Source organism: Carcharodon carcharias, assembly GCF_017639515.1.
Source record: "Carcharodon carcharias isolate sCarCar2 chromosome 35 unlocalized genomic scaffold, sCarCar2.pri SUPER_35_unloc_5, whole genome shotgun sequence".
In the NCBI taxonomy this organism is placed as follows: domain Eukaryota; kingdom Metazoa; phylum Chordata; class Chondrichthyes; order Lamniformes; family Lamnidae; genus Carcharodon; species Carcharodon carcharias.
In genome coordinates, this window is record NW_024470721.1 from 100,552 (window position 1) to 234,707 (window position 134,156).

The window sequence follows — 134,156 nt, forward strand, 5'->3', positions numbered from 1 at the left end:
CACTCCCCCAGCACCCACTCCCCCGGCACCCACCCACTCCCCCAGCACCCACTCCCCCAGCACCCACCCACTCCCCCAGCACCCACCCACTCCCCCAGCACCCGCTCCCCCAGCACCCACTCCCCCAGCACCCGCTCCCCCAGCACCCACCCACTCCCCCAGCACCCACTCCCCCAGCACCCACCCACTCCCCCAGCACCCACTCCCCCGGCACCCACTCCCCCAGCACCCACCCACTCCCCCAGCACCCACCCACTCCCCCAGCACCCACTCCCCCGGCACCCACTCCCCCAGCACCCACTCCCCCAGCACCCACTCCCCCAGCACCCACCCACTCCCCCAGCACCCACTCCCCCAGCACCCACCCACTCCCCCAGCACCCACCCACTCCCCCAGCACCCACCCACTCCCCCAGCACCCACCCACTCCCCCAGCACCCACTCCCCCAGCACCCACCCACTCCCCCAGCACCCACCCACTCCCCCAGCACCCACTCCCCCGGCACCCACCCACTCCCCCAGCACCCACCCACTCCCCCGGCACCCACTCCCCCAGCACCCACCCACTCCCCCAGCACCCACCCACTCCCCCAGCACCCACCCACTCCCCCAGCACCCACCCACTCCCCCAGCACCCACTCGCTCCCCCAGCACCCACTCCCCCAGCACCCACTCCCCCAGCACCCACTCCCCCAGCACCCACTCCCCCGGCACCCACTCCCCCGGCACCCACTCCCCCGGCACCCACTCCCCCAGCACCCACTCCCCCAGCACCCACTCCCCCAGCACCCACCCACTCCCCCAGCACCCACTCCCCCAGCACCCACCCACTCCCCCAGCACCCACCCACTCCCCCGGCACCCACTCCCCCAGCACCCATCCACTCCCCCAGCACCCACCCACTCCCCCAGCACCCACCCACTCCCCCAGCACCCACTCCCCCAGCACCCACTCCCCCAGCACCCACTCCCCCAGCACCCACTCCCCCGGCACCCGCTCCCCAGCACCCACTCCCCCAGCACCCACCCACTCCCCCATCACCCGCTCCCCCAGCACCCACCCACTCCCCAGCACCCACCCACTCCCCCAGCACCCGCTCCCCCCAGCACCCACTCCCCCAGCACCCGCTCCCCAGCACCCACTCCCCCAGCACCCACTCCCCCAGCACCCACCCACTCCCCCAGCACCCACCCACTCCCCCAGCACCCACCCACTCCCCCAGCACCCACCCACTCCCCCATCACCCGCTCCCCCAGCACCCACCCACTCCCCCAGCACCCACCCGCTCCCCCAGCACCCGCTCCCCCAGCACCCACTCCCCCAGCACCCACTCCCCCAGCACCCACTCCCCCGGCACCCACTCCCCCGGCACCCACTCCCCCGGCACCCACTCCCCCAGCACCCACTCCCCCAGCACCCACTCCCCCAGCACCCACTCCCCCAGCACCCACCCACTCCCCCAGCACCCACCCACTCCCCCAGCACCCACTCCCCCGGCACCCACTCCCCCAGCACCCACTCCCCCGGCACCCACTCCCCCAGCACCCACCCACTCCCCCAGCACCCACCCACTCCCCCAGCACCCACTCCCCCAGCACCCACTCCCCCAGCACCCACCCACTCCCCCAGCACCCACTCCCCCAGCACCCACCCACTCCCCCAGCACCCACCCACTCCCCCAGCACCCACCCACTCCCCCAGCACCCACCCACTCCCCCAGCACCCACCCACTCCCCCAGCACCCACCCACTCCCCCAGCACCCACTCCCCCGGCACCCACCCACTCCCCCGGCACCCACTCCCCCAGCACCCACCCACTCCCCCAGCACCCACTCCCCCAGCACCCACTCCCCCAGCACCCACCCACTCTCTCTATCTTGGGTTTCCTTCTATCCCTCTATCCCGGTCTCTCTATCTCTCTCTATCCCGGTCTCTCTCTCTCTCTCTATCCCGGTCTCTCTCTCTCTCTCTATCCCGGTCTCTCTCTCTCTCTCTATCCCGGTCTCTCTCTCTCTCTCTCTCTCTATCCCGGTCTCTCTCTCTCTCTATCCCGGTCTCTCTCTCTCTCTCTCTATCCCGGTCTCTCTCTCTCTCTCTCTCTCTATCCCGGTCTCTCTCTCTCTCTCTCTATCCCGGTCTCTCTCTCTCTCTCTCTCTCTCTATCCCGGTCTCTCTCTCTCTCTCTCTCTATCCCGGTCTCTCTCTCTCTCTCTCTCTATCCCGGTCTCTCTCTCCCTCTCCCTCTATCCCGGTCTCTCTCTCTCTCTATCCCGGTCTCTCTCTCTCTCTATCCCGGTCTCTCTCTCTCTCTCTATCCCGGTCTCTCTCTCTCTCTCTCTCTCTATCCCGGTCTCTCTCTCTCTCTCTCTCTATCCCGGTCTCTCTCTCTCTCTCTCTATCCCGGTCTCTCTCTCTCTCTATCCCGGTCTCTCTCTCTCTCTCTCTCTATCCCGGTCTCTCTCTCTCTCTCTATCCCGGTCTCTCTCTCTCTCTCTATCCCGGTCTCTCTCTCTCTCTCTCTATCCCGGTCTCTCTCTCTCTCTCTCTCTCTCTCTCTATCCCGGTCTCTCTCTCTCTCTCTCTATCCCGGTCTCTCTCTCTCTCTATCCCGGTATCTCTCTCTCTCTCTATCCCGGTCTCTCTCTCTCTCTCTATCCCGGTCTCTCTCTCTCTCTCTCTCTCTCTCTATCCCGGTCTCTCTCTCTCTCTCTCTCTATCCCGGTCTCTCTCTCTCTCTCTCTCTCTCTATCCCGGTCTCTCTCTCTCTCTCTCTATCCCGGTCTCTCTCTCTCTTTCTCTATCCCGGTCTCTCCCTCTCTCTCTCTATCCCGGTCTCTCTCTCTCTCTCTCTCTCTCTCTATCCCGGTCTCTCTCTCTCTCTCTCTCTATCCCGGTCTCTCTCTCTCTCTCTCTATCCCGGTCTCTCCCTCTCTCTCTCTATCCCGGTCTCTCCCTCTCTCTCTCTATCCCGGTCTCTCTCTCTCTCTCTCTATCCCGGTCTCTCTCTCTCTATCCCGGTCTCTCTCTCTCTCTCTCTCTATCCCGGTCTCTCTCTCTCTCTCTCTATCCCGGTCTCTCCCTCTCTCTCTCTATCCCGGTCTCTCCCTCTCTCTCTCTATCCCGGTCTCTCTCTCTCTCTATCCCGCTCTCTCTCTCTCTCTATCCCGGTCTCTCTCTCTCTCTATCCCGGTCTCTCTCTCTCTCTCTATCCCGGTCTCTCTCTCTCTCTCTATCCCGGTCTCTCTCTCTCTCTCTATCCCGGTCTCTCTCTCTCTCTCTCTCTATCCCGGTCTCTCTCTCTCTCTCTCTATCCCGGTCTCTCTCTCTCTCTCTATCCCGGTCTCTCTCTCTCTCTCTCTCTATCCCGGTCTCTCTCTCTCTCTCTCTATCCCGGTCTCTCTCTCTCTCTCTCTATCCCGGTCTCTCTCTCTCTCTCTCTCTCTATCCCGGTCTCTCTCTCTCTCTCTCTCTATCCCGGTCTCTCTCTCTCTCTCTCTCTCTCTCTCTATCCCGGTCTCTCTCTCTCTCTCTCTATCCCAGTCTCTCTCTCTCTCTCTCTATCCCGGTCTCTCCCTCTCTCTCTCTATCCCGGTCTCTCCCTCTCTCTCTCTATCCCGGTCTCTCTCTCTCTCTCTCTATCCCGGTCTCTCTCTCTCTATCCCGGTCTCTCTCTCTCTCTCTCTATCCCGGTCTCTCCCTCTCTCTCTCTATCCCGGTCTCTCCCTCTCTCTCTCTATCCCGGTCTCTCTCTCTCTCTATCCCGCTCTCTCTCTCTCTCTATCCCGGTATCTCTCTCTCTCTATCCCGGTCTCTCTCTCTCTCTCTCTCTATCCCGGTCTCTCTCTCTCTCTCTATCCCGGTCTCTCTCTCTCTCTATCCCGGTCTCTCTCTCTCTCTCTCTCTATCCCGGTCTCTCTCTCTCTCTCTCTCTATCCCGGTCTCTCTCTCTCTATCCCGCTCTCTCTCTGTCTATCCCGGTCTCTCTCTCTCTCTATCCCGGTCTCTCTCTCTCTCTCTCTCTATCCCGGTCTCTCTCTCTCTCTCTCTCTCTCTCTATCCCGGTCTCTCTCTCTCTCTCTCTCTCTCTATCCCGGTCTCTCTCTCTCTCTCTCTATCCCGGTCTCTCTCTCTCTCTCTCTATCCCGGTCTCTCTCTCTCTCTCTCTATCCCGGTCTCTCTCTCTCTCTCTCTATCCCGGTCTCTCTCTCTCTCTCTCTATCCCGGTCTCTCTCTCTCTCTCTCTCTCTCTCTCTCTATCCCGGTCTCTCTCTCTCTCTCTCTCTATCCCGGTCTCTCTCTCTCTCTCTCTCTGTATCCCGGTCTCTCTCTCTCTCTCTCTATCCCGGTCTCTCTCTCTCTCTCTATCCCGGTCTCTCTCTCTCTCTCTCTATCCCGGTCTCTCTCTCTCTCTCTCTCTCTCTATCCCGGTCTCTCTCTCTCTCTCTCTATCCCGGTCTCTCTCTCTCTCTTTCTCTCTATCCCGGTCTCTCTCTCTCTCTCTCTCTATCCCGGTCTCTCTCTCTCTCTCTATCCCGGTCTCTCTCTCTCTCTCTATCCCGGTCTCTCTCTCTCTCTCTATCCCGGTCTCTCTCTCTCTCTCTATCCCGGTCTCTCTCTCTCTCTCTATCCCGGTCTCTCTCTCTCTCTCTCTATCCCGGTCTCTCTCTCTCTCTCTCTCTCTATCCCGGTCTCTCTCTCTCTCTCTCTATCCCGGTCTCTCTCTCTCTCTCTATCCCGGTCTCTCTCTCTCTCTCTCTCTCTCTCTCTCTATCCCGGTCTCTCTCTCTCTCTCTCTATCCCGGTCTCTCTCTCTCTCTCTATCCCGGTCTCTCTCTCTCTCTCTCTCTCTCTCTCTATCCCGGTCTCTCTCTCTCTCTCTCTATCCCGGTCTCTCTCTCTCTCTATCCCGGTCTCTCTCTCTCTCTCTCTATCCCGGTCTCTCTCTCTCTCTCTATCCCGGTCTCTCTCTCTCTCTCTCTCTATCCCGGTCTCTCTCTCTCTCTCTCTCTCTCTATCCCGGTCTCTCTCTCTCTATCCCGGTCTCTCTCTCTCTCTCTCTATCCCGGTCTCTCTCTCTCTCTCTCTCTATCCCGGTCTCTCTCTCTCTCTCTCTATCCCGGTCTCTCTCTCTGTATCCCGGTCTCTCTCTCTCTCTCTCTCTCTCTATCCCGGTCTCTCTCTCTCTCTCTCTCTCTATCCCGGTCTCTCTCTCTCTCTCTGTATCCCGGTCTCTCTCTCTCTCTCTCTCTCTATCCCGGTCTCTCTCTCTCTCTCTCTCTATCCCGGTCTCTCTCTCTCTCTCTCTCTATCCCGGTCTCTCTCTCTCTCTCTCTCTCTCTATCCCGGTCTCTCTCTCTCTCTCTCTCTCTCTATCCCGGTCTCTCTCTCTCTCTCACTATCCCGGTCTCTCTCTCTCTCTCTCTATCCCGGTCTCTCTCTCTCTCTCTCTATCCCGGTCTCTCTCTCTCTCTCTCTATCCCGGTCTCTCTCTCTCTCTCTCTCTCTCTCTATCCCGGTCTCTCTCTCTCTCTCTCTATCCCGATCTCTCTCTCTCTCTCTCTATCCCGATCTCTCTCTCTCTCTCTCTATCCCGGTCTCTCTCTCTCTCTCTCTATCCCGGTCTCTCTCTCTCTCTCTCTATCCCGGTCTCTCTCTCTCTCTCTCTCTCTCTATCCCGGTCTCTCTCTCTCTCTCTCTATCCCGATCTCTCTCTCTCTCTCTCTCTATCCCGGTCTCTCTCTCTCTCTCTCTATCCCGGTCTCTCTCTCTCTCTCTCTATCCCGGTCTCTCTCTCTCTATCCCGGTCTCTCTCTCTCTCTCACTATCCCGATCTCGCTCTCTCTCTCTCTATCCCGGTCTCTCTCTCTCTCTCTCTATCCCGGTCTCTCTCTCTCTCTCTCTATCCCGATCTCTCTCTCTCTCTCTCTATCCCGGTCTCTCTCTCTCTCTCTCTATCCCGGTCTCTCTCTCTCTCTCTCTATCCCGGTCTCTCTCTCTCTCTCTCTATCCCGGTCTCTCTCTCTCTCTCTCTCTCTCTCTATCCCGGTCTCTCTCTCTCTCTCTCTATCCCGATCTCTCTCTCTCTCTCTCTATCCCGGTCTCTCTCTCTCTCTCTCTATCCCGGTCTCTCTCTCTCTCTCTCTATCCCGGTCTCTCTCTCTCTCTCTCTATCCCGGTCTCTCTCTCTCTATCCCGATCTCTCTCTCTCTCTCTCTATCCCGGCCTCTCTCTCTCTCTCTCTCTCTCTATCCCGGTCTCTCTCTCTCTCTCTCTATCCCGATCTCTCTCTCTCTCTCTCTATCCCGGTCTCTCTCTCTCTATCCCGATCTCTCTCTCTCTCTCTCTATCCCGGTCTCTCTCTCTCTCTCTCTCTCTCTATCCCGGTCTCTCTCTCTCTCTCTCTATCCCGATCTCTCTCTCTCTCTCTCTATCCCGGTCTCTCTCTCTCTCTCTCTATCCCGATCTCTCTCTCTCTCTCTCTATCCCGGTCTCTCTCTCTCTCTCTCTATCCCGGTCTCTCTCTCTCTCTCTCTATCCCGGTCTCTCTCTCTCTCTCTCTATCCCGGTCTCTCTCTCTCTCTCTCTCTCTCTATCCCGGTCTCTCTCTCTCTCTCTCTCTATCCCGGTCTCTCTCTCTCTCTCTCTCTCTATCCCGGTCTCTCTCTCTCTCTCTCTATCCCGGTCTCTCTCTCTCTCTCTCTCTATCCCGGTCTCTCTCTCTCTCTCTCTCTCTATCCCGGTCTCTCTCTCTCTCTCTCTATCCCGGTCTCTCTCTCTCTCTCTCTCTATCCCGGTCTCTCTCTCTCTCTCTCTCTCTATCCCGGTCTCTCTCTCTCTCTCTCTCTATCCCGGTCTCTCTCTCTCTCTCTCTCTCTCTATCCCGGTCTCTCTCTCTCTCTCTCTCTCTATCCCGGTCTCTCTCTCTCTCTCTCTCTCTCTATCCCGGTCTCTCTCTCTCTCTCTCTCTCTATCCCGGTCTCTCTCTCTAACCCGGGTGTTTTTCTTTCTCTCTATCCCTGGTTTTTCTCTCTCCCTTCCTCTGTCTTTACTCACCAGAAAGTTTTGCGCGGATTCCGGAGCTGGGAGTGTCCGGAAATATCCAGAAACTGAGTGAGAGAGAGAGAGAGGGGCGGGGGTAGGGGGTCACCCAGAGAGAGAGAGAGAATGGAATAGAGAGAGAGAGAGAGAGAGAGAATGGAATAGAGAGAGAGAATGGAATAGAGAGAGAGAGAGAATGGAATATAGAGAGAGAGAGAGAGAGAGAGAATGGAATAGAGAGAGAGAGAATGGAATAGAGAGAGAGAGAGAATGGAATAGAGAGAGAGAGAGAGAGAATGGAATAGAGAGAGAGAGAGAGAGAATGGAATAGAGAGAGAGAGAGAGAGAGAATGGAATAGAGAGAGAGAGAGAGAGAATGGAATAGAGAGAGAGAGAGAGAGAATGGAATAGAGAGAGAGAGAGAGAGAATGGAATAGAGAGAGAGAGAGAGAGAATGGAATAGAGAGAGAGAGAGAGAGAATGGAATAGACAGAGAGAGAGAGAATGGAATAGAGAGAGAGAGAGAGAGAATGGAATAGAGAGAGAGAGAGAGAATGGAATAGAGAGAGAGAGAGAGAATGGAATAGAGAGAGAGAGAGAGAGAATGGAATAGAGAGAGAGAGAGAGAATGGAATAGACAGAGAGAGAGAGAGAATGGAATAGACAGAGAGAGAGAGAGAATGGAATAGACAGAGAGAGAGAGAGAATGGAATAGACAGAGAGAGAGAGAGAATGGAATAGACAGAGAGAGAGAGAGAATGGAATAGACAGAGAGAGAGAGAGAGAGAGAATGGAATAGAGAGAGAGAGAGAGAGAGAGAATGGAATAGAGAGAGAGAATGGAATAGAGAGAGAGAGAGAATGGAATATAGAGAGAGAGAGAGAGAGAGAGAGAATGGAATAGAGAGAGAGAGAATGGAATAGAGAGAGAGAGAGAATGGAATAGAGAGAGAGAGAGAGAGATTGGGATAGAGAAGAAGAGAGAGAGAGAGACTGGAATAGAGAGAGAGAGAGAGAGAGAATGGAATAGAGAGAGAGAGAGAGAGAATGGAATAGAGAGAGAGAGAGAGAGAATGGAATAGAGAGAGAGAGAGAGAGAATGGAATAGAGAGAGAGAGAGAGAGAATGGAATAGACAGAGAGAGAGAGAATGGAATAGAGAGAGAGAGAGAGAGAGAGAATGGAATAGAGAGAGAGAGAGAGAATGGAATAGAGAGAGAGAGAGAGAATGGAATAGAGAGAGAGAGAGAGAGAATGGAATAGAGAGAGAGAGAGAGAATGGAATAGACAGAGAGAGAGAGAGAATGGAATAGACAGAGAGAGAGAGAGAATGGAATAGACAGAGAGAGAGAGAGAATGGAATAGACAGAGAGAGAGAGAGAATGGAATAGAGAGAGAGAGAGAGAGAATGGAATAGAGAGAGAGAGAGAGAATGGAATAGACAGAGAGAGAGAGAGAATGGAATAGACAGAGAGAGAGAGAGAATGGAATAGACAGAGAGAGAGAGAGAATGGAATAGACAGAGAGAGAGAGAGAATGGAATAGACAGAGAGAGAGAGAGAATGGAATAGACAGAGAGAGAGAGAGAATGGAATAGACAGAGAGAGAGAGAGAATGGAATAGACAGAGAGAGAGAGAGAATGGAATAGACAGACAGAGAGAGAGAGAATGGAATAGACAGAGAGAGAGAGAATGGAATAGACAGAGAGAGAGAGAGAATGGAATAGACAGAGAGAGAGAGAGAATGGAATAGACAGAGAGAGAGAGAGAATGGAATAGACAGAGAGATAGAGAGAATGGAATAGACAGAGAGAGAGAGAGAATGGAATAGACAGAGAGAGAGAGAGAATGGAATAGACAGAGAGAGAGAGAGAATGGAATAGACAGAGAGAGAGAGAGAATGGAATAGAGAGAGAATGGAATAGAGAGAGAGAGAGAATGGAATAGAGAGAGAGAGAGAGAGAATGGAATAGAGAGAGAGAGAGAGAGAGAATGGAATAGAGAGAGAGAGAGAGAGAATGGAATAGAGAGAGAGAGAGAGAGAGAATGGAATAGAGAGAGAGAGAGAGAATGGAATAGAGAGAGACAGAGAATGGAATAGAGAGAGAGAGAGACAGAGAATGGAATAGAGAGAGAGAGAGACAGAGAATGGAATAGAGAGAGAGAGACAGAGAATGGAATAGAGAGAGAGAGACAGAGAATGGAATAGACAGAGAGAGAGACAGAGAATGGAATAGACAGAGAGAGAGACAGAGAATGGAATAGACAGAGACAGAGACAGAGAATGGAATAGACAGAGACAGAGACAGAGACAGAGAATGGAATAGACAGAGACAGAGACAGAGAATGGAACAGACAGAGACAGAGACAGAGAATGGAACAGACAGAGACAGAGACAGAGAATGGAACAGACAGAGACAGAGAATGGAACAGACAGAGACAGAGAATGGAACAGACAGAGACAGAGACAGAGAATGGAACAGACAGAGACAGAGACAGAGAATGGAACAGACAGAGACAGAGACAGAGAATGGAACAGACAGAGACAGAGACAGAGAATGGAACAGACAGAGACAGAGACAGAGAATGGAACAGACAGAGACAGAGACAGGGAATGGAACAGACACAGACAGAGACAGGGAATGGAACAGACAGAGACAGAGACAGGGAATGGAACAGAGACAGAGACAGGGAATGGAACAGACAGAGACAGAGACAGGGAATGGAACAGACAGAGACAGAGACAGGGAATGGAACAGACAGAGACAGAGACAGGGAATGGAACAGACAGAGACAGAGACAGGGAATGGAGCAGACAGAGACAGAGACAGGGAATGGAACAGAGAGAGACAGAGACAGGGAATGGAACAGACAGAGACGGAGACAGGGAATGGAACAGACAGAGACAGAGACAGGGAATGGAACAGACAGAGACAGAGACAGGGAATGGAACAGACAGAGACAGAGACAGACGGAATGGAACAGACAGAGACAGAGACAGACGGAATGGAACAGACAGAGACAGAGACAGACGGAATGGAACAGAGAGAGAGAGACAGACGGAATGGAACAGAGAGAGAGAGACAGACGGAATGGAACAGAGAGAGAGAGACAGACGGAATGGAACAGAGAGAGAGAGACAGACGGAATGGAACAGAGAGAGAGAGACAGACGGAATGGAACAGAGAGAGAGAGACAGACGGAATGGAACAGAGAGAGAGAGACAGACGGAATGGAACAGAGAGAGAGAGACAGACGGAATGGAACAGAGAGAGAGAGACAGACGGAATGGAACAGAGAGAGAGAGACAGACGGAATGGAACAGAGAGAGAGACAGAATGGAATAGAGAGATAGAGGGAGAGAGAGAGAGTGGAATAGAGAGATAGAGGGAGAGAGACAGAATGGAATAGAGAGAGAGAGAGAGAGACAGAGACAGAATGGAATAGAGAGGTAGAGGGAGAGAGAGAGAGAATGGAATACAGAGAGAGAGAGAATGGAATACAGAGAGAGAGAGAATGGAATACAGAGAGAGAGAGAATGGAATACAGAGAGAGAGAGAATGGAATACAGAGAGAGAGAGAGAGAATGGAATACAGAGAGAGAGAGAGAGAGAGTGGAATACAGAGAGAGAGAGAGAGAGTGGAATACAGAGAGAGAGAGAGAGAATGGAATACAGAGAGAGAGAGAGAGAATGGAATACAGAGAGAGAGAGAGAATGGAATACAGAGAGAGAGAGAGAGAGAATGGAATACAGAGAGAGAGAGAGAATGGAATACAGAGAGAGAGAGAGAGAATGGAATACAGAGAGAGAGAGAGAGAATGGAATACAGAGAGAGAGAGAATGGAATACAGAGAGAGAGAGAATGGAATACAGAGAGAGAGAGAATGGAATACAGAGAGAGAGAGAGAGAATGGAATACAGAGAGAGAGAGAGAGAATGGAATACAGAGAGAGAGAGAATGGAATACAGAGAGAGAGAGAATGGAATACAGAGAGAGAGAGAGAGAATGGAATACAGAGAGGGAGAGAGAGAATGGAATACAGAGAGGGAGAGAGAGAATGGAATACAGAGAGAGAGAGAGAGAATGGAATACAGAGAGAGAGAGAATGGAATACAGAGAGAAAGAGAATGGAATACAGAGAGAGAGAGAATGGAATACAGAGAGAGAGAGAATGGAATACAGAGAGAGAGAGAATGGAATACAGAGAGGGAGAGAATGGAATACAGAGAGAGAGAGAATGGGATACAGAGAGAGAGAGAGAATGGAATACAGAGAGGGAGAGAGAGAATGGAATACAGAGAGAGAGAGAGAGAATGGAATACAGAGAGAGAGAGAGAGAATGGAATACAGAGAGAGAGAGAATGGAATACAGAGAGAGAGAGAGAGAATGGAATACAGAGAGGGAGAGAGAGAATGGAATACAGAGAGGGAGAGAGAGAATGGAATACAGAGAGAGAGAGAGAGAATGGAATACAGAGAGAGAGAGAGAATGGAATACAGAGAGAGAGAGAATGGAATACAGAGAGAGAGAGAGAATGGAATACAGAGAGAGAGAGAGAATGGAATACAGAGAGGGAGAGAGAGAATGGAATACAGAGAGAGAGAGAGAGAATGGAATACAGAGAGAGAGAGAGAGAATGGAATACAGAGAGAGAGAGAATGGAATACAGAGAGAGAGAGAGAGAATGGAATACAGAGAGAGAGAGAGAGAATGGAATACAGAGAGAGAGAGAGAATGGAATACAGAGAGAGAGAGAGAATGGAATACAGAGAGGGAGAGAGAGAATGGAATACAGAGAGAGAGAGAGAGAATGGAATACAGAGAGAGAGAGAATGGAATACAGAGAGAGAGAGAGAGAATGGAATACAGAGAGAGAGAGAATGGAATACAGAGAGAGAGAGAGAGAATGGAATACAGAGAGGGAGAGAGAGAATGGAATACAGAGAGAGAGAGAGAGAATGGAATACAGAGAGAGAGAGAGAGAATGGAATACAGAGAGAGAGAGAATGGAATACAGAGAGAGAGAGAGAATGGAATACAGAGAGAGAGAGAGAGAATGGAATACAGAGAGGGAGAGAGAGAATGGAATACAGAGAGAGAGAGAGAGAATGGAATACAGAGAGAGAGAGAATGGAATACAGAGAGAGAGAGAATGGAATACAGAGAGAGAGAGAATGGAATACAGAGAGGGAGAGAGAGAATGGAATACAGAGAGAGAGAGAGAGAATGGAATACAGAGAGAGAGAGAGAGAATGGAATACAGAGAGAGAGAGAGAGAATGGAATACAGAGAGAGAGAGAGAGAATGGAATACAGAGAGAGAGAGAGAGAATGGAATACAGAGAGAGAGAGAATGGAATACAGAGAGAGAGAGAGAGAATGGAATACAGAGAGGGAGAGAGAGAATGGAATACAGAGAGGGAGAGAGAGAATGGAATACAGAGAGAGAGAGAGAGAATGGAATACAGAGAGAGAGAGAGAATGGAATACAGAGAGAGAGAGAATGGAATACAGAGAGAGAGAGAGAGAATGGAATACAGAGAGGGAGAGAGAGAATGGAATACAGAGAGAGAGAGAGAGAATGGAATACAGAGAGAGAGAGAGAATGGAATACAGAGAGAGAGAGAATGGAATACAGAGAGAGAGAGAGAGAATGGAATACAGAGAGGGAGAGAGAGAATGGAATACAGAGAGAGAGAGAGAGAATGGAATACAGAGAGGGAGAGAGAGAATGGAATACAGAGAGAGAGAGAGAGAATGGAATACAGAGAGAGAGAGAATGGAATACAGAGAGAGAGAGAGAGAATGGATTACAGAGAGGGAGAGAGAGAATGGAATACAGAGAGAGAGAGAGAGAATGGAATACAGAGAGAGAGAGAGAATGGAATACAGAGAGAGAGAGAGAGAATGGAATACAGAGAGGGAGAGAGAGAATGGAATACAGAGAGAGAGAGAGAGAATGGAATACAGAGAGGGAGAGAGAGAATGGAATACAGAGAGAGAGAGAGAGAATGGAATACAGAGAGAGAGAGAGAGAATGGAATACAGAGAGAGAGAGAGAGAATGGAATACAGAGAGGGAGAGAGAGAATGGAATACAGAGAGAGAGAGAGAGAATGGAATACAGAGAGGGAGAGAGAGAATGGAATACAGAGAGAGAGAGAGAGAATGGAATACAGAGAGAGAGAGAATGGAATACAGAGAGAGAGAGAGAGAATGGATTACAGAGAGGGAGAGAGAGAATGGAATACAGAGAGAGAGAGAGAGAATGGAATACAGAGAGAGAGAGAGAATGGAATACAGAGAGAGAGAGAGAGAATGGAATACAGAGAGAGAGAGAATGGAATACAGAGAGAGAGAGAGAGAATGGAATACAGAGAGAGAGAGAGAATGGAATACAGAGAGAGAGAGAATGGAATACAGAGAGAGAGAGAGAGAGAATGGAATACAGAGAGGGAGAGAGAGAATGGAATACAGAGAGAGAGAGAGAGAATGGAATACAGAGAGAGAGAGAGAGAATGGAATACAGAGAGAGAGAGAGAATGGAATACAGAGAGAGAGAGAGAGAATGGAATACAGAGAGAGAGAGAATGGAATACAGAGAGAGAGAGAGAGAATGGAATACAGAGAGAGAGAGAGAGAATGGAATACAGAGAGAGAGAGAATGGAATACAGAGAGAGAGAGAGAGAATGGAATACAGAGAGGGAGAGAGAGAATGGAATACAGAGAGAGAGAGAGAGAATGGAATACAGAGAGAGAGAGAGAGAATGGAATACAGAGAGAGAGAGAGAGAGAATGGAATACAGAGAGGGAGAGAGAGAATGGAATACAGAGAGAGAGAGAGAGAATGGAATACAGAGAGAGAGAGAGAGAATGGAATACAGAGAGAGAGAGAGAGAATGGAATACAGAGAGAGAGAGAGAGAATGGAATACAGAGAGAGAGAGAGAATGGAATACAGAGAGAGAGAGAGAGAATGGAATACAGAGAGAGAGAGAATGGAATACAGAGAGAGAGAGAGAGAATGGAATACAGAGAGAGAGAGAGAGAATGGAATACAGAGAGAGAGAGAATGGAATACAGAGAGAGAGAGAGAGAATGGAATACAGAGAGGGAGAGAGAGAATGGAATACAGAGAGAGAGAGAGAGAATGGAATACAGAGAGAGAGAGAGAGAATGGAATACAGAGAGAGAGAGAGAGAATGGAATACAGAGAGAGAGAGAGAGAATGGAATACAGAGAGGGAGAGAGAGAATGGAATACAGAGAGAGAGAGAGAGAATGGAATACAGAGAGAGAGAGAATGGAATACAGAGAGAGAGAGAGAGAATGGATTACAGAGAGGGAGAGAGAGAATGGAATACAGAGAGAGAGAGAGAGAATGGAATACAGAGAGAGAGAGAGAGAATGGAATACAGAGAGAGAGAGAATGGAATACAGAGAGAGAGAGAGAATGGAATACAGAGAGAGAGAGAGAGAATGGAATACAGAGAGAGAGAGAATGGAATACAGAGAGAGAGAGAGAGAGAATGGAATACAGAGAGAGAGAGAGAGAGAATGGAATACAGAGAGGGAGAGAGAGAATGGAATACAGAGAGGGAGAGAGAGAATGGAATACAGAGAGAGAGAGAGAGAATGGAATACAGAGAGAGAGAGAGAGAATGGAATACAGAGAGAGATAGAATGGAATACAGAGAGAGAGAGATAGAATGGAATACAGAGAGAGAGAGAGAGAATGGAATACAGAGAGGGAGAGAGAGAATGGAATACAGAGAGGGAGAGAGAGAATGGAATACAGAGAGAGAGAGAGAGAATGGAATACAGAGAGAGAGAGAGAGAATGGAATACAGAGAGAGAGAGAGAGAATGGAATACAGAGAGAGAGAGAGAGAATGGAATACAGAGAGAGAGAGAGAGAATGGAATACAGAGAGAGAGAGAATGGAATACAGAGAGAGAGAGAGAGAATGGAATACAGAGAGGGAGAGAGAGAATGGAATACAGAGAGAGAGAGAGAGAGAATGGAATACAGAGAGAGAGAGAGAGAATGGAATACAGAGAGAGAGAGAGAGAATGGAATACAGAGAGAGAGAGAGAGAATGGAATAGAGAGAGAGAGAGAGAGAATGGAATAGAGAGAGGGAGAGAGAGAATGGAATACAGAGAGAGAGAGAGAGAATGGAATACAGAGAGAGAGAGAGAGAATGGAATACAGAGAGAGAGAGAATGGAATACAGAGAGAGAGAGAGAGAATGGAATACAGAGAGAGAGAGAGAGAGAATGGAATACAGAGAGAGAGAGAGAGAATGGAATAGAGAGAGGGAGAGAGAGAATGGAATACAGAGAGAGAGAGAGAGAATGGAATACAGAGAGAGAGAGAGAGAATGGAATAGAGAGAGGGAGAGAGAGAATGGAATACAGAGAGAGAGAGAGAGAATGGAATACAGAGAGAGAGAGAGAGAATGGAATACAGAGAGAGAGAGAATGGAATACAGAGAGAGAGAGAATGGAATACAGAGAGAGAGAGAGAGAATGGAATACAGAGAGGGAGAGAGAGAATGGAATACAGAGAGAGAGAGAGAGAATGGAATACAGAGAGAGAGAGAGAGAATGGAATACAGAGAGAGAGAGAGAGAGAATGGAATACAGAGAGAGAGAGAGAGAATGGAATACAGAGAGAGAGAGAGAGAATGGAATACAGAGAGAGAGAGAATGGAATACAGAGAGAGAGAGAGAGAATGGAATACAGAGAGGGAGAGAGAGAATGGAATACAGAGAGAGAGAGAGAGAATGGAATACAGAGAGAGAGAGAGAGAATGGAATACAGAGAGAGAGAGAGAGAATGGAATACAGAGAGAGAGAGAGAGAATGGAATAGAGAGAGGGAGAGAGAGAATGGAATACAGAGAGAGAGAGAATGGAATACAGAGAGAGAGAGAATGGAATACAGAGAGAGAGAGAATGGAATACAGAGAGAGAGAGAATGGAATACAGAGAGGGAGAGAATGGAATACAGAGAGAGAGAGAATGGGATACAGAGAGAGAGAGAGAGAATGGAATACAGAGAGGGAGAGAGAGAATGGAATACAGAGAGAGAGAGAGAGAATGGAATACAGAGAGAGAGAGAGAGAATGGAATACAGAGAGAGAGAGAATGGAATACAGAGAGAGAGAGAGAGAATGGAATACAGAGAGGGAGAGAGAGAATGGAATACAGAGAGGGAGAGAGAGAATGGAATACAGAGAGAGAGAGAGAGAATGGAATACAGAGAGAGAGAGAGAGAATGGAATACAGAGAGAGAGAGAATGGAATACAGAGAGAGAGAGAGAATGGAATACAGAGAGAGAGAGAGAATGGAATACAGAGAGGGAGAGAGAGAATGGAATACAGAGAGGGAGAGAGAGAATGGAATACAGAGAGAGAGAGAGAGAATGGAATACAGAGAGAGAGAGAGAGAATGGAATACAGAGAGAGAGAGAATGGAATACAGAGAGAGAGAGAGAGAATGGAATACAGAGAGAGAGAGAGAGAATGGAATACAGAGAGAGAGAGAGAGAATGGAATACAGAGAGAGAGAGAGAGAATGGAATACAGAGAGAGAGAGAGAATGGAATACAGAGAGAGAGAGAGAATGGTATACAGAGAGAGAGAGAGAATGGAATACAGAGAGAGAGAATGGAATACAGAGAGAGAGAATGGAATACAGAGAGAGAGAATGGACTACAGAGAGAGAGAATGGACTACAGAGAGAGAGAATGGAATACAGAGAGAGAGAGAGAGAGAATGGAATACAGAGAGAGAGAGAATGGAATACAGAGAGAGAGAGAATGGAATACAGAGAGAGAGAATGGAATACAGAGAGAGAGAATGGAATACAGAGAGAGAGAGAGAGAATGGAATACAGAGAGAGAGAATGGAATACAGAGAGAGAGAGAGAGAATAGAATACAGAGAGAGAGAATGGAATACAGAGAGAGAGAATGGAATACAGAGAGAGAGAGAGAGAATGGAATACAGAGAGAGAGAGAGAGAGAATGGAATACAGAGAGAGAGTGAGAGAATGGAATACAGAGAGAGAGAGAGAATGGAATACAGAGAGAGAGAGAGAATGGTATACAGAGAGAGAGAGAGAGAGAGAATGGAATACAGAGAGAGAGAATGGAATACAGAGAGAGAGAATGGACTACAGAGAGAGAGAATGGACTACAGAGAGAGAGAATGGAATACAGAGAGAGAGAATGGAATACAGAGAGAGAGAATGGAATACAGAGAGAGAGAATGGAATACAGAGAGAGAGAATGGAATACAGAGAGAGAGAATGGAATACAGAGAGAGAGAATGGAATACAGAGAGAGAGAATGGAATACAGAGAGAGAGAATGGAATACAGAGAGAGAGAATGGAATACAGAGAGAGAGAGAGAGAATGGAATACAGAGAGAGAGAGAGAATGGAATACAGAGAGAGAGAGAGAATGGAATACAGAGAGAGAGAATGGAATACAGAGAGAGAGAATGGAATACAGAGAGAGAGAATGGAATACAGAGAGAGAGAGAGAGAATGGAATACAGAGAGAGAGAGAATGGAATACAGAGAGAGAGAGATTGGAATACAGAGAGAGAGAGAGAGAGAATGGAATACAGAGAGAGAGAGAGAGAATGGAATACAGAGAGAGAGAGAGAGAATGGAATACAGAGAGAGAGAGAGAGAATGGAATACAGCGAGAGAGAGAATGGAATACAGAGAGAGAGAGAGAGGAATACAGAGAGAGAGAGAGAGAATGGAATACAGAGAGAGAGAGAATGGAATACAGAGAGAGAGAGAATGGAATACAGAGAGAGAGAGAATGGAATACAGAGAGAGAGAGAGGAATACAGAGAGAGAGAGAGGAATACAGAGAGAGAGAGAGAGAATGGAATACAGAGAGAGAGAGAATGGAATACAGAGAGAGAGAGAGAGAGGAATACAGAGAGAGAGAGAGAATGGAATACAGAGAGAGAGAGAATGGAATACAGAGAGAGAGAGAATGGAATACAGAGAGAGAGAGAGAGAATGGAATACAGAGAGAGAGAGAGAGAATGGAATACAGAGAGAGAGAGAATGGAATACAGAGAGAGAGAGAATGGAATACAGAGAGAGAGAGAGAGAATGGAATACAGAGAGAGAGAGAGAGAATGGAATACAGAGAGAGAGAGAGAGAATGGAATACAGAGAGAGAGAGAATGGAATACAGAGAGAGAGAGAGAGAATGGAATACAGAGAGAGAGAGAGAGAATGGAATACAGAGAGAGAGAGAGAATGGAATACAGAGAGAGAGAGAGAATGGAATACAGAGAGGGAGAGAGAGAATGGAATACAGAGAGAGAGAGAGAGAATGGAATACAGAGAGAGAGAGAATGGAATACAGAGAGAGAGAGAGAGAATGGAATACAGAGAGAGAGAGAATGGAATACAGAGAGAGAGAGAGAGAATGGAATACAGAGAGGGAGAGAGAGAATGGAATACAGAGAGAGAGAGAGAGAATGGAATACAGAGAGAGAGAGAGAGAATGGAATACAGAGAGAGAGAGAATGGAATACAGAGAGAGAGAGAGAATGGAATACAGAGAGAGAGAGAGAGAATGGAATACAGAGAGGGAGAGAGAGAATGGAATACAGAGAGAGAGAGAGAGAATGGAATACAGAGAGAGAGAGAATGGAATACAGAGAGAGAGAGAATGGAATACAGAGAGAGAGAGAGAATGGAATACAGAGAGAGAGAGAGAGAATGGAATACAGAGAGGGAGAGAGAGAATGGAATACAGAGAGAGAGAGAGAGAATGGAATACAGAGAGAGAGAGAATGGAATACAGAGAGGGAGAGAGAGAATGGAATACAGAGAGAGAGAGAGAGAATGGAATACAGAGAGAGAGAGAGAGAATGGAATACAGAGAGAGAGAGAGAGAATGGAATACAGAGAGAGAGAGAGAGAATGGAATACAGAGAGAGAGAGAATGGAATACAGAGAGAGAGAGAGAGAATGGAATACAGAGAGGGAGAGAGAGAATGGAATACAGAGAGGGAGGGAGAGAATGGAATACAGAGAGAGAGAGAGAGAATGGAATACAGAGAGAGAGAGAGAGAATGGAATACAGAGAGAGAGAGAATGGAATACAGAGAGAGAGAGAATGGAATACAGAGAGAGAGAGAGAGAATGGAATACAGAGAGGGAGAGAGAGAATGGAATACAGAGAGAGAGAGAGAGAATGGAATACAGAGAGAGAGAGAGAGAATGGAATACAGAGAGAGAGAGAGAGAATGGAATACAGAGAGAGAGAGAGAGAATGGAATACAGAGAGAGAGAGAATGGAATACAGAGAGAGAGAGAGAGAATGGAATACAGAGAGAGAGAGAGAGAATGGAATACAGAGAGAGAGAGAGAGAATGGAATACAGAGAGAGAGAGAGAGAATGGAATACAGAGAGGGAGAGAGAGAATGGAATACAGAGAGAGAGAGAATGGAATACAGAGAGGGAGAGAGAGAATGGAATACAGAGAGAGAGAGAGAGAATGGAATACAGAGAGAGAGAGAATGGAATACAGAGAGAGAGAGAGAGAATGGAATACAGAGAGGGAGAGAGAGAATGGAATACAGAGAGAGAGAGAGAGAATGGAATACAGAGAGAGAGAGAGAGAATGGAATACAGAGAGAGAGAGAATGGAATACAGAGAGAGAGAGAGAATGGAATACAGAGAGAGAGAGAGAGAATGGAATACAGAGAGAGAGAGAGAGAATGGAATACAGAGAGAGAGAGAATGGAATACAGAGAGAGAGAGAGAGAGAATGGAATACAGAGAGGGAGAGAGAGAATGGAATACAGAGAGAGAGAGAGAGAATGGAATACAGAGAGAGAGAGAGAGAATGGAATACAGAGAGAGATAGAATGGAATACAGAGAGAGAGAGAGAGAATGGAATACAGAGAGAGAGAGAGAGAATGGAATACAGAGAGGGAGAGAGAGAATGGAATACAGAGAGAGAGAGAGAGAATGGAATACAGAGAGAGAGAGAGAGAGAATGGAATACAGAGAGAGAGAGAGAGAATGGAATACAGAGAGAGAGAGAATGGAATACAGAGAGAGAGAGAGAGAATGGAATACAGAGAGAGAGAGAATGGAATACAGAGAGAGAGAGAGAGAATGGAATACAGAGAGAGAGAGAGAGAATGGAATACAGAGAGAGAGAGAGAGAATGGAATACAGAGAGAGAGAGAGAGAATGGAATAGAGAGAGGGAGAGAGAGAATGGAATACAGAGAGAGAGAGAGAGAATGGAATACAGAGAGAGAGAGAGAGAATGGAATACAGAGAGAGAGAGAATGGAATACAGAGAGAGAGAGAGAGAATGGAATACAGAGAGGGAGAGAGAGAATGGAATACAGAGAGAGAGAGAGAGAATGGAATACAGAGAGAGAGAGAGAGAATGGAATACAGAGAGAGAGAGAGAGAATGGAATACAGAGAGAGAGAGAGGGAATGGAATAGAGAGAGGGAGAGAGAGAATGGAATACAGAGAGAGAGAGAGAGAATGGAATACAGAGAGAGAGAGAGAGAATGGAATACAGAGAGAGAGAGAATGGAATACAGAGAGAGAGAGAGAGAATGGAATACAGAGAGGGAGAGAGAGAATGGAATACAGAGAGAGAGAGAGAGAATGGAATACAGAGAGAGAGAGAGATAATGGAATACAGAGAGAGAGAGAGAGAATGGAATACAGAGAGAGAGAGAGAGAATGGAATACAGAGAGAGAGAGAGAGAATGGAATACAGAGAGAGAGAGAATGGAATACAGAGAGAGAGAGAGAGAATGGAATACAGAGAGGGAGAGAGAGAATGGAATACAGAGAGGGAGAGAGAGAATGGAATACAGAGAGAGAGAGAGAGAATGGAATACAGAGAGAGAGAGAGAGAATGGAATACAGAGAGAGAGAGAGAATGGAATACAGAGAGAGAGAGAGAGAATGGAATAGAGAGAGGGAGAGAGAGAATGGAATACAGAGAGAGAGAGAGAGAATGGAATACAGAGAGAGAGAGAGAGAATGTATTACAGAGAGAGAGAGAGAGAATGGAATACAGAGAGAGAGAGAGAGAATGGAATACAGAGAGAGAGAGAGAGAGAATGGAATACAGAGAGGGAGAGAGAGAATGGAATACAGAGAGAGAGAGAGAGAATGGAATACAGAGAGAGAGAGAGAGAATGGAATACAGAGAGAGAGAGAATTGAATACAGAGAGAGAGAGAATGGAATACAGAGAGAGAGAGAGAGAATGGAATACAGAGAGGGAGAGAGAGAATGGAATACAGAGAGAGAGAGAGAGAATGGAATACAGAGAGAGAGAGAGGGAATGGAATACAGAGAGAGAGAGAGAGAATGGAATACAGAGAGAGAGAGAGAATGGAATACAGAGAGAGAGAGAGAGAATGGAATACAGAGAGAGAGAGAATGGAATACAGAGAGAGAGAGAATGGAATACAGAGAGAGAGAGAATGGAATACAGAGAGAGAGAGAATGGAATACAGAGAGAGAGAGAGAATGGAATACAGAGAGAGAGAGAGAGAATGGAATACAGAGAGAGAGAGAGGGAATGGAATACAGAGAGAGAGAGAGAGAATGGAATACAGAGAGAGAGAGAGGGAATGGAATACAGAGAGAGAGAGAGGGAATGGAATACAGAGAGAGAGAGAGGGAATGGAATACAGAGAGAGAGAGAGAATGGAATACAGAGAGAGAGAGAGAGAATGGAATACAGAGAGAGAGAGAGAGAATGGAATACAGAGAGAGAGAGAGAGAATGGAATACAGAGAGAGAGAGAGAGAATGGAATACAGAGAGAGAGAGAGAGAATGGAATACAGAGAGAGAGAGAGAGAATGGAATACAGAGAGAGAGAGAGAGAATGGAATACAGAGAGAGAGAGAGAGAATGGAATACAGAGAGAGAGAGAGAGAATGGAATACAGAGAGAGAGAGAGAGAATGGAATACAGAGAGAGAGAGAGAGAATGGAATACAGAGAGAGAGAATGGAATACAGAGAGGGAGAGAGAGAATGGAATACAGAGAGAGAGAGAATGGAATACAGAGAGAGAGAGAGAGAATGGAATACAGAGAGAGAGAGAGAGAATGGAATACAGAGAGGGAGAGAGAGAATGGAATACAGAGAGAGAGAGAGAGAATGGAATACAGAGAGAGAGAGAGAGAATGGAATACAGAGAGAGAGAGAGGGAATGGAATACAGAGAGAGAGAGAGGGAATGGAATACAGAGAGAGAGAGAGGGAATGGAATACAGAGAGAGAGAGAGAATGGAATACAGAGAGAGAGAGAGAGAATGGAATACAGAGAGAGAGAGAGAGAATGGAATACAGAGAGAGAGAGAGAGAATGGAATACAGAGAGAGAGAGAGAGAATGGAATACAGAGAGAGAGAGAGAATGGAATACAGAGAGGGAGAGAGAGAATGGAATACAGAGAGAGAGAGAGAGAATGGAATACAGAGAGAGAGAGAGAGAATGGAATACAGAGAGAGAGAGAGAGAATGGAATACAGAGAGAGAGAGAATGGAATACAGAGAGAGAGAGAGAGAATGGAATACAGAGAGAGAGAGAGAGAATGGAATACAGAGAGAGAGAGAATGGAATACAGAGAGAGAGAGAGAGAATGGAATACAGAGAGGGAGAGAGAGAATGGAATACAGAGAGAGAGAGAGAGAATGGAATACAGAGAGAGAGAGAGAGAATGGAATACAGAGAGAGAGAGAGGGAATGGAATACAGAGAGAGAGAGAGAGAATGGAATACAGAGAGGGAGAGAGAGAATGGAATACAGAGAGAGAGAGAGAGAATGGAATACAGCCAGAGAGAGAATGGAATACAGAGAGAGAGAGAATGGAATACAGAGAGAGAGAGAGAGAATGGAATACAGAGAGAGAGAGAGAGAATGGAATACAGAGAGGGAGAGAGAGAATGGAATACAGAGAGAGAGAGAGAGAATGGAATACAGAGAGGGAGAGAGAGAATGGAATACAGAGAGAGAGAGAGAGAATGGAATACAGAGAGAGAGAGAGAGAATGGAATACAGAGAGAGAGAGAATGGAATACAGAGAGAGAGAGAGAGAATGGAATACAGAGAGGGAGAGAGAGAATGGAATACAGAGAGAGAGAGAGAGAATGGAATACAGAGAGAGAGAGAGAGAATGGAATACAGAGAGAGAGAGAGAGAATGGAATACAGAGAGAGAGAGAGAGAATGGAATACAGAGAGAGAGAGAGGGAATGGAATAGAGAGAGGGAGAGAGAGAATGGAATACAGAGAGAGAGAGAGAGAATGGAATACAGAGAGAGAGAGAGAGAATGGAATACAGAGAGAGAGAGAGAGAATGGAATACAGAGAGAGAGAGAGAGAATGGAATACAGAGAGAGAGAGAATGGAATACAGAGAGAGAGAGAATGGAATACAGAGAGAGAGAGAGAGAATGGAATACAGAGAGGGAGAGAGAGAATGGAATACAGAGAGAGAGAGAGAGAATGGAATACAGAGAGAGAGAGAGAGAATGGAATACAGAGAGAGAGAGAATGGAATACAGAGAGAGAGAGAGAGAATGGAATACAGAGAGGGAGAGAGAGAATGGAATACAGAGAGAGAGAGAGAGAATGGAATACAGAGAGAGAGAGAGAGAATGGAATACAGAGAGAGAGAGAGAGAATGGAATACAGAGAGAGAGAGAGAGAATGGAATACAGAGAGGGAGAGAGAGAATGGAATACAGAGAGAGAGAGAGAGAGAGAGAATGGAATACAGAGAGAGAGAGAATGGAATCCAGAGAGAGAGAGAATGGACTACAGAGAGAGAGAGAGAGAATGGAATACAGAGAGGGAGAGAGAGAATGGAATACAGAGAGAGAGAGAGAGAATGGAATACAGAGAGAGAGAGAGAGAATGGAATACAGAGAGAGAGAGAGAGAATGGAATACAGAGAGAGAGAGAGGGAATGGAATACAGAGAGAGAGAGAGAGAATGGAATACAGAGAGAGAGAGAGAGAATGGAATACAGAGAGAGAGAGAGAGAATGGAATACAGAGAGAGAGAGAATGGAATACAGAGAGAGAGAGAATGGAATACAGAGAGAGAGAGAATGGAATACAGAGAGAGAGAGAGAATGGAATACAGAGAGAGAGAGAGAGAATGGAATACAGAGAGAGAGAGAGGGAATGGAATACAGAGAGAGAGAGAGAGAATGGAATACAGAGAGAGAGAGAGGGAATGGAATACAGAGAGAGAGAGAGGGAATGGAATACAGAGAGAGAGAGGGAATGGAATACAGAGAGAGAGAGAGAATGGAATACAGAGAGAGAGAGAATGGAATACAGAGAGAGAGAGAATGGAATACAGAGAGAGAGAGAATGGAATACAGAGAGAGAGAGAGAATGGAATACAGAGAGGGAGAGAGAGAATGGAATACAGAGAGAGAGAGAGAGAATGGAATACAGAGAGAGAGAGAGAGAATGGAATACAGAGAGAGAGAGAGAGAATGGAATACAGAGAGAGAGAGAGGGAATGGAATACAGAGAGAGAGAGAGGGAATGGAATACAGAGAGAGAGAGAGGGAATGGAATACAGAGAGAGAGAGAGAGAATGGAATACAGAGAGAGAGAGAGAGAATGGAATACAGAGAGAGAGAGAATGGAATACAGAGAGAGAGAGAATGGAATACAGAGAGAGAGAGAATGGAATACAGAGAGAGAGAGAATGGAATACAGAGAGAGAGAGAATGGAATACAGAGAGAGAGAGAGAGAGAGAGAATGGAATACAGAGAGAGAGAGAGAGAATGGAATACAGAGAGAGAGAGAGAGAATGGAATACAGAGAGAGAGAGAGGGAATGGAATACAGAGAGAGAGAGAGAGAATGGAATACAGAGAGAGAGAGAGAGAATGGAATACAGAGAGAGAGGGAATGGAATACAGAGAGAGAGAGAGAATGGAATACAGAGAGAGAGAGAATGGAATACAGAGAGAGAGAGAATGGAATACAGAGAGAGAGAGAATGGAATACAGAGAGAGAGAGAATGGAATACAGAGAGAGAGAGAATGGAATACAGAGAGAGAGAGAATGGAATACAGAGAGAGAGAGAATGGAATACAGAGAGAGAGAGAATGGAATACAGAGAGAGAGAGAGAGAATGGAATACAGAGAGAGAGAGAATGGAATACAGAGAGAGAGAGAGAGAATGGAATACAGAGAGAGAGAGAGAGAATGGAATACAGAGAGAGAATGGAATACAGAGAGAGAGAGAATGGAATACAGAGAGAGAGAGAATGGAATACAGAGAGAGAGAATGGAATACAGAGAGAGAGAGAGAGAATGGAATACAGAGTGAGAGAGAATGGAATACAGAGAGAGAGAGAATGGAATACAGAGAGAGAGAGAATGGAATACAGAGAGAGAGAATGGAATACAGAGAGAGAGGGAATGGAATACAGAGAGAGAGAGAGGGAATGGAATACAGAGAGAGAGAGAGGGAATGGAATACAGAGAGAGAGAGAGAGAATGGAATACAGAGAGAGAGAGAGAGAATGGAATACAGAGAGAGAGAGAGAGTGGAATACAGAGAGAGAGAGAGAGAGTGGAATACAGAGAGAGAGAGAGTATGGAATACAGAGAGAGAGAGAGAGAGAGAATGGAATACAGAGAGAGAGAGAGAGAGAATGGAATACAGAGAGAGAGAGAGAGAGAGAGAATGGAATACAGAGAGAGAGAGAGAATGGAATACAGAGAGAGAGAGAGAATTGAATACAGAGAGAGAGAGAGGGAATGGAATACAGAGAGAGAGAATGGAATACAGAGAGAGAGAATGGAATAGAGAGAGAGAGAGAGAATGGAATACAGAGAGAGAGAGAATGGAATACAGAAAGAGAGAGAATGGAATACAGAGAGAGAGAGAGAATGGAATACAGAGAGAGAGAGAGAATGGAATACAGAGAGAGAGAGAGAATGGAATACAGAGAGAGAGAGAGAATGGAATACAGAGAGAGAGAGAGAATGGAATACAGAGAGAGAGAGAGAGAGAATGGAATACAGAGAGAGAGAGAATGGAATACAGAGCGAGAGAGAATGGGATACAGAGCGAGAGAGAATGGAATACAGAGCGAGAGAGAATGGAATACAGAGCGAGAGAGAATGGAATACAGAGAGAGAGAGAGAGAATGGAATACAGAGAGAGAGAGAGAGAATGGAATACAGAGAGAGAGAGAGAGAGGAAAACAGAGAGAGAGAGAATGGAATACAGAGAGAGAGAGAGAATGGAATACAGAGAGAGAGAGAGAGAATGGAATACAGAGAGGGAGAGAGAGAATGGAATACAGAGAGAGAGAGAGAGAATGGAATACAGAGAGAGAGAGAGAGAATGGAATACAGAGAGAGAGAGAATGGAATACAGAGAGAGAGAGAGAGAATGGAATACAGAGAGAGAGAGAGGGAATGGAATACAGAGAGAGAGAGAGAGAATGGAATACAGAGAGAGAGAGAGAGAATGGAATACAGAGAGAGAGAGAGAGAATGGAATACAGAGAGAGAGGGAATGGAATACAGAGAGAGAGAGAGAATGGAATACAGAGAGAGAGAGAATGGAATACAGAGAGAGAGAGAGAATGGAATACAGAGAGAGAGAGAGAATGGAATACAGAGAGAGAGAATGGAATACAGAGAGAGAGAATGGAATACAGAGAGAGAGAATGGAATACAGAGAGAGAGAGAGAGAATGGAATACAGAGAGAGAGAGAATGGAATACAGAGAGAGAGAGAATGGAATACAGAGAGAGAGAGAGAGAGAATGGAATACAGAGAGAGAGAGAGAGAATGGAATACAGAGAGAGAGAGAGAGAATGGAATACAGAGAGAGAGAGAGAGAATGGAATACAGCGAGAGAGAGAATGGAATACAGAGAGAGAGAGAGAGGAATACAGAGAGAGAGAGAGAGAATGGAATACAGAGAGAGAGAGAATGGAATACAGAGAGAGAGAGAATGGAATACAGAGAGAGAGAGAATGGAATACAGAGAGAGAGAGAGTAATACAGAGAGAGAGAGAGGAATACAGAGAGAGAGAGAGAGAATGGAATACAGAGAGAGAGAGAATGGAATACAGAGAGAGAGAGAGAGAGGAATACAGAGAGAGAGAGAGAATGGAATACAGAGAGAGAGAGAATGGAATACAGAGAGAGAGAGAATGGAATACAGAGAGAGAGAGAGAGAATGGAATACAGAGAGAGAGAGAGAGAATGGAATACAGAGAGAGAGAGAATGGAATACAGAGAGAGAGAGAATGGAATACAGAGAGAGAGAGAGAGAATGGAATACAGAGAGAGAGAGAGAGAATGGAATACAGAGAGAGAGAGAGAGAATGGAATACAGAGAGAGAGAGAATGGAATACAGAGAGAGAGAGAGAGAATGGAATACAGAGAGAGAGAGAGAGAATGGAATACAGAGAGAGAGAGAGAATGGAATACAGAGAGAGAGAGAGAATGGAATACAGAGAGGGAGAGAGAGAATGGAATACAGAGAGAGAGAGAGAGAATGGAATACAGAGAGAGAGAGAATGGAATACAGAGAGAGAGAGAGAGAATGGAATACAGAGAGAGAGAGAATGGAATACAGAGAGAGAGAGAGAGAATGGAATACAGAGAGGGAGAGAGAGAATGGAATACAGAGAGAGAGAGAGAGAATGGAATACAGAGAGAGAGAGAGAGAATGGAATACAGAGAGAGAGAGAATGGAATACAGAGAGAGAGAGAGAATGGAATACAGAGAGAGAGAGAGAGAATGGAATACAGAGAGGGAGAGAGAGAATGGAATACAGAGAGAGAGAGAGAGAATGGAATACAGAGAGAGAGAGAATGGAATACAGAGAGAGAGAGAATGGAATACAGAGAGAGAGAGAGAATGGAATACAGAGAGAGAGAGAGAGAATGGAATACAGAGAGGGAGAGAGAGAATGGAATACAGAGAGAGAGAGAGAGAATGGAATACAGAGAGAGAGAGAATGGAATACAGAGAGGGAGAGAGAGAATGGAATACAGAGAGAGAGAGAGAGAATGGAATACAGAGAGAGAGAGAGAGAATGGAATACAGAGAGAGAGAGAGAGAATGGAATACAGAGAGAGAGAGAGAGAATGGAATACAGAGAGAGAGAGAATGGAATACAGAGAGAGAGAGAGAGAATGGAATACAGAGAGGGAGAGAGAGAATGGAATACAGAGAGGGAGGGAGAGAATGGAATACAGAGAGAGAGAGAGAGAATGGAATACAGAGAGAGAGAGAGAGAATGGAATACAGAGAGAGAGAGAATGGAATACAGAGAGAGAGAGAATGGAATACAGAGAGAGAGAGAGAGAATGGAATACAGAGAGGGAGAGAGAGAATGGAATACAGAGAGAGAGAGAGAGAATGGAATACAGAGAGAGAGAGAGAGAATGGAATACAGAGAGAGAGAGAGAGAATGGAATACAGAGAGAGAGAGAGAGAATGGAATACAGAGAGAGAGAGAATGGAATACAGAGAGAGAGAGAGAGAATGGAATACAGAGAGAGAGAGAGAGAATGGATTACAGAGAGAGAGAGAGAGAATGGAATACAGAGAGAGAGAGAGAGAATGGAATACAGAGAGAGAGAGAGAGAATGGAATACAGAGAGGGAGAGAGAGAATGGAATACAGAGAGAGAGAGAATGGAATACAGAGAGGGAGAGAGAGAATGGAATACAGAGAGAGAGAGAGAGAATGGAATACAGAGAGAGAGAGAATGGAATACAGAGAGAGAGAGAGAATGGAATACAGAGAGGGAGAGAGAGAATGGAATACAGAGAGAGAGAGAGAGAATGGAATACAGAGAGAGAGAGAGAGAATGGAATACAGAGAGAGAGAGAATGGAATACAGAGAGAGAGAGAGAATGGAATACAGAGAGAGAGAGAGAGAATGGAATACAGAGAGAGAGAGAGAGAATGGAATACAGAGAGAGAGAGAATGGAATACAGAGAGAGAGAGAGAGAGAATGGAATACAGAGAGGGAGAGAGAGAATGGAATACAGAGAGAGAGAGAGAGAATGGAATACAGAGAGAGAGAGAGAGAATGGAATACAGAGAGAGATAGAATGGAATACAGAGAGAGAGAGAGAGATGGAATACAGAGAGAGAGAGAGAGAATGGAATACAGAGAGGGAGAGAGAGAATGGAATACAGAGAGAGAGAGAGAGAATGGAATACAGAGAGAGAGAGAGAGAGAATGGAATACAGAGAGAGAGAGAGAGAATGGAATACAGAGAGAGAGAGAATGGAATACAGAGAGAGAGAGAGAGAATGGAATACAGAGAGAGAGAGAATGGAATACAGAGAGAGAGAGAGAGAATGGAATACAGAGAGAGAGAGAGAGAATGGAATACAGAGAGAGAGAGAGAGAATGGAATACAGAGAGAGAGAGAGAGAATGGAATAGAGAGAGGGAGAGAGAGAATGGAATACAGAGAGAGAGAGAGAGAATGGAATACAGAGAGAGAGAGAGAGAATGGAATACAGAGAGAGAGAGAATGGAATACAGAGAGAGAGAGAGAGAATGGAATACAGAGAGGGAGAGAGAGAATGGAATACAGAGAGAGAGAGAGAGAATGGAATACAGAGAGAGAGAGAGAGAATGGAATACAGAGAGAGAGAGAGAGAATGGAATACAGAGAGAGAGAGAGGGAATGGAATAGAGAGAGGGAGAGAGAGAATGGAATACAGAGAGAGAGAGAGAGAATGGAATACAGAGAGAGAGAGAGAGAATGGAATACAGAGAGAGAGAGAATGGAATACAGAGAGAGAGAGAGAGAATGGAATACAGAGAGGGAGAGAGAGAATGGAATACAGAGAGAGAGAGAGAGAATGGAATACAGAGAGAGAGAGAGAGAATGGAATACAGAGAGAGAGAGAGAGAATGGAATACAGAGAGAGAGAGAGAGAATGGAATACAGAGAGAGAGAGAGAGAATGGAATACAGAGAGAGAGAGAATGGAATACAGAGAGAGAGAGAGAGAATGGAATACAGAGAGGGAGAGAGAGAATGGAATACAGAGAGAGAGAGAGAGAATGGAATACAGAGAGAGAGAGAGAGAATGGAATACAGAGAGAGAGAGAGAGAATGGAATACAGAGAGAGAGAGAGAGAATGGAATACAGAGAGAGAGAGAGAGAATGGAATAGAGAGAGGGAGAGAGAGAATGGAATACAGAGAGAGAGAGAGAGAATGGAATACAGAGAGAGAGAGAGAGAATGGAATACAGAGAGAGAGAGAGAGAATGGAATACAGAGAGAGAGAGAGAGAATGGAATACAGAGAGAGAGAGAGAGAGAATGGAATACAGAGAGGGAGAGAGAGAATGGAATACAGAGAGAGAGAGAGAGAATGGAATACAGAGAGAGAGAGAGAGAATGGAATACAGAGAGAGAGAGAATTGAATACAGAGAGAGAGAGAATGGAATACAGAGAGAGAGAGAGAGAATGGAATACAGAGAGGGAGAGAGAGAATGGAATACAGAGAGAGAGAGAGAGAATGGAATACAGAGAGAGAGAGAGGGAATGGAATACAGAGAGAGAGAGAGAGAATGGAATACAGAGAGAGAGAGAGAATGGAATACAGAGAGAGAGAGAGAGAATGGAATACAGAGAGAGAGAGAATGGAATACAGAGAGAGAGAGAATGGAATACAGAGAGAGAGAGAATGGAATACAGAGAGAGAGAGAATGGAATACAGAGAGAGAGAGAGAATGGAATACAGAGAGAGAGAGAGAGAATGGAATACAGAGAGAGAGAGAGGGAATGGAATACAGAGAGAGAGAGAGAGAATGGAATACAGAGAGAGAGAGAGGGAATGGAATACAGAGAGAGAGAGAGGGAATGGAATACAGAGAGAGAGAGAGGGAATGGAATACAGAGAGAGAGAGAGAATGGAATACAGAGAGAGAGAGAGAGAATGGAATACAGAGAGAGAGAGAGAGAATGGAATACAGAGAGAGAGAGAGAGAATGGAATACAGAGAGAGAGAGAGAGAATGGAATACAGAGAGAGAGAGAGAGAATGGAATACAGAGAGAGAGAGAGAGAATGGAATACAGAGAGAGAGAGAGAGAATGGAATACAGAGAGAGAGAGAGAGAATGGAATACAGAGAGAGAGAGAGAGAATGGAATACAGAGAGAGAGAGAGAGAATGGAATACAGAGAGAGAGAGAGAGAATGGAATACAGAGAGAGAGAATGGAATACAGAGAGGGAGAGAGAGAATGGAATACAGAGAGAGAGAGAATGGAATACAGAGAGAGAGAGAGAGAATGGAATACAGAGAGAGAGAGAGAGAATGGAATACAGAGAGGGAGAGAGAGAATGGAATACAGAGAGAGAGAGAGAGAATGGAATACAGAGAGAGAGAGAGAGAATGGAATACAGAGAGAGAGAGAGGGAATGGAATACAGAGAGAGAGAGAGGGAATGGAATACAGAGAGAGAGAGAGGGAATGGAATACAGAGAGAGAGAGAGAATGGAATACAGAGAGAGAGAGAGAGAATGGAATACAGAGAGAGAGAGAGAGAATGGAATACAGAGAGAGAGAGAGAGAATGGAATACAGAGAGAGAGAGAGAGAATGGAATACAGAGAGAGAGAGAGAATGGAATACAGAGAGGGAGAGAGAGAATGGAATACAGAGAGAGAGAGAGAGAATGGAATACAGAGAGAGAGAGAGAGAATGGAATACAGAGAGAGAGAGAGAGAATGGAATACAGAGAGAGAGAGAATGGAATACAGAGAGAGAGAGAGAGAATGGAATACAGAGAGAGAGAGAGAGAATGGAATACAGAGAGAGAGAGAATGGAATACAGAGAGAGAGAGAGAGAATGGAATACAGAGAGGGAGAGAGAGAATGGAATACAGAGAGAGAGAGAGAGAATGGAATACAGAGAGAGAGAGAGAGAATGGAATACAGAGAGAGAGAGAGGGAATGGAATACAGAGAGAGAGAGAGAGAATGGAATACAGAGAGGGAGAGAGAGAATGGAATACAGAGAGAGAGAGAGAGAATGGAATACAGCCAGAGAGAGAATGGAATACAGAGAGAGAGAGAATGGAATACAGAGAGAGAGAGAGAGAATGGAATACAGAGAGAGAGAGAGAGAATGGAATACAGAGAGGGAGAGAGAGAATGGAATACAGAGAGAGAGAGAGAGAATGGAATACAGAGAGGAGAGAGAGAATGGAATACAGAGAGAGAGAGAGAGAATGGAATACAGAGAGAGAGAGAGAGAATGGAATACAGAGAGAGAGAGAATGGAATACAGAGAGAGAGAGAGAGAATGGAATACAGAGAGGGAGAGAGAGAATGGAATACAGAGAGAGAGAGAGAGAATGGAATACAGAGAGAGAGAGAGAGAATGGAATACAGAGAGAGAGAGAGAGAATGGAATACAGAGAGAGAGAGAGAGAATGGAATACAGAGAGAGAGAGAGGGAATGGAATAGAGAGAGGGAGAGAGAGAATGGAATACAGAGAGAGAGAGAGAGAATGGAATACAGAGAGAGAGAGAGAGAATGGAATACAGAGAGAGAGAGAGAGAATGGAATACAGAGAGAGAGAGAGAGAATGGAATACAGAGAGAGAGAGAATGGAATACAGAGAGAGAGAGAATGGAATACAGAGAGAGAGAGAGAGAATGGAATACAGAGAGGGAGAGAGAGAATGGAATACAGAGAGAGAGAGAGAGAATGGAATACAGAGAGAGAGAGAGAGAATGGAATACAGAGAGAGAGAGAATGGAATACAGAGAGAGAGAGAGAGAATGGAATACAGAGAGAGAGAGAATGGAATACAGAGAGAGAGAGAGAGAATGGAATACAGAGAGAGAGAGAGAGAATGGAATACAGAGAGAGAGAGAGAGAATGGAATACAGAGAGGGAGAGAATGGAATACAGAGAGAGAGAGAGAGAATGGAATACAGAGAGAGAGAGAGAGAATGGAATACAGAGAGGGAGAGAGAGAATGGAATACAGAGAGAGAGAGAATGGAATACAGAGAGAGAGAGAGAATGGAATACAGAGAGAGAGAGAGAGAATGGAATACAGAGAGGGAGAGAGAGAATGGAATACAGAGAGAGAGAGAGAGAATGGAATACAGAGAGAGAGAGAGAGAATGGAATACAGAGAGAGAGAGAGAGAATGGAATACAGAGAGAGAGAGAGAGAATGGAATACAGAGAGGGAGAGAGAGAATGGAATACAGAGAGAGAGAGAGAGAGAGAGAATGGAATACAGAGAGAGAGAGAATGGAATACAGAGAGAGAGAGAATGGACTACAGAGAGAGAGAGAGAGAATGGAATACAGAGAGGGAGAGAGAGAATGGAATACAGAGAGAGAGAGAGAGAATGGAATACAGAGAGAGAGAGAGAGAATGGAATACAGAGAGAGAGAGAGAGAATGGAATACAGAGAGAGAGAGAGGGAATGGAATACAGAGAGAGAGAGAGAGAATGGAATACAGAGAGAGAGAGAGAGAATGGAATACAGAGAGAGAGAGAGAGAATGGAATACAGAGAGAGAGAGAATGGAATACAGAGAGAGAGAGAATGGAATACAGAGAGAGAGAGAATGGAATACAGAGAGAGAGAGAGAATGGAATACAGAGAGAGAGAGAGAGAATGGAATACAGAGAGAGAGAGAGGGAATGGAATACAGAGAGAGAGAGAGAGAATGGAATACAGAGAGAGAGAGAGGGAATGGAATACAGAGAGAGAGAGAGGAATGGAATACAGAGAGAGAGAGGGAATGGAATACAGAGAGAGAGAGAGAATGGAATACAGAGAGAGAGAGAATGGAATACAGAGAGAGAGAGAATGGAATACAGAGAGAGAGAGAATGGAATACAGAGAGAGAGAGAGAGAATGGAATACAGAGAGGAGAGAGAGAATGGAATACAGAGAGAGAGAGAGAGAATGGAATACAGAGAGAGAGAGAGAGAATGGAATACAGAGAGAGAGAGAGAGAATGGAATACAGAGAGAGAGAGAGGGAATGGAATACAGAGAGAGAGAGAGGGAATGGAATACAGAGAGAGAGAGAGGGAATGGAATACAGAGAGAGAGAGAGAGAATGGAATACAGAGAGAGAGAGAGAGAATGGAATACAGAGAGAGAGAGAATGGAATACAGAGAGAGAGAGAATGGAATACAGAGAGAGAGAGAATGGAATACAGAGAGAGAGAGAATGGAATACAGAGAGAGAGAGAATGGAATACAGAGAGAGAGAGAGAGAGAGAGAATGGAATACAGAGAGAGAGAGAGAGAATGGAATACAGAGAGAGAGAGAGAGAATGGAATACAGAGAGAGAGAGAGGGAATGGAATACAGAGAGAGAGAGAGAGAATGGAATACAGAGAGAGAGAGAGAGAATGGAATACAGAGAGAGAGGGAATGGAATACAGAGAGAGAGAGAGAATGGAATACAGAGAGAGAGAGAATGGAATACAGAGAGAGAGAGAATGGAATACAGAGAGAGAGAGAATGGAATACAGAGAGAGAGAGAATGGAATACAGAGAGAGAGAGAATGGAATACAGAGAGAGAGAGAATGGAATACAGAGAGAGAGAGAATGGAATACAGAGAGAGAGAGAATGGAATACAGAGAGAGAGAGAGAGAATGGAATACAGAGAGAGAGAGAATGGAATACAGAGAGAGAGAGAGAGAATGGAATACAGAGAGAGAGAGAGAGAATGGAATACAGAGAGAGAATGGAATACAGAGAGAGAGAGAATGGAATACAGAGAGAGAGAGAATGGAATACAGAGAGAGAGAATGGAATACAGAGAGAGAGAGAGAGAATGGAATACAGAGTGAGAGAGAATGGAATACAGAGAGAGAGAGAATGGAATACAGAGAGAGAGAGAATGGAATACAGAGAGAGAGAGAATGGAATACAGAGAGAGAGGGAATGGAATACAGAGAGAGAGAGAGGGAATGGAATACAGAGAGAGAGAGAGGGAATGGAATACAGAGAGAGAGAGAGAGAATGGAATACAGAGAGAGAGAGAGAGAATGGAATACAGAGAGAGAGAGAGAGTGGAATACAGAGAGAGAGAGAGAGAGTGGAATACAGAGAGAGAGAGAGTATGGAATACAGAGAGAGAGAGAGAGAGAGAATGGAATACAGAGAGAGAGAGAGAGAGAATGGAATACAGAGAGAGAGAGAGAGAGAGAGAATGGAATACAGAGAGAGAGAGAGAATGGAATACAGAGAGAGAGAGAGAATTGAATACAGAGAGAGAGAGAGGGAATGGAATACAGAGAGAGAGAATGGAATACAGAGAGAGAGAATGGAATAGAGAGAGAGAGAGAGAATGGAATACAGAGAGAGAGAGAATGGAATACAGAAAGAGAGAGAATGGAATACAGAGAGAGAGAGAGAATGGAATACAGAGAGAGAGAGAGAATGGAATACAGAGAGAGAGAGAGAATGGAATACAGAGAGAGAGAGAGAATGGAATACAGAGAGAGAGAGAGAATGGAATACAGAGAGAGAGAGAGAGAGAATGGAATACAGAGAGAGAGAGAATGGAATACAGAGCGAGAGAGAATGGGATACAGAGCGAGAGAGAATGGAATACAGAGCGAGAGAGAATGGAATACAGAGCGAGAGAGAATGGAATACAGAGAGAGAGAGAGAGAATGGAATACAGAGAGAGAGAGAGAGAATGGAATACAGAGAGAGAGAGAGAGAGGAAAACAGAGAGAGAGAGAATGGAATACAGAGAGAGAGAGAGAATGAATACAGGGAGGGAGAGAGAGAATGGAATACAGAGAGGGAGAGAGAGAATGGAATACAGAGAGAGAGAGAGAGAATGGAATACAGAGAGAGAGAGAGAGAATGGAATACAGAGAGAGAGAGAATGGAATACAGAGAGAGAGAGAGAGAATGGAATACAGAGAGAGAGAGAGGGAATGGAATACAGAGAGAGAGAGAGAGAATGGAATACAGAGAGAGAGAGAGAGAATGGAATACAGAGAGAGAGAGAGAGAATGGAATACAGAGAGAGAGGGAATGGAATACAGAGAGAGAGAGAGAATGGAATACAGAGAGAGAGAGAATGGAATACAGAGAGAGAGAGAGAATGGAATACAGAGAGAGAGAGAATGGAATACAGAGAGAGAGAGAATGGAATACAGAGAGAGAGAGAGAGAATGGAATACAGAGAGGGAGAGAGAGAATGGAATACAGAGAGAGAGAGAGAGAATGGAATACAGAGAGAGAGAGAGAGAGAATGGAATACAGAGAGAGAGAGAGAGAATGGAATACAGAGAGAGAGAGAGGGAATGGAATACAGAGAGAGAGAGAGAGAATGGAATACAGAGAGAGAGAGAGAATGGAATACAGAGAGAGAGAGAGAATGGAATACAGAGAGAGAGAGAATGGAATACAGAGAGAGAGAGAATGGAATACAGAGAGAGAGGGAGAGAATGGAATACAGAGAGAGAGAGAGAGAATGGAATACAGAGAGAGAGAGAGGGAATGGAATACAGAGAGAGAGAGAGAGAATGGAATACAGAGAGAGAGAGAGGGAATGGAATACAGAGAGAGAGAGAGGGAATGGAATACAGAGAGAGAGAGGGAATGGAATACAGAGAGAGAGAGAGAGAATGGAATACAGAGAGAGAGAGAATGGAATACAGAGAGAGAGAGAATGGAATACAGAGAGAGAGAGAATGGAATACAGAGAGAGAGAGAGAGAATGGAATACAGAGAGGGAGAGAGAGAATGGAATACAGAGAGAGAGAGAGAGAATGGAATACAGAGAGAGAGAGAGAGAATGGAATACAGAGAGAGAGAGAGAGAATGGAATACAGAGAGAGAGAGAGGGAATGGAATACAGAGAGAGAGAGAGGGAATGGAATACAGAGAGAGAGAGAGAGAATGGAATACAGAGAGAGAGAGAATGGAATACAGAGAGAGAGAGAATGGAATACAGAGAGAGAGAGAGAGAATGGAATACAGAGAGGGAGAGAGAGAATGGAATACAGAGAGAGAGAGAGAGAATGGAATACAGAGAGAGAGAGAGAGAATGGAATACAGAGAGAGAGAGAGAGAATGGAATACAGAGAGAGAGAGAGGGAATGGAATACAGAGAGAGAGAGAGAATGGAATACAGAGAGAGAGAGAGAATGGAATACAGAGAGAGAGAGAGAGAATGGAATACAGAGAGAGAGAGAATGGAATACAGAGAGAGAGAGAATGGAATACAGAGAGAGAGAGAATGGAATACAGAGAGAGAGAGAGAGAATGGAATACAGAGAGAGAGAGAGAGAATGGAATACAGAGAGAGAGAGAGGGAATGGAATACAGAGAGAGAGAGAGGGAATGGAATACAGAGAGAGAGAGAGAGAATGGAATACAGAGAGAGAGAGAGAGGGAATGGAATACAGAGAGAGAGAGAGGGAATGGAATACAGAGAGAGAGAGGGAATGGAATACAGAGAGAGAGAGAGAATGGAATACAGAGAGAGAGAGAATGGAATACAGAGAGAGAGAGAATGGAATACAGAGAGAGAGAGAATGGAATACAGAGAGAGAGAGAGAGAATGGAATACAGAGAGGGAGAGAGAGAATGGAATACAGAGAGAGAGAGAGAGAATGGAATACAGAGAGAGAGAGAGAGAATGGAATACAGAGAGAGAGAGAGGGAATGGAATACAGAGAGAGAGAGAGGGAATGGAATACAGAGAGAGAGAGAGGGAATGGAATACAGAGAGAGAGAGGGAATGGAATACAGAGAGAGAGAGAGAATGGAATACAGAGAGAGAGAGAATGGAATACAGAGAGAGAGAGAATGGAATACAGAGAGAGAGAGAATGGAATACAGAGAGAGAGAGAGAGAATGGAATACAGAGAGGGAGAGAGAGAATGGAATACAGAGAGAGAGAGAGAGAATGGAATACAGAGAGAGAGAGAGAGAATGGAATACAGAGAGAGAGAGAGGGAATGGAATACAGAGAGAGAGAGAGGGAATGGAATACAGAGAGAGAGAGAGGGAATGGAATACAGAGAGAGAGAGAGAGAATGGAATACAGAGAGAGAGAGAGAGAATGGAATACAGAGAGAGAGAGAATGGAATACAGAGAGAGAGAGAGAGAGAGAATGGAATACAGAGAGAGAGAGAGAGAATGGAATACAGAGAGAGAGAGAGAGAATGGAATACAGAGAGAGAGAGAGGGAATGGAATACAGAGAGAGAGAGAGAGAATGGAATACAGAGAGAGAGAGAGAGAATGGAATACAGAGAGAGAGGGAATGGAATACAGAGAGAGAGAGAGAATGGAATACAGAGAGAGAGAGAATGGAATACAGAGAGAGAGAGAATGGAATACAGAGAGAGAGAGAATGGAATACAGAGAGAGAGAGAATGGAATACAGAGAGAGAGAGAGAGAATGGAATACAGAGAGAGAGAGAATGGAATACAGAGAGAGAGAGAGAGAATGGAATACAGAGAGAGAGAGAGAGAATGGAATACAGAGAGAGAATGGAATACAGAGAGAGAGAGAATGGAATACAGAGAGAGAGAGAATGGAATACAGAGAGAGAGAGAGAGAATGGAATACAGAGTGAGAGAGAATGGAATACAGAGAGAGAGAGAATGGAATACAGAGAGAGAGAGAATGGAATACAGAGAGAGAGGGAATGGAATACAGAGAGAGAGAGAGGGAATGGAATACAGAGAGAGAGAGAGGGAATGGAATACAGAGAGAGAGAGAGAGAATGTAATACAGAGAGAGAGAGAGAGAATGGAATAGAGAGAGAGAGGGAATGTGGAATAGAGAGAGAGAGAGAGAGGGAATGTGGAATAGAGAGAGAGAGGGAATGTGGAATAGAGAGAGAGAGAGAGAGAGAATGGAATACAGAGAGAGAGAGAGAGAGAATGGAATACAGAGAGAGAGAGAGAGAGAGAATGGAATACAGAGAGAGAGAGAGAATGGAATACAGAGAGAGAGAGAGAATTGAATACAGAGAGAGAGAGAGGGAATGGAATACAGAGAGAGAGAATGGAATACAGAGAGAGAGAATGGAATAGAGAGAGAGAGAATGGAATACAGAGAGAGAGAGAATGGAATACAGAGAGAGAGAGAATGGAATACAGAGAGAGAGAGAGAATGGAATACAGAGAGAGAGAGAGAATGGAATACAGAGAGAGAGAGAGAATGGAATACAGAGAGAGAGAGAGAATGGAATACAGAGAGAGAGAGAGAATGGAATACAGAGAGAGAGAGAGAATGTAATACAGAGAGAGAGAGAGAATGGAATACAGAGAGAGAGAGAGAGAGAATGGAATACAGAGAGAGAGAGAATGGAATACAGAGCGAGAGAGAATGGGATACAGAGCGAGAGAGAATGGAATACAGAGCGAGAGAGAATGGAATACAGAGCGAGAGAGAATGGAATACAGAGAGAGAGAGAGAGAATGGAATACAGAGAGAGAGAGAGAGAATGGAATACAGAGAGAGAGAGAGAGAGGAATACAGAGAGAGAGAGAATGGAATACAGAGAGAGAGAGAGAATGGAATACAGAGAGAGAGAGAGAGAATGGAATACAGAGAGGGAGAGAGAGAATGGAATACAGAGAGAGAGAGAGAGAATGGAATACAGAGAGAGAGAGAGAGAATGGAATACAGAGAGAGAGAGAGAGATTGTAATACAGAGAGAGAGAGAGAGAATGGAATACAGAGAGAGAGAGAGGGAATGGAATACAGAGAGAGAGAGAGAGAATGGAATACAGAGAGAGAGAGAGAGAATGGAATACAGAGAGAGAGGGAATGGAATACAGAGAGAGAGAGAGAATGGAATACAGAGAGAGAGAGAATGGAATACAGAGAGAGAGAGAATGGAATACAGAGAGAGAGAGAATGGAATACAGAGAGAGAGAGAATGGAATACAGAGAGAGAGAGAATGGAATACAGAGAGAGAGAGAATGGAATACAGAGAGAGAGAGAATGGAATACAGAGAGAGAGAGAGAGAATGGAATACAGAGAGAGAGAGAATGGAATACAGAGAGAGAGAGAGAGAATGGAATACAGAGAGAGAGAGAATGGAATACAGAGAGAGAGAGAATGGAATACAGAGAGAGAGAGAATGGAATACAGAGAGAGAGAATGGAATACAGAGAGAGAGAGAGAGAGAATGGAATACAGAGTGAGAGAGAATGGAATACAGAGAGAGAGAGAATGGAATACAGAGAGAGAGAGAATGGAATACAGAGAGAGAGGGAATGGAATACAGAGAGAGAGAGAGGGAATGGAATACAGAGAGAGAGAGAGGGAATGGAATACAGAGAGAGAGAGAGAGAATGGAATACAGAGAGAGAGAGAGAGAATGGAATACAGAGAGAGAGAGAGAGTGGAATACAGAGAGAGAGAGAGAGAGTGGAATACAGAGAGAGAGAGAGAGAGTGGAATACAGAGAGAGAGAGAGTATGGAATACAGAGAGAGAGAGAGAGAGAGAATGGAATACAGAGAGAGAGAGAGAGAGAATGGAATACAGAGAGAGAGAGAGAGAGAGAGAATGGAATACAGAGAGAGAGAGAGAATGGAATACAGAGAGAGAGAGAGAATGGAATACAGAGAGAGAGAGAATGGAATACAGAGAGAGAGAGAGGGAATGGAATACAGAGAGAGAGAGAGAGAATGGAATACAGAGAGAGAGAGAGAATGGAATACAGAGAGAGAGAGAGAATGGAATACAGAGAGAGAGAGAGAATGGAATACAGAGAGAGAGAGAGGGAATGGAATACAGAGAGAGAGAGAGAATGGAATACAGAGAGAGAGAGAGAGAGAATGGAATACAGAGAGAGAGAGAATGGAATACAGAGCGAGAGAGAATGGGATACAGAGCGAGAGAGAATGGAATACAGAGCGAGAGAGAATGGAATACAGAGCGAGAGAGAATGGAATACAGAGCGAGAGAGAATGGAATACAGAGCGAGAGAGAATGGAATACAGAGCGAGAGAGAATGGAATACAGAGAGAGAGAGAGAGAATGGAATACAGAGAGAGAGAGAGAGAATGGAATACAGAGAGAGAGAGAGAGAATGGAATACAGAGAGAGAGAGAGAGAGGAATACAGAGAGAGAGAGAGAGAGAGAGAGAGAGGAATACAGAGAGAGAGCGAATGGAATACAGAGAGAGAGCGAATGGAATACAGAGAGAGAGAATGGAATACAGAGAGAGAGAATGGAATACAGAGAGAGAGAGAGAGAATGGAATACAGAGAGAGAGAGAGAATGGAATACAGAGAGAGAGAATGGAATACAGAGAGAGAGAATGGAATACAGAGAGAGAGAATGGAATACAGAGAGAGAGAGCGAGAGGAATACAGAGAGAGAGAGAGAGAGAGGAATACAGAGAGAGAGAGAGAGAGAGGAATACAGAGAGAGAGCGAATGGAATACAGAGAGAGAGCGAATGGAATACAGAGAGAGAGAATGGAATACAGAGAGAGAGAATGGAATACAGAGAGAGAGAATGGAATACAGAGAGAGAGAGAGAGAGGAATACAGAGAGAGAGAGAGAGAGAGGAATACAGAGAGAGAGAGAGAATGGAATACAGAGAGAGAGCGAATGGAATACAGAGAGAGAGAATGGAATACAGAGAGAGAGAATGGAATACAGAGAGAGAGAGAGAGAATGGAATACAGAGAGAGAGAATGGAATACAGAGAGAGAGAATGGAATACAGAGAGAGAGAATGGAATACAGAGAGAGAGAGAGAGAATGGAATACAGAGAGAGAGAATGGAATACAGAGAGAGAGAATGGAATACAGAGAGAGAGAATGGAATACAGAGAGAGAGAGAGAGAATGGAATACAGAGAGAGAGAATGGAATACAGAGAGAGAGAATGGAATACAGAGAGAGAGAATGGAATACAGAGAGAGAGAATGGAATACAGAGAGAGAGAGAGAGAATGGAATACAGAGAGAGAGAATGGAATACAGAGAGAGAGAATGGAATACAGAGAGAGAGAATGGAATACAGAGAGAGAGAATGGAATACAGAGAGAGAGAATGGAATACAGAGAGAGAGAGAGAGAATGGAATACAGAGAGAGAGAGAGAATGGAATACAGAGAGAGAGAGAGAATGGAATACAGAGAGAGAGAGAGAATGGAATACAGAGAGAGAGAGAGAATGGAATACAGAGAGAGAGAGAGAATGGAATACAGAGAGAGAGAGAGAATGGAATACAGAGAGAGAGAATGGAATACAGAGAGAGAGAATGGAATACAGAGAGAGAGAGAGAGAATGGAATACAGAGAGAGAGAGAGAGAATGGAATACAGAGAGAGAGAGAGAATGGAATACAGAGAGAGAGAGAGAATGGAATACAGAGAGAGAGAGAGAGAATGGAATACAGAGAGAGAGAGAGAGAATGGAATACAGAGAGAGAGAGAGAGAATGGAATACAGAGAGAGAGAGAGAGAATGGAATACAGAGAGAGAGAGAGAGAATGGAATACAGAGAGAGAGAGAGAATGGTATACAGAGAGAGAGAGAGAGAGAGAATGGTATACAGAGAGAGAGAGAGGGAATGGAATACAGAGAGAGAGAGAGAATGGAATACAGAGAGAGAGAGAATGGAATACAGAGAGAGAGAGAATGGAATACAGAGAGAGAGAGAATGGAATACAGAGAGAGAGGGAGAGAATGGAATACAGAGAGAGAGAGAGAGAATGGAATACAGAGAGAGAGAGAGGGAATGGAATACAGAGAGAGAGAGAGAGAATGGAATACAGAGAGAGAGAGAGGGAATGGAATACAGAGAGAGAGAGAGGGAATGGAATACAGAGAGAGAGAGGGAATGGAATACAGAGAGAGAGAGAGAATGGAATACAGAGAGAGAGAGAATGGAATACAGAGAGAGAGAGAATGGAATACAGAGAGAGAGAGAATGGAATACAGAGAGAGAGAGAGAGAATGGAATACAGAGAGGGAGAGAGAGAATGGAATACAGAGAGAGAGAGAGAGAATGGAATACAGAGAGAGAGAGAGAGAATGGAATACAGAGAGAGAGAGAGAGAATGGAATACAGAGAGAGAGAGAGGGAATGGAATACAGAGAGAGAGAGAGAGGGAATGGAATACAGAGAGAGAGAGAGAGAATGGAATACAGAGAGAGAGAGAATGGAATACAGAGAGAGAGAGAATGGAATACAGAGAGAGAGAGAGAGAATGGAATACAGAGAGGGAGAGAGAGAATGGAATACAGAGAGAGAGAGAGAGAATGGAATACAGAGAGAGAGAGAGAGAATGGAATACAGAGAGAGAGAGAGAGAATGGAATACAGAGAGAGAGAGAGGGAATGGAATACAGAGAGAGAGAGAGAATGGAATACAGAGAGAGAGAGAGAATGGAATACAGAGAGAGAGAGAGAGAATGGAATACAGAGAGAGAGAGAATGGAATACAGAGAGAGAGAGAATGGAATACAGAGAGAGAGAGAATGGAATACAGAGAGAGAGAGAGAGAATGGAATACAGAGAGAGAGAGAGAGAATGGAATACAGAGAGAGAGAGAGGGAATGGAATACAGAGAGAGAGAGAGGGAATGGAATACAGAGAGAGAGAGAGAGAATGGAATACAGAGAGAGAGAGAGGGAATGGAATACAGAGAGAGAGAGAGGGAATGGAATACAGAGAGAGAGAGGGAATGGAATACAGAGAGAGAGAGAGAATGGAATACAGAGAGAGAGAGAATGGAATACAGAGAGAGAGAGAATGGAATACAGAGAGAGAGAGAATGGAATACAGAGAGAGAGAGAGAGAATGGAATACAGAGAGGGAGAGAGAGAATGGAATACAGAGAGAGAGAGAGAGAATGGAATACAGAGAGAGAGAGAGAGAATGGAATACAGAGAGAGAGAGAGGGAATGGAATACAGAGAGAGAGAGAGGGAATGGAATACAGAGAGAGAGAGAGGGAATGGAATACAGAGAGAGAGAGGGAATGGAATACAGAGAGAGAGAGAGAATGGAATACAGAGAGAGAGAGAATGGAATACAGAGAGAGAGAGAATGGAATACAGAGAGAGAGAGAATGGAATACAGAGAGAGAGAGAGAGAATGGAATACAGAGAGGGAGAGAGAGAATGGAATACAGAGAGAGAGAGAGAGAATGGAATACAGAGAGAGAGAGAGAGAATGGAATACAGAGAGAGAGAGAGGGAATGGAATACAGAGAGAGAGAGAGGGAATGGAATACAGAGAGAGAGAGAGGGAATGGAATACAGAGAGAGAGAGAGAGAATGGAATACAGAGAGAGAGAGAGAGAATGGAATACAGAGAGAGAGAGAATGGAATACAGAGAGAGAGAGAATGGAATACAGAGAGAGAGAGAGAGAGAGAATGGAATACAGAGAGAGAGAGAGAGAATGGAATACAGAGAGAGAGAGAGAGAATGGAATACAGAGAGAGAGAGAGGGAATGGAATACAGAGAGAGAGAGAGAGAATGGAATACAGAGAGAGAGAGAGAGAATGGAATACAGAGAGAGAGGGAATGGAATACAGAGAGAGAGAGAATGGAATACAGAGAGAGAGAGAATGGAATACAGAGAGAGAGAGAATGGAATACAGAGAGAGAGAGAATGGAATACAGAGAGAGAGAGAGAGAATGGAATACAGAGAGAGAGAGAGAGAATGGAATACAGAGAGAGAGAGAATGGAATACAGAGAGAGAGAGAATGGAATACAGAGAGAGAGAGAGAGAATGGAATACAGAGAGAGAGAGAGAGAATGGAATACAGAGAGAGAATGGAATACAGAGAGAGAGAGAATGGAATACAGAGAGAGAGAGAATGGAATACAGAGAGAGAGAGAGAGAATGGAATACAGAGTGAGAGAGAATGGAATACAGAGAGAGAGAGAATGGAATACAGAGAGAGAGAGAATGGAATACAGAGAGAGAGGGAATGGAATACAGAGAGAGAGAGAGGGAATGGAATACAGAGAGAGAGAGAGGGAATGGAATACAGAGAGAGAGAGAGAGAATGGAATACAGAGAGAGAGAGAGAGAATGGAATACAGAGAGAGAGAGAGAGTGGAATACAGAGAGAGAGAGAGAGAGTGGAATAGAGAGAGAGAGAGAGTATGGAATACAGAGAGAGAGAGAGAGAGAGAATGGAATACAGAGAGAGAGAGAGAGAGAATGGAATACAGAGAGAGAGAGAGAGAGAGAGAATGGAATACAGAGAGAGAGAGAGAATGGAATACAGAGAGAGAGAGAGAATTGAATACAGAGAGAGAGAGAGGGAATGGAATACAGAGAGAGAGAATGGAATACAGAGAGAGAGAATGGAATAGAGAGAGAGAGACTGGAATACAGAGAGAGAGAGAATGGAATACAGAGAGAGAGAGAATGGAATACAGAGAGAGAGAGAGAATGGAATACAGAGAGAGAGAGAGAATGGAATACAGAGAGAGAGAGAGAATGGAATACAGAGAGAGAGAGAGAATGGAATACAGAGAGAGAGAGAGAATGGAATACAGAGAGAGAGAGAGAATGGAATACAGAGAGAGAGAGAGAGAGAATGGAATACAGAGAGAGAGAGAATGGAATACAGAGTGAGAGAGAATGGGATACAGAGCGAGAGAGAATGGAATACAGTGCGAGAGAGAATGGAATACAGAGCGAGAGAGAATGGAATACAGAGAGAGAGAGAGAGAATGGAATACAGAGAGAGAGAGAGAGAATGGAATACAGAGAGAGAGAGAGAGAGGAATACAGAGAGAGAGAGAATGGAATACAGAGAGAGAGAGAGAATGGAATACAGAGAGAGAGAGAGAGAATGGAATACAGAGAGGGAGAGAGAGAATGGAATACAGAGAGAGAGAGAGAGAATGGAATACAGAGAGAGAGAGAGAGAATGGAATACAGAGAGAGAGAGAGAGAATGGAATACAGAGAGAGAGAGAGAGAATGGAATACAGAGAGAGAGAGAGGGAATGGAATACAGAGAGAGAGAGAGAGAATGGAATACAGAGAGAGAGAGAGAGAATGGAATACAGAGAGAGAGGGAATGGAATACAGAGAGAGAGAGAGAATGGAATACAGAGAGAGAGAGAATGGAATACAGAGAGAGAGAGAATGGAATACAGAGAGAGAGAGAATGGAATACAGAGAGAGAGAGAATGGAATACAGAGAGAGAGAGAATGGAATACAGAGAGAGAGAGAATGGAATACAGAGAGAGAGAGAGAGAATGGAATACAGAGAGAGAGAGAGAGAATGGAATACAGAGAGAGAGAGAATGGAATACAGAGAGAGAGAGAGAGAATGGAATACAGAGAGAGAGAGAATGGAATACAGAGAGAGAGAGAATGGAATACAGAGAGAGAGAGAATGGAATACAGAGAGAGAGAGAATGGAATACAGAGAGAGAGAATGGAATACAGAGAGAGAGAGAGAGAGAATGGAATACAGAGTGAGAGAGAATGGAATACAGAGAGAGAGAGAATGGAATACAGAGAGAGAGAGAATGGAATACAGAGAGAGAGGGAATGGAATACAGAGAGAGAGAGAGGGAATGGAATACAGAGAGAGAGAGAGGGAATGGAATACAGAGAGAGAGAGAGAGAATGGAATACAGAGAGAGAGAGAGAGAATGGAATACAGAGAGAGAGAGAGAGTGGAATACAGAGAGAGAGAGAGAGAGTGGAATACAGAGAGAGAGAGAGAGAGTGGAATACAGAGAGAGAGAGTATGGAATACAGAGAGAGAGAGAGAGAGAGAATGGAATACAGAGAGAGAGAGAGAGAGAATGGAATACAGAGAGAGAGAGAGAGAGAGAGAATGGAATACAGAGAGAGAGAGAGAATGGAATACAGAGAGAGAGAGAGAATGGAATACAGAGAGAGAGAGAGAATGGAATACAGAGAGAGAGAGAGGGAATGGAATACAGAGAGAGAGAATGGAATACAGAGAGAGAGAATGGAATAGAGAGAGAGAGAGAGAATGGAATACAGAGAGAGAGAGAATGGAATACAGAGAGAGAGAGAATGGAATACAGAGAGAGTGAGAGAGAATGGAATACAGAGAGAGAGAGAGAATGGAATACAGAGAGAGAGAGAGAATGGAATACAGAGAGAGAGAGAGAATGGAATACAGAGAGAGAGAGAGGGAATGGAATACAGAGAGAGAGAGAGAATGGAATACAGAGAGAGAGAGAGAGAGAATGGAATACAGAGAGAGAGAGAATGGAATACAGAGCGAGAGAGAATGGGATACAGAGCGAGAGAGAATGGAATACAGAGCGAGAGAGAATGGAATACAGAGCGAGAGAGAATGGAATACAGAGAGAGAGAGAGAGAATGGAATACAGAGAGAGAGAGAGAGAATGGAATACAGAGAGAGAGAGAGAGAGGAATACAGAGAGAGAGAGAGAGAGAGAGAGAGAGGAATACAGAGAGAGAGCGAATGGAATACAGAGAGAGAGCGAATGGAATACAGAGAGAGAGAATGGAATACAGAGAGAGAGAATGGAATACAGAGAGAGAGAATGGAATACAGAGAGAGAGAGAGAGAATGGAATACAGAGAGAGAGAGAGAATGGAATACAGAGAGAGAGAATGGAATACAGAGAGAGAGAATGGAATACAGAGAGAGAGAATGGAATACAGAGAGAGAGAATGGAATACAGAGAGAGAGAGCGAGAGGAATACAGAGAGAGAGAGAGAGAGAGGAATACAGAGAGAGAGAGAGAGAGAGGAATACAGAGAGAGAGCGAATGGAATACAGAGAGAGAGCGAATGGAATACAGAGAGAGAGAATGGAATACAGAGAGAGAGAATGGAATACAGAGAGAGAGAGAGAGAGGAATACAGAGAGAGAGAGAGAGAGAGGAATACAGAGAGAGAGCGAATGGAATACAGAGAGAGAGCGAATGGAATACAGAGAGAGAGAATGGAATACAGAGAGAGAGAATGGAATACAGAGAGAGAGAGAGAGAATGGAATACAGAGAGAGAGAATGGAATACAGAGAGAGAGAATGGAATACAGAGAGAGAGAATGGAATACAGAGAGAGAGAATGGAATACAGAGAGAGAGAGAGAGAATGGAATACAGAGAGAGAGAATGGAATACAGAGAGAGAGAATGGAATACAGAGAGAGAGAATGGAATACAGAGAGAGAGAGAGAATGGAATACAGAGAGAGAGAATGGAATACAGAGAGAGAGAATGGAATACAGAGAGAGAGAATGGAATACAGAGAGAGAGAATGGAATACAGAGAGAGAGAGAGAGAATGGAATACAGAGAGAGAGAATGGAATACAGAGAGAGAGAATGGAATACAGAGAGAGAGAATGGAATACAGAGAGAGAGAATGGAATACAGAGAGAGAGAATGGAATACAGAGAGAGAGAGAGAGAATGGAATACAGAGAGAGAGAGAGAATGGAATACAGAGAGAGAGAGAGAATGGAATACAGAGAGAGAGAGAGAATGGAATACAGAGAGAGAGAGAGAATGGAATACAGAGAGAGAGAGAGAATGGAATACAGAGAGAGAGAGAGAGAATGGAATACAGAGAGAGAGAATGGAATACAGAGAGAGAGAATGGAATACAGAGAGAGAGAGAGAGAATGGAATACAGAGAGAGAGAGAGAGAATGGAATACAGAGAGAGAGAGAGAATGGAATACAGAGAGAGAGAGAGAATGGAATACAGAGAGAGAGAGAGAATGGAATACAGAGAGAGAGAGAGAGAATGGAATACAGAGAGAGAGAGAGAGAATGGAATACAGAGAGAGAGAGAGAGAATGGAATACAGAGAGAGAGAGAGAGAATGGAATACAGAGAGAGAGAGAGAGAATGGAATACAGAGAGAGAGAGAGAATGGAATACAGAGAGAGAGAGAGAATGGTATACAGAGAGAGAGAGAGAGAGAGAATGGTATACAGAGAGAGAGAGAGAGAGAGAATGGAATACAGAGAGAGAGAATGGAATACAGAGAGAGAGAATGGACTACAGAGAGAGAGAATGGACTACAGAGAGAGAGAATGGAATACAGAGAGAGAGAATGGAATACAGAGAGAGAGAGAGAGAATAGAATACAGAGAGAGAGAATGGAATACAGAGAGAGAGAATGGAATACAGAGAGAGAGAATGGAATACAGAGAGAGAGAGAGAGAATGGAATACAGAGAGAGAGAATGGAATACAGAGAGAGAGAGAGAATGGAATACAGAGAGAGAGAGAGAGAATGGAATACAGAGAGAGAGTGAGAGAATGGAATACAGAGAGAGAGTGAGAGAATGGAATACAGAGAGAGAGAGAATGGAATACAGAGAGAGAGAGAGAATGGTATACAGAGAGAGAGAGAGAGAGAGAATGGAATACAGAGAGAGAGAATGGAATACAGAGAGAGAGAATGGAATACAGAGAGAGAGAATGGAATACAGAGAGAGAGAATGGAATACAGAGAGAGAGAATGGAATACAGAGAGAGAGAATGGAATACAGAGAGAGAGAATGGAATACAGCGAGAGAGAGAGAGAATGGAATACAGAGAGAGAGAGAGAATGGAATACAGAGAGAGAGAGAGAGAATGGAATACAGAGAGAGAGAATGGAATACAGAGAGAGAGAGAGAGAATGGAATACAGAGAGAGAGAGAGAGAATGGAATACAGAGAGAGAGAGAATGGAATACAGAGAGAGAGAGAGAGAATGGAATACAGAGAGAGAGAGAATGGAATACAGAGAGAGAGAGAGAGAGAATGGAATACAGAGAGAGAGAGAGAGAATGGAATACAGAGAGAGAGAGAGAGAATGGAATACAGAGAGAGAGAGAGAGAATGGAATACAGAGAGAGAGAGAGAGAATGGAATACAGAGAGAGAGAGAGAGAATGGAATACAGAGAGAGAGAGAATGGAATACAGAGAGAGAGAGAATGGAATACAGAGAGAGAGAGAGAGGAATACAGTGAGAGAGAGAGAGAATGGAATACAGAGAGAGAGAGAATGGAATACAGAGAGAGAGAGAATGGAATACAGAGAGAGAGAGAGAGGAATACAGAGAGAGAGAGAGAGAATGGAATACAGAGAGAGAGAGAATGGAATACAGAGAGAGAGAGAATGGAATACAGAGAGAGAGAGAATGGAATACAGAGAGAGAGAGAGGAATACAGAGAGAGAGAGAGAGAGGAATACAGAGAGAGAGAGAGAGAATGGAATACAGAGAGAGAGAGAATGGAATACAGAGAGAGAGAGAATGGAATACAGAGAGAGAGAGAATGGAATACAGAGAGAGAGAGAATGGAATACAGAGAGAGAGAGAGGAATACAGAGAGAGAGAGAGAATGGAATACAGAGAGAGAGAGAATGGAATACAGAGAGAGAGAGAGAGAGGAATACAGAGAGAGAGAGAGAATGGAATACAGAGAGAGAGAGAATGGAATACAGAGAGAGAGAGAATGGAATACAGAGAGAGAGAGAATGGAATACAGAGAGAGAGAGAATGGAATACAGAGAGAGAGAGAGAGAATGGAATACAGAGAGAGAGAGAGAGAATGGAATACAGAGAGAGAGAGAATGGAATACAGAGAGAGAGAGAATGGAATACAGAGAGAGAGAGAGAGGAATACAGAGAGAGAGAGAGAGAATGGAATACAGAGAGAGAGAGAATGGAATACAGAGAGAGAGAGAATGGAATACAGAGAGAGAGAGAGAGGAATACAGAGAGAGAGAGAGAGAGGAATACAGAGAGTGAGAGAGAGAATGGAATACAGAGAGAGAGAGAATGGAATACAGAGAGAGAGAGAGAGAATGGAATACAGAGAGAGAGAGAGAGAATGGAATACAGAGAGAGAGAGAATGGAATACAGAGAGAGAGAGAATGGAATACAGAGAGAGAGAGAATGGAATACAGAGAGAGTGAATGGAATACAGAGAGAGAGAGAGAGGAATACAGAGAGAGAGAGAGAGAGGAATACAGAGAGAGAGAGAGAGAATGGAATACAGAGAGAGAGAGAATGGAATACAGAGAGAGAGAGAATGGAATACAGAGAGAGAGAGGAATACAGAGAGAGAGAGAGAGAATGGAATACAGAGAGAGAGAGAGAGAATGGAATACAGAGAGAGAGAGAATGGAATACAGAGAGAGAGAGAATGGAATACAGTGAGAGAGAGAGAGAATGGAATACAGAGAGAGAGAGAATGGAATACAGAGAGAGAGAGAATGGAATACAGAGAGAGAGAGAATGGAATACAGAGAGAGAGAGAATGGAATACAGAGAGAGAGAGAGAGAATGGAATACAGAGAGAGAGAGAGGAATACAGAGAGAGAGAGAGAGAATGGAATACAGAGAGAGAGAGAATGGAATACAGAGAGAGAGAGAATGGAATACAGAGAGAGAGAGAATGGAATACAGAGAGAGAGAGAATGGAATACAGAGAGAGAGAGAGAGGAATACAGAGAGAGAGAGAGAATGGAATACAGAGAGAGAGAGAATGGAATACAGAGAGAGAGAGAATGGAATACAGAGAGAGAGAGAATGGAATACAGAGAGAGAGAGAGGAATACAGAGAGAGAGAGAGAGAATGGAATACAGAGAGAGAGAGAGAGAATGGAATACAGAGAGAGAGAGAATGGAATACAGAGAGACAGAGAATGGAATACAGAGAGAGAGAGAGAGGAATACAGAGAGAGAGAGAGAGAATGGAATACAGAGAGAGAGAGAATGGAATACAGAGAGAGAGAGAATGGAATACAGAGAGAGAGAGAGGAATACAGAGAGAGAGAGAGAGAATGGAATACAGAGAGAGAGAGAATGGAATACAGAGAGAGAGAGAGAGAGGAATACAGAGAGAGAGAGAGAATGGAATACAGAGAGAGAGAGAATGGAATACAGAGAGAGAGAGAATGGAATACAGAGAGAGAGAGAATGGAATACAGAGAGAGAGAGAGAGAATGGAATACAGAGAGAGAGAGAGAGAATGGAATACAGAGAGAGAGAGAATGGAATACAGAGAGAGAGAGAATGGAATACAGAGAGAGAGAGAATGGAATACAGAGAGGGAGAGAGAGAATGGAATACAGAGAGAGAGAGAGAGAATGGAATACAGAGAGAGAGAGAATGGAATACAGAGAGAGAGAGAATGGAATACAGAGAGAGAGAGAGAGGAATACAGAGAGAGAGAGAGAGAATGGAATACAGAGAGAGAGAGAGAGAATGGAATACAGAGAGAGAGAGAATGGAATACAGAGAGAGAGAGAGAGAATGGAATACAGAGAGAGAGAGAGAGAATGGAATACAGAGAGAGAGAATGGAATACAGAGAGAGTGAGAATGGAATACAGAGAGAGAGAGAGAGGAATACAGAGAGAGAGAGAGGAATACAGAGAGAGAGAGAATGGAATACAGAGAGAGAGAGAATGGAATACAGAGAGAGAGAGAGGGAATGGAATACACAGAGAGAGAGAGGGAATGGAATACAGAGAGAGAGAGAGGGAATGGAATACAGAGAGAGAGAGAGGGAATGGAATACAGAGAGAGAGAGAGAATGGAATACAGAGAGAGAGAGAATGGAATACAGAGAGAGAGAGAATGGAATACAGAGAGAGAGAGAGAGAATGGAATACAGAGAGAGAGAGAGAGAATGGAATACAGAGAGAGAGAGAGAGAATGGAATACAGAGAGAGAGAGAGAGAATGGAATACAGAGAGAGAGAGAGAGAATGGAATACAGAGAGAGAGAGAGAGAATGGAATACAGAGAGAGAGAGAGAGAATGGAATACAGAGAGAGAGAGAGAGAATGGAATACAGAGAGAGAGAATGGAATACAGAGAGAGAGAGAGAGAATGGAATACAGAGAGGGAGAGAGAGAATGGAATACAGAGAGAGAGAGAATGGAATACAGAGAGAGAGAGAGAGAATGGAATACAGAGAGAGAGAGAGAGAATGGAATACAGAGAGGGAGAGAGAGAATGGAATACAGAGAGAGAGAGAGAGAATGGAATACAGAGAGAGAGAGAGAGAATGGAATACAGAGAGAGAGAGAATGGAATACAGAGAGAGAGAGAGAATGGAATACAGAGAGGGAGAGAGAGAATGGAATACAGAGAGAGAGAGAGAGAATGGAATACAGAGAGAGAGAGAGAGAATGGAATACAGAGAGAGCGAGAATGGAATACAGAGAGAGAGAGAGAGAATGGAATACAGAGAGAGAGAGAGAGAATGGAATACAGAGAGAGAGAGAGAGAATGGAATACAGAGAGAGAGAGAGAGAATGGAATACAGAGAGGGAGAGAGAGAATGGAATACAGAGAGAGAGAGAGAGAATGGAATACAGAGAGAGATAGAATGGAATACAGAGAGAGAGAGAGAGAATGGAATACAGAGAGAGAGAGAGAGAATGGAATACAGAGAGGGAGAGAGAGAATGGAATACAGAGAGAGAGAGAGAGAATGGAATACAGAGAGAGAGAGAATGGAATACAGAGAGAGAGAGAGAGAATGGAATACAGAGAGGGAGAGAGAGAATGGAATACAGAGAGAGAGAGAGATAATGGAATACAGAGAGAGAGAGAGAGAATGGAATACAGAGAGAGAGAGAATGGAATACAGAGAGAGAGAGAGAGAGAATGGAATACAGAGAGGGAGAGAGAGAATGGAATACAGAGAGAGAGAGAGAGAATGGAATACAGAGAGAGAGAGAGAGAATGGAATACAGAGAGAGAGAGAGAGAATGGAATACAGAGAGAGAGAGAGAGAATGGAATACAGAGAGGGAGAGAGAGAATGGAATACAGAGAGAGAGAGAGAGAGAGAGAATGGAATACAGAGAGAGAGAGAATGGAATACAGAGAGAGAGAGAATGGAATACAGAGAGAGAGAGAGAGAATGGAATACAGAGAGGGAGAGAGAGAATGGAATACAGAGAGAGAGAGAGAGAATGGAATACAGAGAGAGAGAGAGAGAATGGAATACAGAGAGAGAGAGAGAGAATGGAATACAGAGAGAGAGAGAGAGAGAGAATGGAATACAGAGAGAGAGAGAGGGAATGGAATACAGAGAGAGAGAGAGAGAATGGAATACAGAGAGAGAGAGAGAATGGAATACAGAGAGAGAGAGAGAGAATGGAATACAGAGAGAGAGAGAGAGAGAGAATGGAATACAGAGAGAGAGAGAGGGAATGGAATACAGAGAGAGAGAGAGGGAATGGAATACAGAGAGAGAGAGAGAGAATGGAATACAGAGAGAGAGAGAGAATGGAATACAGAGAGAGAGAGAGAGAATGGAATACAGAGAGAGAGAGAATGGAATACAGAGAGAGAGAGAATGGAATACAGAGAGAGAGAGAATGGAATACAGAGAGAGAGAGAGAGAATGGAATACAGAGAGAGAGAGAGAGAATGGAATACAGAGAGAGAGAGAGGGAATGGAATACAGAGAGAGAGAGAGAGAGAATGGAATACAGAGAGAGAGAGAGGGAATGGAATACAGAGAGAGAGAGAGGGAATGGAATACAGAGAGAGAGAGGGAATGGAATACAGAGAGAGAGAGAGAATGGAATACAGAGAGAGAGAGAATGGAATACAGAGAGAGAGAGAATGGAATACAGAGAGAGAGAGAATGGAATACAGAGAGAGAGAGAGAGAATGGAATACAGAGAGGGAGAGAGAGAATGGAATACAGAGAGAGAGAGAGAGAATGGAATACAGAGAGAGAGAGAGGGAATGGAATACAGAGAGAGAGAGAATGGAATACAGAGAGAGAGAGAGAGAATGGAATACAGAGAGAGAGAGAGAGAATGGAATACAGAGAGAGAGAGAATGGAATACAGAGAGAGAGAGAATGGAATACAGAGAGAGAGAGAGAGAATGGAATACAGAGAGAGAGAGAGAGAGAATGGAATACAGAGAGAGAGAGAGGGAATGGAATACAGAGAGAGAGAGAGAGAATGGAATACAGAGAGAGAGAGAGAGAATGGAATACAGAGAGAGAGAGAGGGAATGGAATACAGAGAGAGAGAGAGAGAATGGAATACAGAGAGAGAGAGAGAGAATGGAATACAGAGAGAGAGAGAATGGAATACAGAGAGAGAGAGAGAGAGAATGGAATACAGAGAGAGAGAGAGAGAATGGAATACAGAGAGAGAGAGAGAGAATGGAATACAGAGAGAGAGAGAGAGAATGGAATACAGAGAGAGAGAGAGAGAATGGAATACAGAGAGAGAGGGAATGGAATACAGAGAGAGAGAGAGAGGAATACAGAGAGAGAGAGAGAGGAATACAGAGAGAGAGAGAATGGAATACAGAGAGAGAGAGAATGGAATACAGAGAGAGAGAGAATGGAATACAGAGAGAGAGAGAATGGAATACAGAGAGAGAGAGAATGGAATACAGAGAGAGAGAGAATGGAATACAGAGAGAGAGAGAGAGAATGGAATACAGAGAGAGAGAGAGAATGGAATACAGAGAGAGAGAGAGAGAATGGAATACAGAGAGAGAGAGAATGGAATACAGAGAGAGAGAGAGAGAATGGAATACAGAGAGAGAATGGAATACAGAGAGAGAGAGAATGGAATACAGAGAGAGAGAGAATGGAATACAGAGAGAGAGAGAGAGAATGGAATACAGAGAGAGAATGGAATACAGAGAGAGAGAGAATGGAATACAGAGAGAGAGAGAATGGAATACAGAGAGAGAGAGAATGGAATACAGAGAGAGAGAGAGAGAATGGAATACAGAGAGAGAGAGAGAGAATGGAATACAGAGAGAGAGAGAATGGAATACAGAGAGAGAGAGAATGGAATACAGAGAGAGAGAGAATGGAATACAGAGAGAGAGAATGGAATACAGAGAGAGAGAGAATGGAATACAGAGAGAGAGAGAATGGAATACAGAGAGAGAGAGAGAGAATGGAATACAGAGAGAGAGAGAATGGAATACAGAGAGAGAGAGAGAGAATGGAATACAGAGAGAGAATGGAATACAGAGAGAGAGAGAATGGAATACAGAGAGAGAGAGAATGGAATACAGAGTGAGAGAGAATGGAATACAGAGAGAGAGAGAATGGAATACAGAGAGAGAGAGAATGGAATACAGAGAGAGAGGGAATGGAATACAGAGAGAGAGAGAGGGAATGGAATACAGAGATAGAGATAGGGAATGGAATACAGAGAGAGAGAGAGAGAATGGAATACAGAGAGAGAGAGAGAGAATGGAATACAGAGAGAGAGAGAGAGTGGAATACAGAGAGAGAGAGAGAGAGTGGAATACAGAGAGAGAGAGAGTATGGAATACAGAGAGAGAGAGAGAGAGAGAATGGAATACAGAGAGAGAGAGAGAGAGAATGGAATACAGAGAGAGAGAGAGAGAGAGAGAGAATGGAATACAGAGAGAGAGAGAGAATGGAATACAGAGAGAGAGAGAGAATTGAATACAGAGAGAGAGAGAGGGAATGGAATACAGAGAGAGAGAATGGAATACAGAGAGAGAGAATGGAATAGAGAGAGAGAGAGAGAATGGAATACAGAGAGAGAGAGAATGGAATACAGAGAGAGAGAGAGAATGGAATACAGAGAGAGAGAGAGAATGGAATACAGAGAGAGAGAGAGAGAATGGAATACAGAGAGAGAGAGAGAATGGAATACAGAGAGAGAGAGAGAATGGAATACAGAGAGAGAGAGAGAATGGAATACAGAGAGAGAGAGAGAGAGAATGGAATACAGAGAGAGAGAGAATGGAATACAGAGCGAGAGAGAATGGGATACAGAGCGAGAGAGAATGGAATACAGAGCGAGAGAGAATGGAATACAGAGCGAGAGAGAATGGAATACAGAGAGAGAGAGAGAGAATGGAATACAGAGAGAGAGAGAGAGAATGGAATACAGAGAGAGAGAGAGAGAGGAATACAGAGAGAGAGAGAATGGAATACAGAGAGAGAGAGAGAATGGAATAGAGAGAGAGAGAGAGAGAATGGAATACAGAGAGGGAGAGAGAGAATGGAATACAGAGAGAGAGAGAGAGAATGGAATACAGAGAGAGAGAGAGAGAATGGAATACAGAGAGAGAGAGAGAGAATGGAATACAGAGAGAGAGAGAGAGAATGGAATACAGAGAGAGAGAGAGGGAATGGAATACAGAGAGAGAGAGAGAGAGAATGGAATACAGAGAGAGAGAGAGAGAATGGAATACAGAGAGAGAGGGAATGGAATACAGAGAGAGAGAGAGAGGAATACAGAGAGAGAGAGAATGGAATACAGAGAGAGAGGGAATGGAATACAGAGAGAGAGAGAGAATGGAATACAGAGAGAGAGAGAATGGAATACAGAGAGAGAGAGAATGGAATACAGAGAGAGAGAGAATGGAATACAGAGAGAGAGAGAATGGAATACAGAGAGAGAGAGAATGGAATACAGAGAGAGAGAGAGAGAATGGAATACAGAGAGAGAGAGATGGAATACAGAGAGAGAGAGAATGGAATACAGAGAGAGAGAGAATGGAATACAGAGAGAGAGAGAATGGAATACAGAGAGAGAGAGAATGGAATACAGAGAGAGAGAGAATGGAATACAGAGAGAGAGAGAGAATGGAATACAGAGAGAGAGAGAATGGAATACAGAGAGAGGGAGAGAGAATGGAATACAGAGAGAGAGAGAATGGAATACAGAGAGAGAGAGAATGGAATACAGAGAGAGAGAGAATGGAATACAGAGAGAGAGAGAATGGAATACAGAGAGAGAGAGAATGGAATACAGAGAGAGAGAATGGAATACAGAGAGAGAGAGAGAGAATGGAATACAGAGAGAGAGAGAATGGAATACAGAGAGAGAGAGAGAGAATGGAATACAGAGAGAGAGAGAATGGAATACAGAGAGAGAGAGAATGGAATACAGAGAGAGAGAGAATGGAATACAGAGAGAGAGAATGGAATACAGAGAGAGAGAATGGAATACAGAGAGAGAGAGAGAGAATGGAATACAGAGTGAGAGAGAATGGAATACAGAGAGAGAGGGAATGGAATACAGAGAGAGAGAGAGGGAATGGAATACAGAGAGAGAGAGAGGGAATGGAATACAGAGAGAGAGAGAGAGAATGGAATACAGAGAGAGAGAGAATGGAATACAGAGAGAGAGAGAATGGAATACAGAGAGAGAGGGAATGGAATACAGAGAGAGAGAGAGGGAATGGAATACAGAGAGAGAGAGAGGGAATGGAATACAGAGAGAGAGAGAGAGAATGGAATACAGAGAGAGAGAGAGAGAATGGAATACAGAGAGAGAGAGAGAGTGGAATACAGAGAGAGAGAGAGAGAGTGGAATACAGAGAGAGAGAGAGTATGGAATACAGAGAGAGAGAGAGAGAGAATGGAATACAGAGAGAGAGAGAGAGAGAATGGAATACAGAGAGAGAGAGAGAGAGAGAGAATGGAATACAGAGAGAGAGAGAGAATGGAATACAGAGAGAGAGAGAGAATGGAATACAGAGAGAGAGAGAGGGAATGGAATACAGAGAGAGAGAATGGAATACAGAGAGAGAGAATGGAATAGAGAGAGAGAGAGAGAATGGAATAGAGAGAGAGAGAGAATGGAATACAGAGAGAGAGAGAATGGAATACAGAGAGAGAGAGAGAATGGAATACAGAGAGAGAGAGAGAATGGAATACAGAGAGAGAGAGAGAATGGAATACAGAGAGAGAGAGAGAATGGAATACAGAGAGAGAGAGAGAATGGAATACAGAGAGAGAGAGAGAATGGAATACAGAGAGAGAGAGAGAGAGAATGGAATACAGAGAGAGAGAGAATGGAATACAGAGCGAGAGAGAATGGGATACAGAGCGAGAGAGAATGGAATACAGAGCGAGAGAGAATGGAATACAGAGCGAGAGAGAATGGAATACAGAGCGAGAGAGAATGGAATACAGAGCGAGAGAGAATGGAATACAGAGCGAGAGAGAATGGAATACAGAGAGAGAGAGAGAGAATGGAATACAGAGAGAGAGAGAGAGAATGGAATACAGAGAGAGAGAGAGAATGGAATACAGAGAGAGAGAGAGAGAGAGGAATACAGAGAGAGAGAGAGAGAGAGGAATACAGAGAGAGAGCGAATGGAATACAGAGAGAGAGCGAATGGAATACAGAGAGAGCGAATGGAATACAGAGAGAGAGAATGGAATACAGAGAGAGAGAGAGAGAATGGAATACAGAGAGAGAGAGAGAATGGAATACAGAGAGAGAGAGAGAATGGAATACAGAGAGAGAGAATGGAATACAGAGAGAGAGAGAGAGAGGAATACAGAGAGAGAGAGAGAGAGAGGAATACAGAGAGAGAGAGAGAGAGAGGAATACAGAGAGAGAGCGAATGGAATACAGAGAGAGAGCGAATGGAATACAGAGAGAGAGAATGGAATACAGAGAGAGAGAATGGAATACAGAGAGAGAGAGAGAGAGGAATACAGAGAGAGAGAGAGAGAGAGGAATACAGAGAGAGAGCGAATGGAATACAGAGAGAGAGCGAATGGAATACAGAGAGAGAGAATGGAATACAGAGAGAGAGAATGGAATACAGAGAGAGAGAATGGAATACAGAGAGAGAGAGAGAGAGGAATACAGAGAGAGAGAGAGAGAGAGGAATACAGAGAGAGAGCGAATGGAATACAGAGAGAGAGAATGGAATACAGAGAGAGAGAATGGAATACAGAGAGAGAGAATGGAATACAGAGAGAGAGAGAGAGAGGAATACAGAGAGAGAGAGAGAGAGAGAGAGGAATACAGAGAGAGAGCGAATGGAATACAGAGAGAGAGCGAATGGAATACAGAGAGAGAGCGAATGGAATACAGAGAGAGAGAATGGAATACAGAGAGAGAGAATGGAATACAGAGAGAGAGAGAGAGAATGGAATACAGAGAGAGAGAGAGAATGGAATACAGAGAGAGAGAGAGAATGGAATACAGAGAGAGAGAATGGAATACAGAGAGAGAGAATGGAATACAGAGAGAGAGAATGGAATACAGAGAGAGAGAGAATGGAATACAGAGAGAGAGAATGGAATACAGAGAGAGAGAATGGAATACAGAGAGAGAGAATGGAATACAGAGAGAGAGAATGGAATACAGAGAGAGAGAGAGAGAATGGAATACAGAGAGAGAGAGAGAATGGAATACAGAGAGAGAGAGAGAATGGAATACAGAGAGAGAGAGAGAATGGAATACAGAGAGAGAGAGAGAATGGAATACAGAGAGAGAGAGAGAATGGAATACAGAGAGAGAGAGAGAATGGAATACAGAGAGAGAGAGAGAATGGAATACAGAGAGAGAGAGAGAATGGAATACAGAGAGAGAGAGAGAATGGAATACAGAGAGAGAGAATGGAATACAGAGAGAGAGAGAGAGAATGGAATACAGAGAGAGAGAGAGAGAATGGAATACAGAGAGAGAGAGAGAGAATGGAATACAGAGAGAGAGAGAGAGAATGGAATACAGAGAGAGAGAGAGAGAATGGAATACAGAGAGAGAGAGAGAATGGAATACAGAGAGAGAGAGAGAATGGTATACAGAGAGAGAGAGAGAATGGTATACAGAGAGAGAGAGAGAGAATGGAATACAGAGAGAGAGAATGGAATACAGAGAGAGAGAATGGACTACAGAGAGAGAGAATGGACTACAGAGAGAGAGAATGGACTACAGAGAGAGAGAATGGAATACAGAGAGAGAGAGAGAGAGAATGGAATACAGAGAGAGAGAGAATGGAATACAGAGAGAGAGAGAATGGAATACAGAGAGAGAGAATGGAATACAGAGAGAGAGAATGGAATACAGAGAGAGAGAGAGAGAATGGAATACAGAGAGAGAGAATGGAATACAGAGAGAGAGAGAGAGAATGGAATACAGAGAGAGAGAATGGAATACAGAGAGAGAGAGAGAATGGAATACAGAGAGAGAGAGAGAGAATGGAATACAGAGAGAGAGAGAGAGAGAATGGAATACAGAGAGAGAGTGAGAGAATGGAATACAGAGAGAGAGAGAGAATGGAATACAGAGAGAGAGAGAGAATGGTATACAGAGAGAGAGAGAGAGAGAGAATGGAATACAGAGAGAGAGAATGGAATACAGAGAGAGAGAATGGACTACAGAGAGAGAGAATGGACTACAGAGAGAGAGAATGGAATACAGAGAGAGAGAATGGAATACAGAGAGAGAGAATGGAATACAGAGAGAGAGAATGGAATACAGAGAGAGAGAATGGAATACAGAGAGAGAGAATGGAATACAGAGAGAGAGAATGGAATACAGAGAGAGAGAATGGAATACAGAGAGAGAGAATGGAATACAGAGAGAGAGAGAGAGAATGGAATACAGAGAGAGAGAGAGAATGGAATACAGAGAGAGAGAGAGAATGGAATACAGAGAGAGAGAATGGAATACAGAGAGAGAGAATGGAATACAGAGAGAGAGAATGGAATACAGAGAGAGAGAGAGAGAATGGAATACAGAGAGAGAGAGAATGGAATACAGAGAGAGAGAGAATGGAATACAGAGAGAGAGAGAGAGAGACTGGAATACAGAGAGAGAGAGAGAGAATGGAATACAGAGAGAGAGAGAGAGAATGGAATACAGAGAGAGAGAGAGAGAATGGAATACAGAGAGAGAGAGAATGGAATACAGAGAGAGAGAGAGAGGAATACAGAGAGAGAGAGAGAGAATGGAATACAGAGAGAGAGAGAATGGAATACAGAGAGAGAGAGAATGGAATACAGAGAGAGAGAGAGGAATACAGAGAGAGAGAGAGGAATACAGAGAGAGAGAGAGAGAATGGAATACAGAGAGAGAGAGAATGGAATACAGAGAGAGAGAGAGAGAGGAATACAGAGAGAGAGAGAGAATGGAATACAGAGAGAGAGAGAATGGAATACAGAGAGAGAGAGAATGGAATACAGAGAGAGAGAGAGAGAATGGAATACAGAGAGAGAGAGAGAGAATGGAATACAGAGAGAGAGAGAATGGAATACAGAGAGAGAGAGAATGGAATACAGAGAGAGAGAGAGAGGAATACAGAGAGAGAGAGAGAGAATGGAATACAGAGAGAGAGAGAATGGAATACAGAGAGAGAGAGAATGGAATACAGAGAGAGAGAGAATGGAATACAGAGAGAGAGAGAGAGAATGGAATACAGAGAGAGAGAGAGAGAATGGAATACAGAGAGAGAGAGAGAGAATGGAATACAGAGAGAGAGAATGGAATACAGAGAGAGAGAGAATGGAATACAGAGAGAGTGAGAATGGAATACAGAGAGAGAGAGAGAGGAATACAGAGAGAGAGAGAGAGAGAGAATGGAATACAGAGAGAGAGAGAATGGAATACAGAGAGAGAGAGAGAGGAATACAGAGAGAGAAAGAGAGAATGGAATACAGAGAGAGAGAGAATGGAATACAGAGAGAGAGAGAGAATGGAATACAGAGAGAGAGAGAATGGAATACAGAGAGAGAGAGAATGGAATACAGAGAGAGAGAGAATGGAATACAGAGAGAGAGGGAATGGAATACAGAGAGAGAGGGAATGGAATACAGAGAGAGAGAGAGAGAATGGAATACAGAGAGAGAGAGAGAATGGAATACAGAGAGAGAGAGAGAATGGAATACAGAGAGAGAGAGAGAGAGAATGGAATACAGAGAGAGAGAGAGAGAGAGAGAGAATGGAATACAGAGAGAGAGAATGGAATACAGAGAGAGAGAATGGAATACAGAGAGAGAGAATGGAATACAGAGAGAGAGAGAATGGAATAGAGAGAGAGAGAGAGAATGGAATACAGAGAGAGAGAGAGAGAGAGAATGGAATACAGAGAGAGAGAGAGAGAGAGAATGGAATACAGAGAGAGAGAGAGAGAGAGAGAATGGAATACAGAGAGAGAGAGAGAGAGTGACTGGGATGGAGAGAGAGAGAGAGAAATGGGGCAGAGGAGGGATAGAGAGAGAGAGAGATAAAGAGGTGAAGATAAATAAAGGGAAAGAGAAAAAAAATCCAGGATAAAGACAAAGAGAGTCAAATAAACGGAGGGAGGGATGGGAATAGGGAGGGAGATGTGGAAGGAGGGATAAGGTGGAGAGTGGGGTGGAGGCAGACAGGGGGAGAAGGATGGAGGGTGGTAGAAAAAGTTTGGTGGAGAGTCAAGATATGAGTTGAATTGGGTTACAATTGACCACCATGCAGAATGGGCAGTGAATTCTGAAACCCTTGGAAATCCATTCTCTAAACATGCTGACCAAGGAAGTTCCAGTGAAAGGGATTGGAGTGAATAAAATTCAAATGTCGGTAAAGCTACAATACCACCACCCCGCCCCCTCCCCCTCCCCCCCCCCCCCCCAAGGTGTGGGTGGGATAAGCCGATGATGGTGAGCAAGTTAGGCTGGAAATCCTGGAAGATCTGGTCCTAATCTTCCCACCCCCTCCTCAGACACAGGGGCGATCGTCACATGTCACACCCTGGTTGGAAATGAGGGAGAGAGATCGGCCTCAGGAAGCACAGGCCACTCAGCCCATAGTCACTGCTGGGGAAGCTGATAAGAGACAATAAACCGGAAAAGAAGGTCCCTTGGAAAATTCTGGATTTTTTTTTAAGGCAGAGGTAGATAGACTCTTGTTAGGCAAGGGAATCAAAGGTTATCGGGGTTAGATGGGAATGTGGAAATCGGAACACAAGAAGATCAGCCATGGTCTTATTGAGTGGCAGAGCAGGCTCGAGGGGCTGAATGGTCTACTCCTGTTCCTAATTCGTATGTTCGTATAAAGGCAGTGTGGATTAGTTAAAGGTGACTCATGTTTGATGAACACAAGCAAAATCTTTGATGAAGTAACAGGATTGATGAAGGTAGTGCGGTGGATGTTGTGTATATGGACTTGCAAAATAACTTTGATAAATTGCCACATAACAGACCTGTTATAGCAAAATTGAAACCCAGGGGACGAAAGGGGACAATGTTCATGAAGATACAGGATTATCTAAGGGTCAGAGGAACTTTGGAAATAGAAGCAGGAGTTTGCCATTCAGCCCCTCGAGCCCGCCCAGCCATTCAGCTAGACCATTGCTGGCCTTCTACCTCAATGCCAGTTTCCTGCACCACCCCTGTATCTCTTGATGTTTTTAAGGCGTAGAAATGTGTTGATTTCTGTCTTGAACTTTCTCAGTGACTGATACTCCACAGCCTCTGGGGTAGAGAATTCCAAAGATTCACCACCCTCCGAGCAAAGAAATTCCTCCTCACCTCAGTCCTAACTGGCCGGCCCCTTATTCAGAGACTGTGTCCCCTGGTTCTACATCCACCACCCACCCCCACTCCCCCCTCCCCACTCCCCAACCCCTCCACCCCCAGTGCTTTCTCTGATTATCGATTAATGATCTGGATCTAGGGATAAAGGTCATAATTTCAAAGTTTACACGTGACGGGGAGCTAGGACAATGGGGTAAAGAGTGAGGGGGATACTTAACAGGCTGCAGGGGGAACGGAGAATGAGGGGTGAAATGGGCAGACACGTGGCAGGGACAGTTTCACGCAGAGAGGTGCGAAATGACACATCCCGCTCGGAAGAACGTGGAGAGACATTGTAAAATAATTGGTACAATTTTATAAAGGGGGTGCAGGAGCAGGGAGACCGGGGGGTGGGGGTTCTGTAGACAAATCTCTGACCTCGGAGATGGAGGGGAGGGGATTTACCGGAACCGGTTCCAGGGATGAGGGGATGTCAGTTGATTTGGGGAAGTTGAGATTGTTCACCTTGGAGCAGAGAAGGTTAAAGACGACATTGAACAGAGGTTTTCCAACCAGGGAGACACACAAATTGTAGATAATTGTTGATTAAACCAGAGAATATTAGACCTGAAAGTGGCAGAATTATCTAAAAATTGACTTTAGGGGTGAAATTAATTATAAAAATTCAATTTGGAAATGAAATTAACCATAAAAATTCAATTTGGAAATGAAATTAATTATAAAAATTCAATTTGGAAATGAAATTAATTATAAAAATTCAGTTTGGAAATTAAATTAACCATAAAAATTCAATTTGGGAATGAAATTAACCATAAAAATTCAATTTGGAAATGAAATTAATTATAAAAATTCAATTTGGGAATGAAATTAACCATAAAAATTCAATTTGGGAATGAAATTAACCATAAAAATTCAATTTGGAAATGAAATTAATTATAAAAATTCAGTTTGGAAATGAAATTAACCATAAAAATTAAATTTGGAAATGAAATTAATTATAAAAATTCAATTTGGGAATGAAATTAACCATAAAAATTCAATTTGGAAATGAAATTAATTATAAAAATTCAATTTGGGAATGAAATTAACCATAAAAATTCAATTTGGAAATGAAATTAATTATAAAAATTCAATTTGGGAATGAAATTAACCATAAAAATTCAATTTGGAAATGAAATTAATTATAAAAATTCAATTTGGAAATGAAATTAATTATAAAAATTCACTTTGGGAATGAAATTAATTATTAAGAATTTGATGTTTAGATTAAATTGATGAGAAAAGTACAATTTGGAGATGAATTGTTTGCCCAACTTAATAGCTGAATAAATTAGAGATCTTTGAATAAATTAACCTCGCCCCGCATACATTAGCATGCCTAATGATTGAGACGGTGACCATGTCCGGTGGGGCGGGAGGGGCGGTGACGTCAGATCCGGTGACCTGAAGCTGCCATTTTTCTGGCTGGAGACTCAGGTCAGAGACAAACAAACCTCCCGGGGGCCTCGGGGCTTCGGCTTCTCCCGCGGTAGGGGGGGCGGTGGCGGGAGGAACGGGGGGCGTGTTTGTCCGGTCTCCCCTCCGCTGTCCCCACCCCCCCCCCCCCCCCCACGCTGTACGACCGGGGAGTCACTGCGCATGCGCAGGCAGGAACCCCCAAACTAGGGAACCCCAGGCCCCCCCCCCACCCCCAAACTAGGGAACCCCAGACCCCCCCCCCCACCCCCAAACTAGGGAACCCCAGACCCCCCCCCCCCCCCACCAAACTAGGGAACCCCAGACCCCCCCCCCCCCCACCCCCAAACTAGGGAACCCCAGGGCCCCCCCCCCCCCCACCCCCAAACTAGGGAACCCCAGATCCCCCCCCACCCCCAAACTAGGGAACCCCAGATCCCCCCCCCACCCCCAAACTAGGGAACCCCAGGCCCCCCCCCCACCCCCAAACTAGGGAACCCCAGACCCTCCCCCACCCCCAAACTAGGGAACCCCAGACCCCCCCCCCACCCCCAAACTAGGGAACCCCAGACCCCCCCCCCCCCCCAAACTAGGGAACCCCAGACCCCCCCCCCCACCCCCAAACTAGGGAACCCCAGGCCCCCCCCCCACCCCCAAATTAGGGAACCCCAGATCCCCCCCCCCACCCCCAAACTAGGGAACCCCAGCTCTCCCCCCCCCCACCCCCAAACTAGGGAACCCCAGGGCCCCCACCCAAACTAGGGTCTATTTCTCCCCCCCCCCCCCCACCCCCCAATCTGAAAGTCAGCAGTGCTAGGGGTCTCTTTCCAGGTCCCTGGCCCTGTATGTGGGTGAGGGGGATATAGGGACCTCCCCCACACACACACACACACACGCTGAGCTTTGCCTTCCACCCTTCCCTCCCCCACCTACCAGGATTCACCCCCTCCTTTGCTGCCTCCCCCTTCTGAACATGATGCACGGAGATTTTGACGGGGGGGGGGGGGGGGGGGGGGCGGCGGCGGTGGTGGTGGTGGTTTGGAAGTGTATCTCCTGCCCTCTGGGTGGGTGGTCAGTGTGGAAGGAGCGAGCGCTGCCTTTGGTAGGGGTGGGGGAGTGGGGGGGGAGGGTAGTGGGGGAGGGTGGGGGTGGTGAGGGGAAGGGGTGGGGGGGGGGGGTGACACGTAGCCCCGAAGTTGGCGGTGGGGGGGAGAGTCAGAGGGTCCCCACACCATGCGGCCCCCTGCTCAGTCCTGTTGTGCTGTGGCTGAGAGCTGAGCTGTTGGGATGGAGCAGGGTCCTCCTAACCCTCACTCTGAACTTTTCCCGTTTAATTTTCCAGCCTCTGATATGGCTTCCCGGAAAAAAGTTCTGCTCAAAGTCATCATTCTGGGCGATTCTGGGTAAGGAATGTTCCGATTGTGGATTGAGGGGAGGGAATGACTGTCAACTGTAAAAGTAACAGGATTAAACAGGCCACCTGTACTCAGCCTGCATTCTCTTGAGTGTTAGACCAATAAATATCATGTAAAACACAACAGCAGCTCTAACCCTAACCCTAACACTAATGCTGCAGAGAGTAGCTCACCTCCTGACTCCCCAAAGCCTGTCCACCATCTACAAGGCACAAGTCAGGAGTGTGATGGGACACTCTCCACTTGCCTGGATGAGTGCAGCTCCCACAACACTCAAGAAGCTCGACACCATCCAGGACAAAGCAGCCCCCGCTTGATGGGCTCCCCATCCACAAACATTCACTCCCTCCACCACCGACGCACAGGGGCAGCAGTGTGTGTACCATCTACAAGATGCACTGCAGCATCTCGCCAAGGCTCCTTCGACAGCGCCGCCCAAACCCACCACCTCTACCATCTAGAAGGACAAGGGCAGCAGACACATGGGGAACACCCACCACCTGCAAGTTCCCCTCCGAGCCCCTCACCATCCTGACTTGGAAATATATCGGCCGTTCCTTCACTGTCGCTGGGTCAAAATCCTGGAACTCCCTCCCTAACAGCACGGTGGGTGTACCTACACCACACGGACTGCAGCGGCTCAAGAAGGCAGCTCACCCCCACCTTCTTAAGGGGGCAATTAGGGATGGGCAACAAATACTGGCCAAATTCCATGAAAGAATAGAAAAGAAGAGTAAGGGGTGATTTAATCGGGGGATTTAAGATGATTAAAGAGTTCAATGGGGAGAAACTATTTCCTCTGCTGGGGAGGGGGTGTTGGGGAGTCCAGAACAAGGGGACAGAACCTTAAATAGAGGGCCAGGCCATTGGTGGGGGGGGGGGTTGCGGATGTCAGGAAGCTCATCTTCACACAAAGGGGAGCAGGAATCTGGAACTCTCTCCTCCAGCCTCGACAGCTCTTGGGATGAATTAAAAATGTCAAAACTGAGCTTGGTAGATTTCTCAGTTAAGGGTTTCGTATCTAATATGGGTCAGTGGAGTTAAGACACAGATCAGCCATGATCTGATAGCAAGGCAGAACAAATTTGAGGGGCCGAACGGCCTCTTATTTCCATGTAACAGGCTCAAGGGGCTGAATGGTCTCCTCCTATTCCTGTGTAACAGGCTCGAGAGGGGCTGAATGGCCTACTCCTGTTCCTGTGTGACAGGCTTGAGAGGGGCTGAATGGCCTCCTCCTGTTCCTGTGTGACAGGCTCGAGAGGGGCTGAATGGCCTCCTCCTGTTCCTGTATAACAGGCTCGAGAGGGGCTGAATGGCCTCCTCCTGTTCCTGTGTGACAGGCTCGAGAGGGGCTGAATGGCCTCCTGTTCCTGTGTGACAGGCTCGAGAGAGGGGCTGAATGGCCTCCTCCTGTTCCTGTGTGACAGGCTCAAGAGAGGGGCTGAATGGCCTCCTCCTGTTCCTGTGTAACAGGCTCGAGAGAGGGGCTGAATGGCCTCCTCCTGTTCCTGTGTGACAGGCTCGAGAGAGGGGCTGAATGGCCTCCTCCTGTGCCCCCTTACACTAGGACAATGAGGGGTGGGTTGTGCGAGTGCTTTTACGGCACTGTTATTGAGCTTCTCTCTCCAGGGACTGGGGGCACAGGGCTGGCCAGTCCTGGGTGGAGTGGGTATCTGGGGGTACTTGGAGATACATAACCCATGAACTGTCTTTCACCCACAGGGTAGGGAAGACGTCGCTAATGAACCAATATGTCAACAGGAAGTTCAGCAACCAGTACAAGGCAACGATTGGATCAGACTTCCTCACCAAGGAGGTGATGGTGGACGATCGACTGGTCACCATGCAGGTAAGAGCAGCAGTCAGGGGTCCCCCTCACGCCCTGCCACTGGCTCACTGTCTCCGCTGCTGCTGCTCCTGACAGCACAGGTCTGTGCATCACGCCCTGAACCAACCGCAGGGTCTGTGTCTAGACAGCTCTGGCTCACCGACCCAGCACCATCGCTCAGAGGCACCCACTCTCGTCTCAGAGTTTCGAAGCTTCTGCGTTCTCCAAAGCACAACTCCAGAGGTTGGAACTCTATAATCCAGAGAGACTCCCCCCAGTGCAGGATGGAGGGAGCATCACACTGTCAGAGGGTGCGTTTCTGTATCTAACCCCGTGCTGTTCCTGTCCTGGGAGTGTTTGATGGGGACGGTGTAGAGGGAGCTTTACTCTGTATCTAATCCCGTGCTGTACCTGTCCTGGGAGTGTTTGATGGGGACGGTGTAGAGGGAGATTTACTCTGTATCTAATCCCGTGCTGTACCTGTCCTGGGAGTGTTTGATGGGGACGGTGTAGAGGGAGCTTTACTCTGTATCTAACCCCGTGCTGTACCTGTCCTGGGAATGTTTGATGGGGACGGTGTAGAAGTAGCTTTACTCTGTATCTAACCCCGTGCTGTACCTGTCCTGGGAGTGTTTGATGGGGACGGTGTAGAGGGAGCTTTACTCGGTATCTAACCCCGTGCTGTACCTGTCCTGGGAGTGTTTGATGGGGACGGTGTAGAGGGAGCTTTACTCTGTATGTAACTCCGTGCTGTACCTGTCCTGGGAGTGTTTGATGGGGACAGTGTAGAGGGAGATTTACTCTGTATCTAACTCCGTGCTGTACCTGTCCTGGGAGTGTTTGATGGGGACGGTGTAGAGGGAGCTTTACTCTGTATCTAACTCCGTGCTGTACCTGTCCTGGGAGTGTTTGATGGGGACGGTGTACTGGAACAGCTTGGCTAGGGGTGCGGCAAGTTCTGGAACACAAGTCTTCAGTACTATTGCCGGAATATTGTCAGGGCCCACAGCCTTTGCAGTATCCAGTGCCTTCAGCTGTTCCTTGATATCACGTGGAGTGAATCGAATTGGCTGATGACTGGCATCTGTGCAGCTGGGGACCTCCGGCGGAGGCTGAGATGGATCATCCACTCGGCACTTCTGGCTGAAGATTGTGGCAAATGCTTCAGCCTTATCTTTTGCACTGATGTGCTGGGCTCCCCCATCATTGAGGATGGGGATAGTTGTGGAGCCTCCTCCTCCAGTGAGTTGTTTAATTGTCCACCACCATTCCCGACTGGATGTGGCAGGACTGCAGAGCTTAGATCTGATCTGTTGGTTGTGGGATCGCTTAGCTCTGTCTATCACTTGCTGCTTATGCTGTTTGACACACGAGTAGTCCTGTGTTATAGCTTCACCAGGCTGACACCTCATGTTTAGGTATACCTGGTGCTGCTCCTGACATGCCCTCCTGCACTCTTCATTGAACCAGGGTTGATCCCCTGACTTGTTGGTAATGGTAGAGTGGGGGATATGCTGGGCCATGAGGTTACAGATTGTGTTCGAGTACAATTCTGCTGCTGCTGATGGCCCACAGAGCCTCATGGATGCCCAGTCCTGAGTTGCTGGATCTGTTTGAAATCTATCCCATTTAACACGGTTGTGGTGTCACACAACATGATGGAGGGTATCCTCAATGTGAAGGTGGGACTTTGTCTCCACAATGACTGTGTGGTGGTCACTCCTACCGATACTGTCATGGACAGATGTATCTGTGACAGGCAGGTTGGTGAGGATGGGGTCAAGTATGTTTCTCCCTCTTGTTGGTTCCCTCACCACCTGCAGCAGACCCAGTCTAGCAGCTATGTCCTTTAGGACCAGGCCAGCTTGGTCAGTAGTGGTGCTACCGAGCCACTCTTGGTGATGGACATTGAAGTCCCCACCCAGAGTACATTCTGTACCCTCGCCACCCTCAGTGCTTCCTCCAAGTGATGTTTAATATAGAGGAGGCACTGATCCATCAGCTGAGGGAGGGCGGTACAGGGTGATCAGCAGGTTTCCTTACCCATGTTTGACCTGATGCTGAGAGACTTCATGGGGTCCGGTGTCGATGTTGAGGATTCCCAGGGTAACTCCCTCCTGACTGTATCCCACTGTGTTCCCACCTCTGCTGGGTCTGTCCTGCTGGTGGGACAGGACATACCCAGGGATGGTGATGCTGGTGTCTGGGACATTATCTGTAAGGTATGGTTCTGTGAGGATGACTGTGTCAGGCTGTTGCTTGACCAGTCTGGGAGACGGCTCTCCCAGTTCAGCCCCCAGATGTCAGGAGGACTTGGCAGGGTTGACAGGGCTGAGTTTGCCGTCGTGGTTCCTGGTCTCTCGGTCGATGCCGGGTGGTCTGTCCAGTTTCGTTCCTGTTTTGTGACTGTAGCGGTTTGTTACAACTGATGTCTGGCTCGGGCCATGGCTGTGGGTTTGGAGTCACGTGTAGGCCAGACCGGGGTAAGGAGGGCAGATTTCCCTCCCTAAAGGGGCATTAGTGACCCAGAGGGGTTTTTACAACAATCGAGGATGGTTTCATGGTCACCGTTAGACTTTTAATTCCAGATTTTTTTGAATTCAATATTTGAATATGTCTTGTGCTCCTAGATTTGGGACACAGCAGGTCAGGAGAGGTTCCAGTCCCTGGGAGTGGCCTTCTATCGGGGCGCAGACTGCTGCGTACTGGTCTTCGATGTCTGCACTCCCAACACCTTTAAGACACTGGACAGCTGGAGGGATGAGTTCCTGATCCAGGCCAGTCCGCGGGATCCTGAGAACTTCCCCTTCGTGGTGCTGGGCAACAAGATTGACCTGGACAATCGGCAGGTACCCACCAAGCGGGCACTGGCCTGGTGTCAGAGCAAGAACAGTATCCCGTACTTTGAGACCAGTGCCAAGGAGGCCATCAATGTTGATCAAGCCTTCCAGACCATTGCACGCAACGCACTCAAACAGGTGAGACCAGCGTGGGCACCGTGCCCAAATAGAGTGGGCATCAGCGGTCAGTGCTGAGGGAGCGCCGCACTGTCGGAGGGTCAGTGCTGAGGGAGCGCCGCACTGTCGGAGGGTCAGTGCTGAGGGAGCGCCGCACTGTGGGAGGGTCAGTGCTGAGGGAGCGCCGCACTGTCGGAGGGTCAGTGCTGAGGGAGCGCCGCACTGTGGGAGGGTCAGTGCTGAGGGAGCGCCGCACTGTCGGAGGGTCAGTGCTGAGAGAGTGCCGCACTGTGGGAGGGTCAGTGCTGAGGGAGTGACGCACTGTGGGAGTGTCAGTACTGAGGGAGCGCCGCACTGTCGGAGGGTCAGTGCTGAGGGAGCGCCGCACTGTCGGAGGGTCAGCGCTGAGGGAGCGCCGCACTGTCGGAGGGTCAGTGCTGAGGGAGCACCGCACTGTCGGAGGGTCAGTGCTGAGGGAGCACCGCACTGTCGGAGGGTCAGTGCTGAGGGAGCACCGCACTGTCGGAGGGTCAGTGCTGAGGGAGCACCGCACTGTCGGAGGGTCAGTGCTGAGGGAGCACCGCACTGTCGGAGGGTCAGTGCTGAGGGAGGGCCGCGCTGTTGGAAGAGATGTTAAGCCAAGTGTCCGTCTGCCCTCTTAAGTGGAAGTCCAAGATCCCACAGGCACTATGAGCAGAACAGGACTCTCCTCCCCATTTATCCCTCAACTGTGATCATTCTCACGTTGCAGTCTGTTGGATCTTGCTGTGCATAAGTTGACTGACATACATCATTGACCACACTTCAAAACCTGTCCTTCACTGGCTGTGATGGGGACTGAGCTGTCCTCAGGTGCTGAAAGGGGATATAAGAATGCAAAGTCTTCAATGGTTCTAACCACCTGTATTTCTGGGGCAGTAACAGGGCCTGTTCAGTCCATCACCCAAGGCCCATGTTTCTCTTCACTTGCGTATCCTGGGTACAAAACCCCCGAGGGATTTGGTTTGCCTTCGTGTGGCCCTCTGTAGCTGCCCACCTGGGTCGTGCTGCTCCCTGTCAGCACTTCACCATTTTAAGTTGCTCTGTAGCTGCCATTCACCTGCGCTCTCCTGTATAATTTGTTGAAACCTCCCCTTTGACTCTTGAATTTTCCTGTCTGACCATTCCTCTCCCAGTGCCCACGTTCACTTTAACTGCAGGGGCTGCCATAAGGTTTGCCATAAGGTTGCTTGTCTGGCCCCTTATCAAACACTGCTTGGTAAGTCCATATAAACCACATCCACTGCATTTCCCTTCGTCTCTGTGTCCTTCCTTTGAGTGTTCCAGAAAGTTGGTCCAGCACAGTTTATTTTTTTTTTAAGAGAAGCAAGAGAATCGATTCTGGAAACCGCTTCTAATTTCATCCACTGTGGTCCAGAGCCTCACCATCCCAGTCCCAGCCCCTGCTGTGTGTGTGTTTGCTGATCATCCGGGAGGGGGTGAGAGTGGCTGAGGGAGGGAGGAGTGCCAGGCTTTGAGACTCCCGGGCTGTTGAGGAGCTGGCTGCCGATGTTTGGAGCCCCTCTTGAGTGTCGGCCTCTTTGTGTGTTTGCAGGAGACGGAGGTTGAGCTATACAGCGAGTTCCCCGATCAGATTAAACTGGACCAAAATGACAAGCCTGTAGCGGCAGCTGACGGCTGTAAATGTTGAACTGTTGGTGGGGGTGTGAGGGGACTGGTGGCGGAGGGAAGGAAGAATCGGTGACACGCTCTGCGGTCCTGCACCAAGTCCTTCCCCGTCCACCATCAATCCCCCACACCCCCACCAATCTGACCGGTGACCTGAAGAAGCCCCCCCTTCGCTCTCTCTCGTACAAGAGGGGATTTCGATTCCGGCGTACCCCTCCCTTTGGCTCGGGAGACGGAGCGTGGAAGTCAGGGACCAGAAACCTCGGTCAGCCTGAGCTACTCTGCAGCTGACCCACACAGTGGAATCCTGCTCTTTTCCTGCTATCCTGTACCCTGGCCTCAGGTCTCAGGGTCAAAGCTTTACCAGTGCTGGAGGACCCATCATCACCTTACTTCGAGACACCAACCCTGCCGACATGAACATCGCATCTCACCAGATAAACTGATTTGCATTCCTCTCTCCCCCATCCTGGCTTTCACTTCAGCCAAGGGGCTGATGTGTGTGTGGGGTGGGTGTGGGGAGAAGTGGATTGGTGTGTGTGTGGGTGGTAGGGGGTTGTGTGTGTGTGTGTGGGTGGTAGTGGGGTGTGTGGGTGGTAGTGGGGTGTGTGGGTGGTAGGGGGGTGTGTGGGTGGTAGGGGGGTGTGTGGGTGGTAGGGGGGTGTGTGGGTGGTAGGGGGGTGTGTGGGTGGTAGGGGGGTGTGTGGGTGGTAGGGGGGTGTGTGGGTGGTAGGGGGGTGTGTGGGTGGTAGGGGGTTGTGTGGGTGGTAGGGGGTTGTGTGGGTGGTAGGGGGTTGTGTGTGTGTGGGTGGTAGGGGGTTGTGTCTGTGTGGGTGGTAGGAGGTTGTGTGTGTGTGGGTGGTAGGGGGTTGTGTGTGTGTGGGTGGTAGGGGGTTGTGTGTGTGTGTTTGGGTGGTAGGGGGTTGTGTGTGTGTGTGGGTGGTGGGGGGGGTTGTGTGTGTGTGTGTGGGTGGTGGGGGGGGTTGTGTGTGTGTGTGTGGGTGGTAGGGGGGGGTTGTGTGTGTGTGTGTGGGTCGTGTGTGTGTGTGGGTGGTTGGGGGTCGTGTGTGTGTGTGGGTGGTTGGGGGTCGTGTGTGTGTGTGGGTGGTTGGGGGTCGTGTGTGTGTGTGGGTGGTTGGGGGTCGTGTGTGTGTGTGGGTGGTTGGGGGTCGTGTGGGTGGTTGGGGGTCGTGTGGGTGGTTGGGGGTCGTGTGGGTGGTTGGGGGTCGTGTGGGTGGTTGGGGGTCGTGTGGGTGTGTGGGGGTTGTGTGGGTGTGTGGGTGGTTGGGGGTTGTGTGTGTGTGTGGGTGGTTGGGGGGTGTGTGTGTGTGTGGGTGGTTTGGGGGGTGTGTGTGTGTGGGTTGTTGGGGGTGTGTGTGTGTGTGGGTGGTTGGGGTGTGTGTGTGTGTGGGTGGTTGGGGGGTGTGTGTGTGTGTTTGGGTGGTTGGGGTGTGTGTGTGTGTGGGTGGTTGGGGGGTGTGTGTGTGTGGGTGGTTGGGGGGCGTGTGTGTGTGGGTTGTTGGGGGTGTGTGTGTGTGTGGGTGGTAGGGGGTCGTGTGTGTGGGTGGTAGGGGGTTGTGTGGGTGGTAGGGGGTTGTGTGTGTGTGTGTGGGTGGTAGGGGGTTGTGTGTGTGTGTGTGTGGGTGGTAGGGGGTTGTGTGGGTGGTAGGGGGTTGTGTGGGTGGTAGGGGGTTGTGTGGGTGGTAGGGGGTTGTGTGTGTGTGTGTGGTAGGGGGTTGTGTGGGTGGTAGGGGGTTGTGTGTGTGTGTGTGGTAGGGGGTTGTGTGTGTGTGTGTGTGGGTGGTAGGGGGTTGTGTGTGTGTGGGTGGTAGGGGGTTGTGTGTGTGTGGGTGGTAGGGGGTTGTGTGTGTGTGGGTGGTAGGGGGTTGTGTGTGTGTGTGTGGGTGGTAGGGGGTTGTGTGTGTGTGTGTGGGTTGTAGGGGGTTGTGTGTGTGGGTGGTAGGGGGTTGTGTGTGTGTGTGTGGGTGGTAGGGGGTTGTGTGGGTGGTAGGGGGTTGTGTGTGTGTGTGTGTGGGTTGTAGGGGGTTGTGTGTGTGTGTGTGGGTGGTAGGGGGTTGTGTGTGTGTGGGTGGTAGGGGGTTGTGTGTGTGTGTGTGGGTGATAGGTGGTTGTGTGTGTGTGGGTGGTAGGGGGTCACGTGGGTGTGTGGGTGGTAGGGGGTTGTGTGTGTGTGGGTGGTAGGGGGTTGTGTGTGTGTGGGTGGTAGGGGGTTGTGTGTGTGTGGGTGGTAGGGGGTTGTGTGTGTGTGGGTGGTAGGGGGTTGTGTGTGTGTGGGTGGGTTGTAGGGGGTTGTGTGTGTGTGTGGGTGGTAGGGGGTCATGTGTGTGGGTTGTAGGGGTTTGTGTGTGTGTGTGTGTGTGGGTGGTAAGGGGTCGTGTGTGTGGGTGGTAGGGGTTTGTGTGTGTGTGTGGGTGGGTGGTAAGGGGTCGTGTGTGTGGGTGGTAGGGGGTCGTGTGGGTGGTAGGGGGTCGTGTGTGTGGGTGGTAGGGGGTGTGTGTGTGTGTGTGGGTGGTAGGGGGTGTGTGTGTGTGTGTGGGTGGTAGGGGGTTGTGTGTGGGTGTGGGTGGTAGGGGGTTGTGTGTGGGTGTGTGTGTGGTAGGGGGTTGTGTGTGTGTGGTAGGGGGTTGTGTGTGTGTGGTAGGGGGTTGTGTGTGTGTGGTAGGGGGTCGTGTGTGTGGGTGGTAGGGGGTCGTGTGGGTGGTAGGGGGTCGCATGGGTGTGTGGGTGGTAGGGGGTCGCGTGGGTGTGTGGGTGGTAGGGGGTCGGGTGTGTGGGTGGTAGGGGGTTGTGTGTGTGTGTGTGTGTGTGTGGGTGGTAGGGGGTTGTGTGTGTGTGGGTGGTAGGGGGTTGTGTGTGTGTGTGTGGGTGGTAGGGGGTCGTGTGTGTGGGTGGTAGGGGGTCGTGTGTGTGGGTGGTAGGGGGTCGTGTGTGTGGGTGGTAGGGGGTCGTGTGGGTGTGTGGGTGGTAGGGGGTCGTGTGGGTGGTAGGGGGTCGCGTGGGTGTGTGGGTGGTAGGGGGTCGCGTGTGTGTGTGGGTGGTAGGGGGTCGCGTGTGTGTGTGTGCTGGGGAGGGGGTCGCGTGTGTGTGTGTTGGGAGGGGGGTCGCGTGTGTGTGTGTGGGGGGAGGGGGTCACGTGTGTGTGTGGGTGGGGATTGTGTGTGGGAATGGGATGTTCGTGTGTCGGACGAGGGAAATGCTTATCTGATGAAAGTCCACAGAAGGGCCGGGTCAGTGGAACTAACCTCGCATTCAGTACAGCAGCGATGCATCTGTTTTAATATTGCTTCACTGCCAATGCTTTTTTCAATATATGTATAAAATGTCTGTGACCATTGACCACAGTAAATCATGCCACAAAACCTAACCCCTTGGCCACGATAACCAGGAACCTGTCACAAGATTGACTCGTTCCTCTGGATTCCCTCATCCTCACTGGAAGGAAGTGGCCCTGTGCTGGAAGCCATCCACACAGTTGCTGGCTGCCTCTCCGATGGTTGGGCCTGGGGTGACTGTTCCTCTGCACTGTCTGGAGGGACCGGGACCGAGGCTTCTCCCCGGTGTCTATTTGTGTACATCTGTTCAATGCTGCAACAGTTATTGGTGGGGACAGGCCCTGGATACTGGGGGGGTGCGTTTGGATGATGCAGGTAACTAGCTGAGAGGTGTGTGTTGGACGGTCCTCAGTTTGTGACCTGAGAGACATCTCCCCGTCGACACACACCCACACCTCTGGGGTGCACTGGCTTTGAACGTCACTGCCCTGTCTGACTCGATGTCGGAGCCTCTACTTCCAATAACTCGCTAAAATTGAAAGTTCCCTTTGGTAATCACTTAAAACCTCCACCCCTGTGAACCTAAACACTTCACAGCATCCGGAAACGAATTGTCCTCCTCCGGTCTAAATTGTGGAGCCATCCCTGATAGCGCAGCTGCTCTTGTTGAGCGGGCTGCAGTGAGGATTGAAGCCCACGAGACTGACACAGGGGGTGGGGCAGGTCAGAGCCGGTGTGTCAGTGCTTTCTGCTGGGGGGGGTCCAACAGCTTCATGTTGGTGAGCAGAGAGAGAGAGAGAGGGAGGGAGGGAGGTGGACTCGGGTGGGGATTCTGGTTCCGATGCAGCTTTCACTCCTGTCCCCCAGCGCCCACCCTGTGCTCGCCGGTGTTGTGTGTCAGCCCCTGCTCTCTCTGTCTGGCTCCCTGCAAAGCGGGTTTCTCTCCTGATGGCTGGCTGCATTTCCCAACCCACAGCTAGGGTTTAAGTGGATCAGACACAGCGTTAATATGTAGCATTGGGTCCAGTGGACACCCACCAACCCCTCCACGCATCCCTAACTGTTCCTCATGGGTCTGTGGGGGGGGGGGGAGCCAGTTTCTCGCTGGGTCAGTGTGTGTGGGGTGGGGGGGGGAGTCAGTTTCTCGCTGGGTCAGTGTGTGTGGGGTGGGGGGGGGTCAGTTTCTCGCTGGGTCAGTGTGTGTGGGGTGGGGGGGGGGGAGTCAGTTTCTCGCTGGGTCAGTGTGTGTGGGGTGGGCGGGGGGGGTCAGTTTCTCGCTGGGTCAATGTGGGGTGAGGTTGGGGGTGAAGTCCTGTTTCGCGCTGGGTCAGTGTGGGGTGAGGTTGAGGGTGAAGTCCTGTTTCTCGCTGGGTCAGTGTGGGGTGAGGTGTACCTGATTTATCTTTAATGAATCGACTCTGTCTGAGAAATCTCTCGCAGTTATTTGTATAATATATATCTCGATGAAATTCTGATTTTATATTGCTCTGAGGGGAGGGAGGGGGGTGTGTACAGATTCCACCCCCCACCACTTCTCCCCACCGCATGATGTACTAAATGCTGAGCTATGTTTAAGTAACATTTTAGTGATGAAAATGAATAAAACTGGTTTGAAACAGCAGGTTTGACGTCTCTGTCTGTGAGGACAGCCCTCAGTGCATCTGTCACCTTACTGAATCGCAGCCTAAGCTGTGCAATCTGTCTCGTCGGAACACGAGATAGAGAGTGTGTGGGGGGAGTGGCGGGGTGGGGGGGGTGGGGGTGGAGAGTGGGAATTGTGGGGGGCGGTTGGTGGGATCTGGAGTGCCAGATCCACCGGAACAGATTCTCCCCCTCGTCCCAAACGCACCCTTCCTTCCGTTTTCCCACGGGATGCGAGCTGGACTTCACGAGGGGTCACTTCCCCCTCCCTGCCAGTGAGCGTATGTCAAGCTGAGCCAGCGCCGTGAAGGGTGTGTGGGACAGTGTGCACCTCACGTTCTGCATTTAGCACCAAGCCTGACCTGGGTGCCTCAGCTGTTGAAAAAGGGGAAGGCACTTGCTTCATCAAAGGGAAATGTTCCAGCTCCTGATGGGGTTTTAATGAGTTTCACATACAAAGAGGAAGTGAATTGTCCTGACTGTCCATATCTTTTTTATTCGACTGCTTTTTAACCCTAGTTTCATCACACTGGGTCATATTCACCCGGAATGCATTACTGTCCAATGTAACGTGCCCCTGCATCTTCACACCGTGGAGTTTGTTCTGCTAGGTGAGAGCACCCATGGGTGTCAGTGCCTTGCCTGGCCTCCCCACCCACATTTAACTCTGGGTGAAAATTGGGAGTGTGCACCACACACACACTCACTCGTAGATAACCCACGCCGGGCAGCGGGGAAAGGAAGCCTCTTGTCTCGATCCCAGTCCCGGGCCTTTGCCGGAATGGGTTGATCCACGCGTGTGTCTGCATCCGGTGTTGGCGGCTCAGCTGTGCTACGGCAGTTCGATAAGGTAGAAAAACGTGTCCCCGCTGCTGAGTGGACGGTCCTCGTGCTGAAGGTTGGTTTTTTTTTTTGGCGACAGAGCGTCCCTCCGATCCACCGCCGTCCTGCCTCTACCCGGAGAGGGGGGGCCCAAATCTGTCCATGGTCTGCAGGACGAGTGCCAGGTGATCGAGGAAGGAGCTGACAGATACACGAAGGATGCGAGCCTCCTCCGCCTCCCAGTGGCTGCAGAGAAGAGGAAGATAGGGAATCGGTTCAACAGCAAACAATCCCTCCCCGCAGAATTCATTGCACTCGATCCCCCATCCCATCGATGAATAAATCTGTCTCTCCCTCCCCTCCCCCCCCCCACTTTGGTTACCGACCCTCCTGCCACTGGAAACACTTCCTCCTTATTGACTTCGATCCAAACCCCCCTCGTGATTCTGAACGCCTCGATTCAATCTCCCCCCTTAACCTTCTCCGCTCTAAAGGAGAACAATCCCGGCTCCTCCCAGTCCCTCCGCGTGAACTGACCGTCCCCAGGAACCTGGTCCTGGTAAATCTCCCTCCCTCCCTCCCTCCGCACCCCCTCTCTCGTACGACTGTGAAACGAAGGCCAACACTTACACCCGGAGCTCGGAGCCCCGCAGAGACAGCGCTTTGCTGATTCCCCCTTTGCGTGGCTCAGAGTCTGGCATGAGCGATCCGAGAGCGATCTGTGCCTCCAGCACTGAGGGAAAAGGCACACTCAGGTCACTGGGATCACCGTGTTAAGGAGGGTTGTGGAAAGGGAGAGAGAGAGAGAGAGCCACAGTCTCGACAGTACCTCTGCTGGGGATGGCAAGCTCACCAAAAAAATAAAGTAACCTCTAAGTATTCCTGTGGACTGCAGTGAAAGGGACTCAAAACTAAAACTGCCCCTTTCTGGTGTAAGGTGCAGCAAATCTGGTCTCCTGCATCAGTGGTGGAGAAACTACAGCTCCCAGGATGCTGCAGCTCAATGGGCATGCGCATTGACGGCCGAGCTGCACTGGACATGCGCAGCGGAAGACAGCCGACTGCTCTGTGCACAGGAACGACCAGTCTACAGCTCCCAGCATGCTGCGGGTCAGCGACCATGCGCAGTACCAACCAGCCTATATCCCCACCCACCCCAGCATGCTGTGGCTCAGCGGGCATGCGCTGTACCGACCAGCCTACATCTCCCGGCATGCTGCGCGCCAGCGAGCACGCACAGTACCGACCAGCCTACATCTCCCAGCATGCTGCGGCTCATCGGGCATGCGCGCTGGGTTGCCAGCGCAATGCCGGACGACGCGCTGGGCTCCCGCAGTCTCCGTTTGTCTGCTATCCCGCACCTCCCGCCCCGCAACTCTCCATTCGCCGCTCCCGAGAATTCGCGTCACAAACTCCGGCTAACCGGGGTGGGGGTGGGGTGGGGGGGGGGGTTGCGGAGGTAGTTTGATAAAAGGATACAATTGCAGCCGGTTACCGCCGTTCGCAACGGCCTCACTCGCTGCCGCCGCCATCTTGGATTGACGACTTTGGAAGCGACCATTGAACGGGGGGGAGAGGGGGAGAGAGAGGGGTGTAGTGGACGATACCATCCTGAGAGATGGTGCGGGGGTGTTGGGGGGGTGGTGTGGGGAGAGTGAGAGATTCCATTGAACAGAGGCTGGAGGGAGCAACAGGGAGATACCACTGCGGAGGAAGGAAGGGGGGTGGGGGGGGGGCCAACTGTGAATGGCGGCAGCCCCGTAATGGGCTGGTGGGTGGGCATCGGCAAGGTGGTAGGGGCACCAGGTGACCCACCTCCCTCCCTCTTCCCTCAGGACGCGGATGCCCGGGCGCCTCTGGAATCTTCCGGGAGAGTCTGGCTCCCATCGCCCGCCCGCCCGCCCGCCCGCTTCGCAGTGGGGGTCAACAGCCAAGGGCACTCCCGCGCCATTGTAACGTGACATGTTTACATAGGCACTTCCCACTACAGATGTTGACATCAGAATTCAAGGGGTCGTTACGGCACAGAATGGGGGTCATTCGGCCCATCGACTCGCCCTTATACGTTGGCCAATGGCTGCATCAGGAAAAAGACACAATGTTTTTTTTTCTCCACCCCCCACCCACCCCCCACCCACCCCCAGTCCAATTCCTTCAGCACTCCCCGTGAAACCACTCAGGGGAGCGGAGGCTGGGCCTTTTCTCTCCCTGGTGTCACAGACTGACCATCCCCCCTGTTATCAGGACTGAGACCTGGGAACCAACGTACAGCAGACACTGTGGGCAGGCGAGTTAGCTCGTGAGCGATAAAGCCGCGAGGGTAACCTGACAGAGGGTAACCTGTGCACTCTCAGCCCCCCCCCCCCCCTCCTCCCCATTTCCCCCAGTATCCTGGGGGTCCCTCAGCCTCCAGTTCCCATCTGCTCCGTTTGCAGGGTCAGGGTCAGCTGAGATTACCGCCACTGCACACTCTCTCACCCTGTCGATATTTACCAATTCTGCTAATGTGAGAGAGATTGAGAGCTCGGCGTGGTGTCTGAAGAGGGAGAATTGGGAAAGTATGGAATGAACCAGAGGTCAGTGGCCCTTGTTTTTGAACTACCCTATCTGACAGTTGACGCACTACTCCACACAACATCTGTCACTGCAAAAGGATTTGCGTCTCCTGTACTGTTACTTCATGAAAGGATTTTCTACCTTGTTTATGTCTTAAACACTGGCTCTGCAAATGTTTTGTCTCCAATTCCAAACAGCCCATCACGTGAATCTAACTGGATACAGTTCCATTCTCCAACCACCCCCCCCCCCCCCCGCAACAAAACACTGATTCTCACTGGCATACTGTCAGAGAGTCTGTATTGAGGGAGTGCCACACTGTCAGAGGGTCTATATTGAGGAAGCGCCGCATTGTCGGAGGGTCAGCGCTGAGGGAGCGCCGCATTGTTGGAGGGTCAGCGATGAGGGAGCGCCACACTGTCGGAGGGTCAGTGCTGAGGAAGCGCCGCATTGTTGGAGGGTCAGCGATGAGGGAGCGCCACACTGTCGGAGGGTCAGTGCTGAGGGAGCGCCGCACTGTCGGAGGGTCAGCGCTGAGGGAGTGCTGCACTGTCGGAGGGTCAGTGCTGAGGGAGTGCCGCACTGTCGGAGGGTCAGTACTGAGGGAGCGCCGCACTGTCGGAGGGTCAGTGCTGAGGGAGTGCCGCACTGTCGGAGGGTCAGTGCTGAGGGAGCGCCGCACTGTCGGAGGGTCAGTGCTGAGGGAGCGCCGCACTGTCAGAGGGTCAGTATTGAGGGAGTGCCGCACTGTCGGAGGGTCAGTGCTGAGGGAGCGCCGCACTGTCGGAGGGTCAGTGCTGAGGGAGTGCTGCACTGTCGGAGGGTCAGTATTGAGGGAGTGCCGCGCTGTCGGAGGGTCAGTGCTGAGGGAGCGCCGCACTGTCGGAGGGTCAGCGCTGAGGGAGCCCCGCACTGTCGGAGGGTCAGCGCTGAGGGAGAGCCGCACTGTCGGAGGGTCAGTGCTGAGGGAGAGCCGCACTGTCGGAGGGTCAGTACTGAGGGAGCGCCGCACTGTCAGAGGGTCAGTACTGAGGGAGCGCCGCACTGTCAGAGGGTCAGTACTGAGGGAGCGCCGCACTGTCAGAGGGTCAGTACTGAGGGAGCGCCGCACTGTGGGAGGGTCAGTACTGAGGGAGCGCCGCACTGTCGGAGGGTCAGTGCTGAGGGAGCGCCGCACTGTCAGAGGGTCAGTGCTGAGGGAGCGCCGCACTGTCGGAGGGTCAGTGCTGAGGGAGCGCCGCACTGTCGGAGGGTCAGCGCTGAGGGAGCGCCGCACTGTCGGAGGGTCAGTGCTGAGGGAGCGCCGCACTGTCGAAGGGTCAGTACTGAGGGAGCGCCGCACTGTCGGAGGGTCAGTGCTGAGGGAGCGCCGCACTGTCGGAGGGTCAGTGCTGAGGCAGTGCCGCACTGTCGGAGGGTCAGTACTGAGGGAGCGCCGCACTGTCGGAGGGTCAGTGCTGAGGGAGCGCCGCACTGTCGGAGGGTCAGTGCTGAGGGAGCGCTGCACTGTCGGAGGGTCAGTGCTGAGGGAGCGCCGCACTGTCAGAGGGTCAGTATTGAGGGAGTGCCGCACTGTCGGAGGGTCAGTGCTGAGGGAGCGCCGCACTGTCGGAGGGTCAGTGCTGAGGGAGCGCTGCACTGTCGGAGGGTCAGTATTGAGGGAGTGCCGCGCTGTCGGAGGGTCAGTGCTGAGGGAGCGCCGCACTGTCGGAGGGTCAGCGCTGAGGGAGCCCCGCACTGTCGGAGGGTCAGCGCTGAGGGAGAGCCGCACTGTCGGAGGGTCAGTGCTGAGGGAGAGCCGCACTGTCGGAGGGTCAGTGCTGAGGGAGCGCCGCACTGTCAGAGGGTCAGTGCTGAGGGAGCGCCGCACTGTCGGAGGGTCAGTGCTGAGGGAGTGCCGCACTGTCGGAGGGTCAGCGCTGAGGGAGCGCCGCACTGTCGGAGGGTCAGTGCTGAGGGAGAGCCGCACTGTCGGAGGGTCAGTCCTGAGGGAGCGCCGCACTGTCGGAGGGTCAGTACTGAGGGAGCGCCGCACTGTCGGAGGGTCAGTGCTGAGGGAGCGCCGCACTGTCGGAGGGTCAGTGCTGAGGGAGTGCCGCACTGTGGGAGGGTCAGTGCTGAGGGAGTGCCGCACTGTCGGAGGGTCAGTGCTGAGGGAGTGCCGCACTGTCGGAGGGTCAGTACTGAGGAAGCACCGCACTGTCGGAGGGTCAGTACTGAGGGAGCGCCGCACTGTCGGAGGGTCAGTGCTGAGGGAGCGCCGCACTGTCGGAGGGTCAGTGCTGAGGGAGCGCCGCACTGTCGGAGGGTCAGTGCTGAGGGAGTGCCGCACTGTGGGAGGGTCAGTGCTGAGGGAGTGCCGCACTGTCGGAGGGTCAGTGCTGAGGGAGTGCCGCACTGTCGGAGGGTCAGTACTGAGGAAGCACCGCACTGTCGGAGGGTCAGTACTGAGGGAGCGCCGCACTGTCGGAGGGTCAGTGCTGAGGGAGCGCCGCACTGTCGGAGGGTCAGTGCTGAGGGAGTGCCGCACTGTCGGAGGGTCAGTGCTGAGGGAGTGCCGCACTGTCGGAGGGTCAGTGCTGAGGGAGTGCCGCACTGTCGGAGGGTCAGTGCTGAGGGAGTGCCGCACTGTGGGAGGGTCAGCACTCTCAGGAGCTATGAAGCATTCTGGGATGTCCTGAGGTGGTGCCTAAGTGCTATAGCAATGCAAGTCCTGTTAGCTGTGTTTTGTGTGAGATTAAATTCTGATAAACCGTGCTGCTATTTGCTCAGTTACAGAGCGACCTGGTTGCAAATTAACAGGAGGGAGGACGCTTGATGCATTGTCAGAAAGTTCCCCAGATAATCCACGGCCAATTGCTAAGAGAAAAGCAACAAGTCTCTCAGCCGCGGGCCAATGAGATGCCCTGATCTGTGTCGGATTCTCAAATAGTTTTTATTATTCATGGGAGTGACTGGGGCACTGGTTGAGGCTCTTTAAATAAGAGTGAGTGAGAAAGAGCTGCAGAAGGAGCAATCCCCTTCAGCATCGAGTACACGGAGCAAGGGAGAGTGAGAGAGAGCAGGCGTGAGGCAGGAACAGTTAGGGACAGAGGGTGATTCGTTCCTCCTTTACCTCAACAACAGGATAGCCTCACACCTGATTGACAGACTACAGCGAACATTGACTGAGCTCCTATTGCAGAGGGTCCACACACTCAGGTAGACACCCTGTCCCAGGACAGTGCTGGACTGCACTTCAGGTAAACACCCACAACACCTTAAACAGGCACTGGGAATTCACAAGGGAAGCAGAGCAAGGTGTGTCAGGTTTGCAATTGTGGATTGCTGTGGGTCATTAGACCTCAGCTGGAGTATTGTGCACAGCTCTGGGCACCACATTATAGGAAGGATGTGAACACATTGGAGAGAGAGCAGAAGAGGTTTACAAGAATGGTTCCAGGGATGAGAAACTTCAGCTATGAGGATAGATTGGAGAGGTTGGGACTGTTCTCCTTGGAGAGGAGAAGGCTGAGAGGAGATTTGATAGAGATGTTCAAAACCGTGAGGGGGCTGGACAGAGTAGATCGGGAGAAGCTGTTCCCGCTCGTAGAAGGATCAAGAACGAGAGGGCACAGATTTAAAGTGATTTGCAAAGGAAGCAAGTGTGACGTGAGAAATAAACTTTTTCACACAGCCAGTGGTTCAGGTCTGGAACGTACAGCCTGGAAGTGTGGGGGAGGCAGGTTCAATCGAGGCTTTCAAGAGGACATTAGATGGTTATTTGAATAGAAACAACGTGCAGGGGTACAGGGAACAGGCAAGGCAATGGCACTAGGTCATAATGCTCATCTGGAGAGCCGGTGCAGAGACGATGGGCTGAATGACCTGCTCCTGTGCCATTAAGATTCTGTGATTCAGTGTGCAGAGGGCTTTACTCTATCTAACTCCGTGCTGTACCTGTCCTGGGAGTGTTTGATGGGGACAGTGTAGAGGGAGCTTTACTCTGTATCTAACCCCGTGCTGTACCTGTCCTGGGAGTGTTTGATGGGGACGGTGTAGAGTGAGCTTTACTCTGTATCTAACCCCGTGCTGTACCTGTCCTGGGAGTGTTTGATGGGGACGGTGTAGAGGCAGCTTTACTCTGTATCTAACCCCGTGCTGTACCTGTCCTGGGAGTGTTTGATGGGGACAGTGTAGAGGGAGATTTACTCTGTATCTAACCCCGTGCTGTACCTGTCCTGGGAGTGTTTGATGGGGACGGTGTAGAGTGAGCTTTACTCTGTATCTAACACCGTGCTGTACCTGTCCTGGGAGTGTTTGATGGAGACAGTGTAGAGGGAGCTTTGCACTGTATCTAACTCTGTGCTGTACCTGTCCTGGGAGTGTTTGATGGGGATACTTTTGGATCTCATTCTGGTTTCTGTTTCCTCTTGGCAGCTTTGAATCAAGTGCCAACCTGTGTTTCCTGGAGAGGTTGCGACTGGGACAGCGTTGGCGTTAACCCCCGCATGGGCACGTTCTTCTACAGCGATGCTGAGCTGAATTCCCAGCTCCAGGAATCTGCGCGCTCGCTGCTCTGGGAATATGACAGCGACGGATCCAGCCACAGCTTCCCGGAGACCGAGTGCCCTCCGCCCGACCAGGGCTTCATCAATTACCTGCTGGCCCAGCAGAGCAGCTCCGAGCTGCAGCTCCCCACATTCCAGCCCCGCTCGTCCCGGAGTTTCCAGCCCACCCTGGACGAGATCGAGGAGTTCCTCCTGGAGAAGACCGGCCTGTCGCTGAAGGGGGAGGTGTCAGACCCCGGCCGCTGGCCTGTCCGATTGAACCAGGAGGCGCAGGGAGGCTGCCCGGTCCTGGGAGCCTCGGAGGGTCAGCAGTTGCAGCCGCAGCAGCAGCAGCCTGGGGATGGGGAGCAGCTCCCCCTGCCCTCACCGGGTCCCTCCGCCCTCCTCCTGCAGCTGCAGTGTGTGAAGGAGGGGCACGGGCTGCTGCCCCAACTCCTGGTCAGTGTCCAGGGACAGACCTACGCCCTGGTGCCCCAGGTCACCCCCTCTGCGCCCCCCCGACAGTTCGTCCGCATCGCTGCCAAGCTGTCGGCCCAGGGGCAGCGTGAATCGCCCAGCAAAGCGGCCCCCTTCACCCCTCCCGAGCTGCTGAAGGTGCACAAGTGTTCCTTCCCTGGCTGCAGCAAGATGTACAGTAAGAGCAGTCACCTCAAGGCCCACAACCGGCGGCACACTGGAGAAAAACCCTTCGCCTGCACCTGGCCCGGCTGCGACTGGAGGTGAGTGAAGGCTGCATTTATATAGCGCCTTTAACGCTGTTAAAAACAACCCAAAGTGTTGGCCAGGAGCATCACTCAGACACACACCCCACGTGAAGCACATTAGGACGGGTGAGGATAGGCTTCAGCCGGTCCACAGCAGCATCTGAAAGGACGTGAGAGTGACGGAGAGGTGGAGAGGTTTGGGGAGGGAATTCCAGAGCTTAGCCCCCCCGGCCACACAGGCAGCTGAAGGCCCGGCCGCCAATGGTGGAGCGATAGGAATCGGGGGGTGGTCAAGAGGCCGAAATTGGAGGGGCGCAGAGATCTCGGAGGATTGTAGGAGGTTACAGAGATAGGGAGGGGTGTAGGGGCTGGAGGAGGTTACAGGGATAGGGAGGGGCGTAGGAGCTGGAGGAGGTTACAGAGATAGGGAGGGGTGCAGGGGCTGGAGGAGGTTACAGAGATAGGGAGGGGTGTAGGGGCCGGAGGAGGTTACAGAGATAGGGAGGGGTGTAGGGGCCGGAGGAGGTTACAGAGATAGGGAGGGGTGTGGGGGCTGGAGGAGGTTACATAGATAGGGAGGGTTGTAGGGGCTGGAGGAGGTTACAGAGATAAGGAGGGTTGTTGGAGGCTGGAGGAGGTTACAGAGATAGGGAGGGTTGTAGGGGCTGGAGGAAGTTACAGAAATAAGGAGGGTTGGAGGAGGTTACAGAGATAGGGAGGGGTATCGGGGTTGGAGGAGGTTACAGAGATAGGGGTGTAGGTGCTGGAGGAGGTTACAGAGATAGAGGGGTGTAGGGGCTGGAGGAGGTTACTGAGATAGGGAGGGTTGTAGGGACTAGAGCTTACAGAGATAGGGAGGGTTGTAGGGGCTGGAGGAGGTTACAGAGATAGGGGGGGGTGTAGGGGCTGGAGGAGGTTACAGAGATAGGGAGGGGTGTAGGGGCTGGAGGAGGTTACAGAGATAGGGTTGTAGGGGCTGGAGGAAGTTACAGAGATAGGGAGGGTTGTAGGGGCTGGAGGAGGTTACAGAGATAGGGAGGGTTTTAGGGAGTGGAGGAGGTTATAGAGAGAGGCAGGGTTGTAGGGGCTGGAGGAGGTTACAGAGATAGGGAGGGTTTTAGGGAGTGGAGGAGGTTATCGAGAGAGGCAGGGTTGTAGGGGCTGGAGGAGGTTACAGAGATAGGGAGGGGTGTAGGGTCTGGAGGAGGTTACAGAGACAGGGAGGTGTGTAGGGGCTGGAGGAGGTTACAGAGATAGGGAGGGCTGTAGGGGCTGGAGGAGGTTACAGAGATAGGGAGGGGTGTAGGGGCTGGAGGAGGTTACAGAGATAGGGTTGTAGGGGCTGGAGGAAGTTACAGAGATGAGGTGTGTTGGGGCTGGAGGAGATTACAGAGATAGGGAGGGTTGGAGGAGGTTACAGAGATAGGGAGGGGTATCGGGGTTGGAGAAGGTTACAGAGATAGGGAGGGTTTTAGCGAGTGGAGGAGCTTACACAGATAGGGGTGTAGGTGCTGGCGGAGGTTACAGAGATAGGGAGGGGTGTAGGGGCTGGAGGAGGTTACAGGGATAGGGAGGGGCGTAGGGGCTGGAGGAGGTTACAGAGATAGGGAGGGTTGTAGGGGCTGGAGGAGGTTACAGAGATAGGGAGGGGTGTAGGGGCTGGAGGAGGTTACAGAGATAGGGAGGGGTGTAGGGGCCGGAGGAGGTTACAGAGATAGGGAGGGGTGTGGGGGCTGGAGGAGGTTACATAGATAGGGAGGGTTGTAGGGGCTGGAGGAGGTTACAGAGATAAGGAGGGTTGTTGGAGGCTGGAGGAGGTTACAGAGATAGGGAGGGTTGTAGGGGCTGGAGGAAGTTACAGAAATAAGGAGGGTTGGAGGAGGTTACAGAGATAGGGAGGGGTATCGGGGTTGGAGGAGGTTACAGAGATAGGGGTGTAGGTGCTGGAGGAGGTTACAGAGATAGAGGGGTGTAGGGGCTGGAGGAGGTTACTGAGATAAGGAGGGTTGTAGGGACTAGAGCTTACAGAGATAGGGAGGGTTGTAGGGGCTGGAGGAGGTTACAGAGATAGGGAGGGGTGTAGGGGCTGGAGGAGGTTACAGAGAAAGGGAGGGGTGTAGGGGCTGGAGGAGGTTACAGAGATAGGGTTGTAGGGGCTGGAGGAGGTTACAGAGATAGGGAGGGTTGTAGGGGCTGGAGGAGGTTACAGAGATAGGGAGGGTTGTAGGGGCTGGAGGAGGTTACAGAGATAGGGAGAGTTTTAGGGAGTGGAGGAGGTTATCGAGAGAGGCAGGGTTGTAGGGGCTGGAGGAGGTTACAGAGATAGGGAGGTGTGTAGGGGCTGGAGGAGGATACAGAGATAGGGCTGTAGGGGCTGGAGGAGGTTACAGAGATAGGGAGGGGTGTAGGGGCTGGAGGAAGTTACAGAGATGAGGTGTGTTGGAGCTGGAGGAGATTACAGAGATAGGGAGGGGTATCGGGGTTGGAGAAGGTTACAGAGATAGGGAGGGTTTTAGGGAGTGGAGGAGGTTACAGAGATAGGGAGGCCATATACCCACCCCCTGTACCGAGTGATGACCCTGTACCCGGTCTCCTGTACCGAGTTATGACCCTGTATCCCATCGCCTGTACCGAGTGTTGACCCTGTACCTCAGCTCCTGTACCGAGTGATGACCCTGTACCATGTCCTCTGTACTGAGTGATGACACTGTACCCAACCCCTGTACCGAGTGAGGACCCTGTACCATGTCCCCTGTACCGAGTGATGACCCTGTACCCCACCCGCTGTACCGAGTGATGACCCTGTACCGAGTGATGACCCTGTACCCCTCCCGTTGTACCGAGTGATGACCCTGTACCGAGTGATGACCCTGTACCCCACCCGCTGTACCGAGTGATGACCCTGTACCGAGTGATGACCCTGTACCTCAACCCCTGTACCAAGTAATGACCCTGTACCCCAACCCCAGTATCGAGTGATGACCCTGTTCTGAGTGATGACCCTATACCCCACCCCCTGTACCGAGTGATGACCCTGTGTCTCGTCCCCTGTACCGAGTGATGACCCTGTGTCTCGTCCCCTGTACCGAGTGATGACCCTGTGTCTCGTCCCCTGTACCGAGTGATGATCCTGTGTCTCGTCCCCTGTACCGAGTGATGACCCTGTGTCTCGTCCCCTGTACCGAGTGATGACCCTGTACCGAGTGATGACTCTGTACCGAGTGATGACCCTGTACCTCAACCCCTGTACCGAGTGATGACCCTGTACCGAGTGATGACCCTGTACCTCAACCCCTGTACCGAGTGATGACCCTGTACCCCAACCCCTGTACCAACTGTTGACCCTGGACCCTACACCCTGTACCGATTGATGACCCTGTGCCCCGCCCCCTGTACCGATTGATGACCCTGTACCCCAACCCCAGTATCGAGTGATGACCCTGAACCCCGCCCCCTGTACCGAGTGATGACCCTGTACCGAGTGATGACCCTGTGTCTCGTCCCCTGTACCGAGTGATGACCCTGTGTCTCGTCCCCTGTACCGAATGATGACCCGGTACCGAGTGATGACCCTGTACCGAGTGATGACCCTGTGCCTCGTCCTCTGTACCGAGTGATGATCCTGTACCCCGTCCTCTGTACCGAGTGATAACCCTGTACCCTGCCCCCTGTACCGAGTGATGACCCTGTACCCTGTCGCCTGTACCGAGTGATGACCCCATACCCCACCCCCAGTATCGAGTGATGACCCTGTACCGAGTGATGACCCTGTGTCTCGTCCCCTGTACCGAGTGATGACCCTGTGTCTCGTCCCCTGTACCGAATGATGACCCGGTACCGAGTGATGACCCTGTACCGAGTGATGACCCTGTGCCTCGTCCTCTGTACCGAGTGATGATCCTGTACCCCGTCCTCTGTACCGAGTGATAACCCTGTACCCTGTCGCCTGTACCGAGTGATGACCACATACCCCACCCCCAGTATCGAGTGATGACCCTGTACCGAGTGATGTCCCTGTACCCCACCCACCATACCAAGTAATGACCCTGTACCCCGCCCCCTGTACCGAGTGATGACCCTATGTCTTGTCCCCTGTACCGAGTGATGACCCTATACCAAGTGATGACCCTGTACCTCAACCCCTGTACCGAGTGATGACCCTGTACCCCGCCCCCTGTGCCGAGTGATGACCCTGTACCCCGCCCCCTGTACCGAGTGATGACCCTATGTCTCGTCCCCTGTACCGAGTGATGACCCTATGTCTCGTCCCCTGTACCAAGTGATGACCCTGTACCGAGTGATGACACTGTACCCCGTCCCCTGTACCGAGTGATGACCCTGTTCCCTGTCGTCTGTACCGAGTGATGACCCTGTATCCCGTCGCCTGTACCGAGTGATGACCCTGTACCTCGTCCTCTATACCGACTGATGACCCTGTACCTCGCCCCCTATACCGAGTGATGACACTGTACCCCGTCGCCTGTACCGAGTGATGACCCTGTACCGAATGATGACCCTGTGCCTCGCCCCCTGTACCGAGTGATGACCCTGTACCCCACCCGCTGTACCGAGTGATGACCCTGTTCCGAGTGATGACCCTGTACCTCGCCCCCTGTTCCGAGTGATGACCCTGTACCTCAACGCCTGTACCGAGTGATGACCCTGTACCCCAACCCCTGTACCGAGTGATGTCCCTGTACCTCGCCCCCTGTACCGAGTGATGACCCTGTACCGCGTGATGACTCTGTACCCCGCCCCCTGTACCTTTGATGACCCTGTACCGAGTGATGACCCTGTACCGAGTGATGACCCTATGTGTTGTCCCCTGTACCGAGTGATGTCCCTGTACCGAATGATGACCCTGTACCGAGTGATGACCCTATGTCTTGTCCCCTGTACTGAGTGATGACACTGTACCCCGTCCCCTGTACCGAGTGGTGACCCTGGACCTCAACCACTGTACCGAGTGATGACCCTGTACCGAGTGATGACCCTATGTCTTGTCCCCTGTACCGAGTGATGACCCTGTACCGAGTGATGACCCTGTACCCCATCCCCTGTACTGAGGGATGACCCTGTACCGAGTGATGACCCTGTACCTCACCCCCTATACCGAGTGATGACCCTGTACCCTGTCGTCTGTACCGAGTGATGACCCTGTACCCTGTCCTCTATACCGAGTGATGACCCTGTACCTCGCCCCCTATACCGAGTGATGGCACTGTACCTCGCCCCCTATACCGAGTGATGGCACTGTACCCCGTCGCCTTTACTGAGTGATGACCCTGTACCGAATGATGATCCTGTGCCTCGCCCCCTGTACCGAGTGATGACCCTGTACCGAATGATGACCCTGTACCTCGCACCCTATACCGAGGGATGACCCTGTGCCTCGCCCCCTGTACCAAGCGATGACCCTGTAGCCCACCCCCTGTAATGAGCGATGAGCCTATACCCCACCCCCTGTAACGAGTGATGACCCTGTTCCACAACTCCTGTACCGAGTGATGACCCTGTACCGAGTGATGACCCTGTGCCTTGTCCCCTGTTCCGAGTTGTGACCCTGTACCCCGTCCCCTGTACCGAGTGGTGTCCTCTATACCGACTGATGACCCTGTACCTCGCCCCCTATACCGAGTGATGACACTGTACCCCGTCGCCTGTACCGAGTGATGACCCTGTACCGAATGATGACCCTGTGCCTCGCCCCCTGTACTGAGCGATGACCCTGTACCCCACCTGCTGTACCGTGATGACCCTGTACCCCACCCCAGTATCGAGTGATGACCCTATGTGTTGTCCCCTGTACCGAGTGATGTCCCTGTACCGAGTGATGACCCTGTACCGAGTGATGACCCTATGTCTTGTCCCCTGTACCGAGTGATGTCCCTGTACCCCGCCCCCTGTACCGAGTGATGTCCCTGTACCCCGCCCCCTGTACCGAGTGATGACCCTGTACCGAGTGATGACCCTATGTGTTGTCCCCTGTACCGACTGATGACCCTGTACCAAGTGATGACCCTATGTGTTGTCCCCTGTACCGAGTGATGACCCTGTACCGAGTGATGACCCTGTACCCCGTCGCCTGTACCGAGTGATGACCCTGTACCTCAACCCCTGTACCGAGTGATGACCCTATGTCTCGTCCCCTGTACCAAGTGGTGACCCTGTGTCTCGTCCCCTGTACCGAGTGATGACCCTATGTCTCGTCCCCTGTACCGAGTGATGACCCAGTACCTCGCCCCCTATACCGAGTGATGGCACTGTACCTCGCCCCCTATACCGAGTGATGACACTGTACCCCGTCGCCTGTACCGAGTGATGACCCTATGTCTCGTCCCCTGTACCGAGTGATGACCCTATGTCTCGTCCCCTGTACCGAGTGATGACCCAGTACCTCGCCCCCTATACCGAGTGATGGCACTGTACCTCGCCCCCTATACCGAGTGATGACACTGTACCCCGTCGCCTGTACCGAGTGATGACCCTGTACCGAATGATGATCCTGTGCCTCGCCCCCTGTACCGAGTGATGACCCTGTACCCCACCCCAGTATAGAGTGATGACCCCGTACCTCGCCCCCTATACCGAGTGATGACCCTGTACCCCACCCCCTGTACCGAGTGATGACCCTGTACCTCGCCCCCTATACCGAGTGATGACCCTGTACCGAGTGAACACCCTGTACCCTGTCCTCTGTACCGTGGGATGACCCTGTGCCTCGCCCCCTGTTCCGAGCGATGACCCTGTAGCCCACCCCCTGTAATGAGCGATGAGCCAGTACCCCACCCCTTGTAACGGGTGATGACCCTGTTCCTCAACTCCTGTACCGAGTGATGACACTGTACCCCGTCGCCTGTACCGAGTGATGACCCTGTACCTTGTCCTCTATACTGACTGATGACCCTGTACCTCGCCCCCTATACCGAGTGATGACACTGTACCCCGTCGCCTGTACCGAGTGATGACCCCGTACCGAATGATGACCCTGTGCCTCGCCCCCTGTACTGAGCGATGACACTGTACCCCACCCGCTGTACCGAGTGATGACCCTCTACCTCAACCCCTGTACCGAGTGATGACCCTGTACCGAGTGATGACCCTGTACCTCAACCCCTGTACCGAGTGATGTCCCTGTACCGAGTGATGTCCCTGTACCCCACCCCCAGTATCGAGTGATGACACTGTACCCCACCCGCTGTACCGAGTGATGACCCTGTATCGAGTGATGACCCTGTACGGAGTGATGTCCCTGTACCCCACCCCCAGTATCGAGTGATGACACTGTACCCCACCCGCTGTACCGAGTGATGACCCTGTACCGAGTGATGACCCTGTACCTCAACCCCTGTGCCGAGTGATGACCCTGTACTGAGTGATGATCCTGTGCCTCGCCCCCTGTACCGAGTGATGACCCTGTACCAAGTGAACACCCTGTACCCCGTCCTCTGTACCGAGGCATGACCCTGTACCGAGTGATGACCCTGTACCCCGCCCCCTGTACCGAGTGATAACCCTGTACCCCGCCCCCTGTACCGAGTGATGATCCTGTACCGAGTGATAACCCTGTACCCCGCCCCCTGTACCGAGTGATGATCCTGTACCGAGTGATGACCATGTTTCTCGTCCTCTGTACCGAGTGATGATCCTGTACCGAGTGATGACCCTGTATCGAGTGAACACCCTGTAGCCCACCCCCTGTAACGAGTGATGACCCTGTTCCTCAACTCCTGTACCGAGTGATGACCCTGTACCGAGTGATGACCCTGTGCCTCGTCCCCTGTTCCGAGTTGTGACCCTGTACCCCGTCCCCTGTACCGAGTGGTGTCCTCTATACCGACTGATGACCCTGTACCCCGTCCCCTGTACCGAGTGGTGACCCTGTTCCCTGTCGTCTGTACCGAGTGATGACCCTGTATCCCGTCGCCTGTACCGAGTGATGACCCTGTACCGAGTGATGACCCTGTACCCCGCCCCCTATACCGACTGATGACACTGTACCCCGTCGCCTGTACCGAGTGATGACCCTGTACCGAATGATGACCCTGTGCCTCGCCCCCTGTACCGAGTGATGACCCTGTACCGAGTGATGACCCTGTGCCTCGCCCCCTGTACTGAGCGATGACCCTGTACCCCGCCCCCTGTTCCGAGTGATGACCCTGTACCGAATGATGACCCTGTACCCGGCCCCTGTTCCGAGTGATGACCCTGTACTTCACCCCCTGTACCGAGTGATGACCCTGTACCGAGTGATGACCCTGTACCCCACCCCTGTACCGAGTGATGACCCTGTACCGAGTGATGACCCTGTACCCCGCCCCCTGTACCGAGTGATGACCCTGTACCGAGTGATGACCCTGTACCCCGCCCCCTGTACCGAGTGATGACCCAGTACCTCGCCCCCTATACCGAGTGATGGCACTGTACCCCGTCGCCTTTACCGAGTGATGACCCTGTGCCTCGTCCCCTGTTCCGAGTTGTGACCCTGTACCCCGTCCCCTGTACCGAGTGATGACCCTGTACCCTGTCCCCTGTACCCCGTCGCCTGTACCGAGCGATGACCCTGTGTCTCGTCCCCTGTACCGAGCGATGACCGTGTACTGAGTGCTGACCCTGTGCCTCATCCCCTGTACCGAGTGATGACCCTGTGTCTCGTCCCCTGTACCGATTGATGACCCTGTGTCTCGTCCCCTGTACCGATTGATGACCCTGTACCCTGTCGTCTCTACCGAGTGATGACCCTGTACCCCGCCCCCTGTACCGCGTGATGACCCTGTACCCCGTCCTCTGTACCGAGTGATGACCCTGTACCGCGTGATGACCCTGTACCCCGTCCTCTGTACTGAGTGATGACCCTGTACCCCGTCCTCTGTACCGAGTGATGACCCTGTACCGAGTGATGACCCTGTACCCCGCCCCCTGTACCGAGTGATGACCCTGTACCCCGCCCCCTGTACCGAGTGATGATCCTGTACCCGGTCGCCTGTACCAAGTGATGACCCTGTACCCCGTCGTCTGTACCGAGTGATGACCCTGTACCCGTCCTCTATACCAAGTGATGACCCTGTACCCCACCCCCTGTACCGAGTGATGACCCTGTACCAAGTGCTGATACTGTACCCCGTCGTCTGTACCGAGTGATGACCCTGTACCCCGTCGCCTGTACCGAGTGATGACCCTCTACTTCACCCCCTGTACTGAGTGATGACCCTGTACCCCGTCGCCTGTACCGAGTGATGACCCTGTACCGAATGATGACCCTGTACTTCACCCCCTGTACTGAGTGATGACCCTGTACCCCGTCGCCTGTACCGAGTGATGACCCTGTACCGAATGATGACCATGTACTTCACCCCCTGTACTGAGTGATGACCCTGTACCCCACCCCCTGTACCGAGTGATGACCCTGTACCCCACCCCCTGTACCGAGTGATGACCCTGTACCCCATCGCCTGTATCGAGTGATGACCCTGTACCCCATCGCCTGTATCGAGTGATGACCCTGTACTTCACCCCCTGTACCGAGTGATGTCCCTGTACCCCGTCGCCTGTACCGAGTGATGACCCTGTACCGAATGATGACCCTGTACTTCACCCCCTGTACTGAGTGATGACCCTGTACCCACCCCCTGTACCGAGTGATGACCCTGTACCAAGTGCTGACACTGTACCCCGTCGTCTGTACCGAGTGATGACCCTGTACCCCGTCCTCTATACCAAGTGATGACCCTGTACCCCGTCGCCTGTACCGAGTGATGACCCTCTACTTCACCCCCTGTACTGAGTGATGACCCTGTACCCCGTCGCCTGTACCGAGTGATGACCCTGTACCGAATGATGACCCTGTACTTCACCCCCTGTACTGAGTGATGACCCTGTACCCCGTCGCCTGTACCGAGTGATGACCCTGTACCGAATGATGACCCTGTACTTCACCCCCTGTACTGAGTGATGACCCTGTACCCCACCCCCTGTACCGAGTGATGACCCTGTACCCCACCCCCTGTACCGAGTGATGACCCTGTACCCCATCGCCTGTATCGAGTGATGACGCTGTACCCCATCGCCTGTATCGAGTGATGACCCTGTACTTCACCCCCTGTACCGAGTGATGACCCTGTACCCCGTCGCCTGTACCGAGTGATAACCCTGTACCGAGCAATGACCCTGTACCCCACCCGCTGTACCGAGTGATGACCCAGTACCTCGCCCCCTGTACCGATTGATGACCCTGTCCCGAGTGATGACCCTGTGCCTTGCCCCCTGTACCGAGCGATGTCCCTGTACCCCATCCCCTGTACCGAGTGAAGACCCTGTACCCCACCCCCTGTACCGAGTGATGACCCTGTACCCAGTCCCCTGTACCGAGTGATGACACTGTACCCCACCCCCTGTACTGAGTGATGACCCTGTACTTCACCCCCTGTACCGAATGATGACCCTGTACTGAGTGATGACCCTGTACCCCGTCGCCTGTACCGAGTGATGACCCTGTACTTCACCCCCTGTACCGAGTGATGACCCTGTACCGAGTGATGACCCTGTACCCCATCCCCTGTACCGAGTGATGACCCTGTACTTCACCCCCTGTACCGAGTGATAACCCTGTACCGAGTGATGACCCTGTACCCCGTCGCCTGTACCGAGTGATGACCCTGTACCGAGTGATGACCCTGTGCCTCGTCCCCTGTTCCGAGTTGTGACCCTGTACCCCGTCCCCTGTACCGAGTGGTGTCCTCTATACCGACTGATGACCCTGTACCGAGTGGTGACCCTGTTCCCTGTCGTCTGTACCGAGTGATGACCCTGTATCCCGTCGCCTGTACCGAGTGATGACCCTGTACCTCGTCCTCTATACCGAGTGATGACCCTGTACCTCGTCCTCTATACCGAGTGATGACCCTGTACCCCGCCCCCTGTACCGAGTGATGACCCTGTACCCCGTCGCCTGTACCGAGTGATGACCCTGTACCCCGCCCCCTGTACCGAGTGATGACCCTGTACCGAGTGATGACCCTGTACCTCGCCCCCTATACCGAGTGATGGCACTGTACCCCGTCGCCTTTACCGAGTGATGACCCTGTACCGAATGATGATCCTGTGCCTCGCCCCCTGTACCGAGTGATGACCCTGTACCGAATGATGACCCTGTACCTCGCACCCTATACCGAGTGATGACCCTGTGCTTCGTCCCCTGTTCCGAGTTGTGACCCTGTACCCCGTCGCCTGTACCGAGCGATGACCCTGTGTCTCGTCCCCTGTACCGAGCGATGACCGTGTACTGAGTGCTGACCCTGTGCCTCATCCCCTGTACCGAGTGATGACCCTGTACCGCGTGATGACCCTGTACCCCGCCCCCTGTACCGAGTGATGATCCTGTACTCCGTCCTCTGTACCGAGTGATGATCCTGTACCCCGTCGTCTGTACCGAGTGATGACCCTGTACCCCACCCCCTGTACCGAATGATGACCCTGTACCCCGCCCCCTGTACCGAGTGATGATCCTGTACCAAGTGATGACCCTGTATCCCGTCCTCTATACCGAGTGATGACCCTGTACTCCACCCCTGTACCGAGTGATGACCCTGTACCAAGTGCTGACACTGTACCTCACCCCCATACCAAGTGATGACCCTGTACCCCGTCGCCTGTATCGAGTGATGACCCTGTACCGAATGATGACCCTGTATCGAGTGATGACCCTGTAACCCATCGCCTGTATCTAGTGATGACACTGTACCTCGCCCCCTATACCGAGTGATGACCCTGTACCGAGTGATGACCCTGTACCCCACCCCCTGTACTGAGTGATGACCCTGTACCTCGCCCCCTGTACCGCGTGATGACCCTGTCCCGAGTGATGACCCTGTGCCTTGCCCCCTGTACCGAGCGATGACACTGTACCCCACCCCCTGTACCAAGTGATGATCCTGTACCCCACCCCCTGTAACGAGTGATGACGCTGTACCCCGTCCCCTGTACCGAGTGATGACGCTGTACCCCGTCCCCTGTACCGAGTGATGACGCTGTACCCCGTCCCCTGTACCGAGTGATGACGCTGTACCCCGTCCCCTGTACCGAGTGATGACCCTGTACCCCGTCCCCTGTACCGAGTGATGACCCTGTACTTCACCCCCTGTACCGAGTGATGACCCTATGTCTTGTCCCCTGTACCGAGTGATGACCCTGTACCGAATGATGACCCTGTACCCCATCCCCTGTACCGAGTGATGACGCTGTACCCCGTCCCCTGTACCGAGTGATGACCCTGTTCCTCCCCTCCTGTACCGAGTGATGACCCTGTACCCCGTCCCCTGTACCGAGTGATGACGCTGTACCCCGTCCCCTGTACCGAGTGATGACCCTGTACTTCACCCCCTGTACCGAGTGATGACCCTGTACTTCACCCCCTGTACCGAGTGATGACCCTGTACCGAGTGATGACCCTGTACTTCACCCCCTGTACCGAGTAATGACCCTGTACTGAGTGATGACCCTGTACCGAGTGATGACCCTGTACTTCACCCCCTGTACCGAGTGATGACCCTGTACTTCACCCCCTGTACCGAGTGATGACCCTGTACCGAGTGATGACCCTGTACCGAGTGATGACCCTGTACTTCACCCCCTGTACCGAGTGATGACCCTGTACTGAGTGATGACCCTGTACCCCGTCGCCTGTACCGAGTGATGACCCTGTACTTCACCCCCTGTACCGAGTGATAACCCTGTACCCCGTCGCCTGTACCGAGTGATGATCCTGTACCAAGTGATGACCCTGTACCCCGTCCTCTATACCGAGTGATGACCCTGTACCCCACCCCCTGTACCGAGTGATGACCCTGTACCAAGTGCTGACACTGTACCTCGCCCCCTATAGCGAGTGATGACCCTGTACCCCACCCCCTGTACCGCGTGATGACCCTGTCCCGAGTGATGACCCTGTGCCTTGCCCCCTGTACCGAGCGATGGACACTGTACCCCACCCCCTGTACCAAGTGATGATCCTGTACCCCACCCCCTGTAACGAGTGATGACGCTGTACCCCGTCCCCTGTACCGAGTGATGACGCTGTACCCCGTCCCCTGTACCGAGTGATGACGCTGTACCCCGTCCCCTGTACCGAGTGATGATGCTGTACCCCGTCCCCTGTACCGAGTGATGACCCTGTACCCCGTCCCCTGTACCGAGTGATGACCCTGTACTTCACCCCCTGTACCGAGTGATGACCCTATGTCTTGTCCCCTGTACCGAGTGATGACCCTGTACCGAATGATGACCCTGTACCCCATCCCCTGTACCGAGTGATGACGCTGTACCCCGTCCCCTGTACCGAGTGATGACCCTGTTCCTCCCCTCCTGTACCGAGTGATGACCCTGTACCCCGTCCCCTGTACCGAGTGATGACGCTGTACCCCGTCCCCTGTACCGAGTGATGACCCTGTACTTCACCCCCTGTACCGAGTGATGACCCTGTACTTCACCCCCTGTACCGAGTGATGACCCTGTACCGAGTGATGACCCTGTACTTCACCCCCTGTACCGAGTAATGACCCTGTACCGAGTAATGACCCTGTACTGAGTGATGACCCTGTACCGAGTGATGACCCTGTACTTCACCCCCTGTACCGAGTGATGACCCTGTACTTCACCCCCTGTACCGAGTGATGACCCTGTACCGAGTGATGACCCTGTACCGAGTGATGACCCTGTACTTCACCCCCTGTACCGAGTGATGACCCTGTACTGAGTGATGACCCTGTACCCCGTCGCCTGTACCGAGTGATGACCCTGTACTTCACCCCCTGTACCGAGTGATAACCCTGTACCGAGTGATGACCCTGTACTTCACCCCCTATACCGAGTGATGACCCTGTACCCCATCCCCTGTACCGAGTGATGACCCTGTACCCCGTCGCCTGTACCGAGTGATGACCCTGTACTTCACCCCTTGTACCGAGTGATGACTCTGTACCCCGTCCCCTGTACCGAGTGATGACCTTGTACCCCGTCGCCTGTACCGAGTGATGACCCTGTACCCCGTCCCCTGTACCGAGTGATGACCCTGTACTTCACCCCCTGTACCGAGTGATGACCCTGTACTGAGTGATGACCCTGTACCCCCGTCGCCTGTACCGAGTGATGACCCTGTACTTCACCCCCTGTACCAAGTGATGACCCTGTACCGAGTGATGACCCTGTACCCCATCCCCTGTACCGAGTGATGACCCTGTACTTCACCCCCTGTACCGAGTGATAACCCTGTACCGAATGATGACCCTGTACCACGTCCCCTGTACCGAGTGATGACCCTGTACCGACTGATGACCCTGTACCCCGTCCCCTGTACCGAGTGGTGACCCTGTTCCCTGTCGTCTGTACCGAGTGATGACCCTGTATCCCGTCGCCTGTACCGAGTGATGACCCTGTACCTCGTCCTCTATACCGAGTGATGACCCTGTACCTCGCCCCCTATACCGAGTGATGACACTGTACCCCGTCGCCTGTACCGAGTGTTGACCCTGTACCGAATGATGACCCTGTGCCTCGCCCCCTGTACCGAGTGATGACCCTGTACCGAGTGATGACCCTGTACCGAATGATGACCCTGTGCCTCGCCCCCTGTACCGAGTGATGACCCTGTTCCGAGTGATGACCCTGTACCCCGCCCCCTGTTCCGAGTGATGACCCTGTACCACGTCCCCTGTACCGAGTGATGATCCTGTACCCCGCCCCCTGTACCGAGTGATGACCCTGTACCTTGCCCCCTATACCGAGTGATGGCACTGTACCGAATGATGATCCTGTGCCTCGCCCCCTGTACCGAGTGATGACCCTGTACCGAATGATGACCCTGTACCTCGCACCCTATACCGAGTGATGACCCTGTGCCTCGTCCCCTGTTCCGAGTTGTGACCCTGTACCCCGTCCCCTATACCGAGTGATGACCCTGTGCCTCGTCCCCTGTTCCGAGTTGTGACCCTGTACCCCGTCCCCTGTACCGAGTGATGACCCTGTACCCTGTCCCCTGTACCCCGTCGCCTGTACCGAGCGATGACCCTGTGTCTCGTCCCCTGTACCGAGCGATGACCCTGTACTGAGTGCTGGCCCTGTGCCTCATCCCCTGTACCGAGTGATGACCCTGTGTCTCGTCCCCTGTACCGATTGATGACCCTGTACCGCGTGATGACCCTGTACCCCGCCCCCTGTATCGAGTGATGACCCTGTACCCCGCCCCCTGTACCGAGTGATGACCCTGTACCGAATGATGACCCTGTACCCCATCCCCTGTGCCGAGTGATGACCCTGTACTGAGTGATGACCCTGTACCCAGTCGCCTGTACCGAGGGATGACCCTGTACTTCACCCCCTGTACCGAGTGATAACCCTGTACTTCACCCCCTATACCGAGTGATGACCCTGTACCCCATCCCCTGTACCGAGTGATGACCCTGTACCCCGTCGCCTGTACCGAGTGATGACCCTGTACTTCACCCCCTGTACCGAGTGATGACCCTGTACCCCATCCCCTGTACCGAGTGATGACCCTGTACCCCGTCCCCTGTACCGAGTGATGACCTTGTACCCCGTCGCCTGTACCGAGTGATGACCCTGTGCCTCGCACCCTATACCGAGTGATGACCCTGTGCCTCGTCCCCGTTCCGAGTTGTGACCCTGTACCCCGTCCCCTGTACCGAGTGATGACCCTGTACCCTGTCCCCTGTACCCCGTCGCCTGTACCGAGCGATGACCCTGTACCCTGTCCCCTGTACCCCGTCGCCTGTACCGAGCGATGACCCTGTGTCTCGTCCCCTGTACCGAGCGATGACCCTGTGTCTCGTCCCCTGTACCGATTGATGACCCTGTACCGCGTGATGACCCTGTACCTCGCCCCCTGTACCGAGTGATGACCCTGTACCGAATGATGACCCTGTACCCCGTCCCCTGTACCGAGTGATGACCCTGTACCGAATGATGACCCTGTACCGAATGATGACCCTGTACCCCGTCCCCTGTACCGAATGATGACCCTGTACCCCGTCGCCTGTACCGAGTGATGACCCTGTACCCCAACCCCTGTACCGAGTGATGACCCTGTACCGAGTGATGACCCTGTACCCCGTCGCCTGTACCGAGTGATGACCCTGTACCCCGTCGCCTGTACCGAGTGATGACCCTGTACCCTGTCCCCTGTACCGAGTGACGACCCTGTGCCTTGCCCCCTGTACCGAGCGATGCCCCTGTACCCCGTCGCCTTTACCGAGTGATGACTCTGTACCGAATGATGATCCTGTGCCTCGCCCCCTGTACCGAGTGAAGACCCTGTACCCCACCCCCTGTACCGAGTGATGACCCTGTACCCCACCCCCTGTACCGAGTGATGACCCTGTACCCCGTCCCCTGTACCGAGTGATGACCCTGTACCCCACCCCCTGTACCGAGTGATGACCCTGTACCCCGTCCCCTGTACCGAGGGAAGACCCTGTACCCCACCCCCTGTACCGAGTGATGACCCTGTACCCCACCCCCTGTACCGAGTGATGACCCTGTACCGAGTGAAGACCCTGTACCCCGTCCCCTGTACCGAGTGATGACCCTGTACTTCACCCCCTGTACCGAGTGATGACCCTATGTCTTGTCCCCTGTACCGAGTGATGACCCTGTACCGAATGATGATCCTGTGCCTCGCCCCCTGTACCGAGTGATGACCCTGTACCGAATGATGACCCTGTACCTCGCACCCTATACCGAGTGATGACCCTGTGCTTCGTCCCCTGTTCCGAGTTGTGACCCTGTACCCCGTCGCCTGTACCGAGCGATGACCCTGTGTCTCGTCCCCTGTACCGAGCGATGACCGTGTACTGAGTGCTGACCCTGTGCCTCATCCCCTGTACCGAGTGATGACCCTGTACCGCGTGATGACCCTGTACCCCGCCCCCTGTACCGAGTGATGATCCTGTACTCCGTCCTCTGTACCGAGTGATGATCCTGTACCCCGTCGTCTGTACCGAGTGATGACCCTGTACCCCACCCCCTGTACCGAATGATGACCCTGTACCCCGCCCCCTGTACCGAGTGATGATCCTGTACCAAGTGATGACCCTGTATCCCGTCCTCTATACCGAGTGATGACCCTGTACCCCACCCCTGTACCGAGTGATGACCCTGTACCAAGTGCTGACACTGTACCTCACCCCCATACCAAGTGATGACCCTGTACCCCGTCGCCTGTATCGAGTGATGACCCTGTACCGAATGATGACCCTGTATCGAGTGATGACCCTGTAACCCATCGCCTGTATCTAGTGATGACACTGTACCTCGCCCCCTATACCGAGTGATGACCCTGTACCGAGTGATGACCCTGTACCCCACCCCCTGTACTGAGTGATGACCCTGTACCTCGCCCCCTGTACCGCGTGATGACCCTGTCCCGAGTGATGACCCTGTGCCTTGCCCCCTGTACCGAGCGATGACACTGTACCCCACCCCCTGTACCAAGTGATGATCCTGTACCCCACCCCCTGTAACGAGTGATGACGCTGTACCCCGTCCCTGTACCGAGTGATGACGCTGTACCCCGTCCCCTGTACCGAGTGATGACGCTGTACCCCGTCCCCTGTACCGAGTGATGACGCTGTACCCCGTCCCCTGTACCGAGTGATGACCCTGTACCCCGTCCCCTGTACCGAGTGATGACCCTGTACTTCACCCCCTGTACCGAGTGATGACCCTATGTCTTGTCCCCTGTACCGAGTGATGACCCTGTACCGAATGATGACCCTGTACCCCATCCCCTGTACCGAGTGATGACGCTGTACCCCGTCCCCTGTACCGAGTGATGACCCTGTTCCTCCCCTCCTGTACCGAGTGATGACCCTGTACCCCGTCCCCTGTACCGAGTGATGACGCTGTACCCCGTCCCCTGTACCGAGTGATGACCCTGTACTTCACCCCCTGTACCGAGTGATGACCCTGTACTTCACCCCCTGTACCGAGTGATGACCCTGTACCGAGTGATGACCCTGTACTTCACCCCCTGTACCGAGTAATGACCCTGTACTGAGTGATGACCCTGTACCGAGTGATGACCCTGTACTTCACCCCCTGTACCGAGTGATGACCCTGTACTTCACCCCCTGTACCGAGTGATGACCCTGTACCGAGTGATGACCCTGTACCGAGTGATGACCCTGTACTTCACCCCCTGTACCGAGTGATGACCCTGTACTGAGTGATGACCCTGTACCCCGTCGCCTGTACCGAGTGATGACCCTGTACTTCACCCCCTGTACCGAGTGATAACCCTGTACCCCGTCGCCTGTACCGAGTGATGATCCTGTACCAAGTGATGACCCTGTACCCCGTCCTCTATACCGAGTGATGACCCTGTACCCCACCCCCTGTACCGAGTGATGACCCTGTACCAAGTGCTGACACTGTACCTCGCCCCCTATAGCGAGTGATGACCCTGTACCCCACCCCCTGTACCGCGTGATGACCCTGTCCCGAGTGATGACCCTGTGCCTTGCCCCCTGTACCGAGCGATGACACTGTACCCCACCCCCTGTACCAAGTGATGATCCTGTACCCCACCCCCTGTAACGAGTGATGACGCTGTACCCCGTCCCCTGTACCGAGTGATGACGCTGTACCCCGTCCCCTGTACCGAGTGATGACGCTGTACCCCGTCCCCTGTACCGAGTGATGATGCTGTACCCCGTCCCCTGTACCGAGTGATGACCCTGTACCCCGTCCCCTGTACCGAGTGATGACCCTGTACTTCACCCCCTGTACCGAGTGATGACCCTATGTCTTGTCCCCTGTACCGAGTGATGACCCTGTACCGAATGATGACCCTGTACCCCATCCCCTGTACCGAGTGATGACGCTGTACCCCGTCCCCTGTACCGAGTGATGACCCTGTTCCTCCCCTCCTGTACCGAGTGATGACCCTGTACCCCCGTCCCCTGTACCGAGTGATGACGCTGTACCCCGTCCCCTGTACCGAGTGATGACCCTGTACTTCACCCCCTGTACCGAGTGATGACCCTGTACTTCACCCCCTGTACCGAGTGATGACCCTGTACCCCGTCCCCTGTACCGAGTGAAGACCCTGTACCCCACCCCCTGTACCGAGTGATGACCCTGTACCCCACCCCCTGTACCGAGTGATGACCCTGTACCGAGTGAAGACCCTGTACCCCGTCCCCTGTACCGAGTGATGACCCTGTACTTCACCCCCTGTACCGAGTGATGACCCTATGTCTTGTCCCCTGTACCGAGTGATGACCCTGTACCGAATGATGATCCTGTGCCTCGCCCCCTGTACCGAGTGATGACCCTGTACCGAATGATGACCCTGTACCTCGCACCCTATACCGAGTGATGACCCTGTACTTCGTCCCCTGTTCCGAGTTGTGACCCTGTACCCCGTCGCCTGTACCGAGCGATGACCCTGTGTCTCGTCCCCTGTACCGAGCGATGACCGTGTACTGAGTGCTGACCCTGTGCCTCATCCCCTGTACCGAGTGATGACCCTGTACCGCGTGATGACCCTGTACCCCGCCCCCTGTACCGAGTGATGATCCTGTACTCCGTCCTCTGTACCGAGTGATGATCCTGTACCCCGTCGTCTGTACCGAGTGATGACCCTGTACCCCACCCCCTGTACCGAATGATGACCCTGTACCCCGCCCCCTGTACCGAGTGATGATCCTGTACCAAGTGATGACCCTGTATCCCGTCCTCTATACCGAGTGATGACCCTGTACCCCACCCCTGTACCGAGTGATGACCCTGTACCAAGTGCTGACACTGTACCTCACCCCCATACCAAGTGATGACCCTGTACCCCGTCGCCTGTATCGAGTGATGACCCTGTACCGAATGATGACCCTGTATCGAGTGATGACCCTGTAACCCATCGCCTGTATCTAGTGATGACACTGTACCTCGCCCCCTATACCGAGTGATGACCCTGTACCGAGTGATGACCCTGTACCCCACCCCCTGTACTGAGTGATGACCCTGTACCTCGCCCCCTGTACCGCGTGATGACCCTGTCCCGAGTGATGACCCTGTGCCTTGCCCCCTGTACCGAGCGATGACACTGTACCCCACCCCCTGTACCAAGTGATGATCCTGTACCCCACCCCCTGTAACGAGTGATGACGCTGTACCCCGTCCCCTGTACCGAGTGATGACGCTGTACCCCGTCCCCTGTACCGAGTGATGACGCTGTACCCCGTCCCCTGTACCGAGTGATGACGCTGTACCCCGTCCCCTGTACCGAGTGATGACCCTGTACCCCGTCCCCTGTACCGAGTGATGACCCTGTACTTCACCCCCTGTACCGAGTGATGACCCTATGTCTTGTCCCCTGTACCGAGTGATGACCCTGTACCGAATGATGACCCTGTACCCCATCCCCTGTACCGAGTGATGACGCTGTACCCCGTCCCCTGTACCGAGTGATGACCCTGTTCCTCCCCTCCTGTACCGAGTGATGACCCTGTACCCCGTCCCCTGTACCGAGTGATGACGCTGTACCCCGTCCCCTGTACCGAGTGATGACCCTGTACTTCACCCCCTGTACCGAGTGATGACCCTGTACTTCACCCCCTGTACCGAGTGATGACCCTGTACCGAGTGATGACCCTGTACTTCACCCCCTGTACCGAGTAATGACCCTGTACTGAGTGATGACCCTGTACCGAGTGATGACCCTGTACTTCACCCCCTGTACCGAGTGATGACCCTGTACTTCACCCCCTGTACCGAGTGATGACCCTGTACCGAGTGATGACCCTGTACCGAGTGATGACCCTGTACTTCACCCCCTGTACCGAGTGATGACCCTGTACTGAGTGATGACCCTGTACCCCGTCGCCTGTACCGAGTGATGACCCTGTACTTCACCCCCTGTACCGAGTGATAACCCTGTACCCCGTCGCCTGTACCGAGTGATGATCCTGTACCAAGTGATGACCCTGTACCCCGTCCTCTATACCGAGTGATGACCCTGTACCCCACCCCCTGTACCGAGTGATGACCCTGTACCAAGTGCTGACACTGTACCTCGCCCCCTATAGCGAGTGATGACCCTGTACCCCACCCCCTGTACCGCGTGATGACCCTGTCCCGAGTGATGACCCTGTGCCTTGCCCCCTGTACCGAGCGATGACACTGTACCCCACCCCCTGTACCAAGTGATGATCCTGTACCCCACCCCCTGTAACGAGTGATGACGCTGTACCCCGTCCCCTGTACCGAGTGATGACGCTGTACCCCGTCCCCTGTACCGAGTGATGACGCTGTACCCCGTCCCCTGTACCGAGTGATGATGCTGTACCCCGTCCCCTGTACCGAGTGATGACCCTGTACCCCGTCCCCTGTACCGAGTGATGACCCTGTACTTCACCCCCTGTACCGAGTGATGACCCTATGTCTTGTCCCCTGTACCGAGTGATGACCCTGTACCGAATGATGACCCTGTACCCCATCCCCTGTACCGAGTGATGACGCTGTACCCCGTCCCCTGTACCGAGTGATGACCCTGTTCCTCCCCTCCTGTACCGAGTGATGACCCTGTACCCCGTCCCCTGTACCGAGTGATGACGCTGTACCCCGTCCCCTGTACCGAGTGATGACCCTGTACTTCACCCCCTGTACCGAGTGATGACCCTGTACTTCACCCCCTGTACCGAGTGATGACCCTGTACCGAGTGATGACCCTGTACTTCACCCCCTGTACCGAGTAATGACCCTGTACCGAGTAATGACCCTGTACTGAGTGATGACCCTGTACCGAGTGATGACCCTGTACTTCACCCCCTGTACCGAGTGATGACCCTGTACTTCACCCCCTGTACCGAGTGATGACCCTGTACCGAGTGATGACCCTGTACCGAGTGATGACCCTGTACTTCACCCCCTGTACCGAGTGATGACCCTGTACTGAGTGATGACCCTGTACCCCGTCGCCTGTACCGAGTGATGACCCTGTACTTCACCCCCTGTACCGAGTGATAACCCTGTACCGAGTGATGACCCTGTACTTCACCCCCTATACCGAGTGATGACCCTGTACCCCATCCCCTGTACCGAGTGATGACCCTGTACCCCGTCGCCTGTACCGAGTGATGACCCTGTACTTCACCCCTTGTACCGAGTGATGACTCTGTACCCCGTCCCCTGTACCGAGTGATGACCTTGTACCCCGTCGCCTGTACCGAGTGATGACCCTGTACCCCGTCCCCTGTACCGAGTGATGACCCTGTACTTCACCCCCTGTACCGAGTGATGACCCTGTACTGAGTGATGACCCTGTACCCCGTCGCCTGTACCGAGTGATGACCCTGTACTTCACCCCCTGTACCAAGTGATGACCCTGTACCGAGTGATGACCCTGTACCCCATCCCCTGTACCGAGTGATGACCCTGTACTTCACCCCCTGTACCGAGTGATAACCCTGTACCGAATGATGACCCTGTACCACGTCCCCTGTACCGAGTGATGACCCTGTACCGACTGATGACCCTGTACCCCGTCCCCTGTACCGAGTGGTGACCCTGTTCCCTGTCGTCTGTACCGAGTGATGACCCTGTATCCCGTCGCCTGTACCGAGTGATGACCCTGTACCTCGTCCTCTATACCGAGTGATGACCCTGTACCTCGCCCCCTATACCGAGTGATGACACTGTACCCCGTCGCCTGTACCGAGTGTTGACCCTGTACCGAATGATGACCCTGTGCCTCGCCCCCTGTACCGAGTGATGACCCTGTACCGAGTGATGACCCTGTACCGAATGATGACCCTGTGCCTCGCCCCCTGTACCGAGTGATGACCCTGTTCCGAGTGATGACCCTGTACCCCGCCCCCTGTTCCGAGTGATGACCCTGTACCACGTCCCCTGTACCGAGTGATGATCCTGTACCCCGCCCCCTGTACCGAGTGATGACCCTGTACCTTGCCCCCTATACCGAGTGATGGCACTGTACCGAATGATGATCCTGTGCCTCGCCCCCTGTACCGAGTGATGACCCTGTGCCTCGTCCCCTGTTCCGAGTTGTGACCCTGTACCCCGTCCCCTATACCGAGTGATGACCCTGTGCCTCGTCCCCTGTTCCGAGTTGTGACCCTGTACCCCGTCCCCTGTACCGAGTGATGACCCTGTACCCTGTCCCCTGTACCCCGTCGCCTGTACCGAGCGATGACCCTGTGTCTCGTCCCCTGTACCGAGCGATGACCCTGTACTGAGTGCTGGCCCTGTGCCTCATCCCCTGTACCGAGTGATGACCCTGTGTCTCGTCCCCTGTACCGATTGATGACCCTGTACCGCGTGATGACCCTGTACCCCGCCCCCTGTATCGAGTGATGACCCTGTACCCCGCCCCCTGTACCGAGTGATGACCCTGTACCGAATGATGACCCTGTACCCCATCCCCTGTGCCGAGTGATGACCCTGTACTGAGTGATGACCCTGTACCCAGTCGCCTGTACCGAGGGATGACCCTGTACTTCACCCCCTGTACCGAGTGATAACCCTGTACTTCACCCCCTATACCGAGTGATGACCCTGTACCCCATCCCCTGTACCGAGTGATGACCCTGTACCCCGTCGCCTGTACCGAGTGATGACCCTGTACTTCACCCCCTGTACCGAGTGATGACCCTGTACCCCATCCCCTGTACCGAGTGATGACCCTGTACCCCGTCCCCTGTACCGAGTGATGACCTTGTACCCCGTCGCCTGTACCGAGTGATGACCCTGTGCCTCGCACCCTATACCGAGTGATGACCCTGTGCCTCGTCCCCGTTCCGAGTTGTGACCCTGTACCCCGTCCCCTGTACCGAGTGATGACCCTGTACCCTGTCCCCTGTACCCCCGTCGCCTGTACCGAGCGATGACCCTGTACCCTGTCCCCTGTACCCCGTCGCCTGTACCGAGCGATGACCCTGTGTCTCGTCCCCTGTACCGAGCGATGACCCTGTGTCTCGTCCCCTGTACCGATTGATGACCCTGTACCGCGTGATGACCCTGTACCTCGCCCCCTGTACCGAGTGATGACCCTGTACCGAATGATGACCCTGTACCCCGTCCCCTGTACCGAGTGATGACCCTGTAACGAATGATGACCCTGTACCGAATGATGACCCTGTACCCCGTCCCCTGTACCGAATGATGACCCTGTACCCCGTCGCCTGTACCGAGTGATGACCCTGTACCCCAACCCCTGTACCGAGTGATGACCCTGTACCGAGTGATGACCCTGTACCCCGTCGCCTGTACCGAGTGATGACCCTGTACCCCGTCGCCTGTACTGAGTGATGACCCTGTACCCTGTCCCCTGTACTGAGTGATGACCCTATACCGAGTGACGACCCTGTGCCTTGCCCCCTGTACCGAGCGATGCCCCTGTACCCCGTCGCCTTTACCGAGTGATGACTCTGTACCGAATGATGATCCTGTGCCTCGCCCCCTGTACCGAGTGAAGACCCTGTACCCCACCCCCTGTACCGAGTGATGACCCTGTACCCCACCCCCTGTACCGAGTGATGACCCTGTACCCCGTCCCCTGTACCGAGTGATGACCCTGTACCCCACCCCCTGTACCGAGTGATGACCCTGTACCCCGTCCCCTGTACCGAGTGAAGACCCTGTACCCCACCCCCTGTACCGAGTGATGACCCTGTACCCCACCCCCTGTACCGAGTGATGACCCTGTACCGAGTGAAGACCCTGTACCCCGTCCCCTGTACCGAGTGATGACCCTGTACTTCACCCCCTGTACCGAGTGATGACCCTATGTCTTGTCCCCTGTACCGAGTGATGACCCTGTACCGAATGATGACCCTGTACCCCATCCCCTGTACCGAGTGATGACCCTGTACCGAGTGATGACCCTGTACCCCGTCCCCTGTACCGAGTGATGACCCTGTACCCCACCCCCTGTACCGAGTGATGACCCTGTACCCCGTCGCCTGTACCGAGTGATGACCCTGTACTTCACCCCCTGTACCGAGTGATGACCCTGTACTTCACCCCCTGTACCGAGTGATAACCCTGTACCGAGTGATGACCCTGTACTTCACCCCCTGTACCGAGTGATGACCCTGTACCCCATCCCCTGTACCGAGTGATGACCCTGTACTTCACCCCCTGTACCGAGTGATGACCCTGTACCGAGTGATGACCCTGTACTTCACCCCCTGTACCGAGTGATGACCCTATGTCTTGTCCCCTGTACCGAGTGATGACCCTGTACCGAATGATGACCCTGTACCCCATCCCCTGTGCCGAGTGGTGACCCTGTACTGAGTGATGACCCTGTACCCCGTCTCCTGTACCGAGTGATAACCCTGTACCCCATCCGCTGTACCGAGTGATGACCCTGTACCCCATCCCCTGTACCGAGTGATGACCCTGTACCCCGTCGCCTGTACCGAGTGATGACCCTGTACTTCACCCCCTGTACCGAGTGATGACCCTGTACCCCACCCCCTGTACCGAGTGATGACCCTGTACCCCGTCCTCTGTACCGAGTGATGACCCTGTACCCCGTCCCCTGTACCGAGTGATGACCCTGTACCGAGTGATGACCCTGTACTTCAGCCCCTGTACCGAGTGATGACCCTGTACCCCACCCCCTGTACCAAGTGATGACCTTGTTCCCCATCGCCTGTACCAAGTGATGACCTTGTACCCCGTCGCCTGTACCGAGTGATGACCCTGTACCCGGTCTCCTGTACCCCACCCCCTGCACTGAGTGAACTGAGCTGAGCTGATGTGGGACTGTGCCCCAAACAGTTTTCCCCCTGGGATCACACTGAGAGGTAGCGGGTTGGTGCGGTGTGTGGTTATGGGTCAGTGTGTGAATCAGACCAGCTATCTGCTGGATTGCAGGCTATAAATGAAACATTGGGTGAGGATAGGGCTGCTTGTGATGCCCCATTTAGTTGAATGATTGCAGATTTGCATTGTGACGTGTATGCATGCAACTGGTCACCCTTGCATGTATACGCACGCGTGTCTGTGTGAGCATGCGTGTGTGTGCGTGGATGCGCGTGTGTGCATGATTGTGTGTGTACACACGTGTCTGTGCGTGTGTATGCGCGCGTCAGTGTGTGCATGTCTGTGTGTGCGTGTGTACGTGCCTGTGCGTGTGTACACGCATGTGTCTGTGCATGCGCGCATGTGTCCGTGCGTGCGTGTATGCGCATGTTTGTACGTGCCTGTGCATGTGTCACGCATTTTTGTCCATGTTTGTATGTGTGCGTCTGTGCATGTGTGTATGCGCATGTATGTACGTGCCTGTACATGTCATGCATGTTTGTGCACGTCTGTGTGTGTGTGTGTCTGTGCATGTGTGTACGCACGTGTATGTGTCTGTGCGTGTGTGTGTACGCGCATGTGTCTGTGCGTGCGTGTACGCGTGTGTATCTGTGTCTGTGCGTTTGTGTCTGTGTGCGAGTGTGCGTATGTGTCTACTTGTGTGAGGGGAATAATTTTGGCCCTCCCACCTGCTCTGATGGTCTGTACCCCGTGTCTATCCCCCAGGTTTTCCCGATCTGATGAACTATCGCGACACAAGCGCTCACACTCTGGGATTAAACCCTATCAGTGTTTGGTGTGTGGGAAGAGGTTCGCTCGCAGTGACCACCTGTCCAAACACGTCAAGGTCCATCGCTTCCCGCGGTGCAGCCGAGGGACGCAGGCTGCAAACTGACTCTCTGCCCCCCTCCCAGAGCACCTGGACAAGGAGTGGAGCCAGAGCCTGGGTGTCAGGGACAGGAATACCGAACCGCAGGAGCCTGGTTATAAACCTGCTGACGGACATGGAATCGGATCCGACTGTCCGGTGTTTACAGGTCTCCGAGTCCGGGACATCGATCCGACACCAGCAGTCGTGGGCTTCAGAAACAGGAGCACGGACTGAACGGGATCAGTCGCACCTGGGGGAGGCTTGATCAGGGAAAGCTGCTATATAAATGTAAACGTTGTTGTTGGGTCACAGATTCCCCGATTCCCAAAGGTTTTTCAGATTTCCCACCCCCGGCCCCAGTTCAAAACTCTGTGTTCCTCTCGGCTCACCCCCCCCCCTCAAAAAATCCCCCACAGACTGGGGGCAGGGACCCCACCACCCCCCTCCCCTCCACCCGATCCCCCCACAGACTGGAGGGGGTATCTGTCTGTCCCTGAGGGGGGGGTATCTGTCTGTCCCTGAGGGGGGGTATCTGTCTGTCCCTGGAGGAGGGGGGGGTATCTGTCTGTCCCTGAGGGGGGGTATCTGTCTGTCCCTGAGGGGGGGTATGTGTCTGTCCCTGAGGTGGAGTATGTGTCTGTCCCTGGAGTTGGGGGGGTGGTATCTGTCTGTCCCTGAGGAGGGGTATGTGTCTGTCCCTGAGGAGGGGTATGTGTCTGTCCCTGAGGGGGGGTATCTGACTGTCCCTGGAGTTGGGGGGGGGTATCGGTCTGTCCTTGAGTGGGGTATCTGTGTCCCTGAGGGGGGTATCGGTCTGTCCCTAAGGGGGTTATCTGTGTCCCTGAGTGGGGTATGTGTCTGTCCCTGAGTGGGGTATCTGTGTCCCTGAGTGGGGTATCTGTGTCCCTGAGGGGGGTATCTGTGTCCCTGAGGGGGGTATCGGTGTCCCTGAGTGGGGTATCTGTGTCCCTGAGTGGGGTATCTGTGTCCCTGAGGGGGTATGTGTCTGTCCCTGAGTGGGGTATCTGTGTCCCTGAGTGGGGTATCTGTGTCCCTGAGGGGGGTATCTGTGTCCCTGAGTGGGGTATCTGTGTCCCTGAGGGGGGTATCGGTCTGTCCCTGAGGGGGGTATCTGTGACCCTGAGGGGGGTATCGGTCTGCCCTGTATCTGATCACTGGGGAAGTATCTGGTGGTTTTAATTGTGATTTGATTGTGATTATTCATGTTTTGTTTACAAACCCCTTTGTCTCATTTGTTATTGATTTGCTTCCAGTGTTTTCCAAATGAAACAAATGGCTGTTTAATAAATTCTGAATGTAACACGTGGATGTTATTAGATCGTTGTCTCTCTGCTATCGCTATCTCATTGCCTGTTTCCATAATCTCCCCCCACCGGCCCAACTCTCCTCTCTCTCCCTCCCCCTGCCTCTGTCCCTCTCTCTCTCTCCGACTCACTCCTTGTCACTCTCCCTCTAGCTCCGTTTCTGTCACTCACACCTCTTTCTCTCACTCTGTCTCTGCCCTGTGTCCCCTCCCTCTCTGTAATGGCCATTCCCTCCCCCTCTCTCTGACTTGTCATTCCTCTCTCTGTAACCCCCCCCCCACCCCCCCATTCCTCTATCTATAGAGTAATCTACAGGTCCCCAAACAGTAGTTTAGCAGTGGGGCACAGTATAAACCAGGAAATACTGGGACCATGTAAGAAAGGTACGGCAATAATCATGGGTGTTTCTAATATGTATATAGACTGGACTAATCAAATTGGTAAGGGTAGCCTTGAGGGAGAGTTCCTAGGGTGTATTAGAGATTGTTTCTTGGAGCAATATGTAGTGGGACCAAACAGGGAGCAGGCTTTTCTGGATTTGGTTTTGTGTAATGAAATGAGATTAATTAATGATCTCAGAGTAAAGGATCCTCTAGGGAAGAGTGATCATAACATGCTAGAATCTCAAGTTCAGTTTGAGAGCGAGAAACTTGAGTCCCACACTAGTGTCCTGGAGTTAAACAAAGGTAACTACATAGGCATGAGGGCAGATTTGGCCCTAGTGGACTGGGCAGGAAGACTACAAGGTAGGACAGTTGATGAAGCGTGGCAGATATTTAAGGAGATGTTCATTTCCTCCCAAGTGAAATATATTCCAAAGGGGAAGAAAGATGTTGAGAGGGGAAAAGCATCCATGGGTAAGCCAGGAAGTTAAAGATAACTTAAAGGCAAAAACTAAGGCAAACCAAATTGCAAATGTCACCGGCAGGCTGGAAGGTTGGGAAACTTTTAAAGATCAACAAAGGGTTACTAAAAAAAATAATAAAAAGAGCAAAGATAAATTGTGAAAGAAAACTAGCGCAAAATGTAAAAACTGATAGTAAAAGCTTCTACAAGTATTTAAAAGGGAAGAGAGGAGCTAAAGTGAATGTTGGTCCCTTGGAGGGTGAGACTGGGGAGTTAATAGTGGGGAACACAGAAATGGCAGAGACGCATAATCAATATTTTGCCTCAGTTTTCACGGTGGACGACACTATTACCCCCCCAATAGTAACAGGTAGAGCAGAGGATATAGAGAAGGAGGAACTTAGAACAATCACCATCACTAGAGAAAAAGTACTGAGCAAACTGTTGGGATTAAAGAGTGACAAGTCTCCAGGACATGATGGTCTACATCCCAGGGTCTTAAAGGAAGTGGCAGTGGAGATAGTGGATACATTGGCTATAATATTCCAAAATTCCCTGGATTGTGGACCGGTTCCAGTGGATTGGGATATAATATAACACCCTTATTCAAAAAGGGGGGAGGGAGGCAGGAAGTGGGGAACAATAGACCAGTTAGCTTAACGTCTGTCATTGGGAAATTGTTGGAATCCATTATTAAGTAGTAATGGGGCATTTGGAAAGTCAAAATGCAATCTATCAGAGTCAGCATGGTTTTATGAAGAGTAAATCGTGTTTGACTAATTTGCTAGAGTTCTTTGAAGGTGTGACAAGCAAAGTGGATAATGGGGATCCTGTAGATGTCGTATATCTGGACTTCCAGAAGGCCTGTGATAAGGTGCCACACAACAGATTAATACACAAGATAAGATCACGGAGTTAGGGGTAATATATGAGCTTGGACAGAGGATTGGCTAACCAACAGAAAGCAGAGAGTCAGGATAAATGGGCCTTTTTCTGGGTGACAAGCTGTAACTAGTGGGGCGCCACAGGGCTCGGTCCTTGGGCCCCAACTATTTACAATCTATATTAATGACTCGGATTCAGGGATAGAGGGCACGATAGCTACATTTGCAGATGACACCAAAATAGTTGGGAAAGTAAGTTGCAATGAAGAGATAAGAAACTTACAAATGGATATGGACAGGTTAGGTGAATGGGCCAAAATTTGGCAGTTGGAGTTTAACGTGGATAAGTGTGAGGTTATCCATTTTGGTCAGAAGAATAAAAAGGCGACTTATTATTTGAATGGAGAGAAAGTTCAGAATGCTTCAGTGCAGAGGGTTCTGGGTGTCCTGGTGCATGAATCGCTGAAAGCTAGTCTGCAGGTACAGCAGGTAATAAGGAAGGCAAATGGAATTTTGCATTTATTGCTGAAGGAATCGAGTTTAAAAATAGGGAAGTGTTGTTGCAACTGTACAAGGCATTGGTGAGACCGCACCTGGAGTACTGGGCACAGTTTTGGTCCCTTTACTTGAGGAAGGATGTAGTTGCACTGGAGGCGGTTCAGAGGAGGTTCACTAGATTGATTTCAGAGATGCGGGGCTTGTCTTATGAGGAGAGATTGAGCAGTTTAGGCCGATACTAGAGTTTAGAAGGATGAGAGGAGATCTAATTGAGGTGTATAAGATGCTAAAGGGGTCAGACAAAGTAGACATGGAGCGGATGTTTCCCCTTGTGGAACATTCTAGAACGAGAGGCCATAGTTTTGGATGAAGGGGGGGTAGATTTAATTCAGAGATAAGGAGGAATTACTTTTCTCAAAGGGTCGTGAATCTGGAATTCACCACCTCAGAGTGCAGTGGATGTCGGGACGCTGAATAAATTTAAGGAGGAGATAGACAGATTTTTAATTAGTAACGGGCTGAAAGGTTATGGGGAGAGGGCGGGAAATTGGAGTTGAGGCTGAAATGAGATCAGCCATGATCGTATTGAATGGTGGGGCAGGCTCGAGGGGCTGAATGGCCTTCTCCTGCTCCTAGTTCTTATGTTCGCCCCCACCTCTCTGACTCTTCATTCCTCTCTCTCTGTCTGTGTCTGTGACCCCCCCATTCCTCTCTCTCTGTGTGTGACCCCCCCATTCTTGTGTGACCCCCCATTCCCCTCTCTGTGTGTGACCCCCCCATTCCTCTCTCTGTGTGCGTGACCCCCCCATTCCTCTCTCTCTCTGTGTGACCCCCCCATTCCCCTCTCTCTGTGTGTGACCCCCCCATTCCTCTCTCTCTCTGTGTGACCCCCCCATTCCCCTCTCTGTGTGTGACCCCCCCATTCCTCTCTCTGTGTGCGTGACCCCCCCATTCCTCTCTCTCTGTGTGACCCCCCCATTCCCCTCTCTCTGTGTGTGACCCCCCCATTCCCCTCTCTCTGTGTCTGACCCCCCCATTCCCCTCTCTCTGTGTGACCCCTCCATTCCCCTCTCTGTGTGTGACCCCCCCATTCCCCTCTCTCTGTGTGTGACCCCCCCATTCCCCTCTCTCTGTGTGACCCCCCCATTCCCCTCTCTCTCTGTGTGACCCCCCCATTCCTCTCTCTCTGTGTGTGACCCCCCCATTCCCCTCTCTCACTGTGTGACCCCCCATTCCCCTCTCTCTGTGTGTGACCCCCCCATTCCCCTCTCTCTCTGTGTGACCCCCCCATTCCTCTCTCTTTGTGTGACCCCCCCATTCCCCTTTCTCTCTGTGTGACCCCCCCATTCCCCTCTCTCTGTGTGTGACCCCCCCCATTCCCCTCTCTCTCTGTGTGTGACCCCCCCATTCCCCTCTCTCTGTGTGTGACCCCCCCATTCCTCTCTCTCTGTGTGTGACCCCCCCCATTCCCCTCCCTCTGTGTGTGACCCCCCCATTCCCCTCTCTCTGTGTGTGTGTGACCCCCCCATTCCCCTCTCTCTGTGTGTGACCCCCCCATTCCCCTCTCTCTGTGTGTGACCCCCCCATTCCCCTCTCTCTCTGTGTGTGACCCCCCCCATTCCCCTCCCTCTGTGTGTGACCCCCCATTCCCCTCTCTGTCTGTGTGTGACCCCCCCATTCCCCTCTCTCTGTGTGTGACCCCCCATTCCCCTCTCTGTCTGTGTGTGACCCCCCCATTCCCCTCTCTCTGTGTGTGACCCCCCCATTCCCCTCTCTCTGTGTGTGACCCCCCCATTCCCCTCTCTCTGTGTGTGACCCCCCCATTCCTCTCTCTCTGTGTGACCCCCCCATTCCCCTCTCTCTGTGTGTGACCCCCCCATTCCCCTCTCTCTGTGTGTGACCCCCCCATTCCCCTCTCTGTGTGTGTGACCCCCCCCATTCCTCTCTCTCTCTGTGTGTGACCCCCCCATTCCCCTCTCTCTGTGTGTGACCCCCCCATTCCCCTCTCTCTGTGTGTGACCCCCCCATTCCCCTCTCTCTCTGTGTGACCCCCCCATTCCCCTCTCTCTGTGTGTGACCCCCCCATTCCCCTCTCTCTGTGTGTGACCCCCCCATTCCCCTCTCTCTGTGTGTGACCCCCCCATTCCCCTCTCTCTGTGTGTGACCCCCCATTCCCCTCTCTCTGTGTGTGACCCCCCCATTCCCCTCTCTCTCTGTGTGACCCCCCCATTCCCCTCTCTCTCTGTGTGTGACCCCCCCATTCCCCTCTCTCTGTGTGTGACTCCCCCATTCCCCTCTCTCTGTGTGTGACCCCCCCATTCCCCTCTCTCTCTGTGTGACCCCCCCATTCCCCTCTCTCTGTGTGTGACCCCCCCATTCCTCTCTCTCTGTGTGTGACCCCCCCATTCCCCTCTCTCTGTGTGACCCCCCCATTCCCCTCTCTCTGTGTGTGACCCCCCCATTCCCCTCTCTGTGTGTGACCCCCCCATTCCCCTCTCTCTCTCTGTGTGACCCCCCCCATTCCCCTCTCTCTGTGTGTGACCCCCCCATTCCTCTCTGTGTGTGACCCCCCCATTCCCCTCTCTCTGTGTGTGACCCCCCCATTCCTCTCTCTGTGTGTGTGACCCCCCCATTCCCCTCTCTCTCTGTGTGACCCCCCCATTACCCTCTCTCTGTGTGTGACCCCCCCATTCCCCTCTCTCTGTGTGACCCCCCCATTCCTCTCTCTCTGTGTGTGACCCCCCCATTCCCCTCTCTCTGTGTGTGACCCCCCCATTCCCCTCTCTCTGTGTGTGACCCCCCCATTCCTCTCTCTCTCTCTGTGTGACCCCCCCATTCCCCTCTCTCTGTGTGTGACCCCCCCATTCCTCTCTCTCTGTGTGTGACCCCCCCATTCCTCTCTCTCTGTGTGACCCCCCATTCCCCTCTCTCTGTGTGTGACCCCCCCATTCCTCTCTCTCTGTGCGACCCCCCCATTCCCCTCTCTCTGTGTGTGACCCCCCCATTCCCCTCTCTCTGTGTGACCCCCCCATTCCCCTCTCTCTGTGTGTGACCCCCCCATTCCTCTCTCTCTCTCTGTGTGACCCCCCCATTCCCCTCTCTCTGTGTGTGACCCCCCCATTCCTCTCTGTCTGTGTGTGACCCCCCATTCCCCTCTCTCTGTGTGTGACCCCCCCATTCCCCTCTCTCTATGTGACCCCCCCATTCCCCTCTCTCTGTGTGTGACCCCCCCATTCCTCTCTCTCTGTGCGACCCCCCCCATTCCTCTCTCTCTGTGTGTGACCCCCCCATTCCCCTCTCTCTGTGTGTGACCCCCCCATTCCCCTCTCTCTGTGTGTGTGACCCCCCCATTCCTCTCTTTCTGAGTCACATTGCTGGAGAGGTTGTGTTTTTGTAGAGATTCCCTTTGGCCATTACCTATTCCTGGGTCAGACAATGAAGAGAAACTCAGTCAGGGACACCCAGTTTTGCCATCTCAGCAGGACAATGATGTTAAAGGTGGCTTTAAGCATTGCTAACATCACCGGTAGTTTAGTGTAGAATTAATCATTCATTACCCCTTGTCTATTGATGTCAGAGAACTTCCGAAAGCTGCGGATATTTAGTGGTAAATAGAGTTATTGACTTAGGCATTGGGACAATGCCAACATGTTGGTCAGGTTCATAAAATCTCTCCGCACACGAGACCATTCAGCCCACCGTCTCTATGCTGGATCTTTGAAAGATCTATCCATTAATCCCACTCTCACCCCCAACCACCCCCCCCCCACCCACACCCTGTGAGTCGAGTATTTCTCCAATTCCCCCCACTTTTGAACGTTCCTATTGAATCTACTTCCGCCGCCCTTTCAGGCAGCGCCTTCCAGATCACCACAACTCGCTGTGTCAGACACATTCTCCTCATCTCCCCCCCCCACCCACCCCCTCTGGATCTTTTACCGATTCTCTTCAATCTGTGTTTCCACCCCCCCCTCTGGTTACCGACCCTCCTGCCACTGGAAACAGTTTCTCCTCATTGACTCGATCCAAACCCCCCTCGTGATTCTGAACGCCTCGATTCAATCTCCCCCTTAACCTTCTCCGCTCTAAAGGAGAACAATCCCGGCTCCTCCAGTCTCTTCCCTGTGTAACACTGGACCCTCGAGAGTCTGGCTGAATGTCCCACTCAGTGCCGGGAGGGGAGGGGGGTGGAGTACGTTGAAGGGCCCTCCCCCCTACAAGCTACAGCCCTGCCCCACTCAATCTGTATCAAACCTACACTGGAGACTCTGAATGCTGGGTTTCCCCCCCATGTGAGAGAGTCTGGACTGTGACTCAGCCCACCCTTTCCACAGTAACCAGGAACAAAAATCGAAGCCAGACCCCAAAAGAGGTGACCGTGGGAATGACCAGAGATGAATGCCCCATCCCTGGGTCACCCCTTGTGTGTGCCCCCCTGAGGGGGAGGTGGGGGGTGGGGGGGAGTGGAAAAATAAATTGTAGCAAAAGGTTGGAAGCGGAGTATTTCAGAGGAAAGGTTGGCTCTGTCAATGAGTAACTCCATTGGGAACTAAAGCAAAGTCCTTGTGGAATGTTTAAATAACACACAAACGGGGAAAACAGCGTAACCACGTCAGTGACTAACACTGTCGACAGCTGCTGACGCTGGTTCGGAGGAGAATCTTTCTCCCTCAGTCAGATGCACTTGACTCAACAGCAACTGGATAAACATCCAGTGACCCCTGGGTTAGAGAGAGGAAATCAGCCAGGGTTCCTGCTCCTGATCACTATACATTGACCCTTGGGTTAGAGAGAGAGGGGAAATCAGCCAGGGTTCCTGCTCCTGATCACTGTCCAGTGATCCCTGGTTTGCAGAGAGAGAGAGAGAGCGGAAAGCAGCCAGGGTTCCTGCTCCTGATCACTGTCCAGTGATCCCTGGGTTAGAGAGAGAGAGGGGAAATCAGCCAGTGTTCCTGCTCCTGATCACTGTCCAGTGATCCCTGGGTTAGAGAGAGAGGGGAAATCAGCCAGGGCTCCTGCTCCTGATCACTGTCCAGTGATCCCTGGGTTAGAGAGAGTGAGAAGGGGGAAATCAGCCAGGGTTACTGCTCCTGATCACTGTCCAGCGATGCCTCGGTTAGAGAGAGAGAGTGGAATCAGCCAGGGTTCCTGCTCCTGATCACTGTCCAGTGATCCCTGGGTTAGAGAGAGTGAGAAGGGGGAAATCAGCCAGGGTTACTGCTCCTGATCACTGTCCAGTGATCCCTGGTTTACAGAGAGAGAGAGAGAGCGGAAAGCAGCCAGGGTTCCTGCTCCTGATCACTGTCCAGTGATCCCTGGGTTAGAGAGAGAGAGGGGAAATCAGCCAGTGTTCCTGCTCCTGATCACTGTCCAGTGATCCCTGGGTTAGAGAGAGAGAGGAAATCAGCCAGGGTTACTGCTCCTGATCACTGTCCAGTGATCCCTGGGTTAGAGAGAGAGAGAAGGGGGAAATCAGCCAGGGTTCCTGCTCCTGATCACTGTCCAGTGATCCCCGGGTTAGAGAGAGAGAGAGAGGAAATCAGCCCGGGTTCCTGCTCCTGATCACTGTCCAGTGATCCCCGGGTTAGAGAGAGAGAGAGGGGAAATCAGCCAGGGTTCCTGCTCCTGGTTTAAGGTGTGTGTGTTGGGGGCGGTGGGGGGGGCGGGGGTGCGGTTTGGATGGGGGGGAGAAGTGGAGGGGGGGGTGTGGTTGTTGGGACAAACAAGCAGTGATAGAAGCAGATCATCAAAAGATGTCACAGACAACAGAACAAAAGAACCCAGAGGTGTTAAAGTTAAAGTTGGTGATATTATCTAAACGAATGTGCTAATTAAGAATGGATGGTAGGGCACTCAAGGTACAGCTCTAGTGGGGGTGGGGGGAGCATAAAAGATTTAAAAATAATTAAAAATAATGGAAATAGGTGGGAAAAGAAAAATCTATATAATTTATTGGAAAAAAAAACAAAAGGAAGGGGGAAGAAACAGAAAGGGGGTGGGGATGGAGGAGGGAGCTCAAGATCTAAAGTTGTTGAATTCAATATTCAGTCCGGAAGGCTGTAAAGTGCCTAGTCGGAAGATGAGGTGTTGTTCCTCCAGTTTGCGTTGGGCTTCACTGGAACAATGCAGCAAGCCAAGGACAGACATGTGGGCAAGGGAGCAGGGTGGAGTGTTAAAATGGCAAGCGACAGGGAGGTTTGGGTCATTCTTGCGGACAGACCACAGGTGTTCTGAAAAGTGGTCGCCCAGTTTACGTTTGGTCTCTCCAATGTAGAGGAGACCACATTGGGAGCAATGAATGCAGTAGACTAAGTTGGGGGAAATGCAAGTGAAATGCTGCTTCACTTGAAAGGAGTGTTTGGGCCCTTCCAAGACTGTCACTGACTTCATCTCCTCTGGGGATCTTCCTCCCACAGCTTCCAACCTGATAGTCACCCAACCTCGGACGGCCCGCTTCTACCTCCTACCCAAAATCCACAAACAGAACTGTCCTGGTAGACTGATTGACTCAGCTTGCTCCTGCCCCACAGAACTCATTTCTCGTTATCTTGACTCCCTTCTCTCTCCCCTTGTCCAGTCCCTTCCCACCTACATCCGTGATTCCTCTGACACCTTACGTCACATCAACAATTTCCAGTTCCCTGGCCCCTACCGCTTCCTCTTCACCATGGACGTCCAATCCCTCTACACCTCCATCCCCCACCAGGATGGTCTGAGGGCCCTTAGCTTCTTCCTCGAACAGAGGCCCGAACAATCCCCATCCACCACTACTCTCCTCCGTCTGGCTGAACTTGTTCTCACGCTGAACAATTTCTCCTTCAACTCCTCTCACTTCCTCCAAATAAAAGGTGTGGCTATGGGTACCCACATGGGCCCCAGCTGTGCCTGTCTCTTTATGGGGAATGTGGAACATTCCTTGTTGCAGTCCTACTCCAGCCCCCTTCCACAACTCTTTCTCCGGTACATCGATGATTATTTCGGTGCTGCTTCATGCTCTCGTCGGGACTTGGAAAAATTTATTAATTTTGCTTCCAATCTCCACCCCTCCATCATTTTCACATGGTCCATCTCTGACACTTCCCTTCCCTTCCTTGACCTCTCTGTCTCAATCTCTGGTGATAGACTGTCCACCAATATCCATTACAAACCCACCGACTCCCACAGCTATCTCGACTACAGCTCCTCACACCCCACTTCCTGTAAGGACTCTATCCCATTCTCTCAGCTCCTTCGTCTCCGTCGCATCTGTTCCGATGATGCTACCTTCAAAAACAGTTCCTCTGACATGTCCTCCTTCTTCCTTAACCGAGGTTTTCCACCCACGGTCGTTGACAGGGCCCTCAACCGTGTCCGGCCCATCTCCCGCGCATCTGCCCTCATGCCTTCTCCTCCCTCCCAGAAACATGATAGGGTCCCCCTTGTCCTCACTTATCACCCCACCAGCCTCCGCATTCAAAGGATCATCCTCCGCCATTTCCGCCAACTCCAGCATGATGCCACCACGAAACACATCTTCCCTTCACCCCCCCTGTCGGCATTCCGTAGGGATCGTTCCCTCCGGGACACCCTGGTCCACTCCTCCATCACCCCCTACTCCTCAACCCCCTCCTATGGCACCACCCCATGCCTACGCAAAAGATGCAATACCTGCCCCTTCACTTCCTCTCTCCTCACCGTCCAAGGACCCAAACACTCCTTTCAAGTGAAGCAACATTTCACTTGCATTTCCCCCAACTTAGTCTACTGCATTCGTTGCTCCCAATGCAGTCTCCTCTACATTGGAGAGACCAAACGTAAGCTGGGCGACCACTTTGCAGAACACCTGCGGTCTGTCCGCAAGAATGACCCAAACCTCCCTGTCGCTTGCCATTTTAACATTCCACCCTGCTCTGTTGCCCGCATGTCTGTCCTTGGCTTGCTGCATTGTTCCAGTGAAGCCCAACGCAAACTGGAGGAACAGCACCTCATCTTCCGACTAGGCACTTTACAGCCTTCCGGACTGAATATTGAATTCAACAACTTTAGGTCTTGAGCTCCCTCCCCCATCCCCACCCCCTTCTGTTTCTCCCTTCCTTTTGTTTTTTTCCAATAAATTATATAGATTTTTCTTTTCCCACCTATTTCCATTATTTTTAAATATTTTTAAATCTTTTATGCTCCCCCCACCCCCACTAGAGCTGTACCTTGAGTGCCCTACCATCCATTCTTAATTAGCACATTCGTTTAGATAATATCACCAACTTCAACACCTCTGTGTTCTGTTGTCTGTGACATCTTTTGATGATCTGCTTCTATCTATCACTGCTTGTTTGTCCCAACAACCACACCAACCCCCTCCACTTCTCCCCCCCATCCAAACCGCACCCCCCCCGCCCCCCCTTAAACCAGCTTATATTTCAACTCTTTCTTGGACTCGAACGCAAGTTCTGTCAAAGGGTCATGAGGACTCGAAACGTCAACTCTTTTCTTCTCCGCCGATGCTGCCAGACCTGCTGAGTTTTTCCAGCTAATTCTGTTTTTGTTTTGGATTTCCAGCATCCGCGGTTTTTTTTTGTTTTTATTCCTGCTCCTGATCACTGTCCAGTGATCCCTGGGTTAGAGAGAGAGAGAGAGAGAGAGAGAGAGCGGAAATCAGCCAGGTCACTGTCCACCCTCAGTGCACCAGCATCCCCTTCCCCTGCTGCAGGGGGAGCTGTGGCTGGAGGAGCAGCAGCAGCAGCAGCAGCAGGACTACAACTCCCAGCAGCCCTAGCAGGAACTGCCTCACCGAGGCTGCTGGGAGCTGTAGTCCTGCCCGACCTCCCCTTTGCAACGGGGCCTAAAAACAAAAACAAAAAAACTGCGGATGCTGGAAATCCAAAACAAAAACAGAATTACCCGGAAAAACTCAGCAGGTCTGGCGGCATCGGCGGAGAAGAAAAGAGTTGATATTTCGAGTCCTCATGACCCTTCGACAGAACTTGGCGAATCCCAGGGAAACTCTTTTCTTCTCCGCCGATGCTGCCAGACCTGCTGAGTTTTTCCAGGTAATTCTGTTTTTGTTTTGGATTTCCAGCATCCGCAGTTTTTTTGTTTTTATCTATGGGTTGAAATATAAGCTGGTTTAAGGTGGGGGGGAGGGGAGGCACGGGGGAGGGCGGAGGTGGGGGGGGTGGTGGTTGTAGGGACAAACAAGCAGTGATAGATAGAAGCAGATCATCAAAAGATGTCACAGACAACAGAACACAGAGGTGTTGAAGTTGGTGATATTATCTACACGAATGTGCTAATTAAGAATGGATGGTAGGGCACTCAAGGTACAGCTCTAGTGGGGGTGGGGGGGAGCATAAAAAGATTTAAAAATAATGGAAATAGGTGGGAAAAAGAAAAATCTATATAATTTATTGGAAAAAAACAAAAGGAAGGGGGAAGAAACAGAAGGGGGTGGGGATGGAGGAGGGAGTTCAAGATCTAAAGTTGTTGAACTCAATATTCAGTCCGGAAGGCTGTAAAGTGCCTAGTCGGAAGATGAGGTGCTGTTCCTCCAGTTTGCGTTGGGCTTCACTGGAACAATGCAGCAAGCCAAGGACAGACATGTGGGCAACAGAGCAGGGTGGAGTGTTAAAATGGCAAGCGACAGGGAGGTTTGGGTCATTCTTGCGGACAGACCACAGGTGTTTTGCAAAGCGGTCGCCCAGTTTACGTTTGGTCTCTCCAATGTAGAGGAGACCACATTGGGAGCAACGAATGCAGTAGACTAAGTTGGGGGAAATGCAAGTGAAATGCTGCTTCACTTGAAAGGAGTGTTTGGGCCCTTGGACGGTGAGGAGAGAGGAAGTGAAGGGGCAGGTGTTATATCTTTTGCGTGGGCATGGGGTGGTGCCATAGGTGGGGGTTGAGGAGTAGCGGGTGATGCAGGAGTGGACCAGGGTGTCCCCGACAGGGGGGCTGAAGGGAAGATGTGTTTGGTGGTGGCATCATGCTGGAGTTGGCGGAAATGGCGGAGGATGATCCTTTGAATGCGGAGGCTGGTGGGGTGATAAGTGAGGACAAGGGGGACCCTATCATGTTTCTGGGAGGGAGGAGAAGGCGTGAGGGCGGATGCGCGGGAGATGGGCCGGACACGGTTGAGGGCCCTGTCAACGACTGTGGGTGGAAAACCTCGGTTAAGGAAGAAGGAGGACATGTCAGAGGGACTGTTTTTGAATGTAGCATCATCGGAACAGATGCGACGGAGGCGAAGGAGCTGAGAGAATGGGATAGAGTCCTTACAGGAAGTGGGGTGTGAGGAGCTGTAGTCGAGATAGCTGTGGGAGTCGGTGGGTTTGTAATGGATATTGGTGGACAGTCTATCACCAGAGATTGAGACAGAGAGGTCAAGGAAGGGAAGGGAAGTGTCAGAGATGGACCATATGAAAATGGTGGAGGGGTGGAGATTGGAAGCAAAATTAATAAATGTTTCCAGGTCCCGATGAGAGCATGAAGCAGCACCGAAGTAATCATCGATGTACCGGAGAAAGAGTTGTGGAAGGGGGCCGGAGTAGGACTGCAACAAGGAATGTTCCACATACCCCATAAAGAGACAGGCACAGCTGGGGCCCATGCGGGTACCCATAGCCACACCTTTTATTTGGAGGAAGTGAGAGGAGTTGAAGGAGAAATTGTTCAGCGTGAGAACAAGTTCAGCCAGACGGAGGAGAGTAGTGGTGGATGGGGATTGTTCGGGCCTCTGTTCGAGGAAGAAGCTAAGGGCCCTCAGACCATCCTGGTGGGGGATGGAGGTGTAGAGGGATTGGACGTCCATGGTGAAGAGGAAGCGGTTGGGGCCAGGGAACTGGAAATTGTTGATGTGACGTAAGGTGTCAGAGGAATCACGGATGTAGGTGGGAAGGGACTGGACAAAGGGAGACAAGATAACAAGAAATGAGTTCCGTGGGGCAGGTGCAAGCTGACACGATCGGTCTACCGGGACAGTTCTGTTTGTGGATTTTGGGTAGGAGGTAGAAGCGGGCCCTCCGAGGTTGGACATCCAATCCCTCTACATCTCCATCCCCCACCAGGATGGTCTGATTACTTTGGTGCTGCTTCATGCTGTCTGGACCTGGAAAAATTTATTAATTTTGCTTCCAATCTCCACCCCTCCATCATTTTCACATGGCCCATCTCTGAAACTTCCCTTCCCTTCCTTGACCTCTCTGTCTCAATCTCCCCGCTTCCTGTAAGGACTCCATCCCATTCTGTCAGTTCCTTCACCTCCGTTGCATCTGTTCTGATGATGCTACCTTCAAAAACAGTCCCTCTGACATGTCCTCCTTCTTCCTTAACCGAGGTTTTCCACCCACGGTCGTTGACAGGGCCCTCAACCGTGTCCGGCCCATCTCCCACGCATCTGCCCTCACGCCTTCTCCTCCCTCCCAGAAACATGATAGGGTCCCCCTTGTCCTCACTTATCACCCCACCAGCCTCCGCATTCAAAGGATCATCCTCCGCCATTTCCGCCAACTCCAGCATGATGCCACCACCAAACACATCTTCTCTTCACCCCCCCTATCAGCATTCTGTAGGGATCGTTCCCTCCGGGACACCCTGGTCCACTCCTCCATCACCCCCTACTCCTCAACCCCCTCCCATGGCACCACCCCATGCCCACGCAAAAGATGTAACACCTGCCCCTTCACTTCCTCTCTCCTCACCGTCCAAGGGCCCAAACACTCCTTTCAAGTGAAGCAGCATTTCACTTGCATTTCCCCCAACTTAGTCTACTGCATTCGTTGCTCCCAATGTGGTCTCCTCTACATTGGAGAGACCAAACGTAAACTGGGCGACCACTTTGCAGAACACCTGCGGTCTGTCCGCAAGAATGACCCAAACCTCCCTGTCGCTTGCCATTTTAACACTCCACCCTGCTCTCTTGCCCACATGTCTGTCCTTGGCTTGCTGCATTGTTCCAGTGAAGCCCAACGCAAACTGGAGGAACAACACCTCATCTTCCGACTAGGCACTTTACAGCCTTCCGGACTGAATATTGAATTCAACAACTTTAGGTCTTGAGCTCCCTCCTCCATCCCCACCCCCTTTCTGTTTCTCCCTTCCTTTTGTTTTTTCCAATAATTTATATAGATTTTTCTTTTCCCACCTATTTCCATTATTTTTAAAACTTTTATGCTCCCCCCCACCCCCACTAGAGCTGTACCTTGAGTGCCCTACCATCCATTCTTAATTAGCACATTCGTTTAGATAATATCACGAACTTCAACACCTCTGTGTTCTGTTGTCTGTGACATCTTTTGATGATCTGCTTCTATCTATCACTGCTTGTTTGTCCCAACAACCACACCAACCCCCTCCACTTCTCTCCCCCCCACCCCCTACCTTAAACCAGCTTATATTTCACCCCTCTCCTAATATTCACTCAGTTCTGTCGAAGGGTCATGAGGACTCGAAACGTCAACTCTTTTCTTCTCCGCCGATGCTGCCAGACCCGCTGAGTTTTTCCAGCTAATTCTGTTTTTGCAACGGGGCCTGTCAGCTAAGGGCTGCAAAATGAAGCCTGACACTCGGAGTCAGGTGGAAGAGGTTCAAATCCCTGACTAAGCACAACCGTCTCAGAAATCAAGATACAAACCTCTTTAAAATAAAAATCTCCCCTGCGATCGGGATTTAGCCACAGCCCCACTTTCACATTCTCAGTGACCAATGACCAAGAGGCAACCCCTGACCCCCCCCGTCTTGACCCCCCCCACCCACAATTACCCCCAGACACCCCTCCCTCTCACCCCCAAAGACCCACCCCTAAACCCCCTGTCGCACACCCCCCCCCCCCCCACCGAAACCAGCCTCCCGCAGCTACGCCCATAAGACCATCAGAGATAGGAGCAGAAATTGGACCATTCGGCCCATCGAGTCTGCTCCGCCATTCAATCATGGCTGATCAGTTTCTCAACCCCATTCTCCCCGTAACCTTTGAACCCCCCCTAACCAATCAAGAACCTATCCATCTCCCCCTCCGTCCCGGTTTTACCTCCACTTTTCCTCAACAATTTAAACATGCCGAGTTCCACCGTCCCATCTGTGGTATTCTGGGCGACGCTCCCTCCCCTCTCCCCCGCAGGGCAACCAGCAGAGGCCGAGGTGAAGGCTCTGTTTGAAAGATGCTCACTCCGCCAAGTGAACACGACAGTTGGCGTGCACGCAGGCCGATCAGCCACTGTAAATCCCAGGAGGCGAGTCTATGGATTGGGGATTTAACCGAGAGATCAGCCTTGCTGGATTTGTCCCTGAGAGAGCGCTCATGAAGAACCAGCCTAATCCTGAGCTCCTGCCTTCAATACGATTAAAGTGACTTTCTGGATCACTAACATTTTGACAGAGCATCCAGTACATGATGCAAGAACCAAAGCCTTCAGACTAAAACTCACTAGTGGGCCAAATGTGCTGGAACAATTAAATTTTCATTATTTGTTCAAGGGATGTCTCCCTTTTTTCCCCTCATCCCTAATTACCCCTTGTTCAGTGGGGGAGGGGGGGGGGCGCTGTTGGCGGTGCAGTTAAGAGTCAACCACATCGCTGTGGGGGTCTGGAGTCATGTGTAGGCCAGACCGGGTAAGGTCGGCAGATTTCCCTCCTTGAACAACGATCGACGATGGTTCCAGGGTCATCATTAGACTTTCCATTGCAGATTTTTACCCGTGGTCTGCCGGGGTGAGATTTGAACCCCGGTCTCTGGAATACCAGACCAGTGACAATCCCACTCTGCCACTGCCTCTCCATGGTTCTGGTCCACCGTGCACAGGGAAATCTGAGCAGCGAGTCTGGGTTTTAATCAGCACTTTCAAATCTAGTCTGAGGAGGTAATATTCCAGGGAGTGAGCGTGCAGCCGAGGGTACTGTCACCCCAGGGAGGGGGGAAGGAAGGGCTCAGGATTCAGTCATTCAAATGAGGATCAGGTTTTGGATAGGGTAATGAGGCAGGATTCATGCTGAATGTAGCACGAGGAGAAACAGACTCTGGATCTACGGTCCCAAACACTCGCCAGCACGGAGGGAATTCATCACAGCCGGAAGAGAGCAGCTCTCAGCGCAGCGCTCCCCCAGCACTGACCCTCCCACAGTGCGGTGCTCCCTCAGTACTGACCCTCCGACAGTGCAGCACTCCCTCAGCACAGACCCTCCCACAGTGCGGCGCTCCCTCAGCACTGACCCTCCGACAGTGCGGCACTCCCCCAGCACTGACACTCCGACAGTGCGGCACTCCCCCAGCACTGACACTCCGACAGCGCGGCACTCCCTCAGCACAGACCCTCCGACCGTGCGGCGCTCCCTCAGCGCTGACACTCCGACAGTGCGGCACTACCCCAGCACTGACACTTCGACAGCGCGGTGCTCCCTCAGCACTGACCCTCCGACAGTGCGGCACTCCCTCAGCACTGACCCTCCGACAGCGCGGCGCTCCCTCAGCGCTGACCCTCCGACAGTGCGGCACTCCCCCAGCACTGACACTCCGACAGTGCGGCACTCCCTCAGCACTGACCCTCCGACAGTGCGGCGCTTCCTCAGCACTGACCCTCCGACAGTGCGGCACTCCCTCAGCACTGACCCTCCGACAGTGCGGCGCTCCCTCAGCACTGACCCTCCGACAGTGCGGCGCTCCCTCAGTACTGACCCTCCGAAAGTGCGGCGCTCCCTCAGCACTGACCCTCCCACAGTGCGGCACTCCCTCAGCACTGACCCTCCGACAGTGCGGCACTCCCTCAGCACTGACCCTCCCACAGTGCGGCGCTCCCTCAGCACTGACCCTCCCACAGTGTGGCACTCCCTCAGCACTGACCCTCCGACAGTGCGGCTCTCCCTCAGCACTGACCCTCCGACAGTGCGGCTCTCCCTCAGCACTGACCCTCCGACAGTGCGGCTCTCCCTCAGTACTGACCCTCCGACAGCGCGGCGCTCCCTCAGCACTGACACTCCGACAGTGCGGCGCTCCCTCAGCGCTGACCCTCCGACAGTGCGGCTCTCCCTCAGCACTGACCCTCCGACAGTGCGGCGCTCCCTCAGCACTGACCCTCCGACAGTGCGGCGCTCCCTCAGCACTGACCCTCCGACAGTGCGGCGCTCCCTCAGCACTGACCCTCCGACAGTGCGGCACTCCCTCAGCACTGACCCTCCGACAGTGCGGCGCTCCCTCAGCACTGACCCTCCGACAGTGCTGCGCTCCCTCAGTACTGACCCTCCGAAAGTGCGGCGCTCCCTCAGCACTGACCCTCCCACAGTGCGGCACTCCCTCAGCACTGACCCTCCGACAGTGCGGCACTCCCTCAGCACTGACCCTCCCACAGTGCGGCGCTCCCTCAGCACTGACCCTCCGACAGTGTGGCACTCCCTCAGCACTGACCCTCCGACAGTGCGGCTCTCCCTCAGCACTGACCCTCCGACAGTGCGGCTCTCCCTCAGCACTGACCCTCCGACAGTGCGGCTCTCCCTCAGTACTGACCCTCCGACAGCGCGGCGCTCCCTCAGCACTGACACTCCGACAGTGCGGCGCTCCCTCAGCACTGACCCTCCGACAGTGCGGCGCTCCCTCAGCACTGACCCTCCGACAGTGCGGCTCTCCCTCAGCACTGACCCTCCGACAGTGCGGCTCTCCCTCAGTGCTGACCCTCCGACAGCGCGGCGCTCCCTCAGCACTGACACTCCGACAGTGCGGCGCTCCCTCAGCGCTGACCCTCCGACAGTGCGGCTCTCCCTCAGCACTGACCCTCCGACAGTGCGGCACTCCCTCAGCACTGACCCTCCGACAGTGCGGCGCTCCCTCAGCACTGACCCTCCGACAGTGCGGCACTCCCTCAGCACTGACCCTCCGACAGTGCGGCGCTCCCTCAGCACTGACCCTCCGACAGTGCGGCACTCCCTCAGCACTGACCCTCCCACAGTGCGGCGCTCCCTCAGCACTGACCCTCCGACAGTGTGGCACTCCCTCAGCACTGACCCTCCGACAGTGCGGCTCTCCCTCAGCACTGACCCTCCGACAGTGCGGCTCTCCCTCAGCACTGACCCTCCGACAGCGCGGCGCTCCCTCAGCACTGACACTCCGACAGTGCGGCGCTCCCTCAGCACTGACCCTCCGACAGTGCGGCGCTCCCTCAGCACTGACCCTCCGACAGTGCGGCTCTCCCTCAGCACTGACCCTCCGACAGTGCGGCTCTCCCTCAGTACTGACCCTCCGACAGCGCGGCGCTCCCTCAGCACTGACCCTCCGACAGTGCGGCACTCCCTCAGCACTGACCCTCCGACAGTGCGGCGCTCCCTCAGCACTGACCCTCCGACAGTGCGGCGCTCCCTCAGCACTGACCCTCCGACAGTGCGGCACTCCCTCAGCACTGACCCTCCGACAGTGCGGCGCTCCCTCAGCACTGACCCTCCGACAGTGCGGCGCTCCCTCAGTACTGACCCTCCCACAGTGCGGCACTCCCTCAGCACGGACCCTCCGACAGTGCGGCGCTCCCTCAGCACTGACCCTCCGACAGTGCGGCACTCCCTCAGCACTGACCCTCCGACAGTGCGGCGCTCCCTCAGCGCTGACCCTCCGACAGTGCGGCGCTCCCTCGGCGCTGACCCTCCGACAGTGCGGCGCTCCCTCAGTACTGACCCTCCCACAGTGCAGCACTCCCTCAGTACTGACCCTGGTGTGTTTTT

General features: G+C 50.7%; 3 protein-coding genes across 5 annotated transcripts; 2 read left to right on the plus strand and 1 right to left on the minus strand.

The window, feature by feature from the left end:
- The first annotated feature begins 65,746 nt into the window (after positions 1–65,746).
- Positions 65,747–74,213, plus strand: LOC121274252 (ras-related protein Rab-7a-like). 2 transcript variants are annotated; one of them, XM_041181457.1, is made up of 5 exons: positions 65,747–65,812; positions 67,134–67,194; positions 68,929–69,055; positions 71,665–72,012; positions 73,586–74,213. In XM_041181457.1, the coding sequence occupies exons 2-5, from the start codon at positions 67,142–67,144 to the stop codon at positions 73,679–73,681; spliced, it is 624 nt and encodes a 207-aa protein (XP_041037391.1). In that variant the 5' UTR covers positions 65,747–65,812; positions 67,134–67,141; the 3' UTR covers positions 73,682–74,213. The 2 variants fall into 2 exon arrangements, with proteins under 2 accessions (XP_041037391.1, XP_041037392.1); XM_041181458.1 differs by lacking the exon at positions 67,134–67,194.
- A 4,856-nt stretch (positions 74,214–79,069) lies between these two features.
- LOC121274256 (EKC/KEOPS complex subunit LAGE3) lies at positions 79,070–80,989 on the minus strand. The gene is made up of 3 exons (XM_041181465.1): positions 80,895–80,989; positions 80,046–80,174; positions 79,070–79,661 (listed from the first exon to the last, which is right to left on the minus strand). The coding sequence occupies exons 1-3, from the start codon at positions 80,945–80,947 to the stop codon at positions 79,547–79,549; spliced, it is 297 nt and encodes a 98-aa protein (XP_041037399.1). The 5' UTR covers positions 80,948–80,989; the 3' UTR covers positions 79,070–79,546.
- Positions 80,990–81,543: 554 nt separating this feature from the next.
- On the plus strand, positions 81,544–114,466 carry LOC121274255 (Krueppel-like factor 15). 2 transcript variants are annotated; one of them, XM_041181463.1, is made up of 3 exons: positions 81,544–81,991; positions 86,391–87,240; positions 113,791–114,465. In XM_041181463.1, the coding sequence occupies exons 2-3, from the start codon at positions 86,462–86,464 to the stop codon at positions 113,957–113,959; spliced, it is 948 nt and encodes a 315-aa protein (XP_041037397.1). In that variant the 5' UTR covers positions 81,544–81,991; positions 86,391–86,461; the 3' UTR covers positions 113,960–114,465. The 2 variants fall into 2 exon arrangements, with proteins under 2 accessions (XP_041037397.1, XP_041037398.1); XM_041181464.1 differs by lacking the exon at positions 81,544–81,991 and adding an exon at positions 84,989–85,213 and having other exon boundaries at positions 113,791–114,466.
- The last annotated feature ends 19,690 nt before the right edge of the window (positions 114,467–134,156 follow it).

Coding starts and splice junctions, on each gene's coding strand:
- LOC121274255 (XM_041181463.1), top strand. CDS start 86,462: ATGGGCACGTTCTTCTACAGCGATGCTGAGCTGAATTCCCAGCTCCAG. Junction 87,241..113,790: donor TGGCCCGGCTGCGACTGGAG/GTGAGTGAAGGC, acceptor TCTATCCCCCAG/GTTTTCCCGATCTGATGAAC.
- LOC121274256 (XM_041181465.1), bottom strand. CDS start 80,947: ATGGCGGCGGCAGCGAGTGAGGCCGTTGCGAACGGCGGTAACCGGCTG. Junction 80,175..80,894: donor GGCGGTAACCGGCTGCAATT/GTATCCTTTTAT, acceptor CGGTGATCCCAG/TGACCTGAGTGTGCCTTTTC. Junction 79,662..80,045: donor CGGGGCTCCGAGCTCCGGGT/GTAAGTGTTGGC, acceptor TCTTCTCTGCAG/CCACTGGGAGGCGGAGGAGG.
- LOC121274252 (XM_041181457.1), top strand. CDS start 67,142: ATGGCTTCCCGGAAAAAAGTTCTGCTCAAAGTCATCATTCTGGGCGAT. Junction 67,195..68,928: donor ATCATTCTGGGCGATTCTGG/GTAAGGAATGTT, acceptor TTTCACCCACAG/GGTAGGGAAGACGTCGCTAA. Junction 69,056..71,664: donor ATCGACTGGTCACCATGCAG/GTAAGAGCAGCA, acceptor TTGTGCTCCTAG/ATTTGGGACACAGCAGGTCA.